Consider the following 144179-nt stretch of genomic DNA (forward strand, 5'->3'; position numbering starts at 1 on the left):
AGCATTAGATGTATAGAGTCTCCTGTTAGACAACTTATCCCAAAGCTACTTAATTGGATTAGCTATTGAGAAGTGGTGTCCACAAACTTTAGTGTGGGTCCGGTAGTGTACAATTCCAAAAACTTTTTTTTTCTGATATTCCATATCTCAGACTCCGTGTATCTCAGTTACAGTCATTGTGAAAACTAGTCTCACAATGCACAGTCTTAACGTAATCAAGTCTAGACTAGTTAAATGTATGTTCTTGTTTTTCTATCAAATAAAGATTGCTATTCTTAACACTGATGATAATTTTCTAGGAATTAAAAGCATCTACCATGAACTGAAAGATAAGCACTGAGCTACTTATAACTTCAGAAAGCAGCAAACCTGTGAATGTGTTTCTGGGTGTGTGATGTGGGTTGGGCTTTACACACAGAACTGACCCACATTTGAGTTATTGCTAGCTGTGATTAAAACACATGAAACAATGAGATAATTATCAGAGTAGAACAGGATGCCTACCTGTCCCTTTAGTGACAGAGCTGACCACCTTCCCCTCAATCTTAGCCTGATGCTCTAGACTTTACGTTGATGGTAAGACAGATAATTACTATATTTCCACCACACCCAATCTTTCAGGCTTTCTTTCTTCTCCCACACATAGGGGAGGTGCAGTTAGGCTGATCCAGAAAAAAAAACAAAAACTCCAAGCTCATTCTCTGTCCATTTTGGGCAGGGTTTTCCTGGTCCTATGTGGGTCAGAGAGAAAGAATGAGATGCTCCTAGAGTCAGGGGCACTACATGGTCTCTGGCTGAAAGGGCAACAAACACAAACCCCGCTCCATCAGATCTTTAGATAAAAGAAAAAAAAAATCTCCAAAGCAGGTTTTATGTTCTGATGCTAAGACTTGGTTTGCTGCTACAGTCTTCTCTATTGAGAACACCATTTACATCACGCACCTTTCGAAGACTTATCATAATTGCTATGTCCGATTGGCTGCTTATTAAACAGGAAAATATATTCCAAAAAGGTGGGAGAATGTGGATAAAGTAGTGAATGCTTTGCATTGTGGGAAGTAATCACAAAAGCACTGTGGGCTGACAGATAAGCTCAGATAAATGATTCTTCGGGCTGATCTTCTAGACTGGACTGTTTGGAGCAGATGAAGATCTCAGAGCCCAGGTCCAGCTGACAACCAGGTTACCAGGGAAAAAAAAAACTGCAGTATTAGAATCATCAAAGCTGCTTTAAAGAATGAAGATGTCGATCATCAGACACTCTCCTCATGGATTTTGTGCTGGGATATTTTTATCTAGGACATTTCATCAGTTCTAGACACAATACCAACTTGATTACTGAGATGCTGCTGTTCACTTACTGTCAGTCAGCAGATGAATGAGCTGAAGTCATTCTCTGAGTTATGTTGATGTTCCAGCATCAGCGAATAGGAAGGAACACAATCCGCAGAAAAGAATGAACTATTAACTAAGAATTGGCTCACTATTAATAGGCGTGTCATGTAGGAAAAGTTTATCACTAATTAAACACCTTTCACTGCAAGACACAACGCTGAGTTCTAAAGACTAAAGCAGGGCTTCCATGATTGCTGGTTAGCATGATGTTTGGAAGGTGTTAGTGTTGAATGAGTTTGGAATCCAGAGTGGAGAAACACTGCAGGTTGAAGAGCTTTAGTTTTCATGGTTTGGTTAAAACTTTTAATTAATGAATCATAAATAAGGACATTGCTTGCAGTCAGGAAACATTAAAGCGTACACTGCTGAAATCATGCTGAAGATAAATTTGCACTATATGTTGAAAAGTTTTTACACACCCCTTTCTCAACCCCTTCCTAATGCTTTCCCTCATGGGCCACTTTTTTAAAAACACAGCCTTGTGCTTCCCCCTACTGGCCACTTTAGTAAACTTCTTTCTACATACAGGACTACATGAATGGGGAGGAAGCAGTCAGGATTGCCACACTTAACAATGATCTCCAATGGTGATTGGAGTGTGATGTTTTATGTTTTATATTATTATTATGTTTTTTTTGTTTTTTTGTTTGTTTTTTTTTACACATCCTTTAACAAATCTGGGCTGTGTTTTTTTTTTCTGTTCTTCCAGACATCAGATTGTTTATCTTAGTTACCATCACTGTGAAAACTAGTCTTATGCTTATATCCTTAACATAATCTAGTTTGAAGAGGTTCATGTTCTCATTTTTTTCTCAAGTAAGCTTATTAGCTCCTTAATAAACACCATAGCTCTTGTTTTATAGAATATATCCATGTTTTTAAAAATTCCATCATATTTCCACCTCACCCAATCAGGTTAAAAAGAGCAAAAGTAACCATCAGTGTGAAACCCTGATTTAAAATAGTAACTGTTCGGAGTCTCATGAACAATATACATTTGAGTTGGCCCAGTTTGTCTTGACCTCCACTTAGTGTCAGTGTGTTCAAGTCCCACTCAAGAATGGGGTTGGCCTGCCTTCGTCTTCCACTCAGAAAAGCGGAGCAGTTGGGTTGGCCCAATCAATGCAATCTTGTTCTTAGCCCACTTTGGGTAAGGTCTGAGGGGCTCCTTGGTCCTCGGTGGATCGGAGAGTGCCCCAGGCCAAATGGAGAATAAAATGCTTCTAGAGCCAGAGACGCTATAGGTGGAAGGAAAAAAAAACTCAGTTTTAAGCACCTTTTTTCATTCCAATGCTGAGACTTAGTCTACGGCTCCAGTCTTCTCAATCGTGTTGGAACAATCTCAGATTTTGCACTTTTTCTTGTCTCCACCGCGATGGAGAACACCGGTCACATCACATGCCTTTTAAATGACTCATATTAATTGCTGGTTTTGATAGGTTTTTTTTTTTTTTATTAAATATACTAGTATAAAAAGCTCAGATAAATGAGTCCTCAGCCTGATCCTCTAGACTGGAATCTTGGGTGCGGATGAGATCCAGCTGACAACCAGGTTCCTGGAACGGTGTTAGAATCATGAAAGCTGTTGAAAAGAATGAAGCTCTCAAAATTTCCTCACAGTCTTTGTGCTGGGATATATTTTATTAGAATCTATCTAGAACATTTCAGCAGTTCTAGACACAATTCCCACTTTATTACTGACAACTGAGACAATGCTGTTCACTTACTGTCACTTATTGTCAAACTTACTGGGGTCTGCTCAGCTAAACTTCTTTTCAATTAAAAAAGTGGGGTGGCCATCTTTGTCTTAGAACATCCAGTGGAACAGCAGATGAACGGTAGTGTAATATGCTCAGTTTGAGGGTCTTGCAGTAACTGGAGGAAGAGGAGAATTTTGCTTGAAAAGCAGCATTATGAACAGAACACATAAAGATTGGCGTGCCGTAGGATGCCAAATAACTATCCAACACCTTCAGCACCTTCAATGACGAGCATTAGAGAAGTCAGTATGTTGGATGAGCACCACTCCACCTCATCCCAAAAGTTCTAGAGAAGACAGTTACACTGCTCCACAGCTCAATGGTGGGGGGCTTTATATCCAGGTGACTCATGCCGGACATTGGGCATGGTGCCAGTCAGTTCATGTTTTTCTGCTCCAGAGAGTCCAATTTTATCCTAGTCCTCTTCTACCAGGGGGCGCTGCTCACAATCAATGGCGTGTGGTGTTTGAGACATCAGAAGCAGCAGGTGAGGTAGGACAAATGCTTCTGAGCTTCCACGGGTGCCTCAGGTGGAACACAGACAGTTTTCTGTATCTACAACACCAACACCAGCACTACAGACTTTAAAAAGGATCTGTCTTGAGCTACGAATCCACAGGAGTCAGAGCTGTACGTCCTGATGGACCTGAACCTTTTACTGAGAATCTATAAAAGCTTCAATTTACGGAGTTGATCTGTTCTAGGTAGTTAGCTGTGAAACTAATGCAAACACTGTTAGCATGTATGCTAGGAGCTCCAGTGCTGTTCTGCTTCTGTTCTACACACTAACTGATTGCAGCGAGCTCTGATACACTGGTTTCTATTACCTTTGGGACGAGTTGCAGTGGTGGAACTATTGATCTAATATCAGGACTTGACCTCTTGGATACTCTCACTCGAGGTTAAATGTAATCAAATCCTTCTTGCAGCAATGTTCCAACATCTAGCATACTGCCTTCCCAAAAGAGTAGAGGCTGTTACTGCAGTAAATGAGTACAAACTCCTGTCTATCGCTCCTGATTTTGGACGTTGCATGAGCAGGTGTCCACATACTTTTGTCAATGCACTGTATGTAAATGTGATCATTGTAACGTGATTAAACTGTGTGACTCTGGATTTGAGCACACGCTGGTAAGACATACAGGTTACATTTATTAAAATTTGCTACATTTGTTTGAGTATGCAAATATATTTTTATATAGATTATAATATATACAAATATCTGCACAAACATTTGTCTTAAATGGGTTAAATAGGATCTATTATGGCAGCATTTGGGATCTAACAGTCAGAATAGCACTGGAGCATCTACTGTAGATCAGAAGACCATGCACTAAACCAATCACAGCCTGGGGGTGGCGCTGTGGAGCAGATGGCTGTTTCACTGTAGGATGAATGAAGGCTGGATGTTGAATGCTCCTCATGCTTTATAGGTCCTTACAGATCAGGTAAGCTGGGATATGATCAAAGGTTACCATGAAGGTGAAGACTAGTACTGAAGTACCTGCCAGTGGAGTTTTAGCAGAGCCTGTTTGACTAACATGGCGAAAACGTCAGCTTTCAGAAGCTCCAAACTTCAAACTGACTCAGGAAATAACAGTTTCACCCTAACAACCTGACCAACGCTCACCGTCAGTAAACACAGGACCAGTTGAACTGATCAGAGAATATTTTGAACAGCTTTCTGTAATCAGCTTAGAGTCAACGGCACTTACCCTGAACCTGAAGACCAGCACTAAACTACCTAGAACCTCATAGAGAGAGAAGAACAGCTGTAGATGTGGGTCAGCCTGTAGTAACACATGGGTGCAGTGTGAGAGGAGCTTATCACACCTCCTGCATTTTTTTAACACAGTGGGGTTAAACTGAGCTGCACAGCAGAGAGTAAACCCTCTGCCCCCCAAACAGTCAAACAGAGTTCACTGCTTCTCCCGTTCATCTTAGCTTGATGCTCTAGACTTCATGTTGGTGGTAACTCAGTTAATTAGCATATTTCCACATTATCCAATCAGTAACTGACCAATGGTTACCATCATTGTGAACCCCAGTTGTAAATGTCTTATCTGTAGTGTAAAATACAGAAAGTTATGAGTCTGGGTGGGGCCAGTTTTCCTCCCTCTCCACTCAGTGTGGGTGGGTGGGTTTGAGGTGAACCCAGTGCTGGCATGCTGAAAGCCCTGCCTACTCATTCTCTGCTCTGGGTGGGGCTAGAGGGCATCACTGATCCCCTCTGGGTCAGTAAATGCCCCAGGCCTGAGAGAGAATGAGAGGTTACCCAGTACAGGGGCATTGTCCCCCTAGGGGGGACGCTCGGGTCTGGAGAAGGAGGGAAAACTGGCCCCACCCAGACTCATAACTTTCTGTCTACCCCTGATGAGGGAGAGGAACTCAACAACAAAACAGGTACCAGGGCTGGTGCAAGGGGTGGTTTCAACATGGAAGCGGAGTAGATGGATTTAGTTTTCTCGTAGTGGTGGATATATCTCAGCTTGAACACTTCTCCTCATCCCACCCAGGGCAGAGAATGAGGAGGGGTAAGTCTGGGCTAGCCAAAGTGCCCCCGCCTCTTTCAAAGGGTGGCGAACATGGCATGCAGCAGAGGTTTTACACCTCTAGCCCAACTTAAAATAAGGAGGGCTTGCAGCATGCCAGTATTGGGTTCTCCTCAAACCCACCCACACTGAGCGGGTAGGGAGGAAAACTGGCCGCAACCAGACTTATAACTTTCTGAATGTTACTCTATAGATAAGACATTTACAACTGGGGTTCACAATGATGGTGACCATTGGTCAGTTCCTGATTGGACAACGTGGAAATATGCAAATTTACTGAGTTAATTAGCATATTTCCTAAACAGTCTAGGACAGAGCAACTCCTAAACAGTCTCCAATCACAGCCTGGGGGTGGCGCTGTTGTGCAGACTGCTGTTTGACTGAAGGATGAATGAAGGCTGGATGTTGAATGCTCTGCATGCTTTATGGGTCCTTACAGATCTGGTAAGCTTGGATATGATCAAAGGTTACCATGAAGGTAAAGACTAGTACTGAAATACCTGCCAGTGGAGTTTTTAGCAGAGGCCTGTTTGACTAACATGAGGAAAATTTCAGATTTTGAGAGCTCCAGACTTCAGGTGGTCTCAGAAATTGACTATCTCACCTAGATGACCTAAACAATGCTGACCGTCAGTGTGAAAGTCAGTAAACACAGAAAGTAAGGTTCTCCAGTTAAACTGATCAGAGAATATTCTGAACAGCTGTCTGTAATCAGCTCAGAGTCAACGGTACTTACCCTGAAACTGAAGACCAGCACTGAACTACCTAGAACCTCATAGAGAGAGAAGAACAGCTGCAGATGTGGGTCAGCCTGAACTAACACATGGGTACTGTGTGGGAGGGGTTTATCACACCAAGGAGCAAGAATCTTAAACACAGAATGCATCCTGATTTTGTTGGAGAAACTGTCTCTACTGTCCAGGGCATTGCTGTGAGGATCTGATTGCATTCAGTGACAAGAAAAAAGTGAGGTAAGGATGGTGTATGAGCACCACCCCACCTCATCCCAAAATCATTGGATGGAACACCATCAATCCAGTGACCCGGTTCCACTGCTCCACAGGTCAATGCTGGGGGGGTGGGGGTTATACTCCTCTAGCTCACTCCTGACATTAGGCTTGGTGCCTGTAATTTCATGCTTATCTGCTCCAGAGAGCCAGCTCTACTGGCTAAATATTTTTAATGGTTTAACTGGATGAAGCTGGTTGTTTGGAATCTGAACTGATCCAGTAGAGTGTTGGTGGGTTTAACTGGTTTTAAGCTGTGTATGAAAATGAATTCCCAGTAGAGCTACCGGTTTAGAATGCTAATGCTTACTATGGGATTCGAATGGAAGCAGCTGCATTTTACAACTTGCTTCTACCAGAATTTCCACACCAGTACAGTAGAAGTGTTCCAGTTTCCAGATCAATTCCACTGGTGTCAACTGAAAGCAACTGGTATTGTACAGGAGTTTGCACTGGGGTGATGCTGGATCAGGTTTAGATATATGGTCAGCAGCTCTGAGCTCCGGTCTCATCCAGTCATCAGCACCTTCTCTAATGCTAACTAGATAGCTAGCTTTGGAGATCAAGACTTGCAGTTAGCTTATGTGCAAAAGCAAATGCTGCTGTGGGCTTTGGCCACCAGGGGGCACCTGCTCACTATTAACGGCATGTGGTGTTGGAGAAGTCAGAAGCAGCAGATTAAATGTCTTTAGCTGGGAGAGACGCTGCTGAGCTTCCAAGGGTTCCTCAGGTGGAACACAGACGGTTATTCTCTATCTAAAACACCAATACCAGCACCACAGAATTTAAAAAGGATCTATCTTGAGCTACGAACACACAGGAGTCAGAGTCAGACATCCTGATGGACCTGAACCTTTCACTGAGAATCAGAAGTTGATCTGTCCTAGCTAGCTAGCCAGGAAGGTAATGCAAACACTGTTAGCATGTATGCTAGCAGCTGCAGTGCTGTTCTGCTCCTGTTCTCCACTAACTAACTAACATTTAAACCGTGAACAGTTTCTCCTCCAGAGGTTTAGAGGTGAAGCTGGGAGAGTCTCTGGACGTGCTGAAGATCCTGTCCTTGTTCTGATCTTTAAATTTTCCATCGTTTATAAAGTTGGAGTAGCCTACCTGACTGTGGAGGCCTTCTTCTTCCTGTCCTTTACAGACACTCTCCCTCCAACAACTTACCTGGTTGGCTGATTGGCCAATTACTGATGTAGTACAGCTAGTAAGCATGGTGATGAGATGGTGTGAGTATTGAACGGTCTGGAGTGTAGAGTGGAGAAACACAGGATTTGACCTCATTGATACTCCCACTAAAGGTTGAATGCAATCAACTTTTTCAAAATTCATTTTACAGCAGTAAATGAGGACAAACTCCTGGCTACCGCTCTCGATTTTGGACGTTGCATGAGCAGGTGTCCACATACTTTTGTCAACACAGTGCATATAAATGTGATTGTTGTAACGTGATTAAACTGTGTGACTCTGGATTTGTGCACAAGCTGATAATACATACAGGTTACATTCATTTCAATTTGCTACTGTTTGAGTATGCAAATATATTCATATATAGATTATAATATATGCAAACTTTTGCACAAACATGTGTCTTAAATGGGTTAAATATGATCTATTATGGCAGCGTTTGGGATCTGACAGTCAGAATAGCACTGGAGCTGCTACTGTAGATCAGAAGACCACTCACTAAACAGTCTCCAATCACAGCCTGAGGGTGGCGCTGTTGTGCAGACGGCTGTTTGACTGAAGGATGAACGAAGGCTGGATGTTGAATGCTCCGCATGCTTTATGGGTCCTTACAGATCAGGTAAGCTGGGATATGATCAAAGGTTACCATGAAGGTAAAGACTAGTACTGAAATACCTGCCATTGGAGATTTTTTTTTTTTTTTTTAGAAGAGCCTGTTTGACTAACGTGAGGAAAAACTCAGATTTTGAGAGATCCAGACTTCAGGCTTCCTCAGAAAATGACCATTTCACCTAGACGACCTGACCAATGCTGACCGTCAGTGTGAAAGTCAGTAAACACAGGAAGTAAAGTTCTCCAGTTAAACTGATCAGAGAATATTCTGAACAGCTGTCTGTAATCAGCTTAGAATCAACGGCACTTACCCTGAACCTGAAAACCAGCACTGAACTACCTAGAACCTCATAGAGAGAAAAGAACAGCTGCAGATGTGGGTCAGCCTGTACTAGCACATGAGTGCAGTGTGGGAGGAGCTTATCACACCTCCTGCAGTTTTTTAATTACAGAGAGTAAGCACACCTGAATCTGCCCTCAAACAGAGGTCACTGCTTCTCCCGTCCATCTTAGCTTGATGCTCCAGATTTCACGTAGATGGTAACTCAGTTAATTAGCATATTTCCACGTTATCCAATCAGGAACTGACCAAAGGTCACCATCATTGTGAACCCCAGTTGTAAATGTCTTATCTCTAGTGTAAAATACAGAACTTTATAAGTCTGGGCGGGGCAATTTCTCCTCCTTCTCCACTCAGTGTGGGTGGGTTTGAGGTGAACTCAATACTGGCATGCTGCAAGCCCTGCCTACTGTGGGTGGGGCTAGAGGTGTAAAACCTCTGCAGCATGTCATGTTCTCCACCCATGGAAAGAGGTGGGGCATGTTGGCTAGCCCAGACTTACTCCTCTTAATTCTCTGCCCTGGGTGGGGCTAGAGGGTGTCACTGACTCGCTCTGGGTCAGGAAATGCCCCATGCCTGAGAGAGAATGAGAGGTTACCCAGGGCTGGGGACACTGCACTCCCCCTGGTGAGGGAGAGCAAGACAGGAACTTATGAACAGAAGGAAATGATATCCCCCATTTTTTTTTAGAACCAGTTCAGGTGGAGGGTCTGGTTCCGATGCTGCTACTTATTCTGCAGTACTAGTCTTCTCAATCACGGTGGAAAGATCTCAGATTTTACTCTTTTTTTTTTAATCCTCACCGTCATCGTGAACACCGCTCACATCACACACCTTTTAAACACTCATTTTCGTCAGCACCTCTCATTGGCTACTCACTCATTATATATGCAAATATATTCAGAAAGAGTGTGTCATGTGGAGAAACAGTGGATGAAGCTTTGGAATCTTTGCATTGTGGGAAGCAATCACAGAGGCAGGAGCTCAGACAAACAAGGGCTCAGGCTGATCTTCTAGACAGGAATCTTCAGCACAGATGAGGAACCAGGCAGTTTTCAGGACGGGGTACAGATCCAGAAACCAGGTTCCCGAAACAGAACAGCAACTTTAGGATCATCAGAACATCTGCAAAGAGTGAGGAACTCAAACACCACACCCTCTCTGGAATGCATTTCTCTAGAACCTATGTAGATCAGTTTGTACACCCCCACCTGTCTTACTGTCACTCAGCAGGTTACTGAGCTAAAGACGTTCTCAGAGCAATGTTCTCATTCCAGCATCATCAACTTAGAACACGGGCAGAACCTCAACCTGCAAAACAGAACATTAAACTCAGATTATATGGAGAACACTTCAGTGTGTAGCGTTAGCACTGCAAAGCAGAACGCTACTGATAGCGCTGTAGTTTAACACACCTATAAACTCATCTACTTAAATCATCTACATCTATTTAGCGTGAGCTAAATCTGAATTAGCCTGTTTTAGCCTGAGTCAAACCTGTTGGCTAAGGTTAGCCTGTTTTAGCCTGAGTTAAACCTGTTGGCTAAGGCTAGCCTGCCTTAGCTTATCTTAATAAACGTGTTAGCTGGACTTATCCTGACTGAATCAGAGTTAAACTTTTTAGCCAAGGTTAGCCCGTTTTAGCCTGAGTTAAGCCTGTTGTCTAGGGTTAGCCTGTTTTATCCTGAGTCAAACCTGTTGGCTAAGGTTAGCCTGTTTTAGCCCAGAGTTAAACCTGATGGCAAGGTTAGCTCTTTTAGCCTGAGGTAAACCTGATGGCTAAGCTTAGCCCATCTTACCCTGAGTGAAACACATTAGCTAAGGTTAGCCCATTTTAGCCTGAGCTAAACCCATTGGCTAGGATTAGACTGTTTAGCCTGAGCTAAATCCGTTGGCTAAACCTGTTAGCCTGAGTTAAACCTGTTGGCTAAGGTTAGCCTGTTTTAGCACTGGAGCTGCTAGCATACATGCTAACAGTGTTTGCATTAGCTTCACGGCTAGCTAGCTTGGACAGATCAACTCCTGATTCTCAGTGAAAGGTACAGGTCCATCAGGACGTCTGACTCTGACTCCTGTGGGTTCGTAGCTCAAGACAGATCCATTTTAAAGTCTGTGGTGCTGGTGTTCTAGATACAGAGAACCGTGTGTGTTCCACCTGAGGCACCCGTGGAAGCTCAACAGCGTCTCTCCCAACTAAAGACTTTTGTAATTTGTAATAAACCTCACCTGCTGCTTCTGACATCTCTAACACTACACGCCATTAATAGCGAGCAGCGCCCCCTGGTGGTCAAAGCCCACTGCAGAGTTAGCCTTTGCACATAAGCTAACTGCAAGTGTTGATCTCCAAAGCTATCTATCTAGTTAGCATTAGAGAAGGTGCTCAGAACTGCTGCTGATCATATTTATGAGTTTAGGGCTGAATCCAGAGCAGAAGAGCAGGACCGGAGGGCGAAGATCTGGAAGTGATTAATCCTTAATCCTTAAACTTTTAGAATTAGATTGAGTTCATTAGTGAGAGTTTAGTGACCCTAAACAAAACTTATCAGATCTAGACTGAGATCAGACTGCTCTGCTGGTGTCTCGGTTTATGTGGATATGTAAAACAGAAAGACCAGGATGTTCAAACTGACCCTTCTCAGCCTTTCTGGACTTGGATTAGCATCTTCTCAACACCAGCACCAGTTTCCTCTAATGTACTTTATTACATGCTGATGTGAACATTAGCATTATCCTAAACCTGATCCAGCATCTGATCAAACTCCAGTACAATACCAGTTGCTTTCAGTTGACACCAGTGGAATTGATCTGGAAACTGGAACACTTCTACTGTACTGGTGTGGAAATTCCGGTAGAAACGAGTTGCAAAATGCAGCTGTTTCCAGTAGAATCCCATAGTAAGCATTAGCATTCTAAACCGGTAGCTCTACTGGGAATTCATTTTCATACACATCTTAAAACCAGTTAAACCCACTAATTAAACACCGCAGGAGTTTCAACTGCTGGACTGCAGGAGAGCTTCCGCATGCCTCACGTGGAACACGGTGCTGATGGTTCCAATCTGGAGAACTCTCCTCTCCTTTTTGTCTGGAACTTCAACACAGAAACTACAGCATAGAAAGAGAGGCTAGTCTCTTACTCCAGACCCCCAGGAGGCAGCAATAGATGATACAAATCGGGAGTTTGTTGTTCAGCTCACAGAGCTATGAAGCTAATGAGAACACTGCTAGCATGTATGCCATCAGCTGCAGTGTTGATTTTTTTCCACAGTAACATTTAAAACATTACCAGTTGCACCTCCAGAGGTTTAGAAATTAAGATAGATTTGAACAACTAAAGCTGAAGTTCTTGTATATTTATGTTTTCCTGTGGTTTGATTATGTAGGAACAGCCTACCTGAAAGTGCAGCCATTTTTCTTCCACTCTTTTAGACTCACTCTCCGTTCAACACCTCTCCTGATTGGATGATTTGCTAATTAGCCAATATGATTGGCTGTTTGACTAATTACTTGTGTAGCACAGTTGGTTTAGACGGAGTTTGGGTGGTGTTTCTGTTGAATGGGTTTGGAATCCAGAGAGGAAAAACAATGCAGGTAGAAGAACTTTAGGTTTCATAATTTGGTGAATAATTTGATGAATGAATCAAAGATGAGGACATGGAGGTGTCTGCTTACAGTCAGGAATGATTAAAACCTACGTTGAAGATAAATTTGCACTACATGTTGGAAAATGTCTGGATATGTCTGTCTTGCGTTTCCACTCTCAGACCACTTCATTACAAAACCATGTCTTGTGCGTTCTCTCTGTATTTCACTGTGTATTTTTCATATACTGGCATGGTGCAGCAGTTCCAGTTGTAATCAAAAGTTAGCTGGAGATTTGAGATTACGGATGCCTTTCGGGTGTAGAGCCGGCCCAACGCCACCACGGGGCACCCAAAAGCATAACATTGAATGATAAAACGACATGGTACTACACAGGTAAAGTCATAAAAACAAAATATAAAAAAAAAAATATTGTGATCAGTGAATATTAAATCATTAGCCATTGTTATAATTGTATCCTTGACTATCTTTAGCGACAGTTTTCACTATTTTTTTTTATCTGTAAATAAAAATGTCTTTTTTTTGCCACAAACGAAATCCTGAAAAACTGTTAAAAAGCTTTGCAAACACTAAAAAAATGTTTTACGTTCCTCACTGCTGCACACGCCAAACACACTAGATGGCAGCAAAGATCGCAGCAAAGAGTATGCACTTCATGGAACCGCTGTAAAAAATAAAATGCTGAACGTTATCCTGCGTGACTGTATGACAGATGACAGTAACTCCTGTCACAATATTCTCCTACTTAAGCAGTAAGCTAAACACGACTCTTTAAGGCCAGCGGTATTGTTGTTTTCAGCCACAGAAAATATCACTACCGTCTTCTGATTGGGTGGGCAGTCTTACAGCCCGCGTCCAAGATGCCTCACGACCCGAAAGGTTTTACTTTTATTGGACAGTGCATTCTAGGAAAGCATTATTTTTACATTAAACATTATTTCTATTTTCAAATCAAGTTAATTACAAACAAAACATCTAGTAAAAAATGTATATAATATCAACAGGACGCAGAAAAGTCCCCGGATGACTGACTGCTTCCGGAGACATTTTGGAGTATGTGACCAAAACACAACTGAGGTGGTGGAACCGCTGGAGGCTGAGGGTCGTCAGTGAACGGTGGCAAGGGGGGAAAAGTGGAGTTCTTTACGAGGTGAGAGGCTGCAAACATTTGAATTTAGTTTTTTGCTTGTAAATGAGCGATTTATGAAGGTCATGTTTGGTGAATTTTGGGAGTTTTAGGACTGAATGTTCAGCATTAAGAGTTGGGTTAACTTTGATAGCTAACTAGCTAACGTTCCCCTCAGTAAGTAGCACACAGCTAACGCTGCTCAGTGTAGACCGGCGCTTCATCCATCAAAAGAAAAACAACGGTTTCCGCGTTTAGTCGTTAACTACCACCCTCTCTGTCTTTCGGCAGTCCTGACGAGCTGAGGAAGGTTTAATTGGAGACCGATCAGTCTGTATTAACCAATCTCAGCTTGTGAAAACGCTACAGATATATAGAGAGACTAGTCTGTCTTCACCAGAACCAGACCGGCTGCAATGGAGCACATTTAGAACCAAAGCCTGGTTTAAATTCAGGAGCTGTAGAAATATTAACCAGCATGCTTGGTGGAGAAGCTCTTCTGTAGCACTGAGTTTTAATACTGTATGTTAAAATCAAAGCTTAACTTGCATTTAAACTGTGTGTGTGTGTGTGTGTGTGTGTGTGTGTGTTTCAGATTCAGCTTTCCTGGCAATAGAAAGTGAGGAGAGATGATGGAGGGAGGCTGAGGAGGAGGAAAGAGGACTAGAAAGGATAATGCAGAAAATAAAGAGTTCAATGAAACCACTGCAAAGACTTGTCGTTATTGTGTTTTGTGAAACTGGAGTGTGTAACTGTGTGTAAATATACAAGTTAGACTGGTCATTTCAGTTTAAAGAAGCTGGTGAAAAAGACTTTTCAGACGTTTTAATTTTTGGGGCAAAAAGTGATCATTGTGGTCTGGTCCTGTTAACCTAAAATTTGGTCAGTAGGTCATTTCATACGTTCATCTGATAACACATAAGAAAACATAGCTTTAAGAATGTCAGTAAAAGGCAGATGTAGGAAGGAAAATGTAAACAGAGGAACATGTTAAATGATCTTTACCCTGAAAAATGGGAAGCACTTTCTGCTGAAAACACGGACGTGACGGGTTTTGCTGAGCTGAAAGGGTAAAGCAGGCGGTGTCCCATGGACTCACTGCATATTGTCCAGCATTGGCAAAATCAAGTATTATGCCATGTGTTCAGCTAAGCCCCCTGTGTTGGGGTCTGTACTTTTACTGTGATGCTGTGATCAATGCTCTGCTACCTTCACCAGGAGGAAGATTTGAATACTAATCAAACTGTTCCACCTTGACCTTTCCTTTTCTGTATTTGTACCTTCCTTAGACTTTTTCCATTGTTAGCCTGGACCTGTCTGTTATGATTGTCAGGTGCTCCTACTCTGTTTTCTTGTCTCTTTTTGTTTTGATTCTCCTTTCTTTGTTGTGTGTTTACCACCTGTCTGTCTTGTGTTCCTCACCAGGTTGGTTCTTTTTATTAAAACCATTATCCTGATTTTACATCCACCTCAACCTTCCTTCCATCCAAAAGTGACCGAGCGACAGACCATCGGCTCCGTGTAGACTCTCCACTGGTGTTGCACCAGGCTCTGTGCTTGGTCCTCTGTTCTAACTCTACACTTGCTGTCCTGATGTGAGGAATATAATTTCATGGGTTCTCTTACCACTTCTATGCTGATGACACTTAACTCATTGTTTCTTTTTTTTGTTTCTAGTCCAGTCTAGAACAAAGACCAGCTGATCTTATTAACAAAAAGTGGCAACCGGCGTGTTTAAATCTTTAAAACCTGCCCATTCTCTTTTTGTTCATCACCGCCTCTTATTTCACACAGAAACTCCCTGAGGCACCCATGCGCATACTCTCCCTGTTGTTTACTCTTTCTGTGTATTTACACAGGTTGTCTATCTTGATATCCTTCAATACTGCACTGTTAAAAAAAAATTGTTGATTCAACTAATAAAAAATAAGTAACCTGGTTGCGTTTAAATTAATTTAACTAAAACTAAACATTTAATTTCATGCAACATAGTATTTAGGATAAATCAATGAAAAAGTATGTTGATCTGATAATGTTGATCTAATATTTTTGAATGAGACAAAATGTTTTGTAAACGCAGCATTATCTTTTACTGATATGACTTATAATAATAATATTTAATTATAAAAGAATAATAAAAGAATAATATTTCATCTCAACTCAATCAAGCTTGGGAAAACATTGAGACGACTCACAAATTCAAGCAAACTCTGCTATATGTAGTATGTAATTACTGGTTTTAATGTGTGTTAACTTTGAATTTCAGTCAGGTTACCTACAAATAACTTAACATCTATAGAAATGGACTTGGTAGCCCTAAAATTATTTGTGTTGACTTATAACTAAAGTGCACATTCCATGTATATTTGTCTAGTATAACAACTTGTATTAAACATAATGTACCAAAACACATTAACTAATTTATTTGAATATTTTAGGTTTGGTAGAGAGAAAGGACTGTCGGCTGTATTGTGTGAGTAAATGTTTTGATTTTAAGGTTACCACTGACCTGTAGCAGTGGCTTCAAGTGTCTATTATTATAATTTATACATTATTTTTATTATTTTATACCAGTGCAGCAGCAGCAAACGAACATTGGATTAGCGTCGCAGTGACACAACAGCTCGGCAACAGCGGAGCAGTAGCGTGGGATCATTGTTAAAGGTATGATTATTGTTTATTTTAATTGATCTTGTTATAAACCAAATCCACGTCAACCACATCGAAAACAGTTTTTAAATTTTTCACCTGTTTCTGACTAAACTCCTACTGCGTTTTAATCAAGTACATGCCCTGTGCTTGCGAACTCATCTGAAGATTCTATATATCATATGGTTAACTGGGAAATAGGAAGAGAATATCACAAAACTTCTCTAACCTTCGTCTCTAACCCCCTGTTAATTATTTATGATTCACTACCTTGTTGCGTAGTTCCCGCCTCATTCTGCTTGATTTATATATATTTTCTCATTTTTATACCAAAGTTACACTTCAGATCTTGTCAGGTCGTGTTTCATGTACAATCTCCAGTATCACCTCTTGTAAATACGACCTCACTGAAGGATGAAATTTAAACTTTCTAAAAACATAATATTCATTATTAAGCAGCCTAGCAAAGGACGATAACTAAACTGAGCAAAAAATCTTGTAAAAGGATGCTAATTTAGTCCCAATTATTATTAAAATTAATATTAGAATGTGTTTTCCACCACATCTTAAACTGTAACTATTCCAGTAGCTTGTTTTTTTGTGGAGTTTTGTTAATTACTCCCTGTCCTCCTCCAGCTCCCTTTTACCTATTTACACTTCACTACCTTCCCGCCTCATTCTGCTTGATTTTATTGTTATATTTTATCATTTTTATACCACAGTTACACTTCACATCTGGTCAAGTTATGTTCCAGATACAATCCCAAGTATCCCCACCTGTAAACTCGACCTCCCTGACAGATCAAATATAAATTAAACTTCCTAAATACCAAAATATCCATTATTAAGAAGCCTATCAAAGTACGATGACCAAACGGAGCGAAAAAAGCGTATAAAAGACGCAATTTTTTGTCCCAATTATTATTATAATTTTTTTTTGTTAATATTCGAATGTGTTTTCCACCACATCTGAAACTGTAACTATTCCAGTAGATTGGTTTTAAATTGTGTTTTGTTTATTACTCCTTGTCTTTCTCTTCCAGGTCCCTTTCAACTATTTACACTTCAATACCTTCTTGCTGAAATCCCGCCTCATTCTGCTTGATGTATGTATATTTTTTCATTTTTATACCACAGTTACACTACGCATCTGATCAAGTCTTGTTACATCTACAATCTCAAGTATTCCTACTTGTAAATACGACCTCCCTGACAGATCGAATGTAATTTAAACTTACTAAATACCGAAATATCCTTTATTAAGAAGCCTATCAAAGTATGATGACCAAACGGAGCGAAAAAAGCGTATAAAAGACGCCCTTTTTTCCCAATTATTATTCTAATTATTTTATATTATTATTCGAATGTGTTTTCCACCACATCTGAAATTGTAACTATGCCAGTAGCTTGGTTTTAGGTTGTGTTTTGTTAAGTAGTCCTTGTCGCTCTCTTCCAGGTCCCTTTTAACTATTTACACTTCACTACCTTCTCGCTGAGTTCCCGCCTCATTCTGCTTGATTTCTTACATTTTATCATTTTTATACCACAGTTACACTTCACATCTGTTCAAGTCTTGTTCCATCTACATTCCCGAGTGTCCCCACTTGTAAATATGACCTTCCTGACAGATCGAATGTAAATGAAACTTCCTAAATACCGAAATATCTATTATTAAGAAGCCTATCAAAGTACGATGACCAAACGGAGCGAAAAAAGCGTATAAAAGACGCCATTTTTGTCCTAATTATTATTGTAATTATTTTTATATTAATATTCGAATGTGTTTTCCATCACATCTGAAACTGTAACTATTCCAGTAGCTTGGTTTTAAATTGTGTTTTGTTTATTACTCCTTGTCTTTCTCTTCCAGGTCCCTTTCAACTATTTACACTTCAATACCTTCTTGCTGAAATCCCGCCTAATTCTGCTTGATGTATGTATATTTTTTTCATTTTTATACCACAGTTACACTTCACATCTGGTCAAGTCGTGTTCCATCTACATTCCCAAGAATCTCCACTTGTACATATGACCCTCCTGACAGATCCAATGTAAATTAAACTTCCTAAATACCGAAATATCCATTATTAAGAAGCCTATAAACGTACGATGACCAAACGGAGCGAAAAAAGCGTATAAAAGACGCCAAATTTTTCTTAATTATTATTATAATTATTTTTTATTAATATTCGAATGTGTTTTCCATCACATCTGAAACTGTAACTATTCCAGTAGCTTGGTTTTAAATTGTATTTTGTTTATTACTCCTTGTCTTTCTCTTCTAGGTCCCTTTCCACTATTTACTCTTAAATACCTTCTTGCTGAAATCCCGCCTCATTCTGCTTGATGTATGTATATTTTTTTTCATTTTTATACCACAATTACACTTCACATCTGGTCAAGTCGTGTTGCATCTACAATCTCATGTATTTCTACTTGTAAATACGACCTCCCTGACAGATCGAATGTAATTTAAACTTACTAAATAACGACAAATCCATTATTAAGAAGCCTATCAAAGTACGATGACCAAACGGAGCGAAAAAAGCGTATAAAAGACGCACTTTTTTCCTCAATTATTATTCTAATTATTTTTAGATTATTATTCGAATGTGTTTTCCACCACATCTGAAATTGTAACTATGCCAGTAGCTTGGTTTTAGGTTGTGTTTTGTTAAGGAGTCCTTGTCGCTCTCTTCCAGGTCCCTTTTAACTATTTACACTTCATTACCTTCTCGCTGAGTTCCCGGCTCATTCTGCTTGATTTATTATATTTTATCATTTTTATACGACAATTACACTTCACATCTGGTCAAGTCGTGTTCCATCTACATTCCCAAGTATCCCCACTTGTACATATAACCCTCCTGACAGATCGAATGTAAATTAAACTTCGAAAATACCGATATGTCCATTATTAAGAAGCCTATCAACGTACGATGACCAAACGGAGCGAAAAATGCGTATAAAAGACGCCATTTTTGTCCTAATTATTATTATAATTATTTTTTATTAATATTCGAATGTGTTTTCCATCACATCTGAAACTGTAACTATTCCAGTAGCTTGGTTTTAAATTGTGTTTTGTTTATTACTCCTTGTCTTTCTCTTCCAGGTCCCTTTCAACTATTTACACCTAAATACCTTCTTGCTGAAATCCCGCCTCATTCTGCTTGATGTATGTATATTTTTTTTCATTTTTTTAACACAGTTACACTTCACATCTGGTCAAGTCGTGTTACATCTACAATCCCAAGTATTCCTACTTGTAAATACGACCTCCCTGACAGATCGAATGTAATTTAAACTTACTAAATAACGACAAATCCATTATTAAGAAGCCTATCAAAGTACGATGACCAAACGGAGCGAACAAAGCGAATAAAAGACGCACTTTTTTCCTCAATTATTATTCTAATTATTTTTATATTATTATTCGAATGTGTTTTCCACCACATCTGAAATTGTAACTATGCCAGTAGCTTGGTTTTAGGTTGTGTTTTGTTAAGTAGTCCTTGTCGCTCTCTTCCAGGACCCTTTTAACTATTTACACTTCATTACCTTCTCGCTGAGTTCCCGGCTCATTCTGCTTGATTTATTATATTTTATCATTTTTATACGACAATTACACTTCACATCTGGTCAAGTCGTGTTCCATCTACATTCCCAAGTATCCCCACTTGTACATATAACCCTCCTGACAGATCGAATGTAAATTAAACTTCGAAAATACCGATATGTCCATTATTAAGAAGCCTATCAACGTACGATGACCAAACGGAGCGAAAAAGGCGTATAAAAGACGCCATTTTTGTCCTCATTATTATTATAATTATTTTTTATTAATATTCGAATGTGTTTACCCTCACATCTGAAACTGTAACTATTACAGTAGCTTGGTTTTAAATTGTGTTTTGTTTATTACTCCTTGTCTTTCTCTTCCAGGTCCCTTTCAACTATTTACACTTCAATACCTTCTTGCTGAAATCCCGCCTAATTCTGCTTGATGTATGTATATTTTTTTCATTTTTATACCACAGTTACACTTCACATCTGGTCAAGTCGTGTTACATCTACAATCCCAAGTATTCCTACTTGTAAATACGACCTCCCTGACAGATCGAATGTAATTTAAACTTACTAAATAACGACAAATCCATTCTTAAGAAGCCTATCAACGTACGATGACCAAACGGATCAAAAAAAGCGTATAAAAGACGCCATTTTTGTCCCAATTATTAATCTAATTATTTTATATTATTATTAGAATGTGTTTTCCACCACGTCTGAAACTGTAACTATTCCATTAGCTTGGTTTTACGTTGTGTTTTGTTAAGTACTCCTTGTCGCTCTCTTCTGGGTCCCTTTTAACTATTTACACTTCACTACCTTCTCGCTGAGTCCCAGTCTCATTCTGCTTGATTTATTTGTATTTCATCATTTTTATACCACAGTTACACTTCACATCTGGTCAAGTCATGTTCCATCTACATTCCCAAGTATCCCCACTTGTACATATAACCCTCCTGACAGATCGAATGTAAATTAAACTTCGTAAATACCGAAATATCCATTACTAAGAAGCCTATCAAAGTACGATGACCAAACGGAGCGAAAAAAGCGTATAAAAGACGCAATTTTTGTCCCAGTTATTATTATAATTATTTTTTATTAATATTCGAATGTGTTTTCCATCACATCTGAAACTGTAACTATTCCAGTAGCTTGGTTTTAAATTGTGTTTTGTATATTACTCCTTGTCGCTCTCTTCTGGGTCCCTTTTAACTATTTACACTTCACTACCTTCTCGCTGAGTTCCCGCCTCATTCTGCTTGATTTCTTACATTTTATCATTTTTATACCACAGTTACACTTCACATCTGGTTAAGTAGTATTCCATCTACATTCCCAAGTATCCCCACTTGTATATATGACCCTCCTGACAGATCGAATGTAAATTAAACTTCGTAAATACCGATATATCCATTATTAAGAAGCCTATCAACGTACGATGACCAAACGGAGCGAAAAAAGCGTATAAAAGACGCCATTTTTGTCCTAATTATTATTGTAATTATTTTTATATTAATATTCGAATGTGTTTTCCATCACATCTGAAACTGTAACCATTCCAGTAGCTTGGTTTTAAATTGTGTTTTGTTTATTACTCCTTCTCTTTCTCTTCTAGGTCCCTTTCAACTATTTACACTTCAATACCTTCTTGCTGAAATCCCGCCTCATTCTGCTTGATGTATGTATATTTATTTTCATTTTTATACCACAATTACTCTTCACATCTGGTCAAGTCGTGTTGCATCTACAATCTCATGTATTTCTACTTGTAAATACGACCTCCCTGATAGATCGAATGTAATTTAAACTTACTAAATAACGACAAATCCATTATTAAGAAGCCTATCAAAGTATGATGACCAAACGGAGCGAAAAAAGCGTATAAAAGACGCACTTCTTTCCCCAATAATTATTCTAATTATTTTTATATTATTATTCGAATGTGTTTTCCACCACATCTGAAATTGTAACTATGCCAGTAGCTTGGTTTTAGGTTGTGATTTGTTAAGTAGTCCTTGTCGCTCTCTTCCACGTCCCTTTTAACTATTTACACTTCATTACCTTCTCGCTGAGTTCCCGGCTCATTCTGCTTGATTTATTATATTTTATCATTTTTATACGACAATTACACTTCACATCTGGTCAAGTCGTGTTCCATCTACATTCCCAAGTATCCCCACTTGTACATATAACCCTCCTGACAGATCGAATGTAAATTAAACTTCGAAAATACCGATATATCCATTATTAAGAAGCCTATCAACGTACGATGACAAAACGGAGTGAAAAAAGCGTATAAAAGACGCCATTTTTGTCCTAATTATTATTATAATTATTTTTTATTAATATTCGAATGTGTTTTACACCACATCTGAAACTGTAACTATGCCAGTAGCTTGGTTTTAGGTTGTGTTTTGTTAAGTAGTCCTTGTCGCTCTCTTCCAGGTTCCTTTTAACCATTTACACTTCACTACCTTCTCGCTGAGTTCCCACCTCATTCTGCTTGATTTCTTACATTTTATCATTTTATACCACAGTTACACTTCACATCTGGTCAAGTCGTGTTCCATCTACATTCCCGAGTGTCCCCACTTGTAAATATGACCTTCCTGACAGATCGAATGTAAATTAAACTTCGAAAATACCGATATATCCATTATTAAGAAGCCTATCAACGTACGATGACAAAACGGAGTGAAAAAAGCGTATAAAAGACGCCATTTTTGTCCTAATTATTATTATAATTATTTTTTATAAATATTCGAATGTGTTTTCCATCACATCTGAAACTGTAACTATTCCAGTAGCTTGGTTTTAAATTGTGTTTTGTTTATTACTCCTTGTCTTTCTCTTCCAGGTCCCTTTCAACTATTTACACTTAAATATCTTCTTGCTGAAATCCCGCCTCATTCTGCTTGATGTATGTATATTCTTTTCATTTTTATACCACAGTTACACTTCATATCTGGTCAAGTCGTGTTACATCTACAATCTCAAGTTTTCCTACTTGTAAATACGACCTCCCTGACAGATCGAATGTAATTTAAACTTACTAAATAACGACAAATCCATTCTTAAGAAGCCTATCAACGTACGATGACCAAACGGATCGAAAAAAGCGTATAAAAGACGCCATTTTTGTTCTAATTATTATTATAATTATTTTTTATTAATATTCGAATGTGTTTACCCTCACATCAGAAACTGTAACTATTCCAGTAGCTTGGTTTTAAGTTGTGTTTTGTTTATTACTCCTTCTCTTTCTCTTCCAGGTCTCTTTCAAATATTTACACTTCAATACCTTCTCGCTGAGTTCCAGTCTCATTCTGCTTGATTTATTTATATTTCATCATTTTTATACCACAGTTACACTTCACATCTGGTCAACTCGTGTTCCATCTACATTCCCAAGTATCCCCACTTGTACATATAACCCTCCTGACAGATCGAATGTAAATTAAACTTCGTAAATACCGAAATATCCATTACTAAGAAGCCTATCAAAGTACGATGACCAAACGGAGCGAAAAAAGCGTATAAAAGACGCCATTTTTGTCCCAGTTATTATTATAATTATTTTTTATTAATATTCGAATGTGTTTTCCATCACATCTGAAACTGTAACCATTCCAGTAGCTTGGTTTTAAATTGTGTTTTGTTTATTACTCCTTCTCTTTCTCTTCTAGGTCCCTTTCAACTATTTACACTTCAATACCTTCTTGCTGAAATCCCGCCTCATTCTGCTTGATGTATGTATATTTTTTTTCATTTTTATAAAACAGTTACACTTCACATCTGGTCAAGTCGTGTTACATCTACAATCCCAAGTATTCCTACTTGTAAATACGACCTCCCTGACAGATCGAATGTAATTTAAACTTACTAAATACCGAAATATCCATTATTAAGAAGCCTATCAAAGTATGATGACCAAACGGAGCGAAAAAAGCGTATAAAAGACGCACTTCTTTCCCCAATTTTTATTCTAATTATTTTATATTATTATTCGAATGTGTTTTCCACCACATCTGAAACTGTAACTATTCCAGTAGTTTGGTTTTAGGTTGTGTTTTGTTAAGTACTCCTTGTCTCTCTTTTCCAGGTCCCTTTTAACTATTTACACTTCACTACCTTCTCGCTGAGTTCCCGCCTCATTCTGCTTGATTTATTATATTTTATCATTTTTATACCACAGTTACACTTCACATCTGGTCAAGTCGTGTTCCATCTACATTCCCAAGTATCCCCACTTGTACATATAACCCTCCTGACAGATCGAATGTAAATTAAACTTCGAAAATACCGATATATCCATTATTAAGAAGCCTATCAACGTACGATGACCAAACGGATCAAAAAGCGTATAAAAGACGCCATTTTTGTCCTCATTATTATTATAATTATTTTTTATTAATATTCGAATGTGTTTTCCATCACATCTGAAACTGTTACTGTTCCAGTAGCTTGGTTTTAAGTTGTGTTTTGTTTATTACTCCTTGTCGCTCTCTTCCGGGTCCCTTTTAACTATTTACACTTCACTACCTTCTCGCTGAGTTCCCGCCTCATTCTGCTTGATTTCTTACATTTTATCATTTTATAGCACAGTTACACTTCACATCTGGTCAAGTCGTGTTCCATCTACATTCCCGAGTGTCCCCACTTGTAAATATGACCTTCCTGACAGATCGAATGTAAATTAATCTTCCTAAATACCGAAATATCCATTATTAAGAAGCCTATCAAAGTACGATGACCAAATGGAGCGAAAAAAGCATATAAAAGACGCCATTTTTGTCCTAATTATCATTATAATTATTTTTTATAAATATTCGAATGTGTTTTCCATCACATCTGAAACTGTAACTATTCCAGTAGCTTGGTTTTAAGTTGTGTTTTGTTTATTACTCCTTCTCTTTCTCTTCCAGGTCCCTTTCAACTATTTACACTTCAATACCTTCTTGCTCAAATTCCGCCTCATTCTGCTCGATGTATGTACTTTTTTTTCTTTTTTATACCACAGTTACACTTCACATCTGGTCAAGTCGTGTTACATCTACAATCCCAAGTATTCCTACTTGTAAATACGACCTCCCTGACAGATCGAATGTAATTTAAACTTACTAAATAACGACAAATCCATTCTTAAGAAGCCTATCAACGTACGATGACCAAACGGATCGAAAAAAGCGTATAAAAGACGCCATTTTTGTCCCAATTATTAATCAAATTATTTTATATTATTATTAGAATGTGTTTTCCACCACGTCTGAAACTGTAACTATTCCAGTAGCTTGGTTTTACGTTGTGTTTTGTTAAGTACTCCTTGTCGCTCTCTTCCGGGTCCCTTTTAACTATTTACACTTCACTACCTTCTCGCTGAGTCCCAGTCTTATTCTGCTTGATTTATTTGTATTTCATAATTTTTATACCACAGTTACACTTCACATCTGGTCAAGTCGTGTTCCATCTACATTCCCAAGTATCCCCACTTGTACATATGACTCTCCTGACAGATCGAATGTAAATTAAACTTCGTAAATACCGATATATCCAATATTAAGAAGCCTATCAACGTACGATGACCAAACGGAGCGAAAAAAGCGTATAAAAGACGCCATTTTTGTCCTAATTATTATTATAATTATTTTTTATTAATATTCGAATGTGTTTACCCTCACATCTGAAACTGTAACTATTCCAGTAGCTTGGTTTTAAATTGTGTTTTGTTTATTACTCCTTGTCGCTCTCTTCTGGGTCCCTTTTAACTATTTACACTTCACTACCTTCTCGCTGAGTTCCCGCCTCATTCTGCTTGATTTCTTACATTTTATCATTTTTATACCACAGTTACACTTCACATCTGGTCAAGTCTTGTTCCATCTACATTCCCGAGTGTCCCCACTTGTAAATATGACCTTCCTGACACATCGAATGTAAATGAAACTTCCTAAATACCGAAATATCTATTATTAAGAAGCCTTTCAAAGTACGATGACCAAACGGAGCGAAAAAAGCGTATAAAAGACGCCATTTTTGTCCTAATTATTATTGTAATTATTTTTATATTAATATTCGAATGTGTTTTCCATCACATCTGAAACTGTAACTATTCCAGTAGCTTGGTTTTAAATTGTGTTTTGTTTATTACTCCTTCTCTTTCTCTTCCAGGTCCCTTTCAACTATTTACACTTTAAAACCTTCTTGCTGAAATCCCGCCTCATTCTGCTTGATGTATGTATATTTTTTTCATTTTTATACCACAGTTACACTTCACATCTGGTCAAGTCGTGTTACATCTACAATCCCAAGTATTCCTACTTGTAAATACGACCTCCCTGACAGATCGAATGTAATTTAAACTTACTAAATACCGAAATATCCATTATTAAGAAGCCTATCAAAGTATGATGACCAAACGGAGCGAAAAAAGCGTATAAAAGACGCACTTCTTTCCCCAATTTTTATTCTAATTATTTTATATTATTATTCGAATGTGTTTTCCACCACATCTGAAACTGTAACTATTCCAGTAGTTTGGTTTTAGGTTGTGTTTTGTTAAGTACTCCTTGTCTCTCTTTTCCAGGTCCCTTTTAACTATTTACACTTCACTACCTTCTCGCTGAGTTCCCGCCTCATTCTGCTTGATTTATTATATTTTATCATTTTTATACCACAGTTACACTTCAAATCTGGTCAAGTCGTGTTCCATCTACATTCCCGAGTGTCCCAACTTGTAAATATGACCTTCCTGACAGATCGAATGTAAATTAAACGTCGTAAATACCGAAATATCCATTACTAAGAAGCCTATCAAAGTACGATGACCAAACGGAGCGAAAAAAGCGTATAAAAGACGCCATTTTTGTCCCAGTTATTATTATAATTATTTTTTTATTAATTTTCGAATGTGTTTTCCATCACATCTGAAACTGTAACTATTCCAGTAGCTTGGTTTTAAATTGTGTTTTGTTAAGTACTCCTTGTCGCTCTCTTCCGGGTCCCTTTTAACTATTTACACTTCCCTACCTTCTCGCTGAGTTCCCGGCTCATTCTGCTTGATTAAGTATATTTTATTATTTTAATACGACAGTTACACTTCACATCTGGTCAAGTCGTGTTCCATCTACATTCCCAAGTATCCCCACTTGTGAATATGACCTTCCTGACAGATCGAATGTAATTTAATCTGCCTAAATACCGAAATATCCATTATTAAGAAGCCTATCAACGTACCATGACCAAACGGAGCGAAAAAGGCGTATAAAAGACGCCATTTTTGTCCTAATTATTATTATAATTATTTTTTATTAATATTCGAATGTGTTTTCCATCACATCTGAAACTGTAACTATTCCAGTAGCTTGGTTTTAAATTGTGTTTTGTTTATTACTCCTTCTCTTTCTCTTCCAGGTCCCTTTCAACTATTTACACTTAAATACCTTCTTGCTGAAATCCCGCCTCATTCTGCTTGATGTATGTATATTCTTTTCATTTTTATACCACAGTTACACTTCATATCTGGTCAAGTCGTGTTACATCTACAATCTCAAGTTTTCCTACTTGTAAATACGACCTCCCTGACAGATCGAATGTAATTTAAACTTACTAAACAACGACAAATCCATTATTAAGAAGCCTATCAAAGTACGATGACCAAACGGAGCGAAAAAAGCGTCTAAAAGACGACATTTTTGTCCCAATTATTATTCTAATTATTTTTATATTAATATTCGAATGTGTTTTACACCACATCTGAAACTGTAACTATGCCAGTAGCTTGGTTTTAGGTTGTGTTTTGTTAAGTAGTCCTTGTCGCTCTCTTCCAGGTTCCTTTTAACTATTTACACTTCACTACCTTCTCGCTGAGTTCCCGCCTCATTCTGCTTGATTTCTTACATTTTATCATTTTATACCACAGTTACACTTCACATCTGGTCAAGTCGTGTTCCATCTACATTCCCGAGTGTCCCCACTTGTAAATATGACCTTCCTGACAGATCGAATGTAAATTAATCTTCCTAAATACCGAAATATCCATTATTAAGAAGCCTATCAAAGTACGATGACCAAATGGAGCGAAAAAAGCTTATAAAAGACGCCATTTTTGTCCTAATTATTATTATAATTATTTTTTATAAATATTCGAATGTGTTTTCCATCACATCTGAAACTGTAACTATTCCAGTAGCTTGGTTTTAAGTTGTGTTTTGTTTATTACTCCTTCTCTTTCTCTTCCAGGTCCCTTTCAACTATTTAAACTTCAATACCTTCTTGCTCAAATTCCGCCTCATTCTGCTTGATGTATGTATTTTTTTTTCTTTTTTATACCACAGTTACACTTCACATCTGGTCAAGTCGTGTTACATCTACAATCCCAAGTATTCCTACTTGTAAATACGACCTCCCTGACAGATCGAATGCAATTTAAACTTACTAAATAACGACAAATCCATTCTTAAGAAGCCTATCAACGTACGATGACCAAACGGATCGAAAAAAGCGTAAAAAAGACGCCATTTTTGTCCCAATTATTAATCTAATTATTTTATATTATTATTAGAATGTGTTTTCCACCACGTCTGAAACTGTAACTATTCCAGTAGCTTGGTTTTACGTTGTGTTTTGTTAAGTACTCCTTGTCGCTCTCTTCCGGGTCCCTTTTAACTATTTACACTTCACTACCTTCTCGCTGAGTCCCAGTCTCATTCTGCTTGATTTATTTGTATTTCATCATTTTTATACCACAGTTACACTTCACATCTGGTCAAGTCGTGTTCCATCTACATTCCCAAGTATCCCCACTTGTACATATGACTCTCCTGACAGATCGAATGTAAATTAAACTTCGTAAATACCGATATATCCAATATTAAGAAGCCTATCAACGTACGATGACCAAACGGAGCGAAAAAAGCGTATAAAAGACGCCATTTTTGTCCTAATTATTATTATAATTATTTTTTATTAATTTTCGAATGTGTTTACCCTCACATCTGAAACTGTAACTATTCCAGTAGCTTGGTTTTAAGTTGTGTTTTGTTTATTACTCCTTCTCTTTCTCTTCCAGGTCCCTTTCAACTATTTAGACTTCAATACCTTCTCGCTGAGTTCCAGTCTCATTCTGCTTGATTTATTTATATTTCATCATTTTTATACCACAGTTACACTTCACATCTGGTCAACTCGTGTTCCATCTACATTCCCAAGTATCCCCACTTGTACATATAACCCTACTGACAGATCGAATGTAAATTAAACTTCGTAAATACCGAAATATCCATTACTAAGAAGCCTATCAAAGTACGATGACCAAACGGAGCGAAAAAAGCGTATAAAAGACGCCATTTTTGTCCCAGTTATTATTATAATTATTTTTTATTAATATTCGAATGTGTTTTCCATCACATCTGAAACTGTAACTATTCCAGTAGCTTGGTTTTAGGTTGTGTTTTGTTTATTACTCCTTGTCGCTCTCTTCTGGGTCCCTTTTAACTATTTACACTTCACTACCTTCTCGCTGAGTTCCCGCCTCATTCTGCTTGATTTCTTACATTTTATCATTTTTATACCACAGTTACACTTCACATCTGGTCAAGTCGTGTTCCATCTACATTCCCAAGTATCCCCACTTGTACATATGACTCTCCTGACAGATCGAATGTAAATTAAACTTCGTAAATACCGATATATCCAATATTAAGAAGCCTATCAACGTACGATGACCAAACGGAGCGAAAAAAGCGTATAAAAGACGCCATTTTTGTCCTAATTATTATTATAATTATTTTTTATTAATTTTCGAATGTGTTTACCCTCACATCTGAAACTGTAACTATTCCAGTAGCTTGGTTTTAAGTTGTGTTTTGTTTATTACTCCTTCTCTTTCTCTTCCAGGTCCCTTTCAACTATTTAGACTTCAATACCTTCTCGCTGAGTTCCAGTCTCATTCTGCTTGATTTATTTATATTTCATCATTTTTATACCACAGTTACACTTCACATCTGGTCAAGTCGTGTTCAATCTACATTCCCAAGTATCCCCACTTGAACATATAACCCTCCTGACAGATCGAATGTAAATTAAACTTCGTAAATACCGAAATATCCATTACTAAGAAGCCTATCAAAGTACGATGACCAAACGGAACGAAAAAAGCGTATAAAAGACGCCATTTTTGTCCCAGTTATTATTATAATTATTTTTTATTAATTTTCGAATGTGTTTTCCATCACATCTGAAACTGTAACAATTCCAGTAGCTTGGTTTTAGGTTGTATTTTGTAAATTCCTCCTTGTCTTTCTGCTCCAGGTCCCTTTAAACTATTTACACTTAAATATCTTCTTGCTGAAATCCCGCCTCATTCTGCTTGATGTATGTATATTCTTTTCATTTTTATACCACAGTTACACTTCACATCTGGTCAAGTCGTGTTACATCTACAATCTCAAGTTTTCCTACTTGTAAATACGACCTCCCTGACAGATCGAATGTAATTTAAACTTACTAAACAACGACAAATCCATTATTAAGAAGCCTATCAAAGTACGATGACCAAACGGAGCGAAAAAAGCGTCTAAAAGACGACATTTTTGTCCCAATTATTATTCTAATTATTTTTATATTAATATTCGAATGTGTTTTCCACCACATCTGAAACTCTAACTGTGCCAGTAGCTTGGTTTTAGGTTGTGTTTTGTTAAGTAGTCCTTGTCGCTCTCTTCCAGGTTCCTTTTAACTATTTACACTTCACTACCTTCTCGCTGAGTTCCCGCCTCATTCTGCTTGATTTCTTACATTTTATCATTTTATACCACAGTTACACTTCACATCTGGTCAAGTCGTGTTCCATCTACATTCCCGAGTGTCCCAACTTGTAAATATGACCTTCCTGACAGATCGAATGTAAATTAATCTTCCTAAATACCGAAATATCCATTATTAAGAAGCCTATCAAAGTACGATGACCAAATGGAGCGAAAAAAGCATATAAAAGACGCAATTTTTGTCCTAATTATTATTATAATTATTTTTTATAAATATTCGAATGTGTTTTCCATCACATCTGAAACTGTAACTATTCCAGTAGCTTGGTTTTAAGTTGTGTTTTGTTTATTACTCCTTCTCTTTCTCTTCCAGGTCCCTTTCAACTATTTACACTGCAATACCTTCTTGCTCAAATTCCGCCTCATTCTGCTTGATGTATGTACTTTTTTTTCTTTTTTATACCACAGTTACACTTCACATCTGGTCAAGTCGTGTTACATCTACAATCCCAAGTATTCCTACTTGTAAATACGACCTCCCTGACAGATCGAATGTAATTTAAACTTACTAAATAACGACAAATCCATTCTTAAGAAGCCTATCAAAGTACGATGACCAAACGGATCGAAAAAAGCGTATAAAAGACGCCATTTTTGTCCCAATTATTAATCAAATTATTTTATATTATTATTAGAATGTGTTTTCCACCACGTCTGAAACTGTAACTATTCCAGTAGCTTGGTTTTACGTTGTGTTTTGTTAAGTACTCCTTGTCGCTCTCTTCCGGGTCCCTTTTAACTATTAACACTTCACTACCTTCTCGCTGAGTCCCAGTCTTATTCTGCTTGATTTATTTGTATTTCATAATTTTTATACCACAGTTACACTTCACATCTGGTCAAGTCGTGTTCCATCTACATTCCCAAGTATCCCCACTTGTACATATGACTCTCCTGACAGATCGAATGTAAATTAAACTTCGTAAATACCGATATATCCAATATTAAGAAGCCTATCAACGTACGATGACCAAACGGAGCGAAAAAAGCGTATAAAAGACGCCATTTTTGTCCTAATTATTATTATAATTATTTTTTATTAATATTCGAATGTGTTTACCCTCACATCTGAAACTGTAACTATTCCAGTAGCTTGGTTTTAAGTTGTGTTTTGTTTATTACTCCTTCTCTTTCTCTTCCAGGTCTCTTTCAACTATTTACACTTCAATACCTTCTCGCTGAGTTCCAGTCTCATTCTGCTTGATTTATTTATATTTCATCATTTTTATACCACAGTTACACTTCACATCTGGTCAACTCGTGTTCCATCTACATTCCCAAGTATCCCCACTTGTACATATAACCCTACTGACAGATCGAATGTAAATTAAACTTCGTAAATACCGAAATATCCATTACTAAGAAGCCTATCAAAGTACGATGACCAAACGGAGCGAAAAAAGCGTATAAAAGACGCCATTTTTGTCCCAGTTATTATTATAATTATTTTTTATTAATATTCGAATGTGTTTTCCATCACATCTGAAACTGTAACTATTCCAGTAGCTTGGTTTTAGGTTGTGTTTTGTTTATTACTCCTTGTCGCTCTCTTCTGGGTCCCTTTTAACTATTTACACTTCACTACCTTCTCGCTGAGTTCCCGCCTCATTCTGCTTGATTTCTTACATTTTATCATTTTTATACCACATTTACACTTCACATCTGGTCAAGTCTTGTTCCATCTACATTCCCGAGTGTCCCCACTTGTAAATATGACCTTCCTGACACATCGAATGTAAATGAAACTTCCTAAATACCAAAATATCTATTATTAAGAAGCCTTTCAAAGTACGATCACCAAACGGAGCGAAAAAAGCGTATAAAAGACGCCATTTTTGTCCTAATTATTATTGTAATTATTTTTATATTAATTTTCGAATGTGTTTTCCATCACATCTGAAACTGTAACTATTAGTAGCTTGGTTTTAAATTGTGTTTTGTTTATTACTCCTTCTCTTTCTCTTCCAGGTCCCTTTCAACTATTTACACTTCAATACCTTCTTGCTGAAATCCCGCCTCATTCTGCTTGATGTATGTATATATTTTTTCATTTTTATAACACAGTTACACTTCACATCTGGTCAAGTCGTGTTACATCTACAATCCCAAGTATTCCTACTTGTAAATACGACCTCCCTGACAGATCGAATGTAATTTAAACGTACTAAATAACGACAAATCCATTATTAAGAAGCCTATAAACGTACGATGACCAAACGGAGCGAAAAAAGCGTATAAAAGACGCCAAATTTTTCTTAATTATTATTATAATTATTTTTTATTAATATTCGAATGTGTTTTCCATCACATCTGAAACTGTAACTATTCCAGTAGCTTGGTTTTAAATTGTGTTTTGTTTATTACTCCTTGTCTTTCTCTTCTAGGTCCCTTTCCACTATTTACTCTTAAATACCTTCTTGCTGAAATCCCGCCTAATTCTGCTTGATTTATGTATATTTTTTTCATTTTTATATCACAGTTACATACACATCTGGTCAAGTCGTGTTACATCTACAATCTCAAGTATTCCTACTTGGAAATACGACCTCCCTGACAGATCGAATGTAATTTAAACTTACTAAATACCGAAATATCCATTATTAAGAAGCCTATCAAAGTATGATGACCAAACGGAGCGAAAAAAGCGTATAAAAGACGCACTTCTTTCCCCAATTTTTATTCTAATTATTTTATATTATTATTCGAATGTGTTTTCCACCACATCTGAAACTGTAACTATTCCAGTAGTTTGGTTTTAGGTTGTGTTTTGTTAAGTACTCCTTGTCTCTCTTTTCCAGGTCCCTTTTAACTATTTACACTTCACTACCTTCTCGCTGAGTTCCCGCCTCATTCTGCTTGATTTATTATATTTTATCATTTTTATACCACAGTTACACTTCACATCTGGTCAAGTCGTGTTCCATCTACATTCCCGAGTGTCCCAACTTGTAAATATGACCTTCCTGACAGATCGAATGTAAATTAAACGTCGTAAATACCGAAATATCCATTACTAAGAAGCCTATCAAAGTACGATGACCAAACGGAGCGAAAAAAGCGTATAAAAGACGCCATTTTTGTCCCAGTTATTATTATAATTATTTTTTTATTAATTTTCGAATGTGTTTTCCATCACATCTGAAACCGTAACTATTCCAGTAGCTTGGTTTTAATTTGTGTTTTGTTAAGTACTCCTTGTCGCTCTCTTCCGGGTCCCTTTTAACTATTTACACTTCACTACCTTCTCGCTGAGTTCCCGGCTCATTCTGCTTGATTTAGTATATTTTATTATTTTAATACGACAGTTACACTTCACATCTGGTCAAGTCGTGTTCCATCTACATTCCCAAGTATCCCCACTTGTAAATATGACCTTCCTGACAGATCGAATGTAATTTAATCTTCCTAAATACCGAAATATCCATTATTAAGAAGCCTATCAACGTACCATGACCAAACGGAGCGAAAAAGGCGTATAAAAGACGCCATTTTTGTCCTAATTATTATTTTAATTATTTTTTATTAATATTCGAATGTGTTTTCCATCACATCTGAAACTGTAACTATTCCAGTAGCTTGGTTTTAAGTTGTGTTTTGTTTATTACTCCTTCTCTTTCTCTTCCAGGTCCCTTTCAACTATTTAGACTTCAATACCTTCTCGCTAAGTTCCAGTCTCATTCTGCTTGATTTATTTATATTTCATCATTTTTATACCACAGTTACACTTCACATCTGGTCAAGTCGTGTTCAATCTACATTCCCAAGTATCCCCACTTGAACATATAACCCTCCTGACAGATCGAATGTAAATTAAACTTCGTAAATACCGAAATATCCATTACTAAGAAGCCTATCAAAGTACGATGACCAAACGGAGCGAAAAAAGCGTATAAAAGACTCCATTTTTGTCCCAGTTATTATTATAATTATTTTTTATTAATTTTCGAATGTGTTTTCCATCACATCTTAAACTGTAACTATTCCAGTAGCTTGGTTTTAGGTTGTATTTTGTAAATTCCTCCTTGTCTTTCTGCTCCAGGTCCCTTTCAACTAATTAAACTTCATTACCTTCTCGCTGAGTTCCCGGCTCATTCTGCTTGATTTATTATATTTTATCATTTTTATACGACAGTTACACTTCACATCTGGTCAAGTCGCGTTCCATCTACATTCCCAAGTATCCCCACTTGTACATATAACCCTCCTGACAGATCGAATGTAAATTAAACTTCGAAAATACCGATATATCCATTCCTAAGAAGCCTATCACAGTACGATGACCAAACGGAGCGAAAAAAGCGTATAAAAGACGCCATTTTTGTCCCAGTTATTATTATAATTATTTTTTATTAATTTTCGAATGTGTTTTCCATCACATCTGAAACTGTAACTATGCCAGTAGCTTGGTTTTAGGTTGTGTTTTGTTTAGTAGTCCTTGTCGCTCTCTTCCAGGTCCTTTTTAACTATTTACACTTCACTACCTTCTCGCTGAGTTCCCGCCTCATTCTGCTTGATTTCTTACATTTTATCATTTTTATACCACAGTTACACTTCACATCTGGTCAAGTCTTGTTCCATCTACATTCCCGAGTGTCCCCACTTGTAAATATGACCTTCCTGACACATCGAATGTAAATGAAACTTCCTAAATACCGAAATATCTATTATTAAGAAGCCTTTCAAAGTACGATGACCAAACGGAGCGAAAAAAGCGTATAAAAGACGCCATTTTTGTCCTAATTATTATTGTAATTATTTTTTATTAATATTCGAATGTGTTTTCCATCACATCTGAAACTGTAACTATTCCAGTAGCTTGGTTTTAAATTGTGTTTTGTTTATTACTCCTTCTCTTTCTCTTCCAGGTCCCTTTCAACTATTTACACTTCAATACCTTCTTGCTGAAATCCCGCCTCATTCTGCTTGATGTATGTATATTTTTTTTCATTTTTATAACACAGTTACACTTCACATCTGGTCAAGTCGTCTTACATCTACAATCCCAAGTATTCCTACTTGTAAATACGACCTCCCTGACAGATCGAATGTAATTTAAACTTACTAAATACCGAAATATCCATTATTAAGAAGCCTATCAAAGTATGATGACCAAACGGAGCGAAAAAAGCGTATAAAAGACGCACTTTTTTCCCCAATTATTATTCTAATTATTTTATATTATTATTCGAATGTGTTTTCCACCACATCTGAAACTGTAACTATTCCAGTAGCTTGGTTTTAGGTTGTGTTTTGTTAAGTACTCCTTGTCTCTCTTTTCCAGGTCCCTTTTAACTATTTACACTTCACTACCTTCTCGCTGAGTTCCCGCCTCATTCTGCTTGATTTCTTACATTTTATCATTTTTATACCTCAGTTACACTTCACATCTGGTCAAGTCGTGTTCCATCTACATTCCCAAGTATCCCCACTTGTACATATAACCCTCCTGACAGATCGAATGTAAATTAAACTTCGAAAATACCGATATATCCATTCCTAAGAAGCCTATCACAGTACGATGACCAAACGGAGCGAAAAAAGCGTATAAAAGACGCCATTTTTGTCCCAGTTATTATTATAATTATTTTTTATTAATTTTCGAATGTGTTTTCCATCACATCTGAAACTGTAACTATGCCAGTAGCTTGGTTTTAGGTTGTGTTTTGTTTAGTAGTCCTTGTCGCTCTCTTCCAGGTCCTTTTTAACTATTTACACTTCACTACCTTCTCGCTGAGTTCCCGCCTCATTCTGCTTGATTTCTTACATTTTAGCATTTTTATACCACAGTTACACTTCACATCTGGTCAAGTCTTGTTCCATCTACATTCCCGAGTGTCCCCACTTGTAAATATGACCTTCCTGACACATCGAATGTAAATGAAACTTCCTAAATACCGAAATATCTATTATTAAGAAGCCTTTCAAAGTACGATGACCAAACGGAGCGAAAAAAGCGTATAAAAGACGCCATTTTTGTCCTAATTATTATTGTAATTATTTTTTATTAATATTCGAATGTGTTTTCCATCACATCTGAAACTGTAACTATTCCAGTAGCTTGGTTTTAAATTGTGTTTTGTTTATTACTCCTTGTCTTTCTCTTCTAGGTCCCTTTCCACTATTTACTCTTAAATACCTTCTTGCTGAAATCCCGCCTAATTCTGCTTGATTTATGTATATTTTTTTCATTTTTATATCACAGTTACATACACATCTGGTCAAGTCGTGTTACATCTACAATCTCAAGTATTCCTACTTGGAAATACGACCTCCCTGACAGATCGAATGTAATTTAAACTTACTAAATACCGAAATATCCATTATTAAGAAGCCTATCAAAGTATGATGACCAAACGGAGCGAAAAAAGCGTATAAAAGACGCACTTCTTTCCCCAATTTTTATTCTAATTATTTTATATTATTATTCGAATGTGTTTTCCACCACATCTGAAACTGTAACTATTCCAGTAGTTTGGTTTTAGGTTGTGTTTTGTTAAGTACTCCTTGTCTCTCTTTTCCAGGTCCCTTTTAACTATTTACACTTCACTACCTTCTCGCTGAGTTCCCGCCTCATTCTGCTTGATTTATTATATTTTATCATTTTTATACCACAGTTACACTTCACATCTGGTCAAGTCGTGTTCCATCTACATTCCCGAGTGTCCCAACTTGTAAATATGACCTTCCTGACAGATCGAATGTAAATTAAACGTCGTAAATACCGAAATATCCATTACTAAGAAGCCTATCAAAGTACGATGACCAAACGGAGCGAAAAAAGCGTATAAAAGACGCCATTTTTGTCCCAGTTATTATTATAATTATTTTTTTATTAATTTTCGAATGTGTTTTCCATCACATCTGAAACCGTAACTATTCCAGTAGCTTGGTTTTAATTTGTGTTTTGTTAAGTACTCCTTGTCGCTCTCTTCCGGGTCCCTTTTAACTATTTACACTTCACTACCTTCTCGCTGAGTTCCCGGCTCATTCTGCTTGATTTAGTATATTTTATTATTTTAATACGACAGTTACACTTCACATCTGGTCAAGTCGTGTTCCATCTACATTCCCAAGTATCCCCACTTGTAAATATGACCTTCCTGACAGATCGAATGTAATTTAATCTTCCTAAATACCGAAATATCCATTATTAAGAAGCCTATCAACGTACCATGACCAAACGGAGCGAAAAAGGCGTATAAAAGACGCCATTTTTGTCCTAATTATTATTTTAATTATTTTTTATTAATATTCGAATGTGTTTTCCATCACATCTGAAACTGTAACTATTCCAGTAGCTTGGTTTTAAGTTGTGTTTTGTTTATTACTCCTTCTCTTTCTCTTCCAGGTCCCTTTCAACTATTTAGACTTCAATACCTTCTCGCTAAGTTCCAGTCTCATTCTGCTTGATTTATTTATATTTCATCATTTTTATACCACAGTTACACTTCACATCTGGTCAAGTCGTGTTCAATCTACATTCCCAAGTATCCCCACTTGAACATATAACCCTCCTGACAGATCGAATGTAAATTAAACTTCGTAAATACCGAAATATCCATTACTAAGAAGCCTATCAAAGTACGATGACCAAACGGAGCGAAAAAAGCGTATAAAAGACTCCATTTTTGTCCCAGTTATTATTATAATTATTTTTTATTAATTTTCGAATGTGTTTTCCATCACATCTTAAACTGTAACTATTCCAGTAGCTTGGTTTTAGGTTGTATTTTGTAAATTCCTCCTTGTCTTTCTGCTCCAGGTCCCTTTCAACTAATTAAACTTCATTACCTTCTCGCTGAGTTCCCGGCTCATTCTGCTTGATTTATTATATTTTATCATTTTTATACGACAGTTACACTTCACATCTGGTCAAGTCGCGTTCCATCTACATTCCCAAGTATCCCCACTTGTACATATAACCCTCCTGACAGATCGAATGTAAATTAAACTTCGAAAATACCGATATATCCATTCCTAAGAAGCCTATCACAGTACGATGACCAAACGGAGCGAAAAAAGCGTATAAAAGACGCCATTTTTGTCCCAGTTATTATTATAATTATTTTTTATTAATTTTCGAATGTGTTTTCCATCACATCTGAAACTGTAACTATGCCAGTAGCTTGGTTTTAGGTTGTGTTTTGTTTAGTAGTCCTTGTCGCTCTCTTCCAGGTCCTTTTTAACTATTTACACTTCACTACCTTCTCGCTGAGTTCCCGCCTCATTCTGCTTGATTTCTTACATTTTATCATTTTTATACCACAGTTACACTTCACATCTGGTCAAGTCTTGTTCCATCTACATTCCCGAGTGTCCCCACTTGTAAATATGACCTTCCTGACACATCGAATGTAAATGAAACTTCCTAAATACCGAAATATCTATTATTAAGAAGCCTTTCAAAGTACGATGACCAAACGGAGCGAAAAAAGCGTATAAAAGACGCCATTTTTGTCCTAATTATTATTGTAATTATTTTTTATTAATATTCGAATGTGTTTTCCATCACATCTGAAACTGTAACTATTCCAGTAGCTTGGTTTTAAATTGTGTTTTGTTTATTACTCCTTCTCTTTCTCTTCCAGGTCCCTTTCAACTATTTACACTTCAATACCTTCTTGCTGAAATCCCGCCTCATTCTGCTTGATGTATGTATATTTTTTTTCATTTTTATAACACAGTTACACTTCACATCTGGTCAAGTCGTCTTACATCTACAATCCCAAGTATTCCTACTTGTAAATACGACCTCCCTGACAGATCGAATGTAATTTAAACTTACTAAATACCGAAATATCCATTATTAAGAAGCCTATCAAAGTATGATGACCAAACGGAGCGAAAAAAGCGTATAAAAGACGCACTTTTTTCCCCAATTATTATTCTAATTATTTTATATTATTATTCGAATGTGTTTTCCACCACATCTGAAACTGTAACTATTCCAGTAGCTTGGTTTTAGGTTGTGTTTTGTTAAGTACTCCTTGTCTCTCTTTTCCAGGTCCCTTTTAACTATTTACACTTCACTACCTTCTCGCTGAGTTCCCGCCTCATTCTGCTTGATTTCTTACATTTTATCATTTTTATACCTCAGTTACACTTCACATCTGGTCAAGTCGTGTTCCATCTACATTCCCAAGTATCCCCACTTGTACATATAACCCTCCTGACAGATCGAATGTAAATTAAACTTCGAAAATACCGATATATCCATTCCTAAGAAGCCTATCACAGTACGATGACCAAACGGAGCGAAAAAAGCGTATAAAAGACGCCATTTTTGTCCCAGTTATTATTATAATTATTTTTTATTAATTTTCGAATGTGTTTTCCATCACATCTGAAACTGTAACTATGCCAGTAGCTTGGTTTTAGGTTGTGTTTTGTTTAGTAGTCCTTGTCGCTCTCTTCCAGGTCCTTTTTAACTATTTACACTTCACTACCTTCTCGCTGAGTTCCCGCCTCATTCTGCTTGATTTCTTACATTTTAGCATTTTTATACCACAGTTACACTTCACATCTGGTCAAGTCTTGTTCCATCTACATTCCCGAGTGTCCCCACTTGTAAATATGACCTTCCTGACACATCGAATGTAAATGAAACTTCCTAAATACCGAAATATCTATTATTAAGAAGCCTTTCAAAGTACGATGACCAAACGGAGCGAAAAAAGCGTATAAAAGACGCCATTTTTGTCCTAATTATTATTGTAATTATTTTTTATTAATATTCGAATGTGTTTTCCATCACATCTGAAACTGTAACTATTCCAGTAGCTTGGTTTTAAATTGTGTTTTGTTTATTACTCCTTCTCTTTCTCTTCCAGGTCCCTTTCAACTATTTACACTTCAATACCTTCTTGCTGAAATCCCGCCTCATTCTGCTTGATGTATGTATATTTTTTTTCATTTTTATAACACAGTTACACTTCACATCTGGTCAAGTCGTGTTACATCTACAATCCCAAGTATTCCTACTTGTAAATACGACCTCCCTGACAGATCGAATGTAATTTAAACTTACTAAATACCGAAATATCCATTATTAAGAAGCCTATCAAAGTATGATGACCAAACGGAGCGAAAAAAGCGTATAAAAGACGCACTTTTTTCCCCAATTATTATTCTAATTATTTTATATTATTATTCGAATGTGTTTTCCACCACATCTGAAACTGTAACTATTCCAGTAGCTTGGTTTTAGGTTGTGTTTTGTTAAGTACTCCTTGTCTCTCTTTTCCAGGTCCCTTTTAACTATTTACACTTCACTACCTTCTCGCTGAGTTCCCGCCTCATTCTGCTTGATTTCTTACATTTTATCATTTTTATACCTCAGTTACACTTCACATCTGGTCAAGTCGTGTTCCATCTACATTCCCAAGTATCCCCACTTGTACATATAACCCTCCTGACAGATCGAATGTAAATTAAACTTCGAAAATACCGATATATCCATTCCTAAGAAGCCTATCACAGTACGATGACCAAACGGAGCGAAAAAAGCGTATAAAAGACGCCATTTTTGTCCCAGTTATTATTATAATTATTTTTTATTAATTTTCGAATGTGTTTTCCATCACATCTGAAACTGTAACTATGCCAGTAGCTTGGTTTTAGGTTGTGTTTTGTTTAGTAGTCCTTGTCGCTCTCTTCCAGGTCCTTTTTAACTATTTACACTTCACTACCTTCTCGCTGAGTTCCCGCCTCATTCTGCTTGATTTCTTACATTTTATCATTTTTATACCACAGTTACACTTCACATCTGGTCAAGTCTTGTTCCATCTACATTCCCGAGTGTCCCCACTTGTAAATATGACCTTCCTGACACATCGAATGTAAATGAAACTTCCTAAATACCGAAATATCTATTATTAAGAAGCCTTTCAAAGTACGATGACCAAACGGAGCGAAAAAAGCGTATAAAAGACGCCATTTTTGTCCTAATTATTATTGTAATTATTTTTTATTAATATTCGAATGTGTTTTCCATCACATCTGAAACTGTAACTATTCCAGTAGCTTGGTTTTAAATTGTGTTTTGTTTATTACTCCTTCTCTTTCTCTTCCAGGTCCCTTTCAACTATTTACACTTCAATACCTTCTTGCTGAAATCCCGCCTCATTCTGCTTGATGTATGTATATTTTTTTTCATTTTTATAACACAGTTACACTTCACATCTGGTCAAGTCGTCTTACATCTACAATCCCAAGTATTCCTACTTGTAAATACGACCTCCCTGACAGATCGAATGTAATTTAAACTTACTAAATACCGAAATATCCATTATTAAGAAGCCTATCAAAGTATGATGACCAAACGGAGCGAAAAAAGCGTATAAAAGACGCACTTTTTTCCCCAATTATTATTCTAATTATTTTATATTATTATTCGAATGTGTTTTCCACCACATCTGAAACTGTAACTATTCCAGTAGCTTGGTTTTAGGTTGTGTTTTGTTAAGTACTCCTTGTCTCTCTTTTCCAGGTCCCTTTTAACTATTTACACTTCACTACCTTCTCGCTGAGTTCCCGCCTCATTCTGCTTGATTTCTTACATTTTATCATTTTTATACCTCAGTTACACTTCACATCTGGTCAAGTCGTGTTCCATCTACATTCCCAAGTATCCCCACTTGTACATATAACCCTCCTGACAGATCGAATGTAAATTAAACTTCGAAAATACCGATATATCCATTCCTAAGAAGCCTATCACAGTACGATGACCAAACGGAGCGAAAAAAGCGTATAAAAGACGCCATTTTTGTCCCAGTTATTATTATAATTATTTTTTATTAATTTTCGAATGTGTTTTCCATCACATCTGAAACTGTAACTATGCCAGTAGCTTGGTTTTAGGTTGTGTTTTGTTTAGTAGTCCTTGTCGCTCTCTTCCAGGTCCTTTTTAACTATTTACACTTCACTACCTTCTCGCTGAGTTCCCGCCTCATTCTGCTTGATTTCTTACATTTTAGCATTTTTATACCACAGTTACACTTCACATCTGGTCAAGTCTTGTTCCATCTACATTCCCGAGTGTCCCCACTTGTAAATATGACCTTCCTGACACATCGAATGTAAATGAAACTTCCTAAATACCGAAATATCTATTATTAAGAAGCCTTTCAAAGTACGATGACCAAACGGAGCGAAAAAAGCGTATAAAAGACGCCATTTTTGTCCTAATTATTATTGTAATTATTTTTTATTAATATTCGAATGTGTTTTCCATCACATCTGAAACTGTAACTATTCCAGTAGCTTGGTTTTAAATTGTGTTTTGTTTATTACTCCTTCTCTTTCTCTTCCAGGTCCCTTTCAACTATTTACACTTCAATACCTTCTTGCTGAAATCCCGCCTCATTCTGCTTGATGTATGTATATTTTTTTTCATTTTTATAACACAGTTACACTTCACATCTGGTCAAGTCGTGTTACATCTACAATCCCAAGTATTCCTACTTGTAAATACGACCTCCCTGACAGATCGAATGTAATTTAAACTTACTAAATACCGAAATATCCATTATTAAGAAGCCTATCAAAGTATGATGACCAAACGGAGCGAAAAAAGCGTATAAAAGACGCACTTTTTTCCCCAATTATTATTCTAATTATTTTATATTATTATTCGAATGTGTTTTCCACCACATCTGAAACTGTAACTATTCCAGTAGCTTGGTTTTAGGTTGTGTTTTGTTAAGTACTCCTTGTCTCTCTTTTCCAGGTCCCTTTTAACTATTTACACTTCACTACCTTCTCGCTGAGTTCCCGCCTCATTCTGCTTGATTTCTTACATTTTATCATTTTTATACCTCAGTTACACTTCACATCTGGTCAAGTCGTGTTCCATCTACATTCCCAAGTATCCCCACTTGTACATATAACCCTCCTGACAGATCGAATGTAAATTAAACTTCGAAAATACCGATATATCCATTCCTAAGAAGCCTATCACAGTACGATGACCAAACGGAGCGAAAAAAGCGTATAAAAGACGCCATTTTTGTCCCAGTTATTATTATAATTATTTTTTATTAATTTTCGAATGTGTTTTCCATCACATCTGAAACTGTAACTATGCCAGTAGCTTGGTTTTAGGTTGTGTTTTGTTTAGTAGTCCTTGTCGCTCTCTTCCAGGTCCTTTTTAACTATTTACACTTCACTACCTTCTCGCTGAGTTCCCGCCTCATTCTGCTTGATTTCTTACATTTTATCATTTTTATACCACAGTTACACTTCACATCTGGTCAAGTCTTGTTCCATCTACATTCCCGAGTGTCCCCACTTGTAAATATGACCTTCCTGACAGATCGAATGTAAATTAAACTTCGAAAATACCAGAATGAGTTCCCGGCTCATTCTGCTTGATTTATTATATTTTATCATTTTTATAACAAAGTTACACTTCACATCTGGTCAAGTCGTGTTCCATCTACATTCCCCAGTATCTCCACTTGTACATATGACCCTCCTGACAGATCGAATGTAAATTAAACTTCGTAAATACCGACATATCCATTATTAAGAAGCCTATCAACGTACGATGACTAAACGGAGCGAAAAAAGCGTATAAAAGACGCCATGTTTGTCCTCATTATTATTTTAATTATTTTTTATTAATATTCGAATGTGTTTTCCATCACATCTGAAACTGTAACTATTCCAGTAGCTTGGTTTTAGGTTGTGTTTTGTTAAGTACTCCTTGTCTCTCTTTTCCAGGTCCCTTTTAACTATTTACACTTCACTACCTTCTCGCTGAGTTCCCGCCTCATTCTGCTTGATTTCTTACATTTTATCATTTTTATACCTCAGTTACACTTCACATCTGGTCAAGTCGTGTTCCATCTACATTCCCAAGTATCCCCACTTGTACATATAACCCTCCTGACAGATCGAATGTAAATTAAACTTCGAAAATACCGATATATCCATTCCTAAGAAGCCTATCACAGTACGATGACCAAACGGAGCGAAAAAAGCGTATAAAAGACGCCATTTTTGTCCCAGTTATTATTATAATTATTTTTTATTAATTTTCGAATGTGTTTTCCATCACATCTGAAACTGTAACTATGCCAGTAGCTTGGTTTTAGGTTGTGTTTTGTTTAGTAGTCCTTGTCGCTCTCTTCCAGGTCCTTTTTAACTATTTACACTTCACTACCTTCTCGCTGAGTTCCCGCCTCATTCTGCTTGATTTCTTACATTTTATCATTTTTATACCACAGTTACACTTCACATCTGGTCAAGTCTTGTTCCATCTACATTCCCGAGTGTCCCCACTTGTAAATATGACCTTCCTGACACATCGAATGTAAATGAAACTTCCTAAATACCGAAATATCTATTATTAAGAAGCCTTTCAAAGTACGATGACCAAACGGAGCGAAAAAAGCGTATAAAAGACGCCATTTTTGTCCTAATTATTATTGTAATTATTTTTTATTAATATTCGAATGTGTTTTCCATCACATCTGAAACTGTAACTATTCCAGTAGCTTGGTTTTAAATTGTGTTTTGTTTATTACTCCTTCTCTTTCTCTTCCAGGTCCCTTTCAACTATTTACACTTCAATACCTTCTTGCTGAAATCCCGCCTCATTCTGCTTGATGTATGTATATTTTTTTTCATTTTTATAACACAGTTACACTTCACATCTGGTCAAGTCGTCTTACATCTACAATCCCAAGTATTCCTACTTGTAAATACGACCTCCCTGACAGATCGAATGTAATTTAAACTTACTAAATACCGAAATATCCATTATTAAGAAGCCTATCAAAGTATGATGACCAAACGGAGCGAAAAAAGCGTATAAAAGACGCACTTTTTTCCCCAATTATTATTCTAATTATTTTATATTATTATTCGAATGTGTTTTCCACCACATCTGAAACTGTAACTATTCCAGTAGCTTGGTTTTAGGTTGTGTTTTGTTAAGTACTCCTTGTCTCTCTTTTCCAGGTCCCTTTTAACTATTTACACTTCACTACCTTCTCGCTGAGTTCCCGCCTCATTCTGCTTGATTTCTTACATTTTATCATTTTTATACCTCAGTTACACTTCACATCTGGTCAAGTCGTGTTCCATCTACATTCCCAAGTATCCCCACTTGTACATATAACCCTCCTGACAGATCGAATGTAAATTAAACTTCGAAAATACCGATATATCCATTCCTAAGAAGCCTATCACAGTACGATGACCAAACGGAGCGAAAAAAGCGTATAAAAGACGCCATTTTTGTCCCAGTTATTATTATAATTATTTTTTATTAATTTTCGAATGTGTTTTCCATCACATCTGAAACTGTAACTATGCCAGTAGCTTGGTTTTAGGTTGTGTTTTGTTTAGTAGTCCTTGTCGCTCTCTTCCAGGTCCTTTTTAACTATTTACACTTCACTACCTTCTCGCTGAGTTCCCGCCTCATTCTGCTTGATTTCTTACATTTTAGCATTTTTATACCACAGTTACACTTCACATCTGGTCAAGTCTTGTTCCATCTACATTCCCGAGTGTCCCCACTTGTAAATATGACCTTCCTGACACATCGAATGTAAATGAAACTTCCTAAATACCGAAATATCTATTATTAAGAAGCCTTTCAAAGTACGATGACCAAACGGAGCGAAAAAAGCGTATAAAAGACGCCATTTTTGTCCTAATTATTATTGTAATTATTTTTTATTAATATTCGAATGTGTTTTCCATCACATCTGAAACTGTAACTATTCCAGTAGCTTGGTTTTAAATTGTGTTTTGTTTATTACTCCTTCTCTTTCTCTTCCAGGTCCCTTTCAACTATTTACACTTCAATACCTTCTTGCTGAAATCCCGCCTCATTCTGCTTGATGTATGTATATTTTTTTTCATTTTTATAACACAGTTACACTTCACATCTGGTCAAGTCGTGTTACATCTACAATCCCAAGTATTCCTACTTGTAAATACGACCTCCCTGACAGATCGAATGTAATTTAAACTTACTAAATACCGAAATATCCATTATTAAGAAGCCTATCAAAGTATGATGACCAAACGGAGCGAAAAAAGCGTATAAAAGACGCACTTTTTTCCCCAATTATTATTCTAATTATTTTATATTATTATTCGAATGTGTTTTCCACCACATCTGAAACTGTAACTATTCCAGTAGCTTGGTTTTAGGTTGTGTTTTGTTAAGTACTCCTTGTCTCTCTTTTCCAGGTCCCTTTTAACTATTTACACTTCACTACCTTCTCGCTGAGTTCCCGCCTCATTCTGCTTGATTTCTTACATTTTATCATTTTTATACCTCAGTTACACTTCACATCTGGTCAAGTCGTGTTCCATCTACATTCCCAAGTATCCCCACTTGTACATATAACCCTCCTGACAGATCGAATGTAAATTAAACTTCGAAAATACCGATATATCCATTCCTAAGAAGCCTATCACAGTACGATGACCAAACGGAGCGAAAAAAGCGTATAAAAGACGCCATTTTTGTCCCAGTTATTATTATAATTATTTTTTATTAATTTTCGAATGTGTTTTCCATCACATCTGAAACTGTAACTATGCCAGTAGCTTGGTTTTAGGTTGTGTTTTGTTTAGTAGTCCTTGTCGCTCTCTTCCAGGTCCTTTTTAACTATTTACACTTCACTACCTTCTCGCTGAGTTCCCGCCTCATTCTGCTTGATTTCTTACATTTTATCATTTTTATACCACAGTTACACTTCACATCTGGTCAAGTCTTGTTCCATCTACATTCCCGAGTGTCCCCACTTGTAAATATGACCTTCCTGACAGATCGAATGTAAATTAAACTTCGAAAATACCAGAATGAGTTCCCGGCTCATTCTGCTTGATTTATTATATTTTATCATTTTTATAACAAAGTTACACTTCACATCTGGTCAAGTCGTGTTCCATCTACATTCCCCAGTATCTCCACTTGTACATATGACCCTCCTGACAGATCGAATGTAAATTAAACTTCGTAAATACCGACATATCCATTATTAAGAAGCCTATCAACGTACGATGACTAAACGGAGCGAAAAAAGCGTATAAAAGACGCCATGTTTGTCCTCATTATTATTTTAATTATTTTTTATTAATATTCGAATGTGTTTTCCATCACATCTGAAACTGTAACTATTCCAGTAGCTTGGTTTTAGGTTGTGTTTTGTTAAGTACTCCTTGTCTCTCTTTTCCAGGTCCCTTTTAACTATTTACACTTCACTACCTTCTCGCTGAGTTCCCGCCTCATTCTGCTTGATTTCTTACATTTTATCATTTTTATACCTCAGTTACACTTCACATCTGGTCAAGTCGTGTTCCATCTACATTCCCAAGTATCCCCACTTGTACATATAACCCTCCTGACAGATCGAATGTAAATTAAACTTCGAAAATACCGATATATCCATTCCTAAGAAGCCTATCACAGTACGATGACCAAACGGAGCGAAAAAAGCGTATAAAAGACGCCATTTTTGTCCCAGTTATTATTATAATTATTTTTTATTAATTTTCGAATGTGTTTTCCATCACATCTGAAACTGTAACTATGCCAGTAGCTTGGTTTTAGGTTGTGTTTTGTTTAGTAGTCCTTGTCGCTCTCTTCCAGGTCCTTTTTAACTATTTACACTTCACTACCTTCTCGCTGAGTTCCCGCCTCATTCTGCTTGATTTCTTACATTTTATCATTTTTATACCACAGTTACACTTCACATCTGGTCAAGTCTTGTTCCATCTACATTCCCGAGTGTCCCCACTTGTAAATATGACCTTGTTGACACATCGAATGTAAATGAAACTTCCTAAATACCGAAATATCTATTATTAAGAAGCCTTTCAAAGTACGATGACCAAACGGAGCGAAAAAAGCGTATAAAAGACGCCATTTTTGTCCTAATTATTATTGTAATTATTTTTTATTAATATTCGAATGTGTTTTCCATCACATCTGAAACTGTAACTATTCCAGTAGCTTGGTTTTAAATTGTGTTTTGTTTATTACTCCTTCTCTTTCTCTTCCAGGTCCCTTTCAACTATTTACACTTCAATACCTTCTTGCTGAAATCCCGCCTCATTCTGCTTGATGTATGTATATTTTTTTTCATTTTTATAACACAGTTACACTTCACATCTGGTCAAGTCGTCTTACATCTACAATCCCAAGTATTCCTACTTGTAAATACGACCTCCCTGACAGATCGAATGTAATTTAAACTTACTAAATACCGAAATATCCATTATTAAGAAGCCTATCAAAGTATGATGACCAAACGGAGCGAAAAAAGCGTATAAAAGACGCACTTTTTTCCCCAATTATTATTCTAATTATTTTATATTATTATTCGAATGTGTTTTCCACCACATCTGAAACTGTAACTATTCCAGTAGCTTGGTTTTAGGTTGTGTTTTGTTAAGTACTCCTTGTCTCTCTTTTCCAGGTCCCTTTTAACTATTTACACTTCACTACCTTCTCGCTGAGTTCCCGCCTCATTCTGCTTGATTTCTTACATTTTATCATTTTTATACCTCAGTTACACTTCACATCTGGTCAAGTCGTGTTCCATCTACATTCCCAAGTATCCCCACTTGTACATATAACCCTCCTGACAGATCGAATGTAAATTAAACTTCGAAAATACCGATATATCCATTCCTAAGAAGCCTATCACAGTACGATGACCAAACGGAGCGAAAAAAGCGTATAAAAGACGCCATTTTTGTCCCAGTTATTATTATAATTATTTTTTATTAATTTTCGAATGTGTTTTCCATCACATCTGAAACTGTAACTATGCCAGTAGCTTGGTTTTAGGTTGTGTTTTGTTTAGTAGTCCTTGTCGCTCTCTTCCAGGTCCTTTTTAACTATTTACACTTCACTACCTTCTCGCTGAGTTCCCGCCTCATTCTGCTTGATTTCTTACATTTTAGCATTTTTATACCACAGTTACACTTCACATCTGGTCAAGTCTTGTTCCATCTACATTCCCGAGTGTCCCCACTTGTAAATATGACCTTCCTGACACATCGAATGTAAATGAAACTTCCTAAATACCGAAATATCTATTATTAAGAAGCCTTTCAAAGTACGATGACCAAACGGAGCGAAAAAAGCGTATAAAAGACGCCATTTTTGTCCTAATTATTATTGTAATTATTTTTTATTAATATTCGAATGTGTTTTCCATCACATCTGAAACTGTAACTATTCCAGTAGCTTGGTTTTAAATTGTGTTTTGTTTATTACTCCTTCTCTTTCTCTTCCAGGTCCCTTTCAACTATTTACACTTCAATACCTTCTTGCTGAAATCCCGCCTCATTCTGCTTGATGTATGTATATTTTTTTTCATTTTTATAACACAGTTACACTTCACATCTGGTCAAGTCGTGTTACATCTACAATCCCAAGTATTCCTACTTGTAAATACGACCTCCCTGACAGATCGAATGTAATTTAAACTTACTAAATACCGAAATATCCATTATTAAGAAGCCTATCAAAGTATGATGACCAAACGGAGCGAAAAAAGCGTATAAAAGACGCACTTTTTTCCCCAATTATTATTCTAATTATTTTATATTATTATTCGAATGTGTTTTCCACCACATCTGAAACTGTAACTATTCCAGTAGCTTGGTTTTAGGTTGTGTTTTGTTAAGTACTCCTTGTCTCTCTTTTCCAGGTCCCTTTTAACTATTTACACTTCACTACCTTCTCGCTGAGTTCCCGCCTCATTCTGCTTGATTTCTTACATTTTATCATTTTTATACCTCAGTTACACTTCACATCTGGTCAAGTCGTGTTCCATCTACATTCCCAAGTATCCCCACTTGTACATATAACCCTCCTGACAGATCGAATGTAAATTAAACTTCGAAAATACCGATATATCCATTCCTAAGAAGCCTATCACAGTACGATGACCAAACGGAGCGAAAAAAGCGTATAAAAGACGCCATTTTTGTCCCAGTTATTATTATAATTATTTTTTATTAATTTTCGAATGTGTTTTCCATCACATCTGAAACTGTAACTATGCCAGTAGCTTGGTTTTAGGTTGTGTTTTGTTTAGTAGTCCTTGTCGCTCTCTTCCAGGTCCTTTTTAACTATTTACACTTCACTACCTTCTCGCTGAGTTCCCGCCTCATTCTGCTTGATTTCTTACATTTTAGCATTTTTATACCACAGTTACACTTCACATCTGGTCAAGTCGTGTTCCATCTACATTCCCGAGTGTCCCCACTTGTAAATATGACCTTCCTGACAGATCGAATGTAAATTAAACTTCGAAAATACCAGAATGAGTTCCCGGCTCATTCTGCTTGATTTATTATATTTTATCATTTTTATAACAAAGTTACACTTCACATCTGGTCAAGTCGTGTTCCATCTACATTCCCCAGTATCTCCACTTGTACATATGACCCTCCTGACAGATCGAATGTAAATTAAACTTCGTAAATACCGACATATCCATTATTAAGAAGCCTATCAACGTACGATGACTAAACGGAGCGAAAAAAGCGTATAAAAGACGCCATTTTTGTCCTCATTATTATTTTAATTATTTTTTATTAATATTCGAATGTGTTTTCCATCACATCTGAAACTGTGACTATTCCAGTAGCTTGGTTTTAAGTTGTGTTTTGTTTATTACTCCTTGTCTTTCTCTTCCAGGTCCCTTTCAACTATTTACACTTCAATACCTTCTTGCTGAAATCCCGCCTCATTCTGCTTGATGTATGTATATTTTTTTCATTTTTATACCACAGTTACACTTCATATCTGGTCAAGTCGTGCTACATCTACAATCTCAAGTATTCCTACTTGTAAATACGACCTCCCTGACAGATCGAATGTAATTTAAACTTACTAAATAACGACAAATCCATTATTAAGAAGCCTATCAAAGTACGATGACCAAACGGAGCGAAAAAAGCGTTTAAAAGACGCCATTTTTGTCCCATTTATTATTCTAATTATTTTTATATTAATATTCGAATGTGTTTTCCACCACGTCTGAAACTGTAACTATTCCAGTAGCTTGGTTTTACGTTGTGTTTTGTTAAGTACTCCTTGTCGCTCTCTTCCGGGTCCCTTTTAACTATTTACACTTCACTACCTTCTCGCTGAGTTACAGTCTTATTCTGCTTGATTTATTTATATTTCATCATTTTTATACCACAGTTACACTTCACATCTGCTCAAGTCGTGTTCCATCTACATTCCCAAGTATCCCCACTTGTACATATGACCCTCCTGACAGATCGAATGTAAATTAAACTTCGTAAATACCGAAATATCCATTATTAAGAAGCCTATCAACGTACGATGACCAAACGGAGCGAAAAAAGCGTATAAAAGACGCCATTTTTGTCCTAATTAATATTTTAATTATTTCTATTAATATTCGAATGTGTTTTCCATCACATCTGAAACTGTAACTTTTCCAGTAGCTTGGTTTTAAATTGTGTTTTGTTTATTACTCCTTGTCTTTCTCTTCCAGGTCCCTTTCAACTATTTACACTTCAATACCTTCTCGCTGAGTTCCCGCCTCATTCTGCGTGATTTCTTACATTTTATCATTTTTATACCACAGTTACACTTCACATCTGGTCAAGTCGTGTTCCATCTACATTCCCGAGTGTCCCCACTTGTAAATATAACCTTCCTGACAGATCGAATGTAAATTAAACTTCCTAAATACCGAAATATCTATTATTAAGAAGCCTATCAAAGTAAGATCACCAAACGGAGCGACAAAAGCGTATAAAAGACGCAATTCTTGCCCCAATTTTTATTGTAATTATTTTTATATTAATATTCGAATGTGTTTTCCATCACATCTGAAACTGGAACTATATCAATAGCTTGGTTTTAGGTTGTATTTTGTGAATTCCTCCTTGTCTTTCTGCTCCAGGTCCCTTTCAACTATTTACACTTCATTACCTTCTCATTCTGCTTGATTTATTATATTTTATCATTTTTATACCAAAGTTACACTTCACATCTTGTCAAGTCGTGTTCCATCTACATTCCCCAGTATCTCCACTTGTACATATGACCCTCCTGACAGTTCGAATGTAAATTAAACTTCGTAAATACCGATATATCCAATACTAAGAAGCCTATCAACGTACGATGACCAAACGGAGCGAAAAAATCGTATAAAAGACGCCATTTTTGTCCTAATTATTATTATAATTATTTTTTATTAATATTCGAATGTGTTTTCCATCACATCTGAAACTGTAACTATTCCAGTAGCTTGGTTTTAAATTGTGTTTTGTTTATTACTCCTTGTCTTTCTCTTCCAGGTCCCTTTCAACTATTTACACTTAAATACCTTCTTGCTGAAATCCCGCCTCATTCTGCTTGATGTATGTATATTTTTTTCATTTTTATACCAGAGTTACACTTCATATCTGGTCAAGTCGTGTTACATCTACAATCTCAAGTATTCCTACTTGTAAATACGACCTCCCTGACAGATCGAATGTAATTTAAACTTACTAAATAACGACAAATCCGTTATTAAGAAGCCTATCAAAGTAAGATGACCAAACGGAGCGAAAAAAGCGTCTAAAAGACGCCATTTTTGTCCCAATTATTATTATAATTATTTTTATATTAATATTCGAATGTGTTTTACACCACATCTGAAACTGTAACTATGCCAGTAGCTTGGTTTTAGGTTGTGTTTTGTTAAGTAGTCCTTTTCGCTCTCTTCCAGGTCCCTTTTAACTATTTACACTTCACTACCTTCTCGCTGAGTTCCCGCCTCATTCTGCTTGATTTCTTACATTTTATCATTTTATACCACAGTTACACTTCACATCTGGTCAAGTCGTGTTCCATCTACATTCCCGAGTGTCGCCACTTTTAAATACGACCTCCCTGACAGATCGAATGTAATTTAAACTTACTAAATAACGACAAATCCATTATTAAGAAGCCTATCAAAGTACGATAACCAAACGGAGCGAAAAAAGCGTATAAAAGACGCCATTTTTGTCCCAATTATTAATCTAATTATTTTTTATTATTATTCGAATGTGTTTTCCACCACGTCTGAAACTGTAACTATTCCAGTAGTTTGGTTTTAAATTGTGTTTTGTTAAGTACTCCTTGTCGCTCTCTTCCGGGTCCCTTTTAACTATTTACACTTCACTACCTTCTCGCTGAGTTCCCGCCTCATTCTGCTTGATTTCTTACATTTTATCATTTTATACCACAGTTACACTTCACATCTGGTCAAGTCGTGTTACATCTACAATCCCAAGTATTCCTACTTGTAAATACAACCTCCCTGACAGATCGAATGTAATTTAAACTTACTAAATAACGACAAATCCATTATTAAGAAGCCTATCAAAGTACGATGACCAAACGGAGCGAAAAAAGCGTATAAAAGACGCCATTTTTGTCCCAATTATTAATCTAATTATTTTATATTATTATTCGAATGTGTTTTCCACCACGTCTGAAACTGTAACTATTCCTGTAGCTTGGTTTTAAGTTGTGTTTTGTTTATTACTCCTTGTCGCTCTCTTCCGGTCCCTTTTAACTATTTACACTTCACTACCTTCTCGCTGAGTTCCAGTCTCATTCTGCTTGATTTATTTATATTTCAACATTTTTATACCACAGTTACACTTCACATCTGGTCAAGTCGTGTTCCATCTACATTCCCAAGTATCCCCACTTGTACATATAACCCTCCTGACAGATCGAATGTAAATTAAACTTCGTAAATACCGAAATATCCATTACTAAGAAGCCTATCAAAGTACGATGACCAAACGGAGCGAAAAAAGCGTGTAAAAGACGCCATTTTTGTCCCAGTTATTATTATAATTATTTTTTATTGATTTTCGAATGTGTTTTCCATCACATCTGAAACTGTAACTATTCCAGTAGCTTGGTTTTACGTTGTGTTTTTTTAAGTACTCCTTGTCGCTCTCTTCCGGGTCCCTTTTAACTATTTACACTTCACTACCTTCTCGCTGAGTTCCAGTCTCATTCTGCTTGATTTATTTATATTTCAACATTTTTATACCACAGTTACACTTCACATCTGCTCAAGTCGTGTTCCATCTACATTCCCAAGTATCCCCACTTGTACATATGACCCTCCTGACAGATCGAATGTAAATTAAACTTCGTAAATACCGATATATCCAATATTAAGAAGCCTATCAACGTACGATGACCAAACAGAGCGAAAAAAGCGTATAAAAGACGCCATTTTTGTCCTAATTATTATTATAATTATTTTTTATTAATATTCGAATGTGTTTTCCATCACATCTGAAACTGTAACTATTCCAGTAGCTTGGTTTTAAATTGTTTTTTTAAGTACTCCTTTTCGCTCTCTTCCGGGTCCCTTTTAACTATTTACACTTCACTACCTTCTCGCTGAGTTCCTGCCTCATTCTGCTTGATTTCTTACATTTTATCATTTTTATACCACAGTTACACTTCACATCTGGTCAAGTCATGTTCCATCTACATTCCCGAGTGTCCCCACTTGTACATATGACCTTCCTGACAGATCGAATGTAAATTAAACTTCCTAAATACCGAAATATCTATTATTAAGAAGCCTATCAAAGTACGATGACCAAACGGAGCGACAAAAGCGTATAAAAGACGCAATTCTTGTCCCAATTTTTATTGTAATTCTTTTTATATTAATATTCGAATGTGTTTTCCATCACATCTGAAACTGGAACTATACCAGTATCTTGGTTTTAGGTTGTATTTTGTAAATTCCTCCTTTTCTTTCTGCTCCAGGTCCCTTTCAACTATTTACACTTCATTACCTTCTCGCTGAGTTCCCGGCTCATTCTGCTTGATTTATTATATTTTATCATTTTTATAACAAAGTTACACTTCACATCTGGTCAAGTCGTGTTCCATCTACATTCCCCAGTATCTCCACTTGTACATACGACCCTCCTGACAGTTCGAATGTAAATTAAACTTCGTAAATACCGATATATCCAATATTAAGAAGCCTATCAACGTACGATGACCAAACGGAGCGAAAAAATCGTATAAAAGACGCCATTTTTGTCCTAATTATTATTATAATTAGTTTTTATTAATATTCGAAAGTGTTTTCCATCACATCTGAAACTGTAACTATTCCAGTAGCTTGGTTTTAAATTGTGTTTTGTTTATTACTCCTTGTCTTTCTCTTCCAGGCCCCTTTCAACTATTTACACTTAAATACGTTCTTGCTGAAATCCCGCCTCATTCTGCTTGATGTATGTATATTTTTTTCATTTTTATACAACAGTTACACTTCATATCTGGTCAAGTCGTGTTACATCTACAATCTCAAGTATTCCTACTTGTAAATACGACCTCCCTGACAGATCGAATGTAATTTAAACATACTAAATAACGACAAATCCATTATTAAGAAGCCTATCAAAGTAAGATGACCAAACGGAGCGAAAAAAGCGTCTAAAAGACGACATTTTTGTCCCAATTATTATTATAATTATTTTTATATTAATATTCGAATGTGTTTTACACCACATCTGAAACTGTAACTATGCCAGTAGCTTGGTTTTAGGTTGTGTTTTGTTAAGTAGTCCTTGTCGCTCTCTTCCAGGTCCCTTTTAACTATTTACACTTCACTACCTTCTCGCTGAGTTCCCGCCTCATTCTGCTTGATTTCTTACATTTTATCATTTTATACCACAGTTACACTTCACATTTGGTCAAGTCGTGTTCCATCTACATTCCCGAGTGTCCCCACTTGTAAATATGACCTTCCTGACAGATCAAATGTAAATTAATCTTCCTAAATACCGAAATATCCATTATTAAGAAGCCTATCAAAGTACAATGACCAAACGGAGCGAAAAAAGCGTATAAAAGACGCCATTTTTGTCCTAATTATTATTATAATTATTTTTTTATTAATATACGAGTGTGATTTCCATCACATCTGAAACTGTAACTATTCCAGTAGCTTGGTTTTAAGTTGTGTTTTGTTTATTACTCCTTCTCTTTCTCTTCCAGGTCCCTTTCAACTATTTACACTTCAATACCTTCTTGCTGAAATCCCGCCTCATTCTGCTTGATGTATGTATATTTTTTTCATTTTTATACCACACTTACACTTCACATCTGGTCAAGTCGTGTTACATCTACAATCCCAAGTATTCCTACTTGTAAATACGACCTCCCTGACAGATCGAATGTAATTTAAACTTACTAAATAACGACAAATCCATTATTAAGAAGCCTATCAAAGTACGATGACCAAACGGAGCGAAAAAAGCGTATAAAAGACGCCATTTTTGTCCCAATTATTAATCTAATTATTTTATATTATTATTCGAATGTGTTTTCTACCACGTCTGAAACTGTAACTATTCCAGTAGCTTGGTTTTAGGTTGTGTTTTGTTAAGTAGTCCTTGTCGCTCTCTTCCAGGTCCCTTTTAACTATTTACACTTCACTACCTTCTCGCTGAGTTCCCGCCTCATTCTGCTTGATTTCTTACATTTTATCATTTTATACCACAGTTACACTTCACATCTGGTCAAGTCGTGTTCCATCTACATTCCCGAGTGTCGCCACTTGTAAATACGACCTCCCTGACAGATCGAATGTAATTTAAACTTACTAAATAACGACAAATCCATTATTAAGAAGCCTATCAAAGTACGATAACCAAACGGAGCGAAAAAAGCGTATAAAAGACGCCATTTTTGTCCCAATTATTAATCTAATTATTTTTTATTATTATTCGAATGTGTTTTCCACCACGTCTGAAACTGTAACTATTCCAGTAGTTTGGTTTTAAATTGTGTTTTGTTAAGTACTCCTTGTCGCTCTCTTCCGGGTCCCTTTTAACTATTTACACTTCACTACCTTCTCGCTGAGTTCCCGCCTCATTCTGCTTGATTTCTTACATTTTATCATTTTATACCACAGTTACACTTCACATCTGGTCAAGTCGTGTTACATCTACAATCCCAAGTATTCCTACTTGTAAATACAACCTCCCTGACAGATCGAATGTAATTTAAACTTACTAAATAACGACAAATCCATTATTAAGAAGCCTATCAAAGTACGATGACCAAACGGAGCGAAAAAAGCGTATAAAAGACGCCATTTTTGTCCCAATTATTAATCTAATTATTTTATATTATTATTCGAATGTGTTTTCCACCACGTCTGAAACTGTAACTATTCCTGTAGCTTGGTTTTAAGTTGTGTTTTGTTTATTACTCCTTGTCGCTCTCTTCCGGGTCCCTTTTAACTATTTACACTTCACTACCTTCTCGCTGAGTTCCAGTCTCATTCTGCTTGATTTATTTATATTTCAACATTTTTATACCACAGTTACACTTCACATCTGGTCAAGTCGTGTTCCATCTACATTCCCAAGTATCCCCACTTGTACATATAACCCTCCTGACAGATCGAATGTAAATTAAACTTCGTAAATACCGAAATATCCATTACTAAGAAGCCTATCAAAGTACGATGACCAAACGGAGCGAAAAAAGCGTGTAAAAGACGCCATTTTTGTCCCAGTTATTATTATAATTATTTTTTATTGATTTTCGAATGTGTTTTCCATCACATCTGAAACTGTAACTATTCCAGTAGCTTGGTTTTACGTTGTGTTTTTTTAAGTACTCCTTGTCGCTCTCTTCCGGGTCCCTTTTAACTATTTACACTTCACTACCTTCTCGCTGAGTTCCAGTCTCATTCTGCTTGATTTATTTATATTTCAACATTTTTATACCACAGTTACACTTCACATCTGCTCAAGTCGTGTTCCATCTACATTCCCAAGTATCCCCACTTGTACATATGACCCTCCTGACAGATCGAATGTAAATTAAACTTCGTAAATACCGATATATCCAATATTAAGAAGCCTATCAACGTACGATGACCAAACAGAGCGAAAAAAGCGTATAAAAGACGCCATTTTTGTCCTAATTATTATTATAATTATTTTTTATTAATATTCGAATGTGTTTTCCATCACATCTGAAACTGTAACTATTCCAGTAGCTTGGTTTTAAATTGTTTTTTTAAGTACTCCTTGTCGCTCTCTTCCGGGTCCCTTTTAACTATTTACACTTCACTACCTTCTCGCTGAGTTCCTGCCTCATTCTGCTTGATTTCTTACATTTTATCATTTTTATACCACAGTTACACTTCACATCTGGTCAAGTCATGTTCCATCTACATTCCCGAGTGTCCCCACTTGTACATATGACCTTCCTGACAGATCGAATGTAAATTAAACTTCCTAAATACCGAAATATCTATTATTAAGAAGCCTATCAAAGTACGATGACCAAACGGAGCGACAAAAGCGTATAAAAGACGCAATTCTTGTCCCAATTTTTATTGTAATTCTTTTTATATTAATATTCGAATGTGTTTTCCATCACATCTGAAACTGGAACTATACCAGTATCTTGGTTTTAGGTTGTATTTTGTAAATTCCTTCTTTTCTTTCTGCTCCAGGTCCCTTTCAACTATTTACACTTCATTACCTTCTCGCTGAGTTCCCGGCTCATTCTGCTTGATTTATTATATTTTATCATTTTTATACCACAGTTACACTTCACATCTGGTCAAGTCGTGTTCCATCTACATTCCCGAGTGTCCCCACTTGTAAATATGACCTTCCTGACAGATCGAATGTAAATTAATCTTCCTAAATACCGAAATATCCATTATTAAGAAGCCTATCAAAGTACAATGACCAAACGGAGCGAAAAAAGTGTATAAAAGACACCATTTTTGTCCTAATTATTATTATAATTATTTTTTTATTAATATACGAGTGTGTTTTCCATTACATCTGAAACTGTAACTATTCCAGTAGCTTGGTTTTAAGTTGTGTTTTGTTTATTACTCCTTCTCTTTCTCTTCCAGGTCCCTTTCAACTATTTACACTTCAATACCTTCTTGCTGAAATCCCGCCTCATTCTGCTTGATGTATGTATATTTTTTTCATTTTTATACCACACTTACACTTCACATCTGGTCAAGTCGTGTTACATCTACAATCCCAAGTATTCCTACTTGTAAATACGACCTCCCTGACAGATCGAATGTAATTTAAACTTACTAAATAACGACAAATCCATTATTAAGAAGCCTATCAAAGTACGATGAACAAACGGAGCGAAAAAAGCGTATAAAAGACGCCATTTTTGTCCCAATTATTAATCTAATTATTTTATATTATTATTCGAATGTGTTTTCCACCACGTCTGAAACTGTAACTATTCCAGTAGCTTGGTTTTAGCTTGTGTTTTGTTAAGTACTCCTTGTCGCTGTCTTCCGGGTCCCTTTTAACTATTTACACTTCACTACCTTCTCGCTGAGTTCCCGCCTCATTCTGCTTGATTTCTTACATTTTATCATTTTTATACCTCAGTTACACTTCACATCTGGTCAAGTCGTGTTCCATCTACATTCCCGAGTGTCCCCACTTGTAAATATTACCTTCCTGACAGATCGAATGTAAATTAAACTTCCTAAATACCGAAATATCTATTATTAAGAAGCCTATCAAAGTACGATGACCAAACGGAGCGACAAAAGCGTATAAAAGACGCAATTCTTGCCCCAATTATTATTGTAATTATTTTTATATTAATATTCGAATGTGTTTTCCACCACATCTGAAACTGGAACTATACCAGTAGCTTGGTTTTAGGTTGTATTTTGCAAATTCCTCCTTGTCTTTCTGCTCCAGTTCCCTTTCAACTATTTACACTTCATTACCTTCTCGCTAAATTCCCGGCTCATTCTGCTTGATTTATTATATTTTATCATTTTTATACCAAAGTTACACTTCACATCTGGTCAAGTCGTGTTCCATCTACATTCCCAAGTATCCCCACTTGTACATATAACCCTCCTGACAGATCCAATGTAAATTAAACTTCGTAAATACCGAAATATCCATTACTAAGAAGCCTATCAAGGTACGATGACCAAACGGAGCGAAAAAAGCGTATAAAAGACGCCATTTTTGTCCTAATTATTATTATAATTATTTTTTATTAATATTCGAATGTGTTTTCCATCACATCTGAAACTGTAACTATTCCAGTAGCTTGGTTTTAAATAGTGTTTTTTTAAGTACTCCTTTTCGCTCTCTTCCGGGTCCCTTTTAACTATTTACACTTCACTACCTTCTCGCTGAGTTCCTGCCTCATTCTGCTTGATTTCTTACATTTTATCATTTTTATACCACAGTTACACTTCACATCTGGTCAAGTCATGTTCCATCTACATTCCCGAGTGTCCCCACTTGTACATATGACCTTCCTGACAGATCGAATGTAAATTAAACTTCCTAAATACCGAAATATCTATTATTAAGAAGCCTATCAAAGTACGATGACCAAACGGAGCGACAAAAGCGTATAAAAGACGCAATTCTTGTCCCAATTTTTATTGTAATTCTTTTTATATTAATATTCGAATGTGTTTTCCATCACATCTGAAACTGGAACTATACCAGTATCTTGGTTTGAGGTTGTATTTTGTAAATTCCTTCTTTTCTTTCTGCTCCAGGTCCCTTTCAACTATTTACACTTCATTACCTTCTCGCTGAGTTCCCGGCTCATTCTGCTTGATTTATTATATTTTATCATTTTTATACCACAGTTACACTTCACATCTGGTCAAGTCGTGTTCCATCTACATTCCCGAGTGTCCCCACTTGTAAATATGACCTTCCTGACAGATCGAATGTAAATTAATCTTCCTAAATACCGAAATATCCATTATTAAGAAGCCTATCAAAGTACAATGACCAAACGGAGCGAAAAAAGTGTATAAAAGACACCATTTTTGTCCTAATTATTATTATAATTATTTTTTTATTAATATACGAGTGTGTTTTCCATTACATCTGAAACTGTAACTATTCCAGTAGCTTGGTTTTAAGTTGTGTTTTGTTTATTACTCCTTCTCTTTCTCTTCCAGGTCCCTTTCAACTATTTACACTTCAATACCTTCTTGCTGAAATCCCGCCTCATTCTGCTTGATGTATGTATATTTTTTTCATTTTTATACCACACTTACACTTCACATCTGGTCAAGTCGTGTTACATCTACAATCCCAAGTATTCCTACTTGTAAATACGACCTCCCTGACAGATCGAATGTAATTTAAACTTACTAAATAACGACAAATCCATTATTAAGAAGCCTATCAAAGTACGATGAACAAACGGAGCGAAAAAAGCGTATAAAAGACGCCATTTTTGTCCCAATTATTAATCTAATTATTTTATATTATTATTCGAATGTGTTTTCCACCACGTCTGAAACTGTAACTATTCCAGTAGCTTGGTTTTAGCTTGTGTTTTGTTAAGTACTCCTTTTCGCTGTCTTCCGGGTCCCTTTTAACTATTTACACTTCACTACCTTCTCGCTGAGTTCCCGCCTCATTCTGCTTGATTTCTTACATTTTATCATTTTTATACCTCAGTTACACTTCACATCTGGTCAAGTCGTGTTCCATCTACATTCCCGAGTGTCCCCACTTGTAAATATTACCTTCCTGACAGATCGAATGTAAATTAAACTTCCTAAATACCGAAATATCTATTATTAAGAAGCCTATCAAAGTACGATGACCAAACGGAGCGACAAAAGCGTATAAAAGACGCAATTCTTGCCCCAATTATTATTGTAATTATTTTTATATTAATATTCGAATGTGTTTTCCACCACATCTGAAACTGGAACTATACCAGTAGCTTGGTTTTAGGTTGTATTTTGCAAATTCCTCCTTGTCTTTCTGCTCCAGTTCCCTTTCAACTATTTACACTTCATTACCTTCTCGCTAAATTCCCGGCTCATTCTGCTTGATTTATTATATTTTATCATTTTTATACCAAAGTTACACTTCACATCTGGTCAAGTCGTGTTCCATCTACATTCCCAAGTATCCCCACTTGTACATATAACCCTCCTGACAGATCCAATGTAAATTAAACTTCGTAAATACCGAAATATCCATTACTAAGAAGCCTATCAAGGTACGATGACCAAACGGAGCGAAAAAAGCGTATAAAAGACGCCATTTTTGTCCTAATTATTATTATAATTATTTTTTATTAATATTCGAATGTGTTTTCCATCACATCTGAAACTGTAACTATTCCAGTAGCTTGGTTTTAAATAGTGTTTTGTTAAGTACTCCTTGTCGCTGTCTTCCGGGTCCCTTTTAACTATTTACACTTCACTACCTTCTCGCTGAGTTCCCGCCTCATTCTGCTTGATTTCTTACATTTTATCATTTTTATACCACAGTTACACTTCACATCTGGTCAAGTCGTGTTCCATCTACATTCCCGAGTGTCCCCACTTGTAAATATTACCTTCCTGACAGATCGAATGTAAATTAAACTTCCTAAATACCGAAATATCTATTATTAAGAAGCCTATCAAAGTACGATGACCAAACGGAGCGACAAAAGCGTATAAAAGACGCAATTCTTGCCCCAATTATTATTGTAATTATTTTTATATTAATATTCGAATGTGTTTTCCACCACATCTGAAACTGGAACTATACCAGTAGCTTGGTTTTAGGTTGTATTTTGCAAATTCCTCCTTGTCTTTCTGCTCCAGTTCCCTTTCAACTATTTACACTTCATTACCTTCTCGCTAAATTCCCGGCTCATTCTGCTTGATTTATTATATTTTATCATTTTTATACCAAAGTTACACTTCACATCTGGTCAAGTCGTGTTCCATCTACATTCCCAAGTATCTCCACTTGTACATATGACCCTCCTGATAGATCGAATGTAAATTAAACTTCGTAAATACCGACATATCCATTATTAAGAAGCCTATCAAGGTACGATGACCAAACGGAGCGAAAAAAGCGTATAAAAGACGCCATTTTTGTCCTAATTATTATTTTAATTATTTTTTATTAATATTCGAATGTGTTTTCCATCACATCTGAAACTGTAACTATTCCAGTAGCTTGGTTTTAAGTTGTGTTTTGTTTATTACTCCTTCTCTTTCTCTTCCAGGTCCCTTTCAACTATTTACACTTCAATACCTTCTCGCTGAGTTACAGTCTCATTCTGCTTGATTTCTTTATATTTCATCATTTTTATACCACAGTTACACTTCACATCTGGTCAAGTCGTGTTCCATCTACATTCCCAAGTATTCCCACTTGTACATATAACCCTCCTGACAGATCGAATGTAAATTAAACTTCGTAAATACCGAAATATCCATTACTAAGAAGCCTATCAAAGTACGATGACCAAAGGGTTCGAAAAAAGCGTATAAAAGACGCCATTTTTGTCCGAGTTATTATTATAATTATTTTTTATTAATTTTCGAATGTGTTTTCCATCACATCTGAAACTGTAACTATTCCAGTAGCTTGGTTTTAGGTTGTGTTTTGTTAAGTAGTCCTTGTCGCTCTCTTCCAGGTCCCTTTTAACTATTTACACTTCACTACCTTCTCGCTGAGTTCCCGCCTCATTCTGCTTGATTTCTTACATTTTATCATTTTATACCACAGTTACACTTCACATCTGGTCAAGTCGTGTTCCATCTACATTCCCAAGTATCCCCACTTGTACATATAACCCTCCTGACAGATCGAATGTAAATTAAACTTCGTAAATATCGAAATATCCATTATTAAGAAGCCTATCAAAGTACGATGACCAAACGGAGCGAAAAAAGCGTATAAAAGACGCCATTTTTGTCCTAATTATTATTATTATAATTATTTTTTATTAATATTCGAATGTGTTTTCCATCACATCTGAAATGGTAACTATTCCAGTAGCTTGGTTTTAAGTTGTGTTTTGTTTATTACTCCTTCTCTTTCTCTTCCAGGTCCCTTTCAACTATTTACACTTCAATACCTTCTTGCTGAAATCCCGTCTCATTCTGCTTGATGTATGTATTTTTTTTTCATTTTTATACCACAGTTACACTTCACATCTGGTCAAGTCGTGTTACATCTACAATCCCAAGTATTCCTACTTGTAAATACGACCTCCCTGACAGATCGAATGTAATTTATACTTACTAAATAACGACAAATCCATTATTAAGAAGCCTATCAAAGTATGATAACCAAACGGAGCGAAAAAAGCGTATAAAAGATGCCATTTTTGTCCCAATTATTAATCTAATTTTTTTATATTATTATTCGAATGTGTTTTCCACCACGTCTGAAACTGTAACTATTCCAGTAGCTTGGTTTTAAGTTGTGTTTTGTTTATTACTCCTTGTCGCTCTCTTCCAGGTCCCTTTCAACTATTTACACTTCAATACCTTCTCGCTGAGTTCCAGTCTCATTCTGCTTGATTTATTTATATTTCATCATTTTTATACCACAGTTACACTTCACATCTGGTCAAGTCGTGTTCCATCTACATTCCCAAGTATCCCCACTTGTACATATAACCCTCCTGACAGATCCAATGTAAATTAAACTTCGTAAATACCGAAATATCCATTACTAAGAAGCCTATCAACGTACGATGACCAAAGGAGCGAAAAAAGCGTATAAAAGACGCCATTTTTGTCCCAGTTATTATTATAATTATTTTTTATTAATTTTCGAATGTGTTTTCCATCACATCAGAAACTGTAACTATTCCAGTAGCTTGGTTTTAAATTGTGTTTTGTTAAGTACTCCTTGTCGCTCTCTTCCGGGTCCCTTTTAACTATTTACACTTCACTACCTTCTCGCTGAGTTCCCGCCTCATTCTGCTTGATTTCTTACATTTTATCATTTTTATACCACAGTTACACTTCACATCTGGTCAAGTCGTGTTCAATCTACATTCCCGAGTGCCCCCACTTGTAAATATGACCTTCCTGACAGATCAAATGTAAATTAAACTTCCTAAATACCGAAATATCTATTATTAAGAAGCCTATCAAAGTACGATGACCAAACGGAGCGACAAAAGCTTATAAAAGACGCAATTCTTGCCCCAATTTTTATTGTAATTATTTTTATATTAATATTCGAATGTGTTTTCCACCACATCTGAAACTGGAACTATACCAGTAGCTTGGTTTTAGGTTGTATTTTCTAAATTCCTCCTTGCCTTTCTGCTCCAGGTCCCTTTCAACTATTTACACTTCATTACCTTCTCGCTGAGTTGCCGGCTCATTCTGCTTGATTTATTACATTTTATCATTTTTATACCAAAGTTACACTTCACATCTGGTCAAGTCGTGTTCCATCTACATTCCCAAGTATCTCCACTTGTACATATGACCCTCCTGACAGATCGAATGTAAATTAAACTTCGTAAATACCGAAATATCCATTATTAAGAAGCCTATCAACGTACGATGACCAAACGGAGCGAAAAAAGCGTATAAAAGACGACATTTTTGTCCCAATAATTATTCTAATTATTTTTATATTAATATTCGAATGTGTTTAACACCACATCTGAAACTGTAACTATTCCAGTAGCTTGGTTTTAAATTGTGTTTTGTTTATTACTCCTTGTCTTTCTCTTCCAGGTCCCATTCCACTATTTACACTTAAATACCTTCTTGCTGAATTCCCGCCTCATTCTGTTTGATGTATGTATATTTTTTTCATTTTTATACCACAGTTACACTTCACATCTGGTCAAGTCGTGTTACATCTACAATCCCAAGTATTCCTACTTGTAAATACGACCTCCCTGACAGATCGAATGAAATTTAAACTTACTAAATAACGACAAATCCATTATTAAGAAGCCTATCAAAGTACGATGACCAAACGGAGCGAAAAAAGCGTATAAAAGACGCCATATTTGTCCCAAATATTAATCTAATTATTTTATATTATTATTCGAATGTGTTTTCCACCACATCTGAAACTGTAACTATTCCAGTAGCTTGGTTTTACGTTGTGTTTTGTTAAGTACTCCTTGTCTTTCTCTTCCAGGTCCCTTTCAACTATTTACACTTAAATACCTTCCTGCTGAAATCCCGCCAATTCTGTTTGATGTATGTATATTTTTTTCATTTTTATACCACAGTTACACTTCATATCTGGTCAAGTGTGTTACATCTACAATCCCAAGTATTCCTACTTGTAAAAACGACCTCCCTGACAGATCGAATGTAATTTAAACTTACTAAATAACGACAAATCCATTATTAAGAAGCCTATCAAAGTACGATGACCAAACGGAGCGAAAAAAGCGTATAAAAGACGCCATTTTTGTCCTAATTATTATTATAATTATTTTTTATTAATATTCGAATGTGTTTTCCCTCCCATCTGAAACTGTAACTATTCCAGTAGCTTGGTTTTAAGTTGTGTTTTGTTTATTACTCCTTCACTTTCTCTTCCAGGTCCCTTTCAACTATTTACACTTCAATACCTTCTCGCTGAGTTCCAGTCTCATTCTGCTTGATTTATTTTTATTTCATCATTTTTATACCACAGTTACACTTCACATCTGGTCAAGGCGTGTTCCATCTACATTCCCAAGTATCCCCACTTGTACATATAACCCTCCTGACAGATCGAATGTAAATTAAACTTCGTAAATACCGAAATATCCATTACTAAGAAGCCTATCAAAGTACGATGACCAAACGGACCGAAAAAAAGCGTATAAAAGACGCCATTTTTGTCCCAGTTATTATTATAATTATTTTTTATTAATTTTCGAATGTGTTTTCCATCACATCTGAAACTGTAACTATTCCAGTAGCTTGGTTTTAAATTGTGTTTTGTTAAGTACTCCTTGTCGCTCTCTTCCGGGTCCCTTTTAACTATTTACACTTCACTTCTGGCTGAGTTCCCGCCTCATTCTGCTTGATTTCTTACATTTTATCATTTTATACCACAGTTACACTTCACATCGGGTCAAGTCGTGTTCCATCTACATTCCCAAGTGTCCCAACTTGTAAATATGACCTTCCTGACAGATCGAATGTAAATTAAACTTCACTAAACTAAAAGACGCAATTCTTGCCCCAATTATTATTCTAATTATTTTATATTATTATTCGAATGTGTTTTCCACCACATCTGAAACTGTAACTATTTCAGTAGCTTGGTTTTAGGTGGTGTTTGGTTAATTATTCCTTGTTTTTCTCCTCCGGTTCCCTTTTAACTATTTTCACTTCACTACCTTCTTGCTGAAATCCCGCCTCATTCTGCTTGATTTATCATGTTTTATTATTTTTATACCACAGTTACACTTCATATCTGGTCATGTCGTGTTCCACCTACTATCCCAAGTATCCCCACTTGTAAATTCGACTTCCCTGAAAGATCGAATATAAATTAAATTTCCTAAATACCGAAATGTCCATTATTAAGAAGCCTATCAAAGTACGATGAACAAGCGGAGCGAAAAAAGCGTATAAAAGACGCCATTTTTGGCCCAATTATTATAATTCTGATTATTTTTTCATATTACAATGCGTTTTACACCACATATGAAACTGTTACTGTGCCAGTAGCTTTGTATTAGGTGGTGTTTTGTTAATTATTCCTTGTTTTTCTCCTACTGTTCCCTTTTAACTATTTTCACTTCACTACCTTCCCGCTGAGTTCACGTCTCATTCTGCTTGATGTATGTATATATTTTTCATTTTTATACGACAGTTACATTTCACATCTGGTCAAGTCGCGTTCCATATGCAATCCCAAGTATCCCCACTTGTAAATTCGACCTCCCTGACAGATCGAATGTAATTTAAACTTCCTAAATACCGAAATATCCATTATTAAGAAGCCTATCAAAGTACGATGACCAACCCGAGCAAAAATGGCTTGTAAAACGTGCCATTACCCTACCTTCTTCTTATTCTGCTTGATTTATGTAACTTTTTCTCTGTTTTGTACCACAGCAACTTCACATCTGGTCAAGTCGTGTTCCATCTACAATCCCAAGTATCCCCACTTGTAAGTACCATCTCACTGACAGATCGAATGTAATTTATTCTTTTTAAAAACGACATATCCATTCATAAGAAGGCTATCAAAGTAAGATGGCAAAATGGAGCGAAAATGGCATGTAAAAGATGCCATTGTTTTGCCAATTATTATTTTTTTAATATTAGAATTTGTTTTCCACCACATCTGAAACTAGTCCAATAGCTTGATTTCACGTGTTTTTTTTTTATCCTTTTCCTTCTCTTCCTCTAGCTTTACAAACAAATCTGAGCCACAGTCTATAACTTGATATTAGCTGTGATTTAAACACATGACACAACTTGATTGCAATGTTCATCAAAGCAGAAGACGATGACTATCTGTCCCCATAGTAATAACCAACCATCAGAGTTAAAACTTTGCTCTAAAATAGTCAGAACTCTGAAGCTCATATGATATCAGTCTGGGTTGGATCAATTTGATTTATTCTTTAGGCAGGGGAGATTCAGAAGAGAGACTTTCTGTATGGCATGACGACTTCTTTTTCATCTGACAGAAAAAGAGTCTTGGGGCTTTCCCAAATGAACCAAACCTTGTTATCTGCCCAGCATGGGTAGGGCTGAGGGTCATATGTGGTTTACTGAGGGCACCAGGCCAAACGGAAAATGAATTGCTCAGAAAACCCACACCATCAGATCTTCTAGAATAAGGAATGGAAGAGCATGGATGATGAAGTGGAGGCTTTGCGTTAAGGGAAGAAGCTCAGCTAAATGAGTCCTCACGCTGACCTTCCAGAATGGTCTCTTCAGTGCAGATGAAGATCCAGAAACCCAGATCCAGCTGAAAACCAGGTTCCTGAAACAGAACTGCAGTGTTCGAATCATCAAAACTGCTGGAAAGAGTGAAGATCTCAAACACCAAGCCATTGTTCATGATCTTTGTGCTGTGATATATTGATGTAGAACATTTCAGCAGTTCTAGACACAATTCCCACTTTAATCCAAATGTGGTTATTTATATAGCACTTTATTACTGTGAACCGAGACTTTGCTGGCTTTATAGAGAAACCCCCCCCCCAGTGTATTTTAATGTTGACATGTCCTTTTAGGAATTAACGTGGCTCTCAGAATCTTCACAGTTGACAGTGGAACAACATAAAAAACAGAAAAGTGTGCTGTAGCTTTGCCAATATCAAACTAATAAAATATATCAGCTAAGGGTAGCCTGTCTTAGTCTGAGGTAACAATATTAGTCGTCTGAGAATCATATGAGCAGTTTGATTGGTTGTTTGCTCATATGAGCAGTTTTATGTCACACACACACATTTATAATAAAAATAATAAAGTATAGCATAAGAATAATGGACATGAATAAACTTCTGGTGCAGTAGATCCATATTCCCGCATGGTTACATACTTTTAATAATGCTAATGAGCTACACTATATGGACAAAAATTATTTGGACACCTGCACATTCATTATTTATTCTACAATCAAGGATATTGAAAAAGAGCATATCCTGTTTTTGTTGGAGTAACTGTTTCTACTGTCCAAGGAAGATGGGCTTTTTGCTAGATTCTGGTGCAGGATGTTGGATTACCACCCCACCTCATCATCCTCAAATCCCCAACTCATCTGAAAAGTATTAGATGGAGAACCATCATTCCAGAGAACACAGTTCCACTGTTCCACAGCTCAATGCTGGGGGGCTTTATACCCTTCGATGCCATTCCACAATGCTAGCATTAGATGTATAGAGTCTCCTGTTAGACAACTTATCCCAAAGCTACTTAATTGGATTAGCTATTGAGAAGTGGTGTCCACAAACTTTAGTGTGGGTCCGGTAGTGTACAATTCCAAAAACTTTTTTTTTCTGATATTCCATATCTCAGACTCCGTGTATCTCAGTTACAGTCATTGTGAAAACTAGTCTCACAATGCACAGTCTTAACGTAATCAAGTCTAGACTAGTTAAATGTATGTTCTTGTTTTTCTATCAAATAAAGATTGCTATTCTTAACACTGATGATAATTTTCTAGGAATTAAAAGCATCTACCATGAACTGAAAGATAAGCACTGAGCTACTTATAACTTCAGAAAGCAGCAAACCTGTGAATGTGTTTCTGGGTGTGTGATGTGGGTTGGGCTTTACACACAGAACTGACCCACATTTGAGTTATTGCTAGCTGTGATTAAAACACATGAAACAATGAGATAATTATCAGAGTAGAACAGGATGCCTACCTGTCCCTTTAGTGACAGAGCTGACCACCTTCCCCTCAATCTTAGCCTGATGCTCTAGACTTTACGTTGATGGTAAGACAGATAATTACTATATTTCCACCACACCCAATCTTTCAGGCTTTCTTTCTTCTCCCACACATAGGGGAGGTGCAGTTAGGCTGATCCAGAAAAAAAAACAAAAACTCCAAGCTCATTCTCTGTCCATTTTGGGCAGGGTTTTCCTGGTCCTATGTGGGTCAGAGAGAAAGAATGAGATGCTCCTAGAGTCAGGGGCACTACATGGTCTCTGGCTGAAAGGGCAACAAACACAAACCCCGCTCCATCAGATCTTTAGATAAAAGAAAAAAAAAATCTCCAAAGCAGGTTTTATGTTCTGATGCTAAGACTTGGTTTGCTGCTACAGTCTTCTCTATTGAGAACACCATTTACATCACGCACCTTTCGAAGACTTATCATAATTGCTATGTCCGATTGGCTGCTTATTAAACAGGAAAATATATTCCAAAAAGGTGGGAGAATGTGGATAAAGTAGTGAATGCTTTGCATTGTGGGAAGTAATCACAAAAGCACTGTGGGCTGACAGATAAGCTCAGATAAATGATTCTTCGGGCTGATCTTCTAGACTGGACTGTTTGGAGCAGATGAAGATCTCAGAGCCCAGGTCCAGCTGACAACCAGGTTACCAGGGAAAAAAAAAACTGCAGTATTAGAATCATCAAAGCTGCTTTAAAGAATGAAGATGTCGATCATCAGACACTCTCCTCATGGATTTTGTGCTGGGATATTTTTATCTAGGACATTTCATCAGTTCTAGACACAATACCAACTTGATTACTGAGATGCTGCTGTTCACTTACTGTCAGTCAGCAGATGAATGAGCTGAAGTCATTCTCTGAGTTATGTTGATGTTCCAGCATCAGCGAATAGGAAGGAACACAATCCGCAGAAAAGAATGAACTATTAACTAAGAATTGGCTCACTATTAATAGGCGTGTCATGTAGGAAAAGTTTATCACTAATTAAACACCTTTCACTGCAAGACACAACGCTGAGTTCTAAAGACTAAAGCAGGGCTTCCATGATTGCTGGTTAGCATGATGTTTGGAAGGTGTTAGTGTTGAATGAGTTTGGAATCCAGAGTGGAGAAACACTGCAGGTTGAAGAGCTTTAGTTTTCATGGTTTGGTTAAAACTTTTAATTAATGAATCATAAATAAGGACATTGCTTGCAGTCAGGAAACATTAAAGCGTACACTGCTGAAATCATGCTGAAGATAAATTTGCACTATATGTTGAAAAGTTTTTACACACCCCTTTCTCAACCCCTTCCTAATGCTTTCCCTCATGGGCCACTTTTTTAAAAACACAGCCTTGTGCTTCCCCCTACTGGCCACTTTAGTAAACTTCTTTCTACATACAGGACTACATGAATGGGGAGGAAGCAGTCAGGATTGCCACACTTAACAATGATCTCCAATGGTGATTGGAGTGTGATGTTTTATGTTTTATATTATTATTATGTTTTTTTTGTTTTTTTGTTTGTTTTTTTTTACACATCCTTTAACAAATCTGGGCTGTGTTTTTTTTTTCTGTTCTTCCAGACATCAGATTGTTTATCTTAGTTACCATCACTGTGAAAACTAGTCTTATGCTTATATCCTTAACATAATCTAGTTTGAAGAGGTTCATGTTCTCATTTTTTTCTCAAGTAAGCTTATTAGCTCCTTAATAAACACCATAGCTCTTGTTTTATAGAATATATCCATGTTTTTAAAAATTCCATCATATTTCCACCTCACCCAATCAGGTTAAAAAGAGCAAAAGTAACCATCAGTGTGAAACCCTGATTTAAAATAGTAACTGTTCGGAGTCTCATGAACAATATACATTTGAGTTGGCCCAGTTTGTCTTGACCTCCACTTAGTGTCAGTGTGTTCAAGTCCCACTCAAGAATGGGGTTGGCCTGCCTTCGTCTTCCACTCAGAAAAGCGGAGCAGTTGGGTTGGCCCAATCAATGCAATCTTGTTCTTAGCCCACTTTGGGTAAGGTCTGAGGGGCTCCTTGGTCCTCGGTGGATCGGAGAGTGCCCCAGGCCAAATGGAGAATAAAATGCTTCTAGAGCCAGAGACGCTATAGGTGGAAGGAAAAAAAAACTCAGTTTTAAGCACCTTTTTTCATTCCAATGCTGAGACTTAGTCTACGGCTCCAGTCTTCTCAATCGTGTTGGAACAATCTCAGATTTTGCACTTTTTCTTGTCTCCACCGTGATGGAGAACACCGGTCACATCACATGCCTTTTAAATGACTCATATTAATTGCTGGTTTTGATAGGTTTTTTTTTTTTTTTATTAAATATACTAGTATAAAAAGCTCAGATAAATGAGTCCTCAGCCTGATCCTCTAGACTGGAATCTTGGGTGCGGATGAGATCCAGCTGACAACCAGGTTCCTGGAACGGTGTTAGAATCATGAAAGCTGTTGAAAAGAATGAAGCTCTCAAAATTTCCTCACAGTCTTTGTGCTGGGATATATTTTATTAGAATCTATCTAGAACATTTCAGCAGTTCTAGACACAATTCCCACTTTATTACTGACAACTGAGACAATGCTGTTCACTTACTGTCACTTATTGTCAAACTTACTGGGGTCTGCTCAGCTAAACTTCTTTTCAATTAAAAAAGTGGGGTGGCCATCTTTGTCTTAGAACATCCAGTGGAACAGCAGATGAACGGTAGTGTAATATGCTCAGTTTGAGGGTCTTGCAGTAACTGGAGGAAGAGGAGAATTTTGCTTGAAAAGCAGCATTATGAACAGAACACATAAAGATTGGCGTGCCGTAGGATGCCAAATAACTATCCAACACCTTCAGCACCTTCAATGACGAGCATTAGAGAAGTCAGTATGTTGGATGAGCACCACTCCACCTCATCCCAAAAGTTCTAGAGAAGACAGTTACACTGCTCCACAGCTCAATGGTGGGGGGCTTTATATCCAGGTGACTCATGCCGGACATTGGGCATGGTGCCAGTCAGTTCATGTTTTTCTGCTCCAGAGAGTCCAATTTTATCCTAGTCCTCTTCTACCAGGGGGCGCTGCTCACAATCAATGGCGTGTGGTGTTTGAGACATCAGAAGCAGCAGGTGAGGTAGGACAAATGCTTCTGAGCTTCCACGGGTGCCTCAGGTGGAACACAGACAGTTTTCTGTATCTACAACACCAACACCAGCACTACAGACTTTAAAAAGGATCTGTCTTGAGCTACGAATCCACAGGAGTCAGAGCTGTACGTCCTGATGGACCTGAACCTTTTACTGAGAATCTATAAAAGCTTCAATTTACGGAGTTGATCTGTTCTAGGTAGTTAGCTGTGAAACTAATGCAAACACTGTTAGCATGTATGCTAGGAGCTCCAGTGCTGTTCTGCTTCTGTTCTACACACTAACTGATTGCAGCGAGCTCTGATACACTGGTTTCTATTACCTTTGGGACGAGTTGCAGTGGTGGAACTATTGATCTAATATCAGGACTTGACCTCTTGGATACTCTCACTCGAGGTTAAATGTAATCAAATCCTTCTTGCAGCAATGTTCCAACATCTAGCATACTGCCTTCCCAAAAGAGTAGAGGCTGTTACTGCAGTAAATGAGTACAAACTCCTGTCTATCGCTCCTGATTTTGGACGTTGCATGAGCAGGTGTCCACATACTTTTGTCAATGCACTGTATGTAAATGTGATCATTGTAACGTGATTAAACTGTGTGACTCTGGATTTGAGCACACGCTGGTAAGACATACAGGTTACATTTATTAAAATTTGCTACATTTGTTTGAGTATGCAAATATATTTTTATATAGATTATAATATATACAAATATCTGCACAAACATTTGTCTTAAATGGGTTAAATAGGATCTATTATGGCAGCATTTGGGATCTAACAGTCAGAATAGCACTGGAGCATCTACTGTAGATCAGAAGACCATGCACTAAACCAATCACAGCCTGGGGGTGGCGCTGTGGAGCAGATGGCTGTTTCACTGTAGGATGAATGAAGGCTGGATGTTGAATGCTCCTCATGCTTTATAGGTCCTTACAGATCAGGTAAGCTGGGATATGATCAAAGGTTACCATGAAGGTGAAGACTAGTACTGAAGTACCTGCCAGTGGAGTTTTAGCAGAGCCTGTTTGACTAACATGGCGAAAACGTCAGCTTTCAGAAGCTCCAAACTTCAAACTGACTCAGGAAATAACAGTTTCACCCTAACAACCTGACCAACGCTCACCGTCAGTAAACACAGGACCAGTTGAACTGATCAGAGAATATTTTGAACAGCTTTCTGTAATCAGCTTAGAGTCAACGGCACTTACCCTGAACCTGAAGACCAGCACTAAACTACCTAGAACCTCATAGAGAGAGAAGAACAGCTGTAGATGTGGGTCAGCCTGTAGTAACACATGGGTGCAGTGTGAGAGGAGCTTATCACACCTCCTGCATTTTTTTAACACAGTGGGGTTAAACTGAGCTGCACAGCAGAGAGTAAACCCTCTGCCCCCCAAACAGTCAAACAGAGTTCACTGCTTCTCCCGTTCATCTTAGCTTGATGCTCTAGACTTCATGTTGGTGGTAACTCAGTTAATTAGCATATTTCCACATTATCCAATCAGTAACTGACCAATGGTTACCATCATTGTGAACCCCAGTTGTAAATGTCTTATCTGTAGTGTAAAATACAGAAAGTTATGAGTCTGGGTGGGGCCAGTTTTCCTCCCTCTCCACTCAGTGTGGGTGGGTGGGTTTGAGGTGAACCCAGTGCTGGCATGCTGAAAGCCCTGCCTACTCATTCTCTGCTCTGGGTGGGGCTAGAGGGCATCACTGATCCCCTCTGGGTCAGTAAATGCCCCAGGCCTGAGAGAGAATGAGAGGTTACCCAGTACAGGGGCATTGTCCCCCTAGGGGGGACGCTCGGGTCTGGAGAAGGAGGGAAAACTGGCCCCACCCAGACTCATAACTTTCTGTCTACCCCTGATGAGGGAGAGGAACTCAACAACAAAACAGGTACCAGGGCTGGTGCAAGGGGTGGTTTCAACATGGAAGCGGAGTAGATGGATTTAGTTTTCTCGTAGTGGTGGATATATCTCAGCTTGAACACTTCTCCTCATCCCACCCAGGGCAGAGAATGAGGAGGGGTAAGTCTGGGCTAGCCAAAGTGCCCCCGCCTCTTTCAAAGGGTGGCGAACATGGCATGCAGCAGAGGTTTTACACCTCTAGCCCAACTTAAAATAAGGAGGGCTTGCAGCATGCCAGTATTGGGTTCTCCTCAAACCCACCCACACTGAGCGGGTAGGGAGGAAAACTGGCCGCAACCAGACTTATAACTTTCTGAATGTTACTCTATAGATAAGACATTTACAACTGGGGTTCACAATGATGGTGACCATTGGTCAGTTCCTGATTGGACAACGTGGAAATATGCAAATTTACTGAGTTAATTAGCATATTTCCTAAACAGTCTAGGACAGAGCAACTCCTAAACAGTCTCCAATCACAGCCTGGGGGTGGCGCTGTTGTGCAGACTGCTGTTTGACTGAAGGATGAATGAAGGCTGGATGTTGAATGCTCTGCATGCTTTATGGGTCCTTACAGATCTGGTAAGCTTGGATATGATCAAAGGTTACCATGAAGGTAAAGACTAGTACTGAAATACCTGCCAGTGGAGTTTTTAGCAGAGGCCTGTTTGACTAACATGAGGAAAATTTCAGATTTTGAGAGCTCCAGACTTCAGGTGGTCTCAGAAATTGACTATCTCACCTAGATGACCTAAACAATGCTGACCGTCAGTGTGAAAGTCAGTAAACACAGAAAGTAAGGTTCTCCAGTTAAACTGATCAGAGAATATTCTGAACAGCTGTCTGTAATCAGCTCAGAGTCAACGGTACTTACCCTGAAACTGAAGACCAGCACTGAACTACCTAGAACCTCATAGAGAGAGAAGAACAGCTGCAGATGTGGGTCAGCCTGAACTAACACATGGGTACTGTGTGGGAGGGGTTTATCACACCAAGGAGCAAGAATCTTAAACACAGAATGCATCCTGATTTTGTTGGAGAAACTGTCTCTACTGTCCAGGGCATTGCTGTGAGGATCTGATTGCATTCAGTGACAAGAAAAAAGTGAGGTAAGGATGGTGTATGAGCACCACCCCACCTCATCCCAAAATCATTGGATGGAACACCATCAATCCAGTGACCCGGTTCCACTGCTCCACAGGTCAATGCTGGGGGGGTGGGGGTTATACTCCTCTAGCTCACTCCTGACATTAGGCTTGGTGCCTGTAATTTCATGCTTATCTGCTCCAGAGAGCCAGCTCTACTGGCTAAATATTTTTAATGGTTTAACTGGATGAAGCTGGTTGTTTGGAATCTGAACTGATCCAGTAGAGTGTTGGTGGGTTTAACTGGTTTTAAGCTGTGTATGAAAATGAATTCCCAGTAGAGCTACCGGTTTAGAATGCTAATGCTTACTATGGGATTCGAATGGAAGCAGCTGCATTTTACAACTTGCTTCTACCAGAATTTCCACACCAGTACAGTAGAAGTGTTCCAGTTTCCAGATCAATTCCACTGGTGTCAACTGAAAGCAACTGGTATTGTACAGGAGTTTGCACTGGGGTGATGCTGGATCAGGTTTAGATATATGGTCAGCAGCTCTGAGCTCCGGTCTCATCCAGTCATCAGCACCTTCTCTAATGCTAACTAGATAGCTAGCTTTGGAGATCAAGACTTGCAGTTAGCTTATGTGCAAAAGCAAATGCTGCTGTGGGCTTTGGCCACCAGGGGGCACCTGCTCACTATTAACGGCATGTGGTGTTGGAGAAGTCAGAAGCAGCAGATTAAATGTCTTTAGCTGGGAGAGACGCTGCTGAGCTTCCAAGGGTTCCTCAGGTGGAACACAGACGGTTATTCTCTATCTAAAACACCAATACCAGCACCACAGAATTTAAAAAGGATCTATCTTGAGCTACGAACACACAGGAGTCAGAGTCAGACGTCCTGATGGACCTGAACCTTTCACTGAGAATCAGAAGTTGATCTGTCCTAGCTAGCTAGCCAGGAAGGTAATGCAAACACTGTTAGCATGTATGCTAGCAGCTGCAGTGCTGTTCTGCTCCTGTTCTCCACTAACTAACTAACATTTAAACCGTGAACAGTTTCTCCTCCAGAGGTTTAGAGGTGAAGCTGGGAGAGTCTCTGGACGTGCTGAAGATCCTGTCCTTGTTCTGATCTTTAAATTTTCCATCGTTTATAAAGTTGGAGTAGCCTACCTGACTGTGGAGGCCTTCTTCTTCCTGTCCTTTACAGACACTCTCCCTCCAACAACTTACCTGGTTGGCTGATTGGCCAATTACTGATGTAGTACAGCTAGTAAGCATGGTGATGAGATGGTGTGAGTATTGAACGGTCTGGAGTATAGAGTGGAGAAACACAGGATTTGACCTCATTGATACTCCCACTAAAGGTTGAATGCAATCAACTTTTTCAAAATTCATTTTACAGCAGTAAATGAGGACAAACTCCTGGCTACCGCTCTCGATTTTGGACGTTGCATGAGCAGGTGTCCACATACTTTTGTCAACACAGTGCATATAAATGTGATTGTTGTAACGTGATTAAACTGTGTGACTCTGGATTTGTGCACAAGCTGATAATACATACAGGTTACATTCATTTCAATTTGCTACTGTTTGAGTATGCAAATATATTCATATATAGATTATAATATATGCAAACTTTTGCACAAACATGTGTCTTAAATGGGTTAAATATGATCTATTATGGCAGCGTTTGGGATCTGACAGTCAGAATAGCACTGGAGCTGCTACTGTAGATCAGAAGACCACTCACTAAACAGTCTCCAATCACAGCCTGAGGGTGGCGCTGTTGTGCAGACGGCTGTTTGACTGAAGGATGAACGAAGGCTGGATGTTGAATGCTCCGCATGCTTTATGGGTCCTTACAGATCAGGTAAGCTGGGATATGATCAAAGGTTACCATGAAGGTAAAGACTAGTACTGAAATACCTGCCATTGGAGATTTTTTTTTTTTTTTTTAGAAGAGCCTGTTTGACTAACGTGAGGAAAAACTCAGATTTTGAGAGATCCAGACTTCAGGCTTCCTCAGAAAATGACCATTTCACCTAGACGACCTGACCAATGCTGACCGTCAGTGTGAAAGTCAGTAAACACAGGAAGTAAAGTTCTCCAGTTAAACTGATCAGAGAATATTCTGAACAGCTGTCTGTAATCAGCTTAGAATCAACGGCACTTACCCTGAACCTGAAAACCAGCACTGAACTACCTAGAACCTCATAGAGAGAAAAGAACAGCTGCAGATGTGGGTCAGCCTGTACTAGCACATGAGTGCAGTGTGGGAGGAGCTTATCACACCTCCTGCAGTTTTTTAATTACAGAGAGTAAGCACACCTGAATCTGCCCTCAAACAGAGGTCACTGCTTCTCCCGTCCATCTTAGCTTGATGCTCCAGATTTCACGTAGATGGTAACTCAGTTAATTAGCATATTTCCACGTTATCCAATCAGGAACTGACCAAAGGTCACCATCATTGTGAACCCCAGTTGTAAATGTCTTATCTCTAGTGTAAAATACAGAACTTTATAAGTCTGGGCGGGGCAATTTCTCCTCCTTCTCCACTCAGTGTGGGTGGGTTTGAGGTGAACTCAATACTGGCATGCTGCAAGCCCTGCCTACTGTGGGTGGGGCTAGAGGTGTAAAACCTCTGCAGCATGTCATGTTCTCCACCCATGGAAAGAGGTGGGGCATGTTGGCTAGCCCAGACTTACTCCTCTTAATTCTCTGCCCTGGGTGGGGCTAGAGGGTGTCACTGACTCGCTCTGGGTCAGGAAATGCCCCATGCCTGAGAGAGAATGAGATGTTACCCAGGGCTGGGGACACTGCACTCCCCCTGGTGAGGGAGAGCAAGACAGGAACTTATGAACAGAAGGAAATGATATCCCCCATTTTTTTTTAGAACCAGTTCAGGTGGAGGGTCTGGTTCCGATGCTGCTACTTATTCTGCAGTACTAGTCTTCTCAATCACGGTGGAAAGATCTCAGATTTTACTCTTTTTTTTTTAATCCTCACCGTCATCGTGAACACCGCTCACATCACACACCTTTTAAACACTCATTTTCGTCAGCACCTCTCATTGGCTACTCACTCATTATATATGCAAATATATTCAGAAAGAGTGTGTCATGTGGAGAAACAGTGGATGAAGCTTTGGAATCTTTGCATTGTGGGAAGCAATCACAGAGGCAGGAGCTCAGACAAACAAGGGCTCAGGCTGATCTTCTAGACAGGAATCTTCAGCACAGATGAGGAACCAGGCAGTTTTCAGGACGGGGTACAGATCCAGAAACCAGGTTCCCGAAACAGAACAGCAACTTTAGGATCATCAGAACATCTGCAAAGAGTGAGGAACTCAAACACCACACCCTCTCTGGAATGCATTTCTCTAGAACCTATGTAGATCAGTTTGTACACCCCCACCTGTCTTACTGTCACTCAGCAGGTTACTGAGCTAAAGACGTTCTCAGAGCAATGTTCTCATTCCAGCATCATCAACTTAGAACACGGGCAGAACCTCAACCTGCAAAACAGAACATTAAACTCAGATTATATGGAGAACACTTCAGTGTGTAGCGTTAGCACTGCAAAGCAGAACGCTACTGATAGCGCTGTAGTTTAACACACCTATAAACTCATCTACTTAAATCATCTACATCTATTTAGCGTGAGCTAAATCTGAATTAGCCTGTTTTAGCCTGAGTCAAACCTGTTGGCTAAGGTTAGCCTGTTTTAGCCTGAGTTAAACCTGTTGGCTAAGGCTAGCCTGCCTTAGCTTATCTTAATAAACGTGTTAGCTGGACTTATCCTGACTGAATCAGAGTTAAACTTTTTAGCCAAGGTTAGCCCGTTTTAGCCTGAGTTAAGCCTGTTGTCTAGGGTTAGCCTGTTTTATCCTGAGTCAAACCTGTTGGCTAAGGTTAGCCTGTTTTAGCCCAGAGTTAAACCTGATGGCAAGGTTAGCTCTTTTAGCCTGAGGTAAACCTGATGGCTAAGCTTAGCCCATCTTACCCTGAGTGAAACACATTAGCTAAGGTTAGCCCATTTTAGCCTGAGCTAAACCCATTGGCTAGGATTAGACTGTTTAGCCTGAGCTAAATCCGTTGGCTAAACCTGTTAGCCTGAATTAAACCTGTTGGCTAAGGTTAGCCTGTTTTAGCACTGGAGCTGCTAGCATACATGCTAACAGTGTTTGCATTAGCTTCACGGCTAGCTAGCTTGGACAGATCAACTCCTGATTCTCAGTGAAAGGTACAGGTCCATCAGGACGTCTGACTCTGACTCCTGTGGGTTCGTAGCTCAAGACAGATCCATTTTAAAGTCTGTGGTGCTGGTGTTCTAGATACAGAGAACCGTGTGTGTTCCACCTGAGGCACCCGTGGAAGCTCAACAGCGTCTCTCCCAACTAAAGACTTTTGTAATTTGTAATAAACCTCACCTGCTGCTTCTGACATCTCTAACACTACACGCCATTAATAGCGAGCAGCGCCCCCTGGTGGTCAAAGCCCACTGCAGAGTTAGCCTTTGCACATAAGCTAACTGCAAGTGTTGATCTCCAAAGCTATCTATCTAGTTAGCATTAGAGAAGGTGCTCAGAACTGCTGCTGATCATATTTATGAGTTTAGGGCTGAATCCAGAGCAGAAGAGCAGGACCGGAGGGCGAAGATCTGGAAGTGATTAATCCTTAATCCTTAAACTTTTAGAATTAGATTGAGTTCATTAGTGAGAGTTTAGTGACCCTAAACAAAACTTATCAGATCTAGACTGAGATCAGACTGCTCTGCTGGTGTCTCGGTTTATGTGGATATGTAAAACAGAAAGACCAGGATGTTCAAACTGACCCTTCTCAGCCTTTCTGGACTTGGATTAGCATCTTCTCAACACCAGCACCAGTTTCCTCTAATGTACTTTATTACATGCTGATGTGAACATTAGCATTATCCTAAACCTGATCCAGCATCTGATCAAACTCCAGTACAATACCAGTTGCTTTCAGTTGACACCAGTGGAATTGATCTGGAAACTGGAACACTTCTACTGTACTGGTGTGGAAATTCCGGTAGAAACGAGTTGCAAAATGCAGCTGTTTCCAGTAGAATCCCATAGTAAGCATTAGCATTCTAAACCGGTAGCTCTACTGGGAATTCATTTTCATACACATCTTAAAACCAGTTAAACCCACTAATTAAACACCGCAGGAGTTTCAACTGCTGGACTGCAGGAGAGCTTCCGCATGCCTCACGTGGAACACGGTGCTGATGGTTCCAATCTGGAGAACTCTCCTCTCCTTTTTGTCTGGAACTTCAACACAGAAACTACAGCATAGAAAGAGAGGCTAGTCTCTTACTCCAGACCCCCAGGAGGCAGCAATAGATGATACAAATCGGGAGTTTGTTGTTCAGCTCACAGAGCTATGAAGCTAATGAGAACACTGCTAGCATGTATGCCATCAGCTGCAGTGTTGATTTTTTTCCACAGTAACATTTAAAACATTACCAGTTGCACCTCCAGAGGTTTAGAAATTAAGATAGATTTGAACAACTAAAGCTGAAGTTCTTGTATATTTATGTTTTCCTGTGGTTTGATTATGTAGGAACAGCCTACCTGAAAGTGCAGCCATTTTTCTTCCACTCTTTTAGACTCACTCTCCGTTCAACACCTCTCCTGATTGGATGATTTGCTAATTAGCCAATATGATTGGCTGTTTGACTAATTACTTGTGTAGCACAGTTGGTTTAGACGGAGTTTGGGTGGTGTTTCTGTTGAATGGGTTTGGAATCCAGAGAGGAAAAACAATGCAGGTAGAAGAACTTTAGGTTTCATAATTTGGTGAATAATTTGATGAATGAATCAAAGATGAGGACATGGAGGTGTCTGCTTACAGTCAGGAATGATTAAAACCTACGTTGAAGATAAATTTGCACTACATGTTGGAAAATGTCTGGATATGTCTGTCTTGCGTTTCCACTCTCAGACCACTTCATTACAAAACCATGTCTTGTGCGTTCTCTCTGTATTTCACTGTGTATTTTTCATATACTGGCATGGTGCAGCAGTTCCAGTTGTAATCAAAAGTTAGCTGGAGATTTGAGATTACGGATGCCTTTCGGGTGTAGAGCCGGCCCAACGCCACCACGGGGCACCCAAAAGCATAACATTGAATGATAAAACGACATGGTACTACACAGGTAAAGTCATAAAAACAAAATATTAAAAAAAAAATATTGTGATCAGTGAATATTAAATCATTAGCCATTGTTATAATTGTATCCTTGACTATCTTTAGCGACAGTTTTCACTATTTTTTTTTATCTGTAAATAAAAATGTCTTTTTTTTGCCACAAACGAAATCCTGAAAAACTGTTAAAAAGCTTTGCAAACACTAAAAAAATGTTTTACGTTCCTCACTGCTGCACACGCCAAACACACTAGATGGCAGCAAAGATCGCAGCAAAGAGTATGCACTTCATGGAACCGCTGTAAAAAATAAAATGCTGAACGTTATCCTGCGTGACTGTATGACAGATGACAGTAACTCCTGTCACAATATTCTCCTACTTAAGCAGTAAGCTAAACACGACTCTTTAAGGCCAGCGGTATTGTTGTTTTCAGCCACAGAAAATATCACTACCGTCTTCTGATTGGGTGGGCAGTCTTACAGCCCGCGTCCAAGATGCCTCACGACCCGAAAGGTTTTACTTTTATTGGACAGTGCATTCTAGGAAAGCATTATTTTTACATTAAACATTATTTCTATTTTCAAATCAAGTTAATTACAAACAAAACATCTAGTAAAAAATGTATATAATATCAACAGGACGCAGAAAAGTCCCCGGATGACTGACTGCTTCCGGAGACATTTTGGAGTATGTGACCAAAACACAACTGAGGTGGTGGAACCGCTGGAGGCTGAGGGTCGTCAGTGAACGGTGGCAAGGGGGGGAAAAGTGGAGTTCTTTACGAGGTGAGAGGCTGCAAACATTTGAATTTAGTTTTTTGCTTGTAAATGAGCGATTTATGAAGGTCATGTTTGGTGAATTTTGGGAGTTTTAGGACTGAATGTTCAGCATTAAGAGTTGGGTTAACTTTGATAGCTAACTAGCTAACGTTCCCCTCAGTAAGTAGCACACAGCTAACGCTGCTCAGTGTAGACCGGCGCTTCATCCATCAAAAGAAAAACAACGGTTTCCGCGTTTAGTCGTTAACTACCACCCTCTCTGTCTTTCGGCAGTCCTGACGAGCTGAGGAAGGTTTAATTGGAGACCGATCAGTCTGTATTAACCAATCTCAGCTTGTGAAAACGCTACAGATATATAGAGAGACTAGTCTGTCTTCACCAGAACCAGACCGGCTGCAATGGAGCACATTTAGAACCAAAGCCTGGTTTAAATTCAGGAGCTGTAGAAATATTAACCAGCATGCTTGGTGGAGAAGCTCTTCTGTAGCACTGAGTTTTAATACTGTATGTTAAAATCAAAGCTTAACTTGCATTTAAACTGTGTGTGTGTGTGTGTGTGTGTGTGTGTGTGTGTGTTTCAGATTCAGCTTTCCTGGCAATAGAAAGTGAGGAGAGATGATGGAGGGAGGCTGAGGAGGAGGAAAGAGGACTAGAAAGGATAATGCAGAAAATAAAGAGTTCAATGAAACCACTGCAAAGACTTGTCGTTATTGTGTTTTGTGAAACTGGAGTGTGTAACTGTGTGTAAATATACAAGTTAGACTGGTCATTTCAGTTTAAAGAAGCTGGTGAAAAAGACTTTTCAGACGTTTTAATTTTTGGGGCAAAAAGTGATCATTGTGGTCTGGTCCTGTTAACCTAAAATTTGGTCAGTAGGTCATTTCATACGTTCATCTGATAACACATAAGAAAACATAGCTTTAAGAATGTCAGTAAAAGGCAGATGTAGGAAGGAAAATGTAAACAGAGGAACATGTTAAATGATCTTTACCCTGAAAAATGGGAAGCACTTTCTGCTGAAAACACGGACGTGACGGGTTTTGCTGAGCTGAAAGGGTAAAGCAGGCGGTGTCCCATGGACTCACTGCATATTGTCCAGCATTGGCAAAATCAAGTATTATGCCATGTGTTCAGCTAAGCCCCCTGTGTTGGGGTCTGTACTTTTACTGTGATGCTGTGATCAATGCTCTGCTACCTTCACCAGGAGGAAGATTTGAATACTAATCAAACTGTTCCACCTTGACCTTTCCTTTTCTGTATTTGTACCTTCCTTAGACTTTTTCCATTGTTAGCCTGGACCTGTCTGTTATGATTGTCAGGTGCTCCTACTCTGTTTTCTTGTCTCTTTTTGTTTTGATTCTCCTTTCTTTGTTGTGTGTTTACCACCTGTCTGTCTTGTGTTCCTCACCAGGTTGGTTCTTTTTATTAAAACCATTATCCTGATTTTACATACACCTCAACCTTCCTTCCATCCAAAAGTGACCGAGCGACAGACCATCGGCTCCGTGTAGACTCTCCACTGGTGTTGCACCAGGCTCTGTGCTTGGTCCTCTGTTCTAACTCTACACTTGCTGTCCTGATGTGAGGAATATAATTTCATGGGTTCTCTTACCACTTCTATGCTGATGACACTTAACTCATTGTTTCTTTTTTTTGTTTCTAGTCCAGTCTAGAACAAAGACCAGCTGATCTTATTAACAAAAAGTGGCAACCGGCGTGTTTAAATCTTTAAAACCTGCCCATTCTCTTTTTGTTCATCACCGCCTCTTATTTCACACAGAAACTCCCTGAGGCACCCATGCGCATACTCTCCCTGTTGTTTACTCTTTCTGTGTATTTACACAGGTTGTCTATCTTGATATCCTTCAATACTGCACTGTTAAAAAAAAATTGTTGATTCAACTAATAAAAAATAAGTAACCTGGTTGCGTTTAAATTAATTTAACTAAAACTAAACATTTAATTTCATGCAACATAGTATTTAGGATAAATCAATGAAAAAGTATGTTGATCTGATAATGTTGATCTAATATTTTTGAATGAGACAAAATGTTTTGTAAACGCAGCATTATCTTTTACTGATATGACTTATAATAATAATATTTAATTATAAAAGAATAATAAAAGAATAATATTTCATCTCAACTCAATCAAGCTTGGGAAAACATTGAGACGACTCACAAATTCAAGCAAACTCTGCTATATGTAGTATGTAATTACTGGTTTTAATGTGTGTTAACTTTGAATTTCAGTCAGGTTACCTACAAATAACTTAACATCTATAGAAATGGACTTGGTAGCCCTAAAATTATTTGTGTTGACTTATAACTAAAGTGCACATTCCATGTATATTTGTCTAGTATAACAACTTGTATTAAACATAATGTACCAAAACACATTAACTAATTTATTTGAATATTTTAGGTTTGGTAGAGAGAAAGGACTGTCGGCTGTATTGTGTGAGTAAATGTTTTGATTTTAAGGTTACCACTGACCTGTAGCAGTGGCTTCAAGTGTCTATTATTATAATTTATACATTATTTTTATTATTTTATACCAGTGCAGCAGCAGCAAACGAACATTGGATTAGCGTCGCAGTGACACAACAGCTCGGCAACAGCGGAGCAGTAGCGTGGGATCATTGTTAAAGGTATGATTATTGTTTATTTTCATTGATCTTGTTATAAACCAAATCCACGTCAACCACATCGAAAACAGTTTTTAAATTTTTCACCCGTTTCTGACTAAACTCCCACTGCGTTTTGTTGGTTTACTAACATTTTCTCATTATTATACGACAATTATTTACAGGGTCCTGAACTCTTTTCGTTTCTGAACAGGTTAAATATTAAATGAGTTACTTAAAACATGTAATTAAGTACATGCCCTGTGCTTGCGAACTCATCTGAAGATTCTATATATCTTATGGTTAACTGGGAAATAGGAAGAGAATATCACAAAACTTCTCTAGCCTTCGTCTCTAACCCCCTGTTAATTATTTATGATTCACTACCTTGTTGCGTAGTTCCCGCCTCATTCTGCTTGATTTATATATATTTTCTCATTTTTATACCAAAGTTACACTTCAGATCTTGTCAGGTCGTGTTTCATGTACAATCTCCAGTATCACCTCTTGTAAATACGACCTCACTGAAGGATGAAATTTAAACTTTCTAAAAACATAATATTCATTATTAAGCAGCCTAGCAAAGGACGATAACTAAACTGAGCAAAAAATCTTGTAAAAGGATGCTAATTTAGTCCCAATTATTATTAAAATTAATATTAGAATGTGTTTTCCACCAAATCTTAAACTGTAACTATTTCATTAGCTTGTTTTTTTGTGGAGTTTTGTTAATTATTCCCTGTCCTCCTCCAGCTCCCTTTTACCTATTTACACTTCACTACCTTCCCGCCTCATTCTGCTTGATTTTATTGTTATATTTTATCATTTTTACATTTACATTTATGGCATTTAGCAGACGCTCTTATCCAGAGCGACTTACAAGGTAACTCGTATTACAGAGGTGGGCCAATGTAGTGTTAGGAGTCTTGCCCAAGGACGCTATTGGTGTAGCACAGCAGAGTCACCCAGACTGGGAATCGAACCCCAGTCTCCCACGTAGTGTGGTAGCTCACTGGCAGGTAGTGGTGTTATCTGTTGCGCCACACCAACCACAGTTACACTTCACATCTGGTCAAGTCGTGTTCCAGATACAATCCCAAGTATCCCCACCTGTAAACTCGACCTCCCTGACAGATCAAATATAAATTAAACTTCCTAAATACCAAAATATCCATTATTAAGAAGCCTATCAAAGTACGATGACCAAACGGAGCGAAAAAAGCGTATAAAAGAAGCAATTTTTTGTCCCAATTATTATTATAATTATTTTTTATTAATATTCGAATGTGTTTTCCACCACATCTGAAACTGTAACTATTCCAGTAGCTTGGCTTTAGGTTGTGTTTTGTTAATTACTCCTTGTCTTTCTCTTCCAGGTCCCTTTCAACTATTTACACTTCAATACCTTCTCGCTGAGTTCCAGTCTCATTCTGCTTGATTTCTTTATATTTCATCATTTTTATACCACAGTTACACTTCACATCTGGTCAAGTCGTGTTCCATCTACATTCCCAAGTATCCCCACTTGTACATATAACCCTCCTGACAGATCGAATGTAAATTAAACTTCGTAAATACCGATATATCCATTATTAAGAAGCCTATCAAAGTACGATGACCAAACGGAGCGAAAAAAGCGTATAAAAGACGCCATTTTTGTCCCAGTTATTATTATAATTCTTTTTTTTATTAATATTCGAATGTGTTTTCCACCACATCTGAAACTGTAACTATTCCAGTAGCTTGGTTTTGAATTGTGTTTTGTTTAATACTCCTTGTCTTTCTCTTCCAGGTCCCTTTCAACTATTTACACTTCAATACCTTCTTGCTGAAATTCCGCCTCATTCTGCTTGATGTATGTATATTTTTTCATTTTTATACCACAGTTACACTACGCATCTGATCAAGTCTTGTTACATCTACAATCTCAAGTATTCCTACTTGTAAATACGACCTCCCTGACAGATCGAATGTAAATTAAACTTCCTAAATACCGAAATATCCATTATTAAGAAGCCTATCAAAGTACGATGACCAAACGGAGCGAAAAAAGCGTATAAAAGACGCAATTCTTGCCCCAATTATTATTCTAATTATTTTTATATTAATATTCGAATGTGTTTTCCACCACATCTGAAACTGGAACTATACCAGTAGCTTGGTTTTAGGTTGTGTTTTGTAAATTCCTCCTTGTCTTTCTCTTCCAGGTCCCTTTCAACTATTTACACTTCAATACCTTCTCGCTGAGTTCCCGGCTCATTCTGCTTGATTTATTATATTTTATCATTTTTATACCACAGTTACACTTCACATCTGGTCAAGTCGTGTTCCATCTACATTCCCAAGTATCCCCACTTGTACATATAACCCTCCTGACAGATCGAATGTAAATTAAACTTCGTAAATACCGATATATCCATTATTAAGAAGCCTATCAAAGTACGATGACCAAACGGAGCGAAAAAAGCGTATAAAAGACGCCATTTTTGTCCCAGTTATTATTATAATTCTTTTTTTTATTAATATTCGAATGTGTTTTCCACCACATCTGAAACTGTAACTATTCCAGTAGCTTGGTTTTGAATTGTGTTTTGTTTAATACTCCTTGTCTTTCTCTTCCAGGTCCCTTTCAACTATTTACACTTCAATACCTTCTTGCTGAAATTCCGCCTCATTCTGCTTGATGTATGTATATTTTTTCATTTTTATACCACAGTTACACTACGCATCTGATCAAGTCTTGTTACATCTACAATCTCAAGTATTCCTACTTGTAAATACGACCTCCCTGACAGATCGAATGTAAATTAAACTTCCTAAATACCGAAATATCCATTATTAAGAAGCCTATCAAAGTACGATGACCAAACGGAGCGAAAAAAGCGTATAAAAGACGCAATTCTTGCCCCAATTATTATTCTAATTATTTTTATATTAATATTCGAATGTGTTTTCCACCACATCTGAAACTGGAACTATACCAGTAGCTTGGTTTTAGGTTGTGTTTTGTAAATTCCTCCTTGTCTTTCTCTTCCAGGTCCCTTTCAACTATTTACACTTCAATACCTTCTCGCTGAGTTCCCGGCTCATTCTGCTTGATTTATTATATTTTATCATTTTTATACCACAGTTACACTTCACATCTGGTTAAGTCGTGTTCCATCTACATTCCCAAGTATCCCCACTTGTACACATGACCCTCCTGACAGATCGAATGTAAATTAAACTTCGTAAATACCGAAATATCCATTATTAAGAAGCCTATCAAAGTACGATGACCAAACGGAGCGAAAAAAGCGTATAAAAGACGCCATTTTTGCCCCAATTATTAATCTAATTATTTTATATTATTATTCGAATTTGTTTTCCACCACGTCTGAAACTGTAACTATTCCAGTAGCTTGGTTTTACGTTGTGTTTTGTTAAGTACGCCTTGTCGCTCTCTTCCAGGTTCCTTTTAACTATTTACACTTCACTACCTTCTCGCTGAGTTCCCGCCTCATTCTGCTTGATTTCTTACATTTTATCATTTTTATACCACAGTTACACTTCACATCTGGTCAAGTCGTGTTCCATCTACATTCCCAAGTATCTCCACTTGTACATATGACCCTCCTGACAGATCGAATGTAAATTAAACTTCGTAAATACCGAAATATCCATTATTAAGAAGCCTATCAACGTACGATGACCAAACGGAGCGAAAAAAGCGTATAAAAGACGCGATTTTTGTCCTAATTATTATTTTAATTATTTTTTATTAATATTCGAATGTGTTTTCCATCACATCTGAAACTGTAACTATTCCAGTAGCTTGGTTTTAAATTGTGTTTTGTTTATTACTCCTTGTCTTTCTCTTCCAGGTCCCTTTCAACTATTTACACTTCAATACCTTCTTGCTGAAATCCCGCCTCATTCTGCTTGATGTATGTATATTCTTTTCATTTTTATACCACAGTTACACTTCACATCTGGTCAAGTCGTGTTCCATCTACATTCCCAAGTATCCCCACTTGTACATATGACCCTCCTGACAGATCGAATGTAAATTAAACTTCGTAAATACCGATATATCCAATATTAAGAAGCCTATCAACGTACGATGACCAAACGGAGCGAAAAAAGCATATAAAAGACGCCATTTTTGTTCTCATTATTATTCTAATTATTTTTTATTAATATTCGAATGTGTTTACCGTCACATCTGAAACTGTAACTATTCCAGTAGCTTGGCTTTAGGTTGTGTTTTGTTAATTACTCCTTGTCTTTCTCCTCCAGTTCCCTTTTAACTACTTACACTTCAATACATTCTCACTGAGTTCCCGCCTCATTCTGCTTGATTTATTTCTATTTTATCATTTTTATACCACAGTTACACTTCAAATCTGGTCAAGTCGTGTTCCATCTACATTCCCCAGTATCCCCACTTGTACATATAACCCTCCTGACAGATCGAATGTAAATTAAACTTCATAAATACCGATATATCCAATATTAAGAAGCCTATCAAAGTACGATGACCAAACGGAGCGAAAAAAGCGAATAAAAGACGCCATTTTTGTCCCAGTTATTATTATAATTGTTTTTTATTAATTTTCGAATGTGTTTTCCATCACATCTGAAACTGTAACTATTCCAGTAGCTTTGTTTTAGGTTGTGTTTTGTTTATTACTCCTTCTCTTTCTCTTCCAGGTCCCTTTCAACTATTTACACTTCAATACCTTCTCACTGAGTTCCCGCCTCATTCTGCTTGAATTATTTATATTTTATCATTTTTATACCACAGTTACACTTCACATCTGGTCAAGTCGTGTTCCATCTACATTCCCGAGTGTCCCCACTTGTAAATATGACCTTCCTGACAGATCGAATGTAAATTAATCTTCCTAAATACCGAAATATCCATTATTAAGAAGCCTATCAAAGTACGATGACCAAACGGAGCGAAAAAAGCGTATAAAAGACGCCATTTTTGTCCTAATTATTATTATAATTATTTTTTATTAATATTCGAATGTGTTTTCCATCACATCTGAAACTGTAACTATTCCAGTAGCTTGGTTTTAAATTGTGTTTTGTTTATTACTCCTTGTCTTTCTCTTCCAGGTCCCTTTCAACTATTTACACTTAAATACCTTCTTGCTGAAATCCCGCCTCATTCTGCTTGATGTATGTATATTTTTTTCATTTTTATACCACAGTTACACTTCATATCTGGTCAAGTCGTGTTACATCTACAATCTCAAGTATTCCTACTTGTAAATACGACCTCCCTGACAGATCGAATGTAATTTAAACTTACTAAATAACGGCAAATCCATTATTAAGAAGCCTATCAAAGTACGATGACCAAACGGAGCGAAAAAAGCGTCTAAAAGACGACATTTTTGTCCCAATTATTATTCTAATTATTTTTATATTAATATTTGAACGTGTTTTACACGACATCTGAAACTGTAACTATGCCAGTAGCTTGGTTTTAGGTTGTGTTTTGTTAAGTAGTCCTTGTCGCTCTCTTCCAGGTTCCTTTTAACTATTTACACTTCACTACCTTCTCGCTGAGTTCCCGCCTCATTCTGCTTGATTTTATTTATATTTCATCATTTTTATACCACAGTTACACTTCACATCTGGTCAAGTCCTGTTCCATCTACATTCCCAAGTATCCCCACTTGTACATATGACCCTCCTGACAGATCGAATGTAAATTAAACTTCGTAAATACCGATATATCCAATATTAAGAAGCCTATCAACGTACGATGACCAAACGGAGCGAAAAAAGCGTACAAAAGACGCCATTTTTGTCCTAATTATTATTATAATTATTTTTTATTAATATTCGAATGTGTTTTCCGTCACATATGAAACTGTAACTATTCCAGTAGTTTGGTTTTAAGTTGTGTTTTGTTTATTACTCCTTCTCTTTCTCTTCCAGGTCCCTTTCAACTATTTACACTTCAATACCTTCTCGCTGAGTTCCAGTCTCATTCTGCTTGATTTATTTATATTTCATCATTTTTATACCACAGTTACACTTCACATCTGGTCAAGTCGTGTTCCATCTACATTCCCAAGTATCCCCACATGTACATATAACCCTCCTGACAGATCGAATGTAAATTAAACTTCGTAAATACCGAAATATCCATTACTAAGAAGCCTATCAAAGTACGATGACCAAACGGAGCGACAAAAGCGTATAAAAGATGCCATTTTTGTCCTAATTATTATTTAAATTATTTTTTATTAATATTCGAATGTGTTTTCCATCACATCTGAAACTGTAACTATTCCAGTAGCTTGGTTTTAAATTGTGTTTTGTTTTTTACTCCTTGTCTTTCTCTTCCAGGTCCCTTTCAACTATTTACACTTAAATACCTTCTTGCTGAAATCCCGCCTCATTCTGCTTGATGTATGTATATTTTTTTCATTTTTATACCACAGTTACACTTCATATCTGGTCAAGTCGTGTTACATCTACAATCTCAAGTATTCCTACTTGTAAATACGACCTCCCTGACAGATCAATGTAATTTAAACTTACTAAATAACGATAAATCCATTATTAAGAATCCTATCAAAGTACGATGACCAAACGGAGCGAAAAAAGCGTCTAAAAGACGACATTTTTGTCCCAATTATTATTCTAATTATTTTTATATTAATATTCGAATGTGTTTTACACCACATCTGAAACTGTAACTATGCCAGTAGCTTGGTTTTAGGTTGTGTTTTGTTAAGTACTCCTTGTCGCTCTCTTCCAGGTTCCTTTTAACTATTTACACTTCACTACCTTCTCGCTGAGTTCCCGCCTCATTCTGCTTGATTTATTTCTATTTTATCATTTTTATACCACAGTTACACTTCAAATCTGGTCAAGTCGTGTTCCATCTACATTCCCCAGTATCCCCACTTGTACATATAACCCTCCTGACAGATCGAATGTAAATTAAACTTCATAAATACCGATATATCCAATATTAAGAAGCCTATCAAAGTACGATGACCAAACGGAGCGAAAAAAGCGAATAAAAGACGCCATTTTTGTCCCAGTTATTATTATAATTGTTTTTTATTAATTTTCGAATGTGTTTTCCATCACATCTGAAACTGTAACTATTCCAGTAGCTTTGTTTTAGGTTGTGTTTTGTTTATTACTCCTTCTCTTTCTCTTCCAGGTCCCTTTCAACTATTTACACTTCAATACCTTCTCACTGAGTTCCCGCCTCATTCTGCTTGAATTATTTATATTTTATCATTTTTATACCACAGTTACACTTCACATCTGGTCAAGTCGTGTTCCATCTACATTCCCGAGTGTCCCCACTTGTAAATATGACCTTCCTGACAGATCGAATGTAAATTAATCTTCCTAAATACCGAAATATCCATTATTAAGAAGCCTATCAAAGTACGATGACCAAACGGAGCGAAAAAAGCGTATAAAAGACGCCATTTTTGTCCTAATTATTATTATAATTATTTTTTATTAATATTCGAATGTGTTTTCCATCACATCTGAAACTGTAACTATTCCAGTAGCTTGGTTTTAAATTGTGTTTTGTTTATTACTCCTTGTCTTTCTCTTCCAGGTCCCTTTCAACTATTTACACTTAAATACCTTCTTGCTGAAATCCCGCCTCATTCTGCTTGATGTATGTATATTTTTTTCATTTTTATACCACAGTTACACTTCATATCTGGTCAAGTCGTGTTACATCTACAATCTCAAGTATTCCTACTTGTAAATACGACCTCCCTGACAGATCGAATGTAATTTAAACTTACTAAATAACGGCAAATCCATTATTAAGAAGCCTATCAAAGTACGATGACCAAACGGAGCGAAAAAAGCGTCTAAAAGACGACATTTTTGTCCCAATTATTATTCTAATTATTTTTATATTAATATTTGAACGTGTTTTACACGACATCTGAAACTGTAACTATGCCAGTAGCTTGGTTTTAGGTTGTGTTTTGTTAAGTAGTCCTTGTCGCTCTCTTCCAGGTTCCTTTTAACTATTTACACTTCACTACCTTCTCGCTGAGTTCCCGCCTCATTCTGCTTGATTTTATTTATATTTCATCATTTTTATACCACAGTTACACTTCACATCTGGTCAAGTCGTGTTCCATCTACATTCCCAAGTATCCCCACTTGTACATATGACCCTCCTGACAGATCGAATGTAAATTAAACTTCGTAAATACCGATATATCCAATATTAAGAAGCCTATCAACGTACGATGACCAAACGGAGCGAAAAAAGCGTACAAAAGACGCCATTTTTGTCCTAATTATTATTATAATTATTTTTTATTAATATTCGAATGTGTTTTCCGTCACATATGAAACTGTAACTATTCCAGTAGTTTGGTTTTAAGTTGTGTTTTGTTTATTACTCCTTCTCTTTCTCTTCCAGGTCCCTTTCAACTATTTACACTTCAATACCTTCTCGCTGAGTTCCAGTCTCATTCTGCTTGATTTATTTATATTTCATCATTTTTATACCACAGTTACACTTCACATCTGGTCAAGTCGTGTTCCATCTACATTCCCAAGTATCCCCACATGTACATATAACCCTCCTGACAGATCGAATGTAAATTAAACTTCGTAAATACCGAAATATCCATTACTAAGAAGCCTATCAAAGTACGATGACCAAACGGAGCGACAAAAGCGTATAAAAGATGCCATTTTTGTCCTAATTATTATTTAAATTATTTTTTATTAATATTCGAATGTGTTTTCCATCACATCTGAAACTGTAACTATTCCAGTAGCTTGGTTTTAAATTGTGTTTTGTTTTTTACTCCTTGTCTTTCTCTTCCAGGTCCCTTTCAACTATTTACACTTAAATACCTTCTTGCTGAAATCCCGCCTCATTCTGCTTGATGTATGTATATTTTTTTCATTTTTATACCACAGTGACACTTCATATCTGGTCAAGTCCTGTTACATCTACAATCTCAAGTATTCCTACTTGTAAATACGACCTCCCTGACAGATCGAATGTAATTTAAACTTACTAAATAACGACAAATCCATTATTAAGAAGCCTATCAAAGTACAATGACCAAACGGAGCGAAAAAAGCTTCTAAAAGACGACATTTTTGTCCCAATTATTATTCTAATTATTTTTATTTTAATGTTCGAATGTGTTTTACACCACATCTGAAACTGTAACTATGCCAGTAGCTTGGTTTTAGGTTGTGTTTTGTTAAGTAGTCCTTGTCGCTCTCTTCCAGGTTCCTTTTAACTATTTACACTTCACTACCTCCTCGCTGAGTTCCCGCCTCATTCTTCTTGATTTCTTACATTTTATCATTTTATACCAGAGTTACACTTCACATCTGGTCAAGTCGTGTTCCATCTACATTCCCGAGTGTCCCCACTTGTAAACATGACCTTCCTGACAGATCGAATGTAAATTAATCTTCCAAAATACCGAAATATGCATTATTAAGAAGCCTATCAAAGTACGATGACGAAACGGATCGAAAAAAGCGTATAAAAGACGCCATTTTTGTCCCAATTATTAATCTAATTATTTTATATTGTTATTCCAATGTGTTTTCCACCACGTCTGAAACTGTTACCATTCCAGTAGCTTGGTTTTAAGTTGTGTTTTGTTTATTACTCCTTCTCTTTCTCTTCCAGGTCCCTTTCAACTATTTACACTTCAATACCTTCTTGCTGAAATTCCGCCTCATTCTGCTTGATGTATGTATATTTTTTTCATTTTTATACCACAGTTACACTTCACATCTGGTCAAGTCCTGTTACATCTACAATCCCAAGTATTCCTACTTGTAAATACGACCTCCCTGACAGATCGAATGTAATTTAAACTTACTAAATAAGGACAAATCCATTATTAAGAAGCCTATCAACGTACGATGACGAAACGGATCGAAAAAAGCGTATAAAAGACGCCATTTTTGTCCCAATTATTAATCTAATTATTTTATATTAATATTCGAATGTGTTTTCCATCACATCTGAAACTGTAACTATTCCAGTAGCTTGGTTTTAAATTGTGTTTTGTTTTTTACTCCTTGTCTTTCTCTTCCAGGTCCCTTTCAACTATTTACACTTCAATACCTTCTTGCTGAAATCCCGCCTCATTCTGCTTGATGTATGTATATTTTTTTCATTTTTATACCACAGTGACACTTCATATCTGGTCAAGTCCTGTTACATCTACAATCTCAAGTATTCCTACTTGTAAATACGACCTCCCTGACAGATCGAATGTAATTTAAACTTACTAAATAACGACAAATCCATTATTAAGAAGCCTATCAAAGTACAATGACCAAACGGAGCGAAAAAAGCGTCTAAAAGACGACATTTTTGTCCCAATTATTATTCTAATTATTTTTATATTAATGTTCGAATGTGTTTTACACCACATCTGAAACTGTAACTATGCCAGTAGCTTGGTTTTAGGTTGTGTTTTGTTAAGTAGTCCTTGTCGCTCTCTTCCAGGTTCCTTTTAACTATTTACACTTCACTACCTTCTCGCTGAGTTCCCGCCTCATTCTTCTTGATTTCTTACATTTTATCATTTTATACCAGAGTTACACTTCACATCTGGTCAAGTCGTGTTCCATCTACATTCCCGAGTGTCCCCACTTGTAAACATGACCTTCCTGACAGATCGAATGTAAATTAATCTCCCAAAATACCGAAATATGCATTATTAAGAAGCCTATCAAAGTACGATGACCAAACGGAGCGAAAAAAGCGTATAAAAGACGCCATTTTTGTCCTAATTATTATTATAATTATTTTTTATTAATATTCGAATGTGTTTTCCATCACATCTGAAACTGTAACTATTCCAGTAGCTTGGTTTTAAGTTGTGTTTTGTTTATTACTCCTTCTCTTTCTCTTCCAGGTCCCTTTCAACTATTTACACTTCAATACCTTCTTGCTGAAATTCCGCCTCATTCTGCTTGATGTATGTATATTTTTTTCATTTTTATACCACAGTTACACTTTACATCTGGTCAAGTCATGTTACATCTACAATCCCAAGTATTCCTACTTGTAAATACGACCTCCCTGACAGATCGAATGTAATTTAAACTTACTAAATAACGACAAATCCATTATTAAGAAGCCTATCAACGTACGATGACGAAACGGATCGAAAAAAGCGTATAAAAGACGCCATTTTTGTCCCAATTATTAATCTAATTATTTTATATTGTTATTCCAATGTGTTTTCCACCACGTCTGAAACTGTTACCATTCCAGTAGCTTGGTTTTAAATTGTGTTTTGTTAAGTACTCCTTGTCGCTCTCTTCCGGGTCCCTTTTAACTATTTACACTTCACTACCTTCTCGTTGAGTCCAAGTCTCATTCTGCTTGATTTATTTATATTTCATCATTTTTATACCACAGTTACACTTCACATCTGGTCAAGTCGTGTTCCATCTACATTCCCAAGTATCCCCACTTGTACATATGACCCTCCTGACAGATCGAATGTAAATTAAACTTCGTAAATACCGATATATCCAATATTAAGAAGCCTATCAACGTACGATGACCAAACGGAACGAAAAAAAGCGTATAAAAGACGCCATTTTTGTTCTCATTATTATTCTAATTATTTTTTATTAATATTCGAATGTGTTTACCGTCACATCTGAAACTGTAACTATTCCAGTAGCTTGGCTTTAGGTTGTGTTTTGTTTATTACTCCTTCTCTTTCTCTTCCAGGTCCCTTTCAACTATTTACACTTCAATACCTTCTCACTGAGTTCCCGCCTCATTCTGCTTGAATTATTTATATTTTATCATTTTTATACCACAGTTACACTTCACATCTGGTCAAGTCGTGTTCCATCTACATTCCCAAGTATCTCCACTTGTACATATGACCCTCCTGACAGATCGAATGTAAATTAAACTTCGTAAATACCGAAATATCCATTATTAAGAAGCCTATCAACGTACGATGACCAAACGGAGCGAAAAAAGCGTATAAAAGACGCGATTTTTGTCCTAATTATTATTTTAATTATTTTTTATTAATATTCGAATGTGTTTTCCATCACATCTGAAACTGTAACTATTCCAGTAGCTTGGTTTTAAATTGTGTTTTGTTTATTACTCCTTGTCTTTCTCTTCCAGGTCCCTTTCAACTATTTACACTTCAATACCTTCTTGCTGAAATCCCGCCTCATTCTGCTTGATGTATGTATATTCTTTTCATTTTTATACCACAGTTACACTTCACATCTGGTCAAGTCGTGTTCCATCTACATTCCCAAGTATCCCCACTTGTACATATGACCCTCCTGACAGATCGAATGTAAATTAAACTTCGTAAATACCGATATATCCAATATTAAGAAGCCTATCAACGTACGATGACCAAACGGAGCGAAAAAAGCACATAAAAGACGCCATTTTTGTTCTCATTATTATTCTAATTATTTTTTATTAATATTCGAATGTGTTTACCGTCACATCTGAAACTGTAACTATTCCAGTAGCTTGGCTTTAGGTTGTGTTTTGTTAATTACTCCTTGTCTTTCTCCTCCAGTTCCCTTTTAACTACTTACACTTCAATACATTCTCACTGAGTTCCCGCCTCATTCTGCTTGATTTATTTCTATTTTATCATTTTTATACCACAGTTACACTTCAAATCTGGTCAAGTCGTGTTCCATCTACATTCCCCAGTATCCCCACTTGTACATATAACCCTCCTGACAGATCGAATGTAAATTAAACTTCATAAATACCGATATATCCAATATTAAGAAGCCTATCAAAGTACGATGACCAAACGGAGCGAAAAAAGCGAATAAAAGACGCCATTTTTGTCCCAGTTATTATTATAATTGTTTTTTTATTAATTTTCGAATGTGTTTTCCATCACATCTGAAACTGTAACTATTCCAGTAGCTTTGTTTTAGGTTGTGTTTTGTTTATTACTCCTTCTCTTTCTCTTCCAGGTCCCTTTCAACTATTTACACTTCAATACCTTCTCACTGAGTTCCCGCCTCATTCTGCTTGAATTATTTATATTTTATCATTTTTATACCACAGTTACACTTCACATCTGGTCAAGTCGTGTTCCATCTACATTCCCGAGTGTCCCCACTTGTAAATATGACCTTCCTGACAGATCGAATGTAAATTAATCTTCCTAAATACCGAAATATCCATTATTAAGAAGCCTATCAAAGTACGATGACCAAACGGAGCGAAAAAAGCGTATAAAAGACGCCATTTTTGTCCTAATTATTATTATAATTATTTTTTATTAATATTCGAATGTGTTTTCCATCACATCTGAAACTGTAACTATTCCAGTAGCTTGGTTTTAAATTGTGTTTTGTTTATTACTCCTTGTCTTTCTCTTCCAGGTCCCTTTCAACCATTTACACTTAAATACCTTCTTGCTGAAATCCCGCCTCATTCTGCTTGATGTATGTATATTTTTTTCATTTTTATACCACAGTTACACTTCATATCTGGTCAAGTCGTGTTACATCTACAATCTCAAGTATTCCTACTTGTAAATACGACCTCCCTGACAGATCGAATGTAATTTAAACTTACTAAATAACGGCAAATCCATTATTAAGAAGCCTATCAAAGTACGATGACCAAACGGAGCGAAAAAAGCGTCTAAAAGACGACATTTTTGTCCCAATTATTATTCTAATTATTTTTATATTAATATTTGAACGTGTTTTACACGACATCTGAAACTGTAACTATGCCAGTAGCTTGGTTTTAGGTTGTGTTTTGTTAAGTAGTCCTTGTCGCTCTCTTCCAGGTTCCTTTTAACTATTTACACTTCACTACCTTCTCGCTGAGTTCCCGCCTCATTCTGCTTGATTTTATTTATATTTCATCATTTTTATACCACAGTTACACTTCACATCTGGTCAAGTCCTGTTCCATCTACATTCCCAAGTATCCCCACTTGTACATATGACCCTCCTGACAGATCGAATGTAAATTAAACTTCGTAAATACCGATATATCCAATATTAAGAAGCCTATCAACGTACGATGACCAAACGGAGCGAAAAAAGCGTACAAAAGACGCCATTTTTGTCCTAATTATTATTATAATTATTTTTTATTAATATTCGAATGTGTTTTCCGTCACATATGAAACTGTAACTATTCCAGTAGTTTGGTTTTAAGTTGTGTTTTGTTTATTACTCCTTCTCTTTCTCTTCCAGGTCCCTTTCAACTATTTACACTTCAATACCTTCTCGCTGAGTTCCAGTCTCATTCTGCTTGATTTATTTATATTTCATCATTTTTATACCACAGTTACACTTCACATCTGGTCAAGTCGTGTTCCATCTACATTCCCAAGTATCCCCACATGTACATATAACCCTCCTGACAGATCGAATGTAAATTAAACTTCGTAAATACCGAAATATCCATTACTAAGAAGCCTATCAAAGTACGATGACCAAACGGAGCGACAAAAGCGTATAAAAGATGCCATTTTTGTCCTAATTATTATTTAAATTATTTTTTATTAATATTCGAATGTGTTTTCCATCACATCTGAAACTGTAACTATTCCAGTAGCTTGGTTTTAAATTGTGTTTTGTTTTTTACTCCTTGTCTTTCTCTTCCAGGTCCCTTTCAACTATTTACACTTAAATACCTTCTTGCTGAAATCCCGCCTCATTCTGCTTGATGTATGTATATTTTTTTCATTTTTATACCACAGTTACACTTCATATCTGGTCAAGTCGTGTTACATCTACAATCTCAAGTATTCCTACTTGTAAATACGACCTCCCTGACAGATCAATGTAATTTAAACTTACTAAATAACGATAAATCCATTATTAAGAATCCTATCAAAGTACGATGACCAAACGGAGCGAAAAAAGCGTCTAAAAGACGACATTTTTGTCCCAATTATTATTCTAATTATTTTTATATTAATATTCGAATGTGTTTTACACCACATCTGAAACTGTAACTATGCCAGTAGCTTGGTTTTAGGTTGTGTTTTGTTAAGTACTCCTTGTCGCTCTCTTCCAGGTTCCTTTTAACTATTTACACTTCACTACCTTCTCGCTGAGTTCCCGCCTCATTCTGCTTGATTTCTTACATTTTATCATTTTTATACCACAGTTACACTTCACATCTGGTCAAGTCGTGTTCCATCTACATTCCCAAGTATCTCCACTTGTACATATGACCCTCCTGACAGATCGAATGTAAATTAAACTTCGTAAATACCGAAATATCCATTATTAAGAAGCCTATCAACGTACGATGACCAAACGGAGCGAAAAAAGCGTATAAAAGACGCGATTTTTGTCCTAATTATTATTTTAATTATTTTTTATTAATATTCGAATGTGTTTTCCATCACATCTGAAACTGTAACTATTCCAGTAGCTTGGTTTTAAATTGTGTTTTGTTTATTACTCCTTGTCTTTCTCTTCCAGGTCCCTTTCAACTATTTACACTTCAATACCTTCTTGCTGAAATCCCGCCTCATTCTGCTTGATGTATGTATATTCTTTTCATTTTTATACCACAGTTACACTTCACATCTGGTCAAGTCGTGTTCCATCTACATTCCCAAGTATCCCCACTTGTACATATGACCCTCCTGACAGATCGAATGTAAATTAAACTTCGTAAATACCGATATATCCAATATTAAGAAGCCTATCAACGTACGATGACCAAACGGAGCGAAAAAAGCATATAAAAGACGCCATTTTTGTTCTCATTATTATTCTAATTATTTTTTATTAATATTCGAATGTGTTTACCGTCACATCTGAAACTGTAACTATTCCAGTAGCTTGGCTTTAGGTTGTGTTTTGTTAATTACTCCTTGTCTTTCTCCTCCAGTTCCCTTTTAACTACTTACACTTCAATACATTCTCACTGAGTTCCCGCCTCATTCTGCTTGATTTATTTCTATTTTATCATTTTTATACCACAGTTACACTTCAAATCTGGTCAAGTCGTGTTCCATCTACATTCCCCAGTATCCCCACTTGTACATATAACCCTCCTGACAGATCGAATGTAAATTAAACTTCATAAATACCGATATATCCAATATTAAGAAGCCTATCAAAGTACGATGACCAAACGGAGCGAAAAAAGCGAATAAAAGACGCCATTTTTGTCCCAGTTATTATTATAATTGTTTTTTATGAATTTTCGAATGTGTTTTCCATCACATCTGAAACTGTAACTATTCCAGTAGCTTTGTTTTAGGTTGTGTTTTGTTTATTACTCCTTCTCTTTCTCTTCCAGGTCCCTTTCAACTATTTACACTTCAATACCTTCTCACTGAGTTCCCGCCTCATTCTGCTTGAATTATTTATATTTTATCATTTTTATACCACAGTTACACTTCACATCTGGTCAAGTCGTGTTCCATCTACATTCCCGAGTGTCCCCACTTGTAAATATGACCTTCCTGACAGATCGAATGTAAATTAATCTTCCTAAATACCGAAATATCCATTATTAAGAAGCCTATCAAAGTACGATGACCAAACGGAGCGAAAAAAGCGTATAAAAGACGCCATTTTTGTCCTAATTATTATTATAATTATTTTTTATTAATATTCGAATGTGTTTTCCATCACATCTGAAACTGTAACTATTCCAGTAGCTTGGTTTTAAATTGTGTTTTGTTTATTACTCCTTGTCTTTCTCTTCCAGGTCCCTTTCAACTATTTACACTTAAATACCTTCTTGCTGAAATCCCGCCTCATTCTGCTTGATGTATGTATATTTTTTTCATTTTTATACCACAGTTACACTTCATATCTGGTCAAGTCGTGTTACATCTACAATCTCAAGTATTCCTACTTGTAAATACGACCTCCCTGACAGATCGAATGTAATTTAAACTTACTAAATAACGGCAAATCCATTATTAAGAAGCCTATCAAAGTACGATGACCAAACGGAGCGAAAAAAGCGTCTAAAAGACGACATTTTTGTCCCAATTATTATTCTAATTATTTTTATATTAATATTTGAACGTGTTTTACACGACATCTGAAACTGTAACTATGCCAGTAGCTTGGTTTTAGGTTGTGTTTTGTTAAGTAGTCCTTGTCGCTCTCTTCCAGGTTCCTTTTAACTATTTACACTTCACTACCTTCTCGCTGAGTTCCCGCCTCATTCTGCTTGATTTTATTTATATTTCATCATTTTTATACCACAGTTACACTTCACATCTGGTCAAGTCGTGTTCCATCTACATTCCCAAGTATCCCCACTTGTACATATGACCCTCCTGACAGATCGAATGTAAATTAAACTTCGTAAATACCGATATATCCAATATTAAGAAGCCTATCAACGTACGATGACCAAACGGAGCGAAAAAAGCGTACAAAAGACGCCATTTTTGTCCTAATTATTATTATAATTATTTTTTATTAATATTCGAATGTGTTTTCCGTCACATATGAAACTGTAACTATTCCAGTAGTTTGGTTTTAAGTTGTGTTTTGTTTATTACTCCTTCTCTTTCTCTTCCAGGTCCCTTTCAACTATTTACACTTCAATACCTTCTCGCTGAGTTCCAGTCTCATTCTGCTTGATTTATTTATATTTCATCATTTTTATACCACAGTTACACTTCACATCTGGTCAAGTCGTGTTCCATCTACATTCCCAAGTATCCCCACATGTACATATAACCCTCCTGACAGATCGAATGTAAATTAAACTTCGTAAATACCGAAATATCCATTACTAAGAAGCCTATCAAAGTACGATGACCAAACGGAGCGACAAAAGCGTATAAAAGATGCCATTTTTGTCCTAATTATTATTTAAATTATTTTTTATTAATATTCGAATGTGTTTTCCATCACATCTGAAACTGTAACTATTCCAGTAGCTTGGTTTTAAATTGTGTTTTGTTTTTTACTCCTTGTCTTTCTCTTCCAGGTCCCTTTCAACTATTTACACTTAAATACCTTCTTGCTGAAATCCCGCCTCATTCTGCTTGATGTATGTATATTTTTTTCATTTTTATACCACAGTGACACTTCATATCTGGTCAAGTCCTGTTACATCTACAATCTCAAGTATTCCTACTTGTAAATACGACCTCCCTGACAGATCGAATGTAATTTAAACTTACTAAATAACGACAAATCCATTATTAAGAAGCCTATCAAAGTACAATGACCAAACGGAGCGAAAAAAGCTTCTAAAAGACGACATTTTTGTCCCAATTATTATTCTAATTATTTTTATTTTAATGTTCGAATGTGTTTTACACCACATCTGAAACTGTAACTATGCCAGTAGCTTGGTTTTAGGTTGTGTTTTGTTAAGTAGTCCTTGTCGCTCTCTTCCAGGTTCCTTTTAACTATTTACACTTCACTACCTCCTCGCTGAGTTCCCGCCTCATTCTTCTTGATTTCTTACATTTTATCATTTTATACCAGAGTTACACTTCACATCTGGTCAAGTCGTGTTCCATCTACATTCCCGAGTGTCCCCACTTGTAAACATGACCTTCCTGACAGATCGAATGTAAATTAATCTTCCAAAATACCGAAATATGCATTATTAAGAAGCCTATCAAAGTACGATGACGAAACGGATCGAAAAAAGCGTATAAAAGACGCCATTTTTGTCCCAATTATTAATCTAATTATTTTATATTGTTATTCCAATGTGTTTTCCACCACGTCTGAAACTGTTACCATTCCAGTAGCTTGGTTTTAAGTTGTGTTTTGTTTATTACTCCTTCTCTTTCTCTTCCAGGTCCCTTTCAACTATTTACACTTCAATACCTTCTTGCTGAAATTCCGCCTCATTCTGCTTGATGTATGTATATTTTTTTCATTTTTATACCACAGTTACACTTCACATCTGGTCAAGTCCTGTTACATCTACAATCCCAAGTATTCCTACTTGTAAATACGACCTCCCTGACAGATCGAATGTAATTTAAACTTACTAAATAAGGACAAATCCATTATTAAGAAGCCTATCAACGTACGATGACGAAACGGATCGAAAAAAGCGTATAAAAGACGCCATGTTTGTCCCAATTATTAATCTAATTATTTTATATTGTTATTCCAATGTGTTTTCCACCACGTCTGAAACTGTTACCATTCCAGTAGCTTGGTTTTAAATTGTGTTTTGTTAAGTACTCCTTGTCGCTCTCTTCCGGGTCCCTTTTAACTATTTACACTTCACTACCTTCTCGTTGAGTCCAAGTCTCATTCTGCTTGATTTATTTATATTTCATCATTTTTATACCACAGTTACACTTCACATCTGGTCAAGTCGTGTTCCATCTACATTCCCAAGTATCCCCACTTGTACATATGACCCTCCTGACAGATCGAATGTAAATTAAACTTCGTAAATACCGATATATCCAATATTAAGAAGCCTATCAACGTACGATGACCAAACGGAGCGAAAAAAGCGTATAAAAGACGCCATTTTTGTTCTCATTATTATTCTAATTATTTTTTATTAATATTCGAATGTGTTTACCGTCACATCTGAAACTGTAACTATTCCAGTAGCTTGGCTTTAGGTTGTGTTTTGTTAATTACTCCTTGTCTTTCTCCTCCAGTTCCCTTTTAACTACTTACACTTCAATACATTCTCACTGAGTTCCCGCCTCATTCTGCTTGATTTATTTATATTTTATCATTTTTATACCACAGTTACACTTCACATCTGGTCAAGTCGATTTCCATCTACATTCCCCAGTATCCCCACTTGTACATATAACCCTCCTGACAGATCGAATGTAAATTAAACTTCGTAAATACCGATATATCCAATATTAAGAAGCCTATCAAAGTACGATGACCAAACGGAGCGAAAAAAGCAAATAAAAGACGCCATTTTTGCCCCAGTTATTATTATAATTGTTTTTTATTAATTTTCGAATGTGTTTTCCATCACATCTGAAACTGTAACTATTCCAGTAGCTTGGTTTTAAGTTGTGTTTTGTTTATTACTCCTTCTCTTTCTCTTCCAGGTCCCTTTCAACTATTTACACTTCAATACCTTCTTGCTCAAATTCCGCCTCATTCTGCTTGATGTATGTATATTTTTTTCAATTTTATACCACAGTTACACTTCACATCTGGTCAAGTCCTGTTACATCTACAATCCCAAGTATTCCTACTTGTAAATACGACCTCCGTGACAGATCGAATGTAATTTAAACTTACTAAATAACGACAAATCCATTATTAAGAAGCCTATCAACGTACGATGACGAAACGGATCGAAAAAAGCGTATAAAAGATGCCATTTTTGTCCTAATTATTATTTAAATTATTTTTTATTAATATTCGAATGTGTTTTCCATCACATCTGAAACTGTAACTATTCCAGTAGCTTGGTTTTAAATTGTGTTTTGTTTTTTACTCCTTGTCTTTCTCTTCCAGGTCCCTTTCAACTATTTACACTTCAATACCTTCTTGCTGAAATCCCGCCTCATTCTGCTTGATGTATGTATATTTTTTTCATTTTTATACCACAGTGACACTTCATATCTGGTCAAGTCCTGTTACATCTACAATCTCAAGTATTCCTACTTGTAAATACGACCTCCCTGACAGATCGAATGTAATTTAAACTTACTAAATAACGACAAATCCATTATTAAGAAGCCTATCAAAGTACAATGACCAAACGGAGCGAAAAAAGCGTCTAAAAGACGACATTTTTGTCCCAATTATTATTCTAATTATTTTTATATTAATGTTCGAATGTGTTTTACACCACATCTGAAACTGTAACTATGCCAGTAGCTTGGTTTTAGGTTGTGTTTTGTTAAGTAGTCCTTGTCGCTCTCTTCCAGGTTCCTTTTAACTATTTACACTTCACTACCTTCTCGCTGAGTTCCCGCCTCATTCTTCTTGATTTCTTACATTTTATCATTTTATACCAGAGTTACACTTCACATCTGGTCAAGTCGTGTTCCATCTACATTCCCGAGTGTCCCCACTTGTAAACATGACCTTCCTGACAGATCGAATGTAAATTAATCTTCCAAAATACCGAAATATGCATTATTAAGAAGCCTATCAAAGTACGATGACCAAACGGAGCGAAAAAAGCGTATAAAAGACGCCATTTTTGTCCTAATTATTATTATAATTATTTTTTATTAATATTCGAATGTGTTTTCCATCACATCTGAAACTGTAACTATTCCAGTAGCTTGGTTTTAAGTTGTGTTTTGTTTATTACTCCTTCTCTTTCTCTTCCAGGTCCCTTTCAACTATTTACACTTCAATACCTTCTTGCTGAAATTCCGCCTCATTCTGCTTGATGTATGTATATTTTTTTCATTTTTATACCACAGTTACACTTCACATCTGGTCAAGTCATGTTACATCTACAATCCCAAGTATTCCTACTTGTAAATACGACCTCCCTGACAGATCGAATGTAATTTAAACTTACTAAATAACGACAAATCCATTATTAAGAAGCCTATCAACGTACGATGACGAAACGGATCGAAAAAAGCGTATAAAAGACGCCATTTTTGTCCCAATTATTAATCTAATTATTTTATATTGTTATTCCAATGTGTTTTCCACCACGTCTGAAACTGTTACCATTCCAGTAGCTTGGTTTTAAATTGTGTTTTGTTAAGTACTCCTTGTCGCTCTCTTCCGGGTCCCTTTTAACTATTTACACTTCACTACCTTCTCGTTGAGTCCAAGTCTCATTCTGCTTGATTTATTTATATTTCATCATTTTTATACCACAGTTACACTTCACATCTGGTCAAGTCGTGTTCCATCTACATTCCCAAGTATCCCCACTTGTACATATGACCCTCCTGACAGATCGAATCTAAATTAAACTTCGTAAATACCGATATATCCAATATTAAGAAGCCTATCAACGTACGATGACCAAACGGAGCGAAAAAAGCGTATAAAAGACGCCATTTTTGTTCTCATTATTATTCTAATTATTTTTTATTAATATTCGAATGTGTTTACCGTCACATCTGAAACTGTAACTATTCCAGTAGCTTGGCTTTAGGTTGTGTTTTGTTTATTACTCCTTCTCTTTCTCTTCCAGGTCCCTTTCAACTATTTACACTTCAATACCTTCTCACTGAGTTCCCGCCTCATTCTGCTTGAATTATTTATATTTTATCATTTTTATACCACAGTTACACTTCACATCTGGTCAAGTCGTGTTCCATCTACATTCCCGAGTGTCCCCACTTGTAAATATGACCTTCCTGACAGATCGAATGTAAATTAATCTTCCTAAATACCGAAATATCCATTATTAAGAAACCTATCAAAGTACGATGACCAAACGGAGCGAAAAAAGCGTATAAAAGACGCCATTTTTGTCCTAATTATTATTATAATTATTTTTTATTAATATTCGAATGTGTTTTCCATCACATCTGAAACTGTAACTATTCCAGTAGCTTGGTTTTAAGTTGTGTTTTGTTTATTACTCCTTCTCTTTCTCTTCCAGGTCCCTTTCAACTATTTACATTTCAATACCTTCTTGCTGAAATTCCGCCTCATTCTGCTTGATGTATGTATATTTTTTTCATTTTTATACCACAGTTGCACTTCACATCTGGTCAAGTCGTGTTACATCTATGATCCCAAGTATTCCTACTTGTAAATACGACCTCCCTGACAGATCGAATGTAATTTAAACTTACTAAATAACGACAAATCCATTATTAAGAAGCCTATCAACATACGATGACCAAACGGAGCGAAAAAAGCGTATAAAAAAGACGCCAATTTGTCCCAATTATTAATCTAATTATTTTATATTGTTATTCGAATGTGTTTTCCACCATGTCTGATACTGTAACTATTCCAGTAGCTTGGTTTTACGTTGTGTTTTGTTAAGTACTCCTTGTCGCTCTCTTCCGGGTCCCTTTTAACTATTTACACTTCACTACCTTCTCGCTGAGTTCCAGTCTCATTCTGCTTGATTAATTTATATTTCATCATTTTTATACCACAGTTACACTTCACATCTGGTCAAGTCGTGTTCCATCTGCATTCCCGAGTGTCCCCACTTGTACATATGACCCTCCTGACAGATCGAATGTAAATTAAACTTCGTAAATACCGAAATATCCATTATTAAGAAGCCTATCAACGTAGGATGACCAAACGGAGCAAATAAAGCGTATAAAAGACGCCATTTTTGTCCTAATTATTATTTTAATTATTTTTTATTAATATTCGAATGTGTTTTCCATCACATCTGAAACTGTAACTATTCCAGTAGCTTGGTTTTAAATTGTGTTTTGTTTATTACTCCTTGTCTTTCTCTTCCAGGTCCCTTTCAACTATTTACACTTCAATACCTTCTTGCTGAAATCCCGCCTCATTCTGCTTGATGTATGTATATTTTTTTCATTTTTATACCACAGTTACACTTCACATCTGGTCAAGTCGTGTTACATCTACAATCTCAAGTATTCCAACTTGTAAATACGACCTCCCTGACAGATCGAATGTAATTTAAACTTACTAAATAACGACAAATCCATTATTAAGAAGCCTATCAAAGTACGATGACCAAACGGAGCGAAAAAAGCGTCTAAAAGACGACATTTTTGTCCCAATTATTATTCTAATTATTTTTTATTAATTTTCGAATGTGTTTTCCATCACATCTGAAACTGTAACTATTCCAGTAGCTTGGTTTTAAATTGTGTTTTGTTAAGTACTTCTTGTCGCTCTCTTCCGGGTCCCTTTTAACTATTTACACTTCACTACCTTCTCGCTGAGTTCCCGCCTCATTCTGCTTGATTTCTTACATTTTAGCATTTTTATACCACAGTTACACTTCACATCTGGTCAAGTCGTGTTCCATCTACATTCCCAAGTATCCCCACTTGTACATATGACCCTCCTGACAGATCGAATGTAAATTACACTTCGTAAATACCGATATATCCATTACTAAGAAGCCTATCAAAGTACGATGACCAAACGGAGCGACAAAAGCGTATAAAAGACGCCATTTTTTCCCAGTTATTATTATAATTATTTTTTTATTAATTTTCGAATCTGTTTTCCACCACATCTGAAACTGGAACTATACCAGGAGCTTGGTTTTAGGTTGTATTTTGTAAATTCCTCCTTGTCTTTCTGCTCCAGGTCCCTTTCAACTATTTACACTTCATTACCTTCTCGCTGATTTCCCGGCTCATTCTGCTTAATTTCTTATATTTTATCATTTTTACGCCACAGTTACACTTCACATCTGGTCAAGTCGTGTTCCATCTACATTCCCGAGTGTCCCCACTTGTAAATATGACCTTCCTGACAGATCGAATGTAAATTAATCTTCCAAAATACCGAAATATGCATTATTAAGAAGCCTATCAAAGTAGGATGACCAAATGGAGCGAAAAAAGACGCCATTTTTGTCCTAATTATTATTATAATTATTTTTTATTAATATTCGAATGTGTTTTCCATCACATCTGAAACTGTAACTATTCCAGTATCTTAGTTTTAAGTTGTGTTTTGTTTATTACTCCTTCTCTTTCTCTTCCAGGTCCCTTTCAACTATTTACACTTCAATACCTTCTTGCTGAAATTCCGCCTCATTCTGCTTGATGTATGTATATTTTTTTCATTTTTATACCACAGTTACACTTCACATCTGGTCAAGTCCTGTTACATCTACAATCCCAAGTATTCCTACTTGTAAATAGGACCTCCCTGACAGATCGAATGTAATTTAAACTTACTAAATAACGACAAATCCATTATTAAGAAGCCTATCAACGTACGATGACGAAACGGATCGAAAAAAGCGTATAAAAGACGCCATTTTTGTCCCAATTATTAATCTAATTATTTTATATTGTTATTCCAATGTGTTTTCCACCACGTCTGAAACTGTTACCATTCCAGTAGCTTGGTTTTAAATTGTGTTTTGTTAAGTACTCCTTGTCGCTCTCTTCCGGGTCCCTTTTAACTATTTACACTTCACTACCTTCTCGTTGAGTCCAAGTCTCATTCTGCTTGATTTATTTATATTTCATCATTTTTATACCACAGTTACACTTCACATCTGGTCAAGTCGTGTTCCATCTACATTCCCAAGTATCCCCACTTGTACATATAACCCTCCTGACAGATCGAATGTAAATTAAACTTCGTAAATACCGATATATCCAATATTAAGAAGCCTATCAAAGTACGATGACCAAACGGAGCGAAAAAAGCGAATAAAAGACGCCATTTTTGTCCCAGTTATTATTATAATTATTTTTTATTAATTTTCGAATGTGTTTTCCATCACATCTGAAACTGTAACTATTCCAGTAGCTTGGCTTTAGGTTGTGTTTTGTTTATTACTCCTTCTCTTTCTCTTCCAGGTCCCTTTCAACTATTTACACTTCAATACCTTCTCACTGAGTTCCCGCCTCATTCTGCTTGAATTATTTATATTTTATCATTTTTATACCACAGTTACACTTCACATCTGGTCAAGTCGTGTTCCATCTACATTCCCGAGTGTCCCCACTTGTAAATATGACCTTCCTGACAGATCGAATGTAAATTAATCTTCCTAAATACCGAAATATCCATTATTAAGAAACCTATCAAAGTACGATGACCAAACGGAGCGAAAAAAGCGTATAAAAGACGCCATTTTTGTCCTAATTATTATTATAATTATTTTTTATTAATATTCGAATGTGTTTTCCATCACATCTGAAACTGTAACTATTCCAGTAGCTTGGTTTTAAGTTGTGTTTTGTTTATTACTCCTTCTCTTTCTCTTCCAGGTCCCTTTCAACTATTTACATTTCAATACCTTCTTGCTGAAATTCCGCCTCATTCTGCTTGATGTATGTATATTTTTTTCATTTTTATACCACAGTTACACTTCACATCTGGTCAAGTCATATTACATCTACAATCCCAAGTATTCCTACTTGTAAATACGACCTCCCTGACAGATCGAATGTAATTTAAACTTACTAAATAACGACAAATCCATTATTAAGAAGCCTATCAACGTACGATGACGAAACGGATCGAAAAAAGCGTATAAAAGACGCCATTTTTGTCCCAATTATTAATCTAATTATTTTATATTGTTATTCCAATGTGTTTTCCACCACGTCTGAAACTTTTACCATTCCAGTAGCTTGGTTTTAAATTGTGTTTTGTTAAGTACTCCTTGTCGCTCTCTTCCGGGTCCCTTTTAACTATTTACACTTCACTACCTTCTCGTTGAGTCCAAGTCTCATTCTGCTTGATTTATTTATATTTCATCATTTTTATACCACAGTTACACTTCACATCTGGTCAAGTCGTGTTCCATCTACATTCCCAAGTATCCCCACTTGTACATATGACCCTCCTGACAGATCGAATCTAAATTAAACTTCGTAAATACCGATATATCCAATATTAAGAAGCCTATCAACGTACGATGACCAAACGGAGCGAAAAAAGCGTATAAAAGACGCCATTTTTGTTCTCATTATTATTCTAATTATTTTTTATTAATATTCGAATGTGTTTACCGTCACATCTGAAACTGTAACTATTCCAGTAGCTTGGCTTTAGGTTGTGTTTTGTTTATTACTCCTTCTCTTTCTCTTCCAGGTCCCTTTCAACTATTTACACTTCAATACCTTCTCACTGAGTTCCCGCCTCATTCTGCTTGAATTATTTATATTTTATCATTTTTATACCACAGTTACACTTCACATCTGGTCAAGTCGTGTTCCATCTACATTCCCGAGTGTCCCCACTTGTAAATATGACCTTCCTGACAGATCGAATGTAAATTAATCTTCCTAAATACCGAAATATCCATTATTAAGAAACCTATCAAAGTACGATGACCAAACGGAGCGAAAAAAGCGTATAAAAGACGCCATTTTTGTCCTAATTATTATTATAATTATTTTTTATTAATATTCGAATGTGTTTTCCATCACATCTGAAACTGTAACTATTCCAGTAGCTTGGTTTTAAGTTGTGTTTTGTTTATTACTCCTTCTCTTTCTCTTCCAGGTCCCTTTCAACTATTTACATTTCAATACCTTCTTGCTGAAATTCCGCCTCATTCTGCTTGATGTATGTATATTTTTTTCATTTTTATACCACAGTTGCACTTCACATCTGGTCAAGTCGTGTTACATCTATGATCCCAAGTATTCCTACTTGTAAATACGACCTCCCTGACAGATCGAATGTAATTTAAACTTACTAAATAACGACAAATCCATTATTAAGAAGCCTATCAAAGTACGATGACCAAACGGAGCGAAAAAAGCGTCTAAAAGACGACATTTTTGTCCCAATTATTATTCTAATTATTTTTTATTAATTTTCGAATGTGTTTTCCATCACATCTGAAACTGTAACTATTCCAGTAGCTTGGTTTTAAATTGTGTTTTGTTAAGTACTTCTTGTCGCTCTCTTCCGGGTCCCTTTTAACTATTTACACTTCACTACCTTCTCGCTGAGTTCCCGCCTCATTCTGCTTGATTTCTTACATTTTAGCATTTTTATACCACAGTTACACTTCACATCTGGTCAAGTCGTGTTCCATCTACATTCCCAAGTATCCCCACTTGTACATATGACCCTCCTGACAGATCGAATGTAAATTACACTTCGTAAATACCGATATATCCATTACTAAGAAGCCTATCAAAGTACGATGACCAAACGGAGCGACAAAAGCGTATAAAAGACGCCATTTTTTCCCAGTTATTATTATAATTATTTTTTTATTAATTTTCGAATCTGTTTTCCACCACATCTGAAACTGGAACTATACCAGGAGCTTGGTTTTAGGTTGTATTTTGTAAATTCCTCCTTGTCTTTCTGCTCCAGGTCCCTTTCAACTATTTACACTTCATTACCTTCTCGCTGATTTCCCGGCTCATTCTGCTTAATTTCTTATATTTTATCATTTTTACGCCACAGTTACACTTCACATCTGGTCAAGTCGTGTTCCATCTACATTCCCGAGTGTCCCCACTTGTAAATATGACCTTCCTGACAGATCAAATGTAAATTAATCTTCCAAAATACCGAAATATGCATTATTAAGAAGCCTATCAAAGTAGGATGACCAAATGGAGCGAAAAAAGACGCCATTTTTGTCCTAATTATTATTATAATTATTTTTTATTAATATTCGAATGTGTTTTCCATCACATCTGAAACTGTAACTATTCCAGTATCTTAGTTTTAAGTTGTGTTTTGTTTATTACTCCTTCTCTTTCTCTTCCAGGTCCCTTTCAACTATTTACACTTCAATACCTTCTTGCTGAAATTCCGCCTCATTCTGCTTGATGTATGTATATTTTTTTCATTTTTATACCACAGTTACACTTCACATCTGGTCAAGTCCTGTTACATCTACAATCCCAAGTATTCCTACTTGTAAATAGGACCTCCCTGACAGATCGAATGTAATTTAAACTTACTAAATAACGACAAATCCATTATTAAGAAGCCTATCAACGTACGATGACGAAACGGATCGAAAAAAGCGTATAAAAGACGCCATTTTTGTCCCAATTATTAATCTAATTATTTTATATTGTTATTCCAATGTGTTTTCCACCACGTCTGAAACTGTTACCATTCCAGTAGCTTGGTTTTAAATTGTGTTTTGTTAAGTACTCCTTGTCGCTCTCTTCCGGGTCCCTTTTAACTATTTACACTTCACTACCTTCTCATTGAGTCCAAGTCTCATTCTGCTTGATTTATTTATATTTCATCATTTTTATACCACAGTTACACTTCACATCTGGTCAAGTCGTGTTCCATCTACATTCCCAAGTATCCCCACTTGTACATATGACCCTCCTGACAGATCGAATGTAAATTAAACTTCGTAAATACCGATATATCCAATATTAAGAAGCCTATCAACGTACGATGACCAAACGGAGCGAAAAAAGCGTATAAAAGACGCCATTTTTGTTCTCATTATTATTCTAATTATTTTTTATTAATATTCGAATGTGTTTACCGTCACATCTGAAACTGTAACTATTCCAGTAGCTTGGCTTTAGGTTGTGTTTTGTTAATTACTCCTTGTCTTTCTCCTCCAGTTCCCTTTTAACTACTTACACTTCAATACATTCTCACTGAGTTCCCGCCTCATTCTGCTTGATTTATTTATATTTTATCATTTTTATACCACAGTTACACTTCACATCTGGTCAAGTCGATTTCCATCTACATTCCCCAGTATCCCCACTTGTACATATAACCCTCCTGACAGATCGAATGTAAATTAAACTTCGTAAATACCGATATATCCAATATTAAGAAGCCTATCAAAGTACGATGACCAAACGGAGCGAAAAAAGCGAATAAAAGACGCCATTTTTGTCCCAGTTATTATTATAATTATTTTTTATTAATTTTCGAATGTGTTTTCCATCACATCTGAAACTGTAACTATTCCAGTAGCTTGGCTTTAGGTTGTGTTTTGTTTATTACTCCTTCTCTTTCTCTTCCAGGTCCCTTTCAACTATTTACACTTCAATACCTTCTCACTGAGTTCCCGCCTCATTCTGCTTGAATTATTTATATTTTATCATTTTTATACCACAGTTACACTTCACATCTGGTCAAGTCGTGTTCCATCTACATTCCCGAGTGTCCCCACTTGTAAATATGACCTTCCTGACAGATCAAATGTAAATTAATCTTCCTAAATACCGAAATATCCATTATTAAGAAACCTATCAAAGTACGATGACCAAACGGAGCGAAAAAAGCGTATAAAAGACGCCATTTTTGTCCTAATTATTATTATAATTATTTTTTATTAATATTCGAATGTGTTTTCCATCACATCTGAAACTGTAACTATTCCAGTAGCTTGGTTTTAAGTTGTGTTTTGTTTATTACTCCTTCTCTTTCTCTTCCAGGTCCCTTTCAACTATTTACATTTCAATACCTTCTTGCTGAAATTCCGCCTCATTCTGCTTGATGTATGTATATTTTTTTCATTTTTATACCACAGTTACACTTCACATCTGGTCAAGTCATGTTACATCTACAATCCCAAGTATTCCTACTTGTAAATACGACCTCCCTGACAGATCGAATGTAATTTAAACTTACTAAATAACGACAAATCCATTATTAAGAAGCCTATCAACGTACGATGACGAAACGGATCGAAAAAAGCGTATAAAAGACGCCATTTTTGTCCCAATTATTAATCTAATTATTTTATATTGTTATTCCAATGTGTTTTCCACCACGTCTGAAACTGTTACCATTCCAGTAGCTTGGTTTTAAATTGTGTTTTGTTAAGTACTCCTTGTCGCTCTCTTCCGGGTCCCTTTTAACTATTTACACTTCACTACCTTCTCGTTGAGTCCAAGTCTCATTCTGCTTGATTTATTTATATTTCATCATTTTTATACCACAGTTACACTTCACATCTGGTCAAGTCGTGTTCCATCTACATTCCCAAGTATCCCCACTTGTACATATGACCCTCCTGACAGATCGAATGTAAATTAAACTTCGTAAATACCGATATATCCAATATTAAGAAGCCTATCAACGTACGATGACCAAACGGAGCGAAAAAAGCGTATAAAAGACGCCATTTTTGTTCTCATTATTATTCTAATTATTTTTTATTAATATTCGAATGTGTTTACCGTCACATCTGAAACTGTAACTATTCCAGTAGCTTGGCTTTAGGTTGTGTTTTGTTTATTACTCCTTCTCTTTCTCTTCCAGGTCCCTTTCAACTATTTACACTTCAATACCTTCTCACTGAGTTCCCGCCTCATTCTGCTTGAATTATTTATATTTTATCATTTTTATACCACAGTTACACTTCACATCTGGTCAAGTCGTGTTCCATCTACATTCCCGAGTGTCCCCACTTGTAAATATGACCTTCCTGACAGATCGAATGTAAATTAATCTTCCTAAATACCGAAATATCCATGATTAAGAAACCTATCAAAGTACGATGACCAAACGGAGCGAAAAAAGCGTATAAAAGACGCCATTTTTGTCCTAATTATTATTATAATTAGTTTTTATTAATATTCGAATGTGTTTTCCATCACATCTGAAACTGTAACTATTCCAGTAGCTTGGTTTTAAGTTGTGTTTTGTTTATTACTCCTTCTCTTTCTCTTCCAGGTCCCTTTCAACTATTTACATTTCAATACCTTCTTGCTGAAATTCCGCCTCATTCTGCTTGATGTATGTATATTTTTTTCATTTTTATACCACAGTTGCACTTCACATCTGGTCAAGTCGTGTTACATCTATGATCCCAAGTATTCCTACTTGTAAATACGACCTCCCTGACAGATCGAATGTAATTTAAACTTACTAAATAACGACAAATCCATTATTAAGAAGCCTATCAAAGTACGATGACCAAACGGAGCGAAAAAAGCGTCTAAAAGACGACATTTTTGTCCCAATTATTATTCTAATTATTTTTTATTAATTTTCGAATGTGTTTTCCATCACATCTGAAACTGTAACTATTCCAGTAGCTTGGTTTTAAATTGTGTTTTGTTAAGTACTTCTTGTCGCTCTCTTCCGGGTCCCTTTTAACTATTTACACTTCACTACCTTCTCGCTGAGTTCCCGCCTCATTCTGCTTGATTTCTTACATTTTAGCATTTTTATACCACAGTTACACTTCACATCTGGTCAAGTCGTGTTCCATCTACATTCCCAAGTATCCCCACTTGTACATATGACCCTCCTGACAGATCGAATGTAAATTACACTTCGTAAATACCGATATATCCATTACTAAGAAGCCTATCAAAGTACGATGACCAAACGGAGCGACAAAAGCGTATAAAAGACGCCATTTTTTCCCAGTTATTCGTATAATTATTTTTTTATTAATTTTCGAATCTGTTTTCCACCACATCTGAAACTGGAACTATACCAGGAGCTTGGTTTTAGGTTGTATTTTGTAAATTCCTCCTTGTCTTTCTGCTCCAGGTCCCTTTCAACTATTTACACTTCATTACCTTCTCGCTGATTTCCCGGCTCATTCTGCTTAATTTCTTATATTTTATCATTTTTACGCCACAGTTACACTTCACATCTGGTCAAGTCGTGTTCCATCTACATTCCCGAGTGTCCCCACTTGTAAATATGACCTTCCTGACAGATCGAATGTAAATTAATCTTCCAAAATACCGAAATATGCATTATTAAGAAGCCTATCAAAGTAGGATGACCAAATGGAGCGAAAAAAGACGCCATTTTTGTCCTAATTATTATTATAATTATTTTTTATTAATATTCGAATGTGTTTTCCATCACATCTGAAACTGTAACTATTCCAGTATCTTAGTTTTAAGTTGTGTTTTGTTTATTACTCCTTCTCTTTCTCTTCCAGGTCCCTTTCAACTATTTACACTTCAATACCTTCTTGCTGAAATTCCGCCTCATTCTGCTTGATGTATGTATATTTTTTTCATTTTTATACCACAGTTACACTTCACATCTGGTCAAGTCCTGTTACATCTACAATCCCAAGTATTCCTACTTGTAAATAGGACCTCCCTGACAGATCGAATGTAATTTAAACTTACTAAATAACGACAAATCCATTATTAAGAAGCCTATCAACGTACGATGACGAAACGGATCGAAAAAAGCGTATAAAAGACGCCATTTTTGTCCCAATTATTAATCTAATTATTTTATATTGTTATTCCAATGTGTTTTCCACCACGTCTGAAACTGTTACCATTCCAGTAGCTTGGTTTTAAATTGTGTTTTGTTAAGTACTCCTTGTCGCTCTCTTCCGGGTCCCTTTTAACTATTTACACTTCACTACCTTCTCGTTGAGTCCAAGTCTCATTCTGCTTGATTTATTTATATTTCATCATTTTTATACCACAGTTATACTTCACATCTGGTCAAGTCGTGTTCCATCTACATTCCCAAGTATCCCCACTTGTACATATGACCCTCCTGACAGATCGAATGTAAATTAAACTTCGTAAATACCGATATATCCAATATTAAGAAGCCTATCAACGTACGATGACCAAACGGAGCGAAAAAAGCGTATAAAAGACGCCATTTTTGTTCTCATTATTATTCTAATTATTTTTTATTAATATTCGAATGTGTTTACCGTCACATCTGAAACTGTAACTATTCCAGTAGCTTGGCTTTAGGTTGTGTTTTGTTAATTACTCCTTGTCTTTCTCCTCCAGTTCCCTTTTAACTACTTACACTTCAATACATTCTCACTGAGTTCCCGCCTCATTCTGCTTGATTTATTTATATTTTATCATTTTTATACCACAGTTACACTTCACATCTGGTCAAGTCGATTTCCATCTACATTCCCCAGTATCCCCACTTGTACATATAACCCTCCTGACAGATCGAATGTAAATTAATCTTCCTAAATACCGAAATATCCATTATTAAGAAACCTATCAAAGTACGATGACCAAACGGAGCGAAAAAAGCGTATAAAAGACGCCATTTTTGTCCTAATTATTATTATAATTATTTTTTATTAATATTCGAATGTGTTTTCCATCACATCTGAAACTGTAACTATTCCAGTAGCTTGGTTTTAAGTTGTGTTTTGTTTATTACTCCTTCTCTTTCTCTTCCAGGTCCCTTTCAACTATTTACATTTCAATACCTTCTTGCTGAAATTCCGCCTCATTCTGCTTGATGTATGTATATTTTTTTCATTTTTATACCACAGTTACACTTCACATCTGGTCAAGTCATGTTACATCTACAATCCCAAGTATTCCTACTTGTAAATACGACCTCCCTGACAGATCGAATGTAATTTAAACTTACTAAATAACGACAAATCCATTATTAAGAAGCCTATCAACGTACGATGACGAAACGGATCGAAAAAAGCGTATAAAAGACGCCATTTTTGTCCCAATTATTAATCTAATTATTTTATATTGTTATTCCAATGTGTTTTCCACCACGTCTGAAACTGTTACCATTCCAGTAGCTTGGTTTTAAATTGTGTTTTGTTAAGTACTCCTTGTCGCTCTCTTCCGGGTCCCTTTTAACTATTTACACTTCACTACCTTCTCGTTGAGTCCAAGTCTCATTCTGCTTGATTTATTTATATTTCATCATTTTTATACCACAGTTACACTTCACATCTGGTCAAGTCGTGTTCCATCTACATTCCCAAGTATCCCCACTTGTACATATGACCCTCCTGACAGATCGAATCTAAATTAAACTTCGTAAATACCGATATATCCAATATTAAGAAGCCTATCAACGTACGATGACCAAACGGAGCGAAAAAAGCGTATAAAAGACGCCATTTTTGTTCTCATTATTATTCTAATTATTTTTTATTAATATTCGAATGTGTTTACCGTCACATCTGAAACTGTAACTATTCCAGTAGCTTGGCTTTAGGTTGTGTTTTGTTTATTACTCCTTCTCTTTCTCTTCCAGGTCCCTTTCAACTATTTACACTTCAATACCTTCTCACTGAGTTCCCGCCTCATTCTGCTTGAATTATTTATATTTTATCATTTTTATACCACAGTTACACTTCACATCTGGTCAAGTCGTGTTCCATCTACATTCCCGAGTGTCCCCACTTGTAAATATGACCTTCCTGACAGATCGAATGTAAATTAATCTTCCTAAATACCGAAATATCCATTATTAAGAAACCTATCAAAGTACGATGACCAAACGGAGCGAAAAAAGCGTATAAAAGACGCCATTTTTGTCCTAATTATTATTATAATTATTTTTTATTAATATTCGAATGTGTTTTCCATCACATCTGAAACTGTAACTATTCCAGTAGCTTGGTTTTAAGTTGTGTTTTGTTTATTACTCCTTCTCTTTCTCTTCCAGGTCCCTTTCAACTATTTACATTTCAATACCTTCTTGCTGAAATTCCGCCTCATTCTGCTTGATGTATGTATATTTTTTTCATTTTTATACCACAGTTGCACTTCACATCTGGTCAAGTCGTGTTACATCTATGATCCCAAGTATTCCTACTTGTAAATACGACCTCCCTGACAGATCGAATGTAATTTAAACTTACTAAATAACGACAAATCCATTATTAAGAAGCCTATCAAAGTACGATGACCAAACGGAGCGAAAAAAGCGTCTAAAAGACGACATTTTTGTCCCAATTATTATTCTAATTATTTTTTATTAATTTTCGAATGTGTTTTCCATCACATCTGAAACTGTAACTATTCCAGTAGCTTGGTTTTAAATTGTGTTTTGTTAAGTACTTCTTGTCGCTCTCTTCCGGGTCCCTTTTAACTATTTACACTTCACTACCTTCTCGCTGAGTTCCCGCCTCATTCTGCTTGATTTCTTACATTTTAGCATTTTTATACCACAGTTACACTTCACATCTGGTCAAGTCGTGTTCCATCTACATTCCCAAGTATCCCCACTTGTACATATGACCCTCCTGACAGATCGAATGTAAATTAAACTTCGTAAATACCGATATATCCAATATTAAGAAGCCTATCAAAGTACGATGACCAAACGGAGCGAAAAAAGCGAATAAAAGACGCCATTTTTGTCCCAGTTATTATTATAATTATTTTTTATTAATTTTCGAATGTGTTTTCCATCACATCTGAAACTGTAACTATTCCAGTAGCTTGGCTTTAGGTTGTGTTTTGTTTATTACTCCTTCTCTTTCTCTTCCAGGTCCCTTTCAACTATTTACACTTCAATACCTTCTCACTGAGTTCCCGCCTCATTCTGCTTGAATTATTTATATTTTATCATTTTTATACCACAGTTACACTTCACATCTGGTCAAGTCGTGTTCCATCTACATTCCCGAGTGTCCCCACTTGTAAATATGACCTTCCTGACAGATCGAATGTAAATTAATCTTCCTAAATACCGAAATATCCATTATTAAGAAACCTATCAAAGTACGATGACCAAACGGAGCGAAAAAAGCGTATAAAAGACGCCATTTTTGTCCTAATTATTATTATAATTATTTTTTATTAATATTCGAATGTGTTTTCCATCACATCTGAAACTGTAACTATTCCAGTAGCTTGGTTTTAAGTTGTGTTTTGTTTATTACTCCTTCTCTTTCTCTTCCAGGTCCCTTTCAACTATTTACATTTCAATACCTTCTTGCTGAAATTCCGCCTCATTCTGCTTGATGTATGTATATTTTTTTCATTTTTATACCACAGTTACACTTCACATCTGGTCAAGTCATGTTACATCTACAATCCCAAGTATTCCTACTTGTAAATACGACCTCCCTGACAGATCGAATGTAATTTAAACTTACTAAATAACGACAAATCCATTATTAAGAAGCCTATCAACGTACGATGACGAAACGGATCGAAAAAAGCGTATAAAAGACGCCATTTTTGTCCCAATTATTAATCTAATTATTTTATATTGTTATTCCAATGTGTTTTCCACCACGTCTGAAACTGTTACCATTCCAGTAGCTTGGTTTTAAATTGTGTTTTGTTAAGTACTCCTTGTCGCTCTCTTCCGGGTCCCTTTTAACTATTTACACTTCACTACCTTCTCGTTGAGTCCAAGTCTCATTCTGCTTGATTTATTTATATTTCATCATTTTTATACCACAGTTACACTTCACATCTGGTCAAGTCGTGTTCCATCTACATTCCCAAGTATCCCCACTTGTACATATGACCCTCCTGACAGATCGAATGTAAATTAAACTTCGTAAATACCGATATATCCAATATTAAGAAGCCTATCAACGTACGATGACCAAACGGAGCGAAAAAAGCGTACAAAAGACGCCATTTTTGTCCTAATTATTATTATAATTATTTTTTATTAATATTCGAATGTGTTTTCCGTCACATATGAAACTGTAACTATTCCAGTAGTTTGGTTTTAAGTTGTGTTTTGTTTATTACTCCTTCTCTTTCTCTTCCAGGTCCCTTTCAACTATTTACACTTCAATACCTTCTCGCTGAGTTCCAGTCTCATTCTGCTTGATTTATTTATATTTCATCATTTTTATACCACAGTTACACTTCACATCTGGTCAAGTCGTGTTCCATCTACATTCCCAAGTATCCCCACATGTACATATAACCCTCCTGACAGATCGAATGTAAATTAAACTTCGTAAATACCGAAATATCCATTACTAAGAAGCCTATCAAAGTACGATGACCAAACGGAGCGACAAAAGCGTATAAAAGATGCCATTTTTGTCCTAATTATTATTTAAATTATTTTTTATTAATATTCGAATGTGTTTTCCATCACATCTGAAACTGTAACTATTCCAGTAGCTTGGTTTTAAATTGTGTTTTGTTTTTTACTCCTTGTCTTTCTCTTCCAGGTCCCTTTCAACTATTTACACTTAAATACCTTCTTGCTGAAATCCCGCCTCATTCTGCTTGATGTATGTATATTTTTTTCATTTTTATACCACAGTGACACTTCATATCTGGTCAAGTCCTGTTACATCTACAATCTCAAGTATTCCTACTTGTAAATACGACCTCCCTGACAGATCGAATGTAATTTAAACTTACTAAATAACGACAAATCCATTATTAAGAAGCCTATCAAAGTACAATGACCAAACGGAGCGAAAAAAGCTTCTAAAAGACGACATTTTTGTCCCAATTATTATTCTAATTATTTTTATTTTAATGTTCGAATGTGTTTTACACCACATCTGAAACTGTAACTATGCCAGTAGCTTGGTTTTAGGTTGTGTTTTGTTAAGTAGTCCTTGTCGCTCTCTTCCAGGTTCCTTTTAACTATTTACACTTCACTACCTCCTCGCTGAGTTCCCGCCTCATTCTTCTTGATTTCTTACATTTTATCATTTTATACCAGAGTTACACTTCACATCTGGTCAAGTCGTGTTCCATCTACATTCCCGAGTGTCCCCACTTGTAAACATGACCTTCCTGACAGATCGAATGTAAATTAATCTTCCAAAATACCGAAATATGCATTATTAAGAAGCCTATCAAAGTACGATGACGAAACGGATCGAAAAAAGCGTATAAAAGACGCCATTTTTGTCCCAATTATTAATCTAATTATTTTATATTGTTATTCCAATGTGTTTTCCACCACGTCTGAAACTGTTACCATTCCAGTAGCTTGGTTTTAAGTTGTGTTTTGTTTATTACTCCTTCTCTTTCTCTTCCAGGTCCCTTTCAACTATTTACACTTCAATACCTTCTTGCTGAAATTCCGCCTCATTCTGCTTGATGTATGTATATTTTTTTCATTTTTATACCACAGTTACACTTCACATCTGGTCAAGTCCTGTTACATCTACAATCCCAAGTATTCCTACTTGTAAATACGACCTCCCTGACAGATCGAATGTAATTTAAACTTACTAAATAAGGACAAATCCATTATTAAGAAGCCTATCAACGTACGATGACGAAACGGATCGAAAAAAAGCGTATAAAAGACGCCATTTTTGTCCCAATTATTAATCTAATTATTTTATATTGTTATTCCAATGTGTTTTCCACCACGTCTGAAACTGTTACCATTCCAGTAGCTTGGTTTTAAATTGTGTTTTGTTAAGTACTCCTTGTCGCTCTCTTCCGGGTCCCTTTTAACTATTTACACTTCACTACCTTCTCGTTGAGTCCAAGTCTCATTCTGCTTGATTTATTTATATTTCATCATTTTTATACCACAGTTACACTTCACATCTGGTCAAGTCGTGTTCCATCTACATTCCCAAGTATCCCCACTTGTACATATGACCCTCCTGACAGATCGAATGTAAATTAAACTTCGTAAATACCGATATATCCAATATTAAGAAGCCTATCAACGTACGATGACCAAACGGAGCGAAAAAAGCGTATAAAAGACGCCATTTTTGTTCTCATTATTATTCTAATTATTTTTTATTAATATTCGAATGTGTTTACCGTCACATCTGAAACTGTAACTATTCCAGTAGCTTGGCTTTAGGTTGTGTTTTGTTAATTACTCCTTGTCTTTCTCCTCCAGTTCCCTTTTAACTACTTACACTTCAATACATTCTCACTGAGTTCCCGCCTCATTCTGCTTGATTTATTTATATTTTATCATTTTTATACCACAGTTACACTTCACATCTGGTCAAGTCGATTTCCATCTACATTCCCCAGTATCCCCACTTGTACATATAACCCTCCTGACAGATCGAATGTAAATTAAACTTCGTAAATACCGATATATCCAATATTAAGAAGCCTATCAAAGTACGATGACCAAACGGAGCGAAAAAAGCGAATAAAAGACGCCATTTTTGTCCCAGTTATTATTATAATTGTTTTTTATTAATTTTCGAATGTGTTTTCCATCACATCTGAAACTGTAACTATTCCAGTAGCTTGGTTTTAAGTTGTGTTTTGTTTATTACTCCTTCTCTTTCTCTTCCAGGTCCCTTTCAACTATTTACACTTCAATACCTTCTTGCTCAAATTCCGCCTCATTCTGCTTGATGTATGTATATTTTTTTCAATTTTATACCACAGTTACACTTCACATCTGGTCAAGTCCTGTTACATCTACAATCCCAAGTATTCCTACTTGTAAATACGACCTCCCTGACAGATCGAATGTAATTTAAACTTACTAAATAACGACAAATCCATTATTAAGAAGCCTATCAATGTACGATGACGAAACGGATCGAAAAAAGCGTATAAAAGATGCCATTTTTGTCCTAATTATTATTTAAATTATTTTTTATTAATATTCGAATGTGTTTTCCATCACATCTGAAACTGTAACTATTCCAGTAGCTTGGTTTTAAATTGTGTTTTGTTTTTTACTCCTTGTCTTTCTCTTCCAGGTCCCTTTCAACTATTTACACTTCAATACCTTCTTGCTGAAATCCCGCCTCATTCTGCTTGATGTATGTATATTTTTTTCATTTTTATACCACAGTGACACTTCATATCTGGTCAAGTCCTGTTACATCTACAATCTCAAGTATTCCTACTTGTAAATACGACCTCCCTGACAGATCGAATGTAATTTAAACTTACTAAATAACGACAAATCCATTATTAAGAAGCCTATCAAAGTACAATGACCAAACGGAGCGAAAAAAGCGTCTAAAAGACGACATTTTTGTCCCAATTATTATTCTAATTATTTTTATATTAATGTTCGAATGTGTTTTACACCACATCTGAAACTGTAACTATGCCAGTAGCTTGGTTTTAGGTTGTGTTTTGTTAAGTAGTCCTTGTCGCTCTCTTCCAGGTTCCTTTTAACTATTTACACTTCACTACCTTCTCGCTGAGTTCCCGCCTCATTCTTCTTGATTTCTTACATTTTATCATTTTATACCAGAGTTACACTTCACATCTGGTCAAGTCGTGTTCCATCTACATTCCCGAGTGTCCCCACTTGTAAACATGACCTTCCTGACAGATCGAATGTAAATTAATCTTCCAAAATACCGAAATATGCATTATTAAGAAGCCTATCAAAGTACGATGACCAAACGGAGCGAAAAAAGCGTATAAAAGACGCCATTTTTGTCCTAATTATTATTATAATTATTTTTTATTAATATTCGAATGTGTTTTCCATCACATCTGAAACTGTAACTATTCCAGTAGCTTGGTTTTAAGTTGTGTTTTGTTTATTACTCCTTCTCTTTCTCTTCCAGGTCCCTTTCAACTATTTACACTTCAATACCTTCTTGCTGAAATTCCGCCTCATTCTGCTTGATGTATGTATATTTTTTTCATTTTTATACCACAGTTACACTTCACATCTGGTCAAGTCATGTTACATCTACAATCCCAAGTATTCCTACTTGTAAATACGACCTCCCTGACAGATCGAATGTAATTTAAACTTACTAAATAACGACAAATCCATTATTAAGAAGCCTATCAACGTACGATGACGAAACGGATCGAAAAAAGCGTATAAAAGACGCCATTTTTGTCCCAATTATTAATCTAATTATTTTATATTGTTATTCCAATGTGTTTTCCACCACGTCTGAAACTGTTACCATTCCAGTAGCTTGGTTTTAAATTGTGTTTTGTTAAGTACTCCTTGTCGCTCTCTTCCGGGTCCCTTTTAACTATTTACACTTCACTACCTTCTCGTTGAGTCCAAGTCTCATTCTGCTTGATTTATTTATATTTCATCATTTTTATACCACAGTTACACTTCACATCTGGTCAAGTCGTGTTCCATCTACATTCCCAAGTATCCCCACTTGTACATATGACCCTCCTGACAGATCGAATCTAAATTAAACTTCGTAAATACCGATATATCCAATATTAAGAAGCCTATCAACGTACGATGACCAAACGGAGCGAAAAAAGCGTATAAAAGACGCCATTTTTGTTCTCATTATTATTCTAATTATTTTTTATTAATATTCGAATGTGTTTACCGTCACATCTGAAACTGTAACTATTCCAGTAGCTTGGCTTTAGGTTGTGTTTTGTTTATTACTCCTTCTCTTTCTCTTCCAGGTCCCTTTCAACTATTTACACTTCAATACCTTCTCACTGAGTTCCCGCCTCATTCTGCTTGAATTATTTATATTTTATCATTTTTATACCACAGTTACACTTCACATCTGGTCAAGTCGTGTTCCATCTACATTCCCGAGTGTCCCCACTTGTAAATATGACCTTCCTGACAGATCGAATGTAAATTAATCTTCCTAATACCGAAATATCCATTATTAAGAAACCTATCAAAGTACGATGACCAAACGGAGCGAAAAAAGCGTATAAAAGACGCCATTTTTGTCCTAATTATTATTATAATTATTTTTTATTAATATTCGAATGTGTTTTCCATCACATCTGAAACTGTAACTATTCCAGTAGCTTGGTTTTAAGTTGTGTTTTGTTTATTACTCCTTCTCTTTCTCTTCCAGGTCCCTTTCAACTATTTACATTTCAATACCTTCTTGCTGAAATTCCGCCTCATTCTGCTTGATGTATGTATATTTTTTTCATTTTTATACCACAGTTGCACTTCACATCTGGTCAAGTCGTGTTACATCTATGATCCCAAGTATTCCTACTTGTAAATACGACCTCCCTGACAGATCGAATGTAATTTAAACTTACTAAATAACGACAAATCCATTATTAAGAAGCCTATCAACATACGATGACCAAACGGAGCGAAAAAAGCGTATAAAAAAGACGCCAATTTGTCCCAATTATTAATCTAATTATTTTATATTGTTATTCGAATGTGTTTTCCACCATGTCTGATACTGTAACTATTCCAGTAGCTTGGTTTTACGTTGTGTTTTGTTAAGTACTCCTTGTCGCTCTCTTCCGGGTCCCTTTTAACTATTTACACTTCACTACCTTCTCGCTGAGTTCCAGTCTCATTCTGCTTGATTTATTTATATTTCATCATTTTTATACCACAGTTACACTTCACATCTGGTCAAGTCGTGTTCCATCTACATTCCCGAGTGTCCCCACTTGTAAATATGACCTTCCTGACACATCGAATGTAAATGAAACTTCCTAAATACCGAAATATCTATTATTAAGAAGCCTTTCAAAGTACGATGACCAAACGGAGCGAAAAAAGCGTATAAAAGACGCCATTTTTGTCCTAATTATTATTTTAATTATTTTTTATTAATATTCGAATGTGTTTTCCATCACATCTGAAACTGTAACTATTCCAGTAGCTTGGTTTTAAATTGTGTTTTGTTTATTACTCCTTGTCTTTCTCTTCCAGGTCCCTTTCAACTATTTACACTTCAATACCTTCTTGCTGAAATCCCGCCTCATTCTGCTTGATGTATGTATATTTTTTTCATTTTTATACCACAGTTACACTTCACATCTGGTCAAGTCGTGTTACATCTACAATCTCAAGTATTCCAACTTGTAAATACGACCTCCCTGACAGATCGAATGTAATTTAAACTTACTAAATAACGACAAATCCATTATTAAGAAGCCTATCAAAGTACGATGACCAAACGGAGCGAAAAAAGCGTCTAAAAGACGACATTTTTGTCCCAATTATTATTCTAATTATTTTTTATTAATTTTCGAATGTGTTTTCCATCACATCTGAAACTGTAACTATTCCAGTAGCTTGGTTTTAAATTGTGTTTTGTTAAGTACTTCTTGTCGCTCTCTTCCGGGTCCCTTTTAACTATTTACACTTCACTACCTTCTCGCTGAGTTCCCGCCTCATTCTGCTTGATTTCTTACATTTTAGCATTTTTATACCACAGTTACACTTCACATCTGGTCAAGTCGTGTTCCATCTACATTCCCAAGTATCCCCACTTGTACATATGACCCTCCTGACAGATCGAATGTAAATTACACTTCGTAAATACCGATATATCCATTACTAAGAAGCCTATCAAAGTACGATGACCAAACGGAGCGACAAAAGCGTATAAAAGACGCCATTTTTTCCCAGTTATTATTATAATTATTTTTTTATTAATTTTCGAATCTGTTTTCCACCACATCTGAAACTGGAACTATACCAGGAGCTTGGTTTTAGGTTGTATTTTGTAAATTCCTCCTTGTCTTTCTGCTCCAGGTCCCTTTCAACTATTTACACTTCATTACCTTCTCGCTGATTTCCCGGCTCATTCTGCTTAATTTCTTATATTTTATCATTTTTACGCCACAGTTACACTTCACATCTGGTCAAGTCGTGTTCCATCTACATTCCCGAGTGTCCCCACTTGTAAATATGACCTTCCTGACAGATCGAATGTAAATTAATCTTCCAAAATACCGAAATATGCATTATTAAGAAGCCTATCAAAGTAGGATGACCAAATGGAGCGAAAAAAGACGCCATTTTTGTCCTAATTATTATTATAATTATTTTTTATTAATATTCGAATGTGTTTTCCATCACATCTGAAACTGTAACTATTCCAGTATCTTGGTTTTAAGTTGTGTTTTGTTTATTACTCCTTCTCTTTCTCTTCCAGGTCCCTTTCAACTATTTACACTTCAATACCTTCTTGCTGAAATTCCGCCTCATTCTGCTTGATGTATGTATATTTTTTTCATTTTTATACCACAGTTACACTTCACATCTGGTCAAGTCCTGTTACATCTACAATCCCAAGTATTCCTACTTGTAAATAGGACCTCCCTGACAGATCGAATGTAATTTAAACTTACTAAATAACGACAAATCCATTATTAAGAAGCCTATCAACGTACGATGACGAAACGGATCGAAAAAAGCGTATAAAAGACGCCATTTTTGTCCCAATTATTAATCTAATTATTTTATATTGTTATTCCAATGTGTTTTCCACCACGTCTGAAACTGTTACCATTCCAGTAGCTTGGTTTTAAATTGTGTTTTGTTAAGTACTCCTTGTCGCTCTCTTCCGGGTCCCTTTTAACTATTTACACTTCACTACCTTCTCGTTGAGTCCAAGTCTCATTCTGCTTGATTTATTTATATTTCATCATTTTTATACCACAGTTACACTTCACATCTGGTCAAGTCGTGTTCCATCTACATTCCCAAGTATCCCCACTTGTACATATGACCCTCCTGACAGATCGAATGTAAATTAAACTTCGTAAATACCGATATATCCAATATTAAGAAGCCTATCAACGTACGATGACCAAACGGAGCGAAAAAAGCGTATAAAAGACGCCATTTTTGTTCTCATTATTATTCTAATTATTTTTTATTAATATTCGAATGTGTTTACCGTCACATCTGAAACTGTAACTATTCCAGTAGCTTGGCTTTAGGTTGTGTTTTGTTAATTACTCCTTGTCTTTCTCCTCCAGTTCCCTTTTAACTACTTACACTTCAATACATTCTCACTGAGTTCCCGCCTCATTCTGCTTGATTTATTTATATTTTATCATTTTTATACCACAGTTACACTTCACATCTGGTCAAGTCGATTTCCATCTACATTCCCCAGTATCCCCACTTGTACATATAACCCTCCTGACAGATCGAATGTAAATTAAACTTCGTAAATACCGATATATCCAATATTAAGAAGCCTATCAAAGTACGATGACCAAACGGAGCGAAAAAAGCGAATAAAAGACGCCATTTTTGTCCCAGTTATTATTATAATTATTTTTTATTAATTTTCGAATGTGTTTTCCATCACATCTGAAACTGTAACTATTCCAGTAGCTTGGCTTTAGGTTGTGTTTTGTTTATTACTCCTTCTCTTTCTCTTCCAGGTCCCTTTCAACTATTTACACTTCAATACCTTCTCACTGAGTTCCCGCCTCATTCTGCTTGAATTATTTATATTTTATCATTTTTATACCACAGTTACACTTCACATCTGGTCAAGTCGTGTTCCATCTACATTCCCGAGTGTCCCCACTTGTAAATATGACCTTCCTGACAGATCAAATGTAAATTAATCTTCCTAAATACCGAAATATCCATTATTAAGAAACCTATCAAAGTACGATGACCAAACGGAGCGAAAAAAGCGTATAAAAGACGCCATTTTTGTCCTAATTATTATTATAATTATTTTTTATTAATATTCGAATGTGTTTTCCATCACATCTGAAACTGTAACTATTCCAGTAGCTTGGTTTTAAGTTGTGTTTTGTTTATTACTCCTTCTCTTTCTCTTCCAGGTCCCTTTCAACTATTTACATTTCAATACCTTCTTGCTGAAATTCCGCCTCATTCTGCTTGATGTATGTATATTTTTTTCATTTTTATACCACAGTTACACTTCACATCTGGTCAAGTCATGTTACATCTACAATCCCAAGTATTCCTACTTGTAAATACGACCTCCCTGACAGATCGAATGTAATTTAAACTTACTAAATAACGACAAATCCATTATTAAGAAGCCTATCAACGTACGATGACCAAACGGAGCGAAAAAAGCGTCTAAAAGACGACATTTTTGTCCCAATTATTATTCTAATTATTTTTTATTAATTTTCGAATGTGTTTTCCATCACATCTGAAACTGTAACTATTCCAGTAGCTTGGTTTTAAATTGTGTTTTGTTAAGTACTTCTTGTCGCTCTCTTCCGGGTCCCTTTTAACTATTTACACTTCACTACCTTCTCGCTGAGTTCCCGCCTCATTCTGCTTGATTTCTTACATTTTAGCATTTTTATACCACAGTTACACTTCACATCTGGTCAAGTCGTGTTCCATCTACATTCCCAAGTATCCCCACTTGTACATATGACCCTCCTGACAGATCGAATGTAAATTACACTTCGTAAATACCGATATATCCATTACTAAGAAGCCTATCAAAGTACGATGACCAAACGGAGCGACAAAAGCGTATAAAAGACGCCATTTTTTCCCAGTTATTAGTATAATTATTTTTTTATTAATTTTCGAATCTGTTTTCCACCACATCTGAAACTGGAACTATACCAGGAGCTTGGTTTTAGGTTGTATTTTGTAAATTCCTCCTTGTCTTTCTGCTCCAGGTCCCTTTCAACTATTTACACTTCATTACCTTCTCGCTGATTTCCCGGCTCATTCTGCTTAATTTCTTATATTTTATCATTTTTACGCCACAGTTACACTTCACATCTGGTCAAGTCGTGTTCCATCTACATTCCCGAGTGTCCCCACTTGTAAATATGACCTTCCTGACAGATCGAATGTAAATTAATCTTCCAAAATACCGAAATATGCATTATTAAGAAGCCTATCAAAGTAAGATGACCAAATGGAGCGAAAAAAGACGCCATTTTTGTCCTAATTATTATTATAATTATTTTTTATTAATATTCGAATGTGTTTTCCATCACATCTGAAACTGTAACTATTCCAGTATCTTAGTTTTAAGTTGTGTTTTGTTTATTACTCCTTCTCTTTCTCTTCCAGGTCCCTTTCAACTATTTACACTTCAATACCTTCTTGCTGAAATTCCGCCTCATTCTGCTTGATGTATGTATATTTTTTTCATTTTTATACCACAGTTACACTTCACATCTGGTCAAGTCCTGTTACATCTACAATCCCAAGTATTCCTACTTGTAAATAGGACCTCCCTGACAGATCGAATGTAATTTAAACTTACTAAATAACGACAAATCCATTATTAAGAAGCCTATCAACGTACGATGACGAAACGGATCGAAAAAAGCGTATAAAAGACGCCATTTTTGTCCCAATTATTAATCTAATTATTTTATATTGTTATTCCAATGTGTTTTCCACCACGTCTGAAACTGTTACCATTCCAGTAGCTTGGTTTTAAATTGTGTTTTGTTAAGTACTCCTTGTCGCTCTCTTCCGGGTCCCTTTTAACTATTTACACTTCACTACCTTCTCGTTGAGTCCAAGTCTCATTCTGCTTGATTTATTTATATTTCATCATTTTTATACCACAGTTACACTTCACATCTGGTCAAGTCGTGTTCCATCTACATTCCCAAGTATCCCCACTTGTACATATGACCCTCCTGACAGATCGAATGTAAATTAAACTTCGTAAATACCGATATATCCAATATTAAGAAGCCTATCAACGTACGATGACCAAACGGAGCGAAAAAAGCGTATAAAAGACGCCATTTTTGTTCTCATTATTATTCTAATTATTTTTTATTAATATTCGAATGTGTTTACCGTCACATCTGAAACTGTAACTATTCCAGTAGCTTGGCTTTAGGTTGTGTTTTGTTAATTACTCCTTGTCTTTCTCCTCCAGTTCCCTTTTAACTACTTACACTTCAATACATTCTCACTGAGTTCCCGCCTCATTCTGCTTGATTTATTTATATTTTATCATTTTTATACCACAGTTACACTTCACATCTGGTCAAGTCGATTTCCATCTACATTCCCCAGTATCCCCACTTGTACATATAACCCTCCTGACAGATCGAATGTAAATTAATCTTCCTAAATACCGAAATATCCATTATTAAGAAACCTATCAAAGTACGATGACCAAACGGAGCGAAAAAAGCGTATAAAAGACGCCATTTTTGTCCTAATTATTATTATAATTATTTTTTATTAATATTCGAATGTGTTTTCCATCACATCTGAAACTGTAACTATTCCAGTAGCTTGGTTTTAAGTTGTGTTTTGTTTATTACTCCTTCTCTTTCTCTTCCAGGTCCCTTTCAACTATTTACATTTCAATACCTTCTTGCTGAAATTCCGCCTCATTCTGCTTGATGTATGTATATTTTTTTCATTTTTATACCACAGTTACACTTCACATCTGGTCAAGTCATGTTACATCTACAATCCCAAGTATTCCTACTTGTAAATACGACCTCCCTGACAGATCGAATGTAATTTAAACTTACTAAATAACGACAAATCCATTATTAAGAAGCCTATCAACGTACGATGACGAAACGGATCGAAAAAAGCGTATAAAAGACGCCATTTTTGTCCCAATTATTAATCTAATTATTTTATATTGTTATTCCAATGTGTTTTCCACCACGTCTGAAACTGTTACCATTCCAGTAGCTTGGTTTTAAATTGTGTTTTGTTAAGTACTCCTTGTCGCTCTCTTCCGGGTCCCTTTTAACTATTTACACTTCACTACCTTCTCGTTGAGTCCAAGTCTCATTCTGCTTGATTTATTTATATTTCATCATTTTTATACCACAGTTACACTTCACATCTGGTCAAGTCGTGTTCCATCTACATTCCCAAGTATCCCCACTTGTACATATGACCCTCCTGACAGATCGAATCTAAATTAAACTTCGTAAATACCGATATATCCAATATTAAGAAGCCTATCAACGTACGATGACCAAACGGAGCGAAAAAAGCGTATAAAAGACGCCATTTTTGTTCTCATTATTATTCTAATTATTTTTTATTAATATTCGAATGTGTTTACCGTCACATCTGAAACTGTAACTATTCCAGTAGCTTGGCTTTAGGTTGTGTTTTGTTTATTACTCCTTCTCTTTCTCTTCCAGGTCCCTTTCAACTATTTACACTTCAATACCTTCTCACTGAGTTCCCGCCTCATTCTGCTTGAATTATTTATATTTTATCATTTTTATACCACAGTTACACTTCACATCTGGTCAAGTCGTGTTCCATCTACATTCCCGAGTGTCCCCACTTGTAAATATGACCTTCCTGACAGATCGAATGTAAATTAATCTTCCTAAATACCGAAATATCCATTATTAAGAAACCTATCAAAGTACGATGACCAAACGGAGCGAAAAAAGCGTATAAAAGACGCCATTTTTGTCCTAATTATTATTATAATTATTTTTTATTAATATTCGAATGTGTTTTCCATCACATCTGAAACTGTAACTATTCCAGTAGCTTGGTTTTAAGTTGTGTTTTGTTTATTACTCCTTCTCTTTCTCTTCCAGGTCCCTTTCAACTATTTACATTTCAATACCTTCTTGCTGAAATTCCGCCTCATTCTGCTTGATGTATGTATATTTTTTTCATTTTTATACCACAGTTGCACTTCACATCTGGTCAAGTCGTGTTACATCTATGATCCCAAGTATTCCTACTTGTAAATACGACCTCCCTGACAGATCGAATGTAATTTAAACTTACTAAATAACGACAAATCCATTATTAAGAAGCCTATCAAAGTACGATGACCAAACGGAGCGAAAAAAGCGTCTAAAAGACGACATTTTTGTCCCAATTATTATTCTAATTATTTTTTATTAATTTTCGAATGTGTTTTCCATCACATCTGAAACTGTAACTATTCCAGTAGCTTGGTTTTAAATTGTGTTTTGTTAAGTACTTCTTGTCGCTCTCTTCCGGGTCCCTTTTAACTATTTACACTTCACTACCTTCTCGCTGAGTTCCCGCCTCATTCTGCTTGATTTCTTACATTTTAGCATTTTTATACCACAGTTACACTTCACATCTGGTCAAGTCGTGTTCCATCTACATTCCCAAGTATCCCCACTTGTACATATGACCCTCCTGACAGATCGAATGTAAATTAAACTTCGTAAATACCGATATATCCAATATTAAGAAGCCTATCAAAGTACGATGACCAAACGGAGCGAAAAAAGCGAATAAAAGACGCCATTTTTGTCCCAGTTATTATTATAATTATTTTTTATTAATTTTCGAATGTGTTTTCCATCACATCTGAAACTGTAACTATTCCAGTAGCTTGGCTTTAGGTTGTGTTTTGTTTATTACTCCTTCTCTTTCTCTTCCAGGTCCCTTTCAACTATTTACACTTCAATACCTTCTCACTGAGTTCCCGCCTCATTCTGCTTGATTTATTTATATTTTATCATTTTTATACCACAGTTACACTTCACATCTGGTCAAGTCGTGTTCCATCTACATTCCCGAGTGTCCCCACTTGTAAATATGACCTTCCTGACAGATCGAATGTAAATTAATCTTCCTAAATACCGAAATATCCATTATTAAGAAACCTATCAAAGTACGATGACCAAACGGAGCGAAAAAAGCGTATAAAAGACGCCATTTTTGTCCTAATTATTATTATAATTATTTTTTATTAATATTCGAATGTGTTTTCCATCACATCTGAAACTGTAACTATTCCAGTAGCTTGGTTTTAAGTTGTGTTTTGTTTATTACTCCTTCTCTTTCTCTTCCAGGTCCCTTTCAACTATTTACATTTCAATACCTTCTTGCTGAAATTCCGCCTCATTCTGCTTGATGTATGTATATTTTTTTCATTTTTATACCACAGTTACACTTCACATCTGGTCAAGTCATGTTACATCTACAATCCCAAGTATTCCTACTTGTAAATACGACCTCCCTGACAGATCGAATGTAATTTAAACTTACTAAATAACGACAAATCCATTATTAAGAAGCCTATCAACGTACGATGACGAAACGGATCGAAAAAAGCGTATAAAAGACGCCATTTTTGTCCCAATTATTAATCTAATTATTTTATATTGTTATTCCAATGTGTTTTCCACCACGTCTGAAACTGTTACCATTCCAGTAGCTTGGTTTTAAATTGTGTTTTGTTAAGTACTCCTTGTCGCTCTCTTCCGGGTCCCTTTTAACTATTTACACTTCACTACCTTCTCGTTGAGTCCAAGTCTCATTCTGCTTGATTTATTTATATTTCATCATTTTTATACCACAGTTACACTTCACATCTGGTCAAGTCGTGTTCCATCTACATTCCCAAGTATCCCCACTTGTACATATGACCCTCCTGACAGATCGAATCTAAATTAAACTTCGTAAATACCGATATATCCAATATTAAGAAGCCTATCAACGTACGATGACCAAACGGAGCGAAAAAAGCGTATAAAAGACGCCATTTTTGTTCTCATTATTATTCTAATTATTTTTTATTAATATTCGAATGTGTTTACCGTCACATCTGAAACTGTAACTATTCCAGTAGCTTGGTTTTAAATTGTGTTTTGTTAAGTACTTCTTGTCGCTCTCTTCCGGGTCCCTTTTAACTATTTACACTTCACTACCTTCTCGCTGAGTTCCCGCCTCATTCTGCTTGATTTCTTACATTTTAGCATTTTTATACCACAGTTACACTTCACATCTGGTCAAGTCGTGTTCCATCTACATTCCCAAGTATCCCCACTTGTACATATGACCCTCCTGACAGATCGAATGTAAATTAAACTTCGTAAATACCGATATATCCAATATTAAGAAGCCTATCAAAGTACGATGACCAAACGGAGCGAAAAAAGCGAATAAAAGACGCCATTTTTGTCCCAGTTATTATTATAATTATTTTTTATTAATTTTCGAATGTGTTTTCCATCACATCTGAAACTGTAACTATTCCAGTAGCTTGGCTTTAGGTTGTGTTTTTTTTATTACTCCTTCTCTTTCTCTTCCAGGTCCTTTTCAACTATTTACACTTCAATACCTTCTCACTGAGTTCCCGCCTCATTCTGCTTGAATTATTTATATTTTATCATTTTTATACCACAGTTACACTTCACATCTGGTCAAGTCGTGTTCCATCTACATTCCCGAGTGTCCCCACTTGTAAATATGACCTTCCTGACAGATCGAATGTAAATTAATCTTCCTAAATACCGAAATATCCATTATTAAGAAACCTATCAAAGTACGATGACCAAACGGAGCGAAAAAAGCGTATAAAAGACGCCATTTTTGTCCTAATTATTATTATAATTATTTTTTATTAATATTCGAATGTGTTTTCCATCACATCTGAAACTGTAACTATTCCAGTAGCTTGGTTTTAAGTTGTGTTTTGTTTATTACTCCTTCTCTTTCTCTTCCAGGTCCCTTTCAACTATTTACATTTCAATACCTTCTTGCTGAAATTCCGCCTCATTCTGCTTGATGTATGTATATTTTTTTCATTTTTATACCACAGTTGCACTTCACATCTGGTCAAGTCGTGTTACATCTACAATCTCAAGTATTCCTACTTGTAAATACGACCTCCCTGACAGATCGAATGTAATTTAAACTTACTAAATAACGACAAATCCATTATTAAGAAGCCTATCAAAGTACGATGACCAAACGGAGCGAAAAAAGCGTCTAAAAGACGACATTTTTTTCCCAATTATTATTCTAATTATTTTTTATTAATTTTCGAATGTGTTTTCCATCACATCTGAAACTGTAACTATTCCAGTAGCTTGGTTTTAAATTGTGTTTTGTTAAGTACTTCTTGTCGCTCTCTTCCGGGTCCCTTTTAACTATTTACACTTCACTACCTTCTCGCTGAGTTCCCGCCTCATTCTGCTTGATTTCTTACATTTTAGCATTTTTATACCACAGTTACACTTCACATCTGGTCAAGTCGTGTTCCATCTACATTCCCAAGTATCCCCACTTGTACATATGACCCTCCTGACAGATCGAATGTAAATTAAACTTCGTAAATACCGATATATCCAATATTAAGAAGCCTATCAAAGTACGATGACCAAACGGAGCGAAAAAAGCGAATAAAAGACGCCATTTTTGTCCCAGTTATTATTATAATTATTTTTTATTAATTTTCGAATGTGTTTTCCATCACATCTGAAACTGTAACTATTCCAGTAGCTTGGCTTTAGGTTGTGTTTTGTTTATTACTCCTTCTCTTTCTCTTCCAGGTCCCTTTCAACTATTTACACTTCAATACCTTCTCACTGAGTTCCCGCCTCATTCTGCTTGAATTATTTATATTTTATCATTTTTATACCACAGTTACACTTCACATCTGGTCAAGTCGTGTTCCATCTACATTCCCGAGTGTCCCCACTTGTAAATATGACCTTCCTGACAGATCGAATGTAAATTAATCTTCCTAAATACCGAAATATCCATTATTAAGAAACCTATCAAAGTACGATGACCAAACGGAGCGAAAAAAGCGTATAAAAGACGCCATTTTTGTCCTAATTATTATTATAATTATTTTTTATTAATATTCGAATGTGTTTTCCATCACATCTGAAACTGTAACTATTCCAGTAGCTTGGTTTTAAGTTGTGTTTTGTTTATTACTCCTTCTCTTTCTCTTCCAGGTCCCTTTCAACTATTTACATTTCAATACCTTCTTGCTGAAATTCCGCCTCATTCTGCTTGATGTATGTATATTTTTTTCATTTTTATACCACAGTTACACTTCACATCTGGTCAAGTCATGTTACATCTACAATCCCAAGTATTCCTACTTGTAAATACGACCTCCCTGACAGATCGAATGTAATTTAAACTTACTAAATAACGACAAATCCATTATTAAGAAGCCTATCAACGTACGATGACGAAACGGATCGAAAAAAGCGTATAAAAGACGCCATTTTTGTCCCAATTATTAATCTAATTATTTTATATTGTTATTCCAATGTGTTTTCCACCACGTCTGAAACTGTTACCATTCCAGTAGCTTGGTTTTAAATTGTGTTTTGTTAAGTACTCCTTGTCGCTCTCTTCCGGGTCCCTTTTAACTATTTACACTTCACTACCTTCTCGTTGAGTCCAAGTCTCATTCTGCTTGATTTATTTATATTTCATCATTTTTATACCACAGTTACACTTCACATCTGGTCAAGTCGTGTTCCATCTACATTCCCAAGTATCCCCACTTGTACATATGACCCTCCTGACAGATCGAATCTAAATTAAACTTCGTAAATACCGATATATCCAATATTAAGAAGCCTATCAACGTACGATGACCAAACGGAGCGAAAAAAGCGTATAAAAGACGCCATTTTTGTTCTCATTATTATTCTAATTATTTTTTATTAATATTCGAATGTGTTTACCGTCACATCTGAAACTGTAACTATTCCAGTAGCTTGGCTTTAGGTTGTGTTTTGTTTATTACTCCTTCTCTTTCTCTTCCAGGTCCCTTTCAACTATTTACACTTCAATACCTTCTCACTGAGTTCCCGCCTCATTCTGCTTGAATTATTTATATTTTATCATTTTTATACCACAGTTACACTTCACATCTGGTCAAGTCGTGTTCCATCTACATTCCCGAGTGTCCCCACTTGTAAATATGACCTTCCTGACAGATCGAATGTAAATTAATCTTCCTAAATACCGAAATATCCATTATTAAGAAACCTATCAAAGTACGATGACCAAACGGAGCGAAAAAAGCGTATAAAAGACGCCATTTTTGTCCTAATTATTATTATAATTATTTTTTATTAATATTCGAATGTGTTTTCCATCACATCTGAAACTGTAACTATTCCAGTAGCTTGGTTTTAAGTTGTGTTTTGTTTATTACTCCTTCTCTTTCTCTTCCAGGTCCCTTTCAACTATTTACATTTCAATACCTTCTTGCTGAAATTCCGCCTCATTCTGCTTGATGTATGTATATTTTTTTCATTTTTATACCACAGTTGCACTTCACATCTGGTCAAGTCGTGTTACATCTATGATCCCAAGTATTCCTACTTGTAAATACGACCTCCCTGACAGATCGAATGTAATTTAAACTTACTAAATAACGACAAATCCATTATTAAGAAGCCTATCAAAGTACGATGACCAAACGGGGCGAAAAAAGCGTCTAAAAGACGACATTTTTGTCCCAATTATTATTCTAATTATTTTTTATTAATTTTCGAATGTGTTTTCCATCACATCTGAAACTGTAACTATTCCAGTAGCTTGGTTTTAAATTGTGTTTTGTTAAGTACTTCTTGTCGCTCTCTTCCGGGTCCCTTTTAACTATTTACACTTCACTACCTTCTCGCTGAGTTCCCGCCTCATTCTGCTTGATTTCTTACATTTTAGCATTTTTATACCACAGTTACACTTCACATCTGGTCAAGTCGTGTTCCATCTACATTCCCAAGTATCCCCACTTGTACATATGACCCTCCTGACAGATCGAATGTAAATTAAACTTCGTAAATACCGATATATCCAATATTAAGAAGCCTATCAAAGTACGATGACCAAACGGAGCGAAAAAAGCGAATAAAAGACGCCATTTTTGTCCCAGTTATTATTATAATTATTTTTTATTAATTTTCGAATGTGTTTTCCATCACATCTGAAACTGTAACTATTCCAGTAGCTTGGCTTTAGGTTGTGTTTTTTTTATTACTCCTTCTCTTTCTCTTCCAGGTCCCTTTCAACTATTTACACTTCAATACCTTCTCACTGAGTTCCCGCCTCATTCTGCTTGAATTATTTATATTTTATCATTTTTATACCACAGTTACACTTCACATCTGGTCAAGTCGTGTTCCATCTACATTCCCGAGTGTCCCCACTTGTAAATATGACCTTCCTGACAGATCGAATGTAAATTAATCTTCCTAAATACCGAAATATCCATTATTAAGAAACCTATCAAAGTACGATGACCAAACGGAGCGAAAAAAGCGTATAAAAGACGCCATTTTTGTCCTAATTATTATTATAATTATTTTTTATTAATATTCGAATGTGTTTTCCATCACATCTGAAACTGTAACTATTCCAGTAGCTTGGTTTTAAGTTGTGTTTTGTTTATTACTCCTTCTCTTTCTCTTCCAGGTCCCTTTCAACTATTTACATTTCAATACCTTCTTGCTGAAATTCCGCCTCATTCTGCTTGATGTATGTATATTTTTTTCATTTTTATACCACAGTTGCACTTCACATCTGGTCAAGTCGTGTTACATCTACAATCTCAAGTATTCCTACTTGTAAATACGACCTCCCTGACAGATCGAATGTAATTTAAACTTACTAAATAACGACAAATCCATTATTAAGAAGCCTATCAAAGTACGATTACCAAACGGAGCGAAAAAAGCGTCTAAAAGACGACATTTTTTTCCCAATTATTATTCTAATTATTTTTTATTAATTTTCGAATGTGTTTTCCATCACATCTGAAACTGTAACTATTCCAGTAGCTTGGTTTTAAATTGTGTTTTGTTAAGTACTTCTTGTCGCTCTCTTCCGGGTCCCTTTTAACTATTTACACTTCACTACCTTCTCGCTGAGTTCCCGCCTCATTCTGCTTGATTTCTTACATTTTAGCATTTTTATACCACAGTTACACTTCACATCTGGACAAGTCGTGTTCCATCTACATTCCCAAGTATCCCCACTTGTACATATAACCCTCCTGACAGATCGAATGTAAATTACACTTCGTAAATACCGAAATATCCATTACTAAGAAGCCTATCAAAGTACGATGACCAAACGGAGCGACAAAAGCGTATAAAAGACGCCATTTTTTCCCAGTTATTATTATAATTATTTTTTTTATTAATTTTCGAATCTGTTTTCCACCACATCTGAAACTGGAACTATATCAGGAGCTTGGTTTTAGGTTGTATTTTGTAAATTCCTCCTTGTCTTTCTGCTCCAGGTCCCTTTCAACTATTTACACTTCATTACCTTCTCGCTGATTTCCCGCCTCATTCTGCTTAATTTCTTATATTTTATCATTTTTACGCCACAGTTACACTTCACATCTGGTCAAGTCGTGTTCCATCTACATTCCCGAGTGTCCCCACTTGTAAATATGACCTTCCTGACAGATCGAATGTAAATTAATCTTCCAAAATACCGAAATATGCATTATTAAGAAGCCTATCAAAGTACGATGACCAAACGGAGCGAAAAAAGACGCCATTGTTGTCCTAATTATTATTATAATTATTTTTTATTAATATTCGAATGTGTTTTCCATCACATCTAAAACTGTAACTATTCCAGTATCTTGGTTTTAAGTTGTGTTTTGTTTATTACTCCTTCTCTTTCTCTTCCAGGTCCCTTTCAACTATTTACACTTCAATACCTTCTTGCTGAAATTCCGCCTCATTCTGCTTGATGTATGTATATTTTTTTCATTTTTATACCACAGTTACACTTCACATCTGGTCAAATCCTGTTACATCTACAATCCCAAGTATTCCTACTTGTAAATACGACCTCCCTGACAGATCGAATGTAATTTAAACTTACTAAATAACGACAAATCCATTATTAAGAAGCCTATCAACGTACGATGACCAATCGGATCGAAAAAAGCGTATAAAAGACGCCATTTTTGTCCCAATTATTAATCTAATATTTTTATATTATTATTATTCGAATGTGTTTTCCACCACGTCTGAAACTGTAACTATTCCAGTAGCTTGGTTTTAAATTGTGTTTTGTTAAGTACTCCTTGTC

General features: G+C 36.4%; 1 protein-coding gene and 1 long non-coding RNA gene across 2 annotated transcripts; both read left to right on the forward strand.

The window, feature by feature from the left end:
• The first annotated feature begins 12777 nt into the window (after nucleotides 1-12777).
• LOC140561872 (uncharacterized) lies at nucleotides 12778-14248 on the forward strand. The gene is made up of 3 exons (XR_011980102.1): nucleotides 12778-12834; nucleotides 13464-13609; nucleotides 14181-14248. It is a non-coding gene; the product is annotated as an uncharacterized lncRNA (long non-coding RNA).
• A 277-nt stretch (nucleotides 14249-14525) lies between these two features.
• LOC140562820 (uncharacterized) lies at nucleotides 14526-119109 on the forward strand. Its single transcript, XM_072688675.1, has 11 exons — nucleotides 14526-14544; nucleotides 66982-67019; nucleotides 88321-88383; nucleotides 89151-89213; nucleotides 96196-96258; nucleotides 97439-97501; nucleotides 105316-105378; nucleotides 107802-107864; nucleotides 111106-111168; nucleotides 114823-114885; nucleotides 118954-119109. Exons 1-11 carry the CDS (start codon nucleotides 14526-14528, stop codon nucleotides 119107-119109), a joined length of 717 nt encoding a protein of 238 aa, XP_072544776.1.
• The last annotated feature ends 25070 nt before the right edge of the window (nucleotides 119110-144179 follow it).

Source organism: Salminus brasiliensis, chromosome 9, assembly GCF_030463535.1.
Source record: "Salminus brasiliensis chromosome 9, fSalBra1.hap2, whole genome shotgun sequence".
In the NCBI taxonomy this organism is placed as follows: Eukaryota; Metazoa; Chordata; class Actinopteri; order Characiformes; family Bryconidae; genus Salminus; species Salminus brasiliensis.

Bases quoted from the DNA above. Each gene is read 5' to 3' on its own strand.
- LOC140562820 (XM_072688675.1), top strand. The intron at 67,020-88,320 runs GTCCCTTTCAAC...TTTCTCTTCCAG, and splicing joins TCCTTCACTTTCTCTTCCAG to GTCCCTTTCAACTATTTACA. The intron at 114,886-118,953 runs GTATGTATATTT...TTTCTCTTCCAG, and splicing joins TCCGCCTCATTCTGCTTGAT to GTCCCTTTCAACTATTTACA.